The 142388-nt window shown below is 47.4% G+C and overlaps 4 protein-coding genes across 9 annotated transcripts in view; 2 read left to right on the top strand and 2 right to left on the bottom strand.

Moving 5' to 3' along the window:
- The window catches only part of Parg (poly(ADP-ribose) glycohydrolase), a 104657-nt gene extending 104133 nt beyond the window's left edge, over positions 1-524 (top strand). For all 3 annotated transcript variants that reach the window (XM_050140591.1, XM_050140593.1, XM_050140592.1), the window contains exon 18: positions 1-524. This exon is cut by the window's left edge and continues 1075 nt beyond it. The gene's annotated coding sequence lies outside the window, so the exon portion shown is untranslated.
- Positions 525-27082: 26558 nt separating this feature from the next.
- Positions 27083-53001, top strand: Ogdhl (oxoglutarate dehydrogenase L). 4 transcript variants are annotated; one of them, XM_050140587.1, is made up of 24 exons: positions 27083-27123; positions 29007-29078; positions 30929-31133; positions 32696-32866; positions 37373-37475; positions 37809-37924; positions 38068-38222; positions 38990-39136; positions 40686-40776; positions 42767-42946; positions 43109-43237; positions 44598-44777; positions 45313-45465; positions 46014-46116; positions 46582-46710; positions 47623-47773; positions 48027-48154; positions 49117-49295; positions 49507-49578; positions 49660-49785; positions 49890-49962; positions 51166-51329; positions 51486-51640; positions 52321-53001. In XM_050140587.1, exons 3-24 carry the CDS (start codon positions 30930-30932, stop codon positions 52442-52444), a joined length of 3033 nt encoding a protein of 1010 aa, XP_049996544.1. In that variant the 5' UTR covers positions 27083-27123; positions 29007-29078; position 30929; the 3' UTR covers positions 52445-53001. The 4 variants fall into 4 exon arrangements, with proteins under 4 accessions (XP_049996544.1, XP_049996543.1, XP_049996546.1 ...); XM_050140586.1 differs by having other exon boundaries at positions 27099-27219; XM_050140589.1 differs by having other exon boundaries at positions 27099-27219; positions 29007-29092.
- A 16324-nt stretch (positions 53002-69325) lies between these two features.
- Positions 69326-84319, bottom strand: CUNH10orf53 (chromosome unknown C10orf53 homolog). Its single transcript, XM_050140659.1, has 3 exons — positions 84201-84319; positions 74993-75112; positions 69326-69417 (listed from the first exon to the last, which is right to left on the bottom strand). The coding sequence occupies exons 1-3, from the start codon at positions 84295-84297 to the stop codon at positions 69326-69328; spliced, it is 309 nt and encodes a 102-aa protein (XP_049996616.1). The 5' UTR covers positions 84298-84319.
- Positions 84320-93820: 9501 nt separating this feature from the next.
- Positions 93821-139928, bottom strand: Chat (choline O-acetyltransferase). Its single transcript, XM_050140598.1, has 14 exons — positions 139860-139928; positions 136002-136193; positions 135389-135507; positions 134084-134137; positions 129485-129665; positions 127367-127544; positions 109917-110086; positions 107662-107762; positions 106700-106828; positions 104409-104531; positions 102625-102766; positions 102435-102497; positions 96316-96453; positions 93821-94159 (listed from the first exon to the last, which is right to left on the bottom strand). The coding sequence occupies exons 1-14, from the start codon at positions 139923-139925 to the stop codon at positions 93878-93880; spliced, it is 1938 nt and encodes a 645-aa protein (XP_049996555.1). The 5' UTR covers positions 139926-139928; the 3' UTR covers positions 93821-93877.
- Positions 139929-142388: the final 2460 nt, after the last annotated feature.

Here is a 142388-nt window from a genome sequence, read left to right as displayed (position 1 = left end):
ACATAAGATCCAACAGCTGAAGGGGGGGTCAACTAGATTCGGACTTTATCAGAGCTCTGTTCAAAATGTGTTATTCAGATTTGTATTTTTAAAACCACCAACGGGGTAAATGGTAACTGATGTTTTTGTGAGGTTAATTTGGAAACCAAAGCCAGTCTCGCGTTAACTGGTTACAGTTTAATGACAAAAACACTTTTCTGGATTTCCTACGTAGTCTTAAACTGTTGGGTTCCGGTGTGCAGTCTGGCTGTCGGACTGGCCCAGTTGAAGTCAATCCTGTTTCTAAGAAGCTCTTGTTCCATGCTCTGAACTCCTTTGCCGTCACTGGTAGGAACGTGGGGCCTGGGCCAGCGTCTCGGCTCTGTCCTTTGTGGAGAGATTGGGAGGATAGCAGGCGCATGAAGGCCACCACTCGTCATTGACGAAGCTCTTTACTGCAGCAACTAAGACTGTTTGATCAGTTCCCAAATGTAGAGGATTCTGGACATCCCCAGTGATACTAAATAAAATCTCTTTCCCTTGCAGCTGTTCTGTGTTTTCCTGAGGACTTGTGGATGTATTTCATTTCCTTCCTTTTCCATTCTCACACCTTTCCCTCTTAGGCAGTCAGATGATAAGGAAGCTGTAGATCAGGATAAAAGGCCACCCACCCAGCCTAGTACCCCCGAGTGCAGAAGCTGAGACACAGCTTTAGTGCTGTGCAGGGTTAGCACAGCACTCTAGAGCTGCCTCCTGTGGAGATGCAGGACGTGGCCATCTATGGCTGCCTTTTGTGGGGTGCCAGGAATTAAGGCTGATAAGTGTGTATCGGTGTGTTGATGTCGGCGTGTCCTGATGAGTGTGTATCAGTGTATGTTGATGTCGGCGTGTCCTGATGAGCACAGGTTAATGAAGCTGAGCAGACTGAGGAGGGGTGTCATGCAGAGAACACTATCACTCTATCCTTGAAGAGCCTCTGCCTTTTAAAGGGGGAGGGGTATAATTAGCATCCTTGTCTATTGTGTTTAATGGCACCTTCTTATTCTCTTTCATGTAGCATTTGTTGTTTTATTTCATATTGTTGACTCTTCTTTAATTTACCAAGTTTGGAAATCTTAAATTTTTAATAAAGATCATTTTAAATTTCTAACCCACTTAAGAAAGCAATGTGTAGTAACAGGTAGGGCATCAAATCGAGAGAATTGAGTTAACAGTTTAAACTTGTCTCTGAGTCTCTTACCTCATTGAGCTGGCAAATGAACTAGTAACCTGCCGGGAACTAAGCATAAAGCCGTCAGTCTGGTGTCTAGCATCTGCCAGTTGCTCTACACAGTGTAGCGCACTCCGCTAGTGCGCTAGCGGATGTGACGCCAGCTCCACCTTTAGGAGTTCATTATGAAAGGGCAAAGGACCTCACCCCCATCTCCAACCAGGGCCAGAAAAAAAGGCCCCAGGCTTCAAGAAATCTGCCCCCTATAGAATTCCAGAAAGCAGCCCACCTCACCTCATGCCCTGAAACCGGAGGTCACAAAAACAGGCAGTTTCTTGGGTCTAACAAAGCTATGCCCTGCCCTTCCCTAAGAACTACAGAAACCCTTCTCAGCTGTACATGGTGTGTTCTCCTGGACCCTCAAGTACCAAGTCACAGGATTTGGAGGCATCAGCATCTCAAGCCAATCAGAGTTTGCTCTTGTCATTTTGAGGTTAAACTGAGTCTGTTTTTTCATTTTTCCCCACTGACATCTTTCTTACAAAGAAGACCTGCCCCATCACCCCTACTGAGGGTGGAACTTGGCAAGGTAGGTGCTCGAGCACTGAGTTTGTGCCCTGCACCCTCCAGATGCAACCGGGTCAGTCTCCCAACAGAGGTCCTTGGTGTTTCATTCTATGCCTACCCAAACACCTAAGGCTCCTTTTAGAAAGTGGGTTCGGTGTGCCCCATTTCAGTCAGGGCATATTACATGACTTCAGACATGCGATTTTTCACTGGTGCCATGAGGATTGTACCCCTAAAGTTTTGATTTGGGACCCATTCAGATATGGAATTTTCCAATGAAGGATGCTGAAACTAAACAGTTTATGCTTTGCCGTGGATGTATTTACACTTGCTGGAACAGTTCCATCTGTAACTTGAAGAGGAAATGTAACGAAGCCCGGTGTTTACAGTAGCAGACAGATATTTATCTCTCATATGTAATGGTCTAGAAACCAAATGTCCAGTCCCACTCCAGAATATACTTAAAAGGTTGGGCTGTGGTAGAACTGAGAGTTTCTTGAAACCTTAACTAAAAGTGAGGTCTGTGTAGATTCTTACCTGCTTCCTTCCCCTTCTCTAGTATCTGTAACTTTACTCGTGACTTCCTGATGCAAAGAAAGGCCTGGTCTGATGTGGGAGTGTCATATATCAATCTGTTGATTTCATTGGTTAATTAAATAAAGAAACTGCTTGCCCTGATAGGTTAAAACATAGGTGGGAGGAGTAAACAGGAGGAAGAGGAAGTGAGGTAAGACTCCTCAGACTGACGCGAGATAGCTCTGCTCTCAGAGACACACGCGATGAAGCTCAGACCCAGGATGGACGTAGGCTAGAATCTTCCCGGTAAGCACACCTTGGGGTGCTTACACACATTATTAGAAATGGGCTAGTCCAGGTGCGAGAGTTAGCCGAGAAGAGGCTGGATATAATGGGCAAGCAGTGTTTAAAAGAATACAATTTGTGTGTTGTTATTTCGGGCGTGAGCTAGTAGGCGGCCGGGGTGCTGGGGACACAGCCCCGCCGCTCCTTATTTCAACACTGGTCTAGTATATTATTTTAAAGAGAAAGCTCAACAAAGCCTGAACTCTGAAGCCTGTAGACACCACCCACCGCTCACTTTCTGTGTGTGTGTGTGTGTGTGTGTGTGTGTGTGTGTGTGTGTGTGTGTTGGAAGTGGGAACAACACGGAGAGACAAAAGTCCAGTTGTTGCTAGAATAGGAGCCCACAATAATCCGTGCACTTTGGAGGGAAGAAACATTCCAGTGTGAGACTCATTAGACCAAACTGCTCAAAGCCATTTCCCATCACAGTCCACTGCCTATAGCAAAGTTCCTGTTCCCTAGATGCCACAAGAATCTTTGGAGCCAAAGGTGGCAGATTTCCCAAACTGGGCAGAGGAGCTGCATATTTTTATCTAATGACTGTTTCTATTTTGTTTTATTTTATTTATTTATGTTTATTTTACATGCATGATTAATGTGTTATGAAGATTCTAAATTTGGGGAACAGGGGAGGTCTACTTAGGAGTTTTTATAAGGACAGTGTATGAAATTCCAGCTCCCTTTTGCCGTGGCCTTCTTTTCCCTCCAGTAATTATTCACTGTCTGAGATTTTGTGGACATGTGTCATTTCACACATGACAAGCATTCTAGGTACATTTGTTTTTCTTCCATGTTAGGCTTTTGAAGTCACATTGCCTAGCGTTTAATCCCTTGTAATTTTCATACCTATAAGAGAGCTTGAGTCAGGGACCGTGGCCTGGGCCATCCACAAATTCATAGGTACTAATAGCTTTCTTGGGGCCAGCTGTTGTATTCTGCTCAGGAGAAGCAAAGACGAGTGACTTGTGTCTATATTCAGCTCTAAGTTGAGGCAGAGTGAGACTAAATGACCTGAAACCCACAAATGACATTTTATTTTTACGGCCTTATTCCAGTTGAACCCGTTGAATCTCTTTGCTATCAGTTTGAAAATTACATAGGAGCCCAGCAGACCTCTGCTTTGAAGAGTTGTGTAGCAAATGATCTCAGACATCACGTGAGGCCGGCTGTCTGGACGCCTCAGCAGGCTCACATCCTGCCTTCAGTGGGCCCTGAACGCCAAGGAAGCCGCTCTGAGGACAGAAAGGTACTGAGGAAGACAGAAGGCACGTGGCCGGAGGGAGGGAAGGTGTCTGCTGGGAGTGGAGTGACAGTGGGGCACAGGGAGCTGTACAACAACAGCTCAGTTGTTTTTAAAAATGCCCGAATGCACCCTACTACATTGTGTGCTAATTAAGTATCTAGTTTTTAAAAGTAATTTTCTACTGGGAATGCTCGTTTCCCTGGAGTGGGTCCAAACACCCTGGATAAAGGTTAAGCTTCTTTTGCTTTAGCAGGATTTACATCATCTCATTTGGTCTAAACAGAATGAATTTCATCATTAAAAGGTGAAAATTAACAGATGAAGTTCATGTAATAGCACAGTATTCAAATTGTGAGGGTCTGGGGGCTAGAAGGTACTGGGGGGGTCACCCTAGATGAAAAGATAGACCAGCATGACAGATGTCTTCTGTTAAGGTTGTAAGAACACACTAGAAGCTGGGATGTAAAGTTTCAGTGTGCCGATCAAAGCATGTTTTCTAGAGCTGGCAGCCTCAGCTGTACTCTGCTCTTGTCTTGAGCATGTGTGAAGACAGAATTCATTCCCGTGAACCAGTCATCCTTTTTTCTCCATATTCCAGCATCTCTAATGTCAGGATATTTTTAAAAGTTTACAGTGCTTTTTCTTAATGATAAGATTAAGGGAGTCTTTTATAGTTTATAATCCAGGGAATCTCATTTGTGAGGAACTGTGGTAATCTTAGTGGCGACCATATGCCGGTCACTTAAGCTCTGGGTACTATAAGTGTAAGTGAGCAATGGAGCCCCCGTTAGCAAGGTTATGCTCTAGAGAGAATGCAGATGCTCACTAGTATCATAAAGTTCTGCCTGTAACTTAGACTAGGTAGTTAGGAAATTATGTTTTTTAAAAGAATTTTATACATACATTAAAACTAGAAAAATGAACTTCAGTATATCACCCCTCTTTATTAAATTAATTTTCAACAATTAATTTGTACCTTTTACCTTCACTATATTCCAACCCATTACCTACCTCTGAATTATGAAGTTCACCCAAGACATTTCATCTGTAACCAGTATATCTTAAAAAGATGTACCCACGATATCATACACACACACACTGAAATAATAGGGAAGGACTTCTAATTCTAAAGGGTAGCATTAGTAGTGGACATACTTTCCAATGTCCCTGATAAGTACAAATAAGGCCATGGTCATTATAGTAAAGCAACAACAACACAACTGGATGACTGAGAAATAGCAGAAGAAAAGGGAAGACTAACTAGGGGCCTGGGAATCAACAACACAGAGGTTCCTGTGGGTTTCCTTACTGCTTCGGAAATGCCATGCTCTTCCTGGAGAAGCCAACTACTCGGAAATGCTGAATGCAGAAGGAAATGGGGGGAGGGGCGGTTCGAAATGTATAACTAATCGAGTTAAACTTCTGAAAACTAAAGGGAAAAAAAAAACTTGAAAATAATGAGCAAGGAAGGACACATTCTAAGACAAACAGTTCAATTGATTGGATTTCTTATCAAAATTCATGAAGCCTGGAAGTAAATGCTACATTCTGTGTGGTTGCCAAAAAAAAAAAAAAAAAAAAAGAAGAAGAATTCAGCAAAAAACATAATTCAGGGATAGAGGTCACCATGACAGTGTGAGATGTGGGAAAGCCAAGGGAGCTTGTTGAACTGACTAATAAACCTAGCTTATCCACGAGCTTAACTGAAGCTCTCAAAAGAGATGGAGTGGTTTTCAAAAACAAAGATATTAGAAGATCAGAAAGGAAGGATAGAAAGTTGAAGTGTGGGTGAGTATGGTAAACCTGTAGAAATGAAGCAGTGACTCAGTTGTCAATATTGAAGGTCAGAAGCATGAAGAGAGTTTCTATATCACACAAACAGGTAAAATGCAGCGCTGGGACACAGTGACAAGCTGTGGGTGGCACATGGCATACTTACGGCAACCACCAGAAGAGATACACTTGCAGCTGCTGTCTGTCTGTGACTGGGATTCTGAAGAGGGCTGCAGTAACCTATAAGAAGGCAGGAAAGCCAGGTGGTGGTGGTACACACTTTCAATAAGCATCTCGGAAAATGAAGCAAATTTAAAAAAAAAAAAAAGCAGAAAAAAAGTTCAGTGTTCAAAACGATCAATAGAACTAATAAGCCTTTAATCCAGCTACAGGAAAAAAAGTAAATTTATATTAGTATCAGAAATGGAAAAGGGGTATCACTATCCTAAGACATAACAGATAATATTCTGAACTTAGTGCTCACAAATTTGATACACTAAAAGAAACAGACCAATTGTTTTAAAAAGAAAAACAACTGCCACAAATTACAAAAAGAATCTAAATGGGCCTACCTTTAAAAAATCAGTAGCTAATGGCCTTTCAAACAGAAAGCTCCCACCTACATGGTTCCTAATGGATCCTATAAAATGGAGAACTCAGCAATCATCTACAGTCTGTGTCCTAGGATAAAGCCAAGGGAACGCACCCAACTCATGCTGTGAGGGCAACACCACCCTCAAGGACAAAAGCCAGGCAAAGCCCTTTAAAGAGAACAGACTGCAGACCAGTGTCTCTTGACTTAGATGCCAGTGTTTGGAAGAGAGTGTTAGCTGCTCGAATCTAGCAGCATAGTTTGAGATGGACATCATTACCAAATGGAATTCATCCCAGATATGTAAGCTGTGGTGATTTTTTTTTAAATTCATAGATCAATCCATCATGCTAACAGGCTAAATAAAATAGGGGTTGGGCATATAAGCTCCTGGGACAGACTTGTCATATGCGAGGTCCTGGATTTGGTCCTTAGCACTGCCAGGAAGAAGGAAGGTAACATGATCACATCAACAGGTGAAGAAAAGGCATTTGATAAAATCGAGTTTCTGTTTGCAGTTCAAAACCTCTGGGAAACTAGGACTAGGAAGGGAACTTCCTACCTATATACAAAAAGTGTTAAATCGTGTTCAGTGGGAGGGGCCAAAAACCTTTCTGCTACAATCAGAGAGAAGACGGGTATGCCCCATTTCAATACTAGGTCTAGCTACTGCATGAGAATAAAGAAAATAAGATAAAACTACTTTAAAGCCACATGTTTAGAGGGCGGGAGAGATGGCTCAGTGAAAAGTACTTGCTGCTCTTGCAGGGGATGCGAAACCCTCTCCTGACCTCTTTAGGCACCAAGCACACACATGGTGCACATGTAAGCAAAACACTCATACACTAAGTTAAATTAAAATTAAAAAATAATAATGGCGTGTTAATGGGCTGGGAAGATGACTCAGTGAACTAAAGCACACTAAATTTAATCCCTAGAACCCACACAGCAGAGGAAAAGAACCTAGCACCACAAGCTGTCCTCTGAATTCTACATGCTACAGCATGCGTGTGCACCTGTAAATAATCAAATGTTATGAAAATCGTACATTTTGCAAACTCTGAAAACAAAACCTGTAACTAGTAAGCAGTTGTGTAAGGTTGCAGAATGCAGTGCTAACACACACACACAAATCACTCATACACCAACAATGTACAGGTTTAATTTAAATTACAACATTATGTTAGTGTCTTTAAAAGCGAAACAGAAGTCTAACAAATTATGTGTTAAGATTGCTATGAGAAACTGTACACAGTCAAAGTGCTATCAAAGGAGAGCTATTGCCAGACATGGAGGTGCACGCCTTCAATCTCAGCTCTGGGGAGACAGAGGCACGTGGATCTCTGTTATTTTGGGCCAGCCTGGTCCACAGAGTGAGTTCTAGAACAGATAATACAGAGAAGCCCTGTCTCGGGGCCAGGGGTGGCAGGGGAGCACTATTGAGTTATGCCATTCTCTTGAATAGCATGACAGCATTGTTGAAGTACCATCTTCCCTGATTTGACCTATGGATTAAACAGGCAAAGAAAATGTCATCTCAACACCCTTATCATTAGATATGATGCTATCCTTACAGTAAGTGTCCTTCACTAGGTGAATGACAAACGAATTGTAATACATCCACGGACTAGAATGTTATTCAGGGGGGAGAAAGTTAGAAAATCACTAAAAGCCATGAAAGAATCTAAAACGCATATTGCTGTGTGGAAGAAGCAAGTCTGAGAAGGCTTATACTGTGTGTTTCAAATTATATGACTTCCGGAAATGGTGAATTATAGAGATAATAAATTGGATAGATGATCTATAATTGATAGCTATACATTAGAGGTTTAGGGTAGAGAGAGGCTAAAAAGCTGATAGTGGGATTTTCAACTGATCAGACCATGATTCTATGTAACTTTATAATAGTAGATTCATGGCGTAAGCATTTGTTGAATCCTAATAATCAAGACTGGCTCGTTAGAAATTAGCCACACTAAAACGTGGAGTCAACAGTAGAAGAGAAACAGGGCAGAGGGAAGGGGAGAGGGAGGAACAAACTCATGGGTATGGAGCATCAGTCTTTCTTGTTCTTGAGGCCTTCCTCTCTGCTGCTAAGATCTGCGTGCGCCCCGCTTCTCAGCAGCTTGTTTGGTTCTTTTCTGTCCATTCTGCTCAGTGTGTGTTAACTTTCCTAACCCTGTTGCTTCACTAATCAGTACCAGAATATTCCCTTCCTGGAACTCTGGACATTTTAGATGTCACTCTGACCTCTATTTTCTATTTCTCTTAGTCAATTGTTTTAAACATATACTAAGGAAGCTTAGTTCTTTCCATTTCATACATAACTGTACACAGCCGTGTGGTACCCCAGAGCCCTGCCAATCCATACTTTCCATCTAAAGAAAGGAGAAAGGGACCACCATGCAAGTCCTGCATCCTGGGCAAAGAGGGCCTTGAAAGGCAGCATCTACATGTACTGCCATTAATGCGCCTGGCGGGAGGGGGCAGCATCTAGCAATACTAATATTAAAGGCCTCCTTTTTCTTTTCTTTTTTCTTTTTTTTTTTTAAAGGCCTTCTTTTTCTCACCAGTTTTCCTTCCCCTTTTCCCTTTCTTTTTGCCCCTGTACACACTGCAATGTACTTTCATCCCGGTGGCAAGTGCTTCACTTTTAAGCCCATACACACTGCTCCAAGTTCACACTCCCAATGGCTGGTGTATCTATCACTGAGACAGCTGCATTTTGCCTGTTAGGCCACATGCCCAGGTCACTGACATGGCCAGTTTTGAAGAAGAGAATTTTCTCACAAGGTGGCTCCAAGCCCAGATAGGAGAATATGTCGAAATTCATCTCCCTACAGAGGGAGTTTGGGGATCCTCGTGAGCCAAGGTGTGGGAAAGGTGAGTGGGAAGCAGGAAGTAGTCCAGGGTTCCTGCATGTGCAAGCCGTCCTCGCCATCCCCGTCCTCACTCCTCGGAGGTATTAGTCTGCCACATAAATGGGCGGTGTAAAAAGTCAGCCAAGAGCAGGTGAAGCCGTGATGTTTTGAGGACTTATCTGGGCTTCCTCGCTCTGACAAGGATGTGCTGCAGCAAGACATATTCGGATGCTGGCCGTCTCTGAGTTACCCATGCTGGACTGAATGTCTAGATTTTCCAGACACATACACCCGCTTAAGGAATCAGTAATGTTCCCAGGCAGTGGTGATGCACACCTTTAATCCCAGCACTTGGGAGGCAGGACAGGCAGATCTCTGTGAGCGGCAGGTGGATCTCTGTGAGTTTGAGGCCAGCCTGGTCCACAGAGTGAGTTCCGGGACAGCCAGGGCTTTTACACAGAGAAACTTTAGCATGATTGATAAAAACCCAGAGACAGATATTGGGGTTCAGCCTGAAGGTCAGAAAAGCAAAACAGCCAGCCACTGGCTCTTACCTCTATCTCAGTCCGAAGTGGCGATCCTACCTCTAGGAATCTCAGAATGAGACTGTGTGTGGGAACTGTCTCCTCCCATCTTATATTCCTCTCTAGTGCGGGAGTTAAGGTGTGTACTACTACTGCCCAGTTTCTATAGCAACTAGTGTGGCTACTGGGATTAAAAGTGTGTGTCACCACTGCCTGGTCTGTAAAGCTGACCAGTGCGGCTGTTTTACTCTCTGATCTTCGGGCGAGTTTTATTTACTAAAATACAATTGAAATATCACTACAAGAAGCACTGTCTCAAAAAAAAAAAAGAAAAGAAAAGAAAAAAAGAAAAAAAAGCCAATAATGTTATACTAGCAGAATAGCACTGGTGTCTTCTGCCATTCCTAAAAGCTTGCCCGAAGATCAGAGAGAAGGGTCAAACAGTTGCTACTTTGCCTCCAAGAAAAATGACTGCCCTATTTTGTCACACTATTGAGAGCAGTTAGTAATTCTTTTACCTTTGTGATATTCCTTGCTTTGGGTGGGAATTCATGTTTGTATGTTTCCTTTCAAAGTCATGGGCCTTCCCACCCTCTGGAGCAATCCTGAAGGACAGTAGTCTTTACTGACGTTTTCCCCCCTTGAAAACAAAATTCCACTCAGAACAGGGTCACTGGCACATCTGTAATGCACTACCTGACCTATGCCCAAGAAAGGAAAGAAAACTTAAATTCCTTAATATAGTAGATCCATATCGCCAAAGTCAGCTCTTCTCTTTGTATTCAGCCTCTCCTCTGCTGAGGATTTCCTTCCTGTCCGTCTCAAACCAGTAAGTTTCCGGGCATCTTACAAGACTGTCCAAGTGCAGCTTCCCTGGCGAGGCCATCCTGACCTCAGACAGCCCTTCTGCCTACCTCATGTTGCCCATGGCCTTGCACCATGTGGAGAGTGTGTCTACTCTCACCTGGAGCCCTGGGCTGCATGTCTAACAACCTCCTGCCCAGTGTGCCGCTGTGGGTGCTGCACTGGGGTCACATGATGCGTGCTGTCTTCGCCTGTGTGTCCTCTTCCTGCTTCAACAGCATCAGTGATCATCTTTTAATCTCTGATTCCAGCTCTGACCACAGAGCTAACAACACCGCTTTTCTGAATGCTTTTGATTGACAGTTGGTGAGTCTGGAGATGCCAGCTTGGGGTGCAGAGAGCAGCCTGGGCTCTGTAGCGTGATGATAACCCTCATCATGGAGGTGACCTGTGTAAGCATTCGACGTGATGGAGCTGATACCACTCTTGAGATGTTAAGAAGCTTGTAGAAATCTTAACTTTTTCCTTTTTTGTTACGAAAGATTTTTTTTAAAAATTTTGTGTGCATGTGTGTACGCGCTCTTAGAGGGCGACAAACCCCCGGGGGCTGGAGTTACAGGCAGTTGTGATTCATCTGATGTGGGTCCTGGGACTCAAACCCGAGTCCTCTGTAAGAACAGGAAGCACTCCAGCCCACTCAGCCACCTTTCCAAACTCCCTCCCTCTGTTTAGATAAGGAACCACCTGGCTTGCTAGAACCCCACCAGCAGAGAGCAGCTAAGCTAGGATCGGAAGCCAGCCCTGGTTTTGGAAAGACTTTTCAACTTCAAGTTTAAGGACTAGATCCTCCCAGTAAGTTTCTGATGTTGTTGGCATCCGGATCCTGCACACGCGAGGCGAGGCAAGTATTCTACTGCTGGTTTCCACTCCAGCCTGAAGTCGTTGGCTCATTTTTATCAATGCAATGACATTGTTACTACTTTCTCCAAAGTCCCGCCGCTCCTCTTTCTTGTTCTTTTTAACTTACATTCTGTGGATTTTAGATCCAGGAGGTAGGTGGAGTTCTTGCTTCTCAAGCCCCAAGCCCTACACTTGCCATCAACCCTGACATCCACTTGACCTTCCTTCCCCATTTACTTGCCTGTGTCTGTTGTGCAGATCGTTAGACTCCTAATAGCAGGCACTGCATCCTGAGCAGAGTGTGTGTCACACGGTCTCAGTGGAGTCAGAATCAGCCGGTCACGACAAGGAGAGCCTTTGACATCTGAGTGGCCTCCACATTTGCATCCACACTGCTTTGGCAGCCACTGCAAACCTAGCTCATCCCTTTGAACGCTATTGGACTGTGACTCAGAGGTGTCTCTCTTAGGCCCTGTTCTTCCTATGTCTCTCCCGTGATGACTCATACGTGTCATAAATCGTTGCTGGGGTTTAGAGTCAGTGACACGACACTGGTTTCAGAAATGGAAAAGAAAACCATAATTCATCAAAATGAAAGCCACTGTGCATCTGCTGCCCCCTCATAGCGGCAGCCACCAGATCCTAATGACGGAAAACAGTGGCTCGTAGGACATTTATACACCTTCATCCCACTCCGTAGGCACAGCAGGGCTTGTTCACCCCGTGATTTACACACAAGGGGGTGACCAGAGCAACTCGATGACAGATCTGGCTTCTCTTCTGTGATAAGGTAGTGTGCCATTGATTGACGGTGGACATCTAGCAGTGTGGAGGTGACAATACAGTATAGTCTCACTACAGAGGGGACAGCTTTATCTGGTGGGGTGTCATGTGACCACCAGCCTCCTTCATCCCTTTGTGAGACAAAAAAGGAAATCCGGGGATTTCCTGCTTTCTGAATAATACATGGCTAACTCCATGGCAAGGCTGGCATTTTATTCTGCTTTCCACTTCTTTTTGCGCATGTATGTATATGTACACACATGGGCATGCATGCATGCACACAAGCATGCATGCACACACACAGGCACCCATGCACACACACAAGCATGCATGCACACACACAGGCACCCATGCCATGCACACACACATGCATGCACACACATATACTCACACACTTAAATAAACAGGAAATTTATACAAAAAAAGAAGCGGAGTACAATTGTAAATTGGTACAACCACTTTCAGAAAACTTTTAACAGTATCTACCATGCTCTCGGAAATACCTCATGAGAATGTGTCTATTACTCATACTAGCGTATAACAGATATACACTATAATGTTCTAGATCCATTATTTATAATATCATGGATTCAAAATTTCAACTAGAGTAGAAAGGGCAAAAAATAATGTACACTCCTGCAAGACATCACACATATGGGGAAAAGGGGCTGCTGCCAGTGAGTAACATGTTACAGACATGACACTGGCAAGTAACAATCCATGTTACAGACGTGACACACGAAGAATAACAATCAATATTACAGACGTGACACACGAGGAGTAACAATCCATGTTACAGACATGACGCTGACGAGGAGTAACAATCCATGTTACAGACGTGACACTGACGAGGAGGAGCCAAACACAAATCTTATCTCTGCCCATTGGTGCCCTCTGCCAACTTGGTTAGAAAATAATCATTAAAGTGGTTATGGGGCCGGAAGGGTAGATTTATGGTTGTGAATATTTTCCATTCTTGCTGAGGACCTGAGTTCAGTTTCCAGCACCCACATGGTGGTTCATAGCCATCTCTAACTCCTTGTTTCCAGGTGATCCAACACCCTGTTCTGGCCTCCACAGGCATTGCACAAGTATGGTGCACATACATATATGCAGGCAAACATTAATACACATAAAATAAAAATAATCTTTTTTAAATTGAAGAAGACACCAGAAAATGGAAAGATCTCACAAGCTCTTGGGTAGGTAGAATTAACAGTAAAAATGTCAATCTTTCCAAAAGCAATCCACAGATTCAATGCAATGCTCATCAAAATCCCAGAAAAAATTGTCACAGACCTCGAAGGAACAATACTCAACTTCACGTGGGGGGGGGGCAAAAAACAGGATAGCCAAAACAATCCTGTATAATAAAGGAACTTCTGGAGGCATCACAATCTCTGACTTCAAACTCTACTACAGAGCTACCGTACTGAAAACAGCCTGGTATTAACATAAAAATAGACAGGAGGACCAATGGAACCAAATTGAAGACCCAGATATCAATCCATACACCTACAATCACCTGATTTTTGAGAAAGAAGCTAAAAATATAAAGTGGAAAAAAGAACATATATTCAACAAATGGTGCTGGCATAACTGGATATCAACATGTAGAAGAATGAAAATAGATCCATATCTACCACCATGCACTAAACTCAAGTTCAAATGGATCAAAGACCTTAACATAAAACCAACCACGCTGAACCTCACAGAAGAGAAAGTGGGAAGTACACTTGGATGCATTGGCACAGGAGACCACTTCCTAAATATAAACCCAGTAGCACAGACACTGAGAACAACAATTAATAAATGGGACCTCCTGAAACTGAGAAGCTTCTGTAAAGCAAAGGACATGGTCAACAAGACAAAACAATAGCCTATAGAATGGAAAAAGATCCAAAATATACAAAGAACTCAAGAAATTGGACACCAAAAGAACAAATAACCCAATTTTTAAAAATGGGGTACAGACCTAAACAGAACTCTCAACAAAGGACTCTAAAATGGCTGAAAGACACTTAAGGAAATGTTCAACATCCTAAGACATCAGAGAAATGCAAATCAAAATAACTCTGAGATTCCATTTTACACCCGTAAGAATGGCCAAGATCAAAATCACTGATGACAACTTATGCTGGAGAGGTTGTGGGGTAAAGGGAACACTTCTGCATTGCTGGTGGGAGTGCAAACTGGTCCAGTCCCTTTGGATATCAGTGTGGCAATTTCTCAGAAAATTAGGAAACAACCTTCCTCAAGACCCCGTAATACCACTTTTGGGTATATACCCAAAGGATGCTCAATCATACCATAATGAAATGTCTATAACTATGTTCATAGCAGCATTATTTATCATAGCCAGAACATGGAAACAACCTAAATGCCCCTCGACCGAAGAATGAATAAGGAAAATGTGGTACATTTACATAATGGAGTACTACAGAGGAGAAAAAAATAACGACATCTTGAAATTTGTGGACAAATGGGGATCTAGAAAACATATTGAGTGAGGTAACCCAGACCCAGAAATATCACATGTACACACTCATAAGTGGCTTTTAGACATAATGCAAAAGAAAAAAAAACCAGCCTACAATTTACCAGAGAACTTAGACAAAGAAAGGACCCTAGGAGAGACATACATGGATCTAATGTACATGGGAAGTAAAAAAAGACAAAATCTCCTGAGTAAACTGGGAGCATGGGGAGCATGGGAAAGAGTAGAAAGGGAGGGGAGAGGAAGAGAGGGGAGTGGAGAAAAATATATAGCTCAATAAAAACAATTTAAAAATCTTTAAAATTTAAAGAAGGAAGATATTGTGCTGTGTTTATACATAGATTTTTTCTTTGTTATTATTACCTAGATACAGTGTAATAGCTGTTTGTATAACATTTTCATGAAGCACCATTAGCAATTAAAGATGACTTAAAATGCACAGAAAACTGTGTATATGCAGTATCGTGTATGGGGCTGAAGGGATCCACATACTGGAGTTAGAACCCAGGACTTTGTGCATGCTAGGCAAGTACTCGATCACTAAACCACATCCCTAGCCACAGCGGTATGTAAATAATACTGCCCTTTTCTATAAGGGACTTGGGCACCCATGGCAGAGTTCTGCTGTAAAGTTCCATCTCTGCAGTTTGGAAACAGTCAGACTTGGTGGATGGTGAACAGTGAGACGGCTAAGTGCACTGGCCACTCTTTCAGAAGTCCTGAGTTCAATTCCCAGCAACCACATGGTGGGGGGGCTCGCAACCATCTATAATGAGATCTGGTGCCTTCTGGCCTGCAGGCATATGCAGGCAGACCACTGTATACAAAATAAATAAAGAAGTATGGTGTCTAATGGGTACATTAATGACAATGCTACAGAAATGTGGACTCTACTTTGGTAAGTCTAGACTGAGATGCTGTGTTGCTGACAGGCTCCTGTGTAATGCCAGGGTGCCAGGCTTCTGGACCAGATCCTCTACAGCTAGCATACAGACAGTGATGCAGCTGAACTCACGGAAGATGCCAAGCAATCCACTCCTGTATCTCTGGGGCAGAAACATGGGAGCTGTCTCCTGAGGGGTCCACAGAGATCGTCCTTCTTGCTTTCATCCCTATGTGAATGTTGGCAGACATGTCTTTACCTCTCTTACAGAACAACCATAGAGGACAAATTGCAGTCTTTTCTTAAACAGCAAGGTGGTGGCTCTATCTGATAGTTCAGGAGCTCAGTTCCTGTGTATGAAAAACTCTAAGCTCAAACAACAATGGCATTGATTATTCCCTAAGGCCCTCATCTCCTGCCCACACACTTCATATAATACAGGAGCCTAGCCCAGTCTTATTAACTAACCACGGCCCACACTTCCTCCTGCTTCCACTGGAAGTTAATTATCCTGCCGGGGTTTCTAAGTTATTCTGCGTACAATTGCCTGAGGAGATTTCAGAAAAGAACAGGGTTTTAAGTGTAAGGGAGACAGCCTTAGCTTCTGTTTCTGCAAGTGAACCAGGTGGCCCTTGCATTTACAGTGTGTGTAGATTCACTGGAATTTGAGGCTCAGGACCCATGTTAAACCTGGCAGGTCAGACGTTGAGTGACCTCTTCAATGCTGATGTACAGCTGACCCAGGAGTTCATTGCACAGTGAGAACGCCTTCTGGTCATTGTAAGGGAAGAGAGACTGAAATTGTGAAGATAAAACCTACAGTTTTGTCAAATGTTTGAAAAGTACAACAGATGGGGCTGGAGAGATGGCTCAGAGGTAAAGAGCACTGACTGCTCTTCTAGAGGTCCTGAGTTCAACTCCCAGCAACCACATGGTGGCTCACAACCATCTGTAATGAGATATCTGGTACCCTCTTCTGACCTGCAGGCATACATGCAGGCAGAACACTGCATATATAATAAATTAATTAATTAAAAGAAAAAAGAAGCACAACAGGGACAACAGAAAATTTTCCATTATAAACTCAACTGATTGAGTTGGAGTAAGAAAAGGAAAATTTTTCTTTTATAATTTCCTGTGCCATTCAACTTCTATAACAAGCATGTCCTGATGCAATTTAAAAAGCCTTAGTGGGCGGTGGTGGTGCATACCTTTAACTCCAGCATTTGGGAGGCAGAGGCAGGCAGATCTCTGTGGGTTCAAGACCAGCCTGGTCTACAGAGTGAGTTCCAGGGTTGTTACAGAGAAACCATGTCTTGAAAAGGCAAAACAGCAACAACAACGAAAAGAAAGTCTTGCTGAACAGTGGTGGGGAACACCTTTAATCCCAACAGATGGGAAGCAGAGCAGGCGGATCTCTGAGTTTGAGGCCAGCCTGGTCTATAGAGCCAAGTTCCAGGACAGCTAAGGCTGTTACACAGAGAAACACTATCATAAAAAGCCAAATAACAACAAAGAGAGAGAGAGAGAGAGAGAGAGAGAGAGAGAGAGAGAGAGAGAGAGAGAGAGAGAGAGAGAGAGAGAGAGAAAGGAGAGACCCAGCTTCTGACTGCTTTGCTGGTCACTTCAGCGTTCCTTCAATTCTCTTCTCATGTCTTCGAGTTGTTTAGAGCCTCTGCAGGGCTTAAAACTCTCCGGGAACTAGCTACAAGTGAGTGAGCCACACCCTGAACCAGTCCCCAAAGCAAGGCCTCCTTGGCCGAGTACTTGGGTTGCACTCCAAGGGTCCTGAGCAAATAGTTATTTTGGTCTGAAATGCATGATAGGACTCATCCCTGCACCCCGCCCCCCATACAGGGGCAGCGGTGTTGAATGCACCTCTAGGCTCCCTGAAGGCATGCTGACTCTTACCCTCTCAGTACCCACCATTAAGGTGCTCCCAGTCTTACCACCCCACCTTGTAACTCTTTTCCCATTCCCCCTCCCTGCCCCGCGGATACCTTTCTTCCCTTGAGTCCCTCAATAGGGAAGCCTCTTCTTGACCTTCACTGGGCCTCCTACCAGTCTTTGAACAACTTCCAGAAGACTTTTCCAGAATAGACTGACTGGTCCTTCACTTGAACCCTGAAGGGGCTCTTCGGAGCTCTGAGCACTCCCAAGATCCCTGATTGGACCTGGCTAACTCTTAGCCGCACTAGAGAGCACCTGATGTCTGGGCAAGACTCCCAGCCTCCCAGAATATATCAGACTCTTGCTGCCTCCAGGCCTTGTCATCAACACTCCCTCTGGTCCAGGAAGCCCCTGCCTGGTCCATTTGCCCTCCTGAGGAGATGAGACAAAGGCGTGGGGGCTGTCAGGCTGGCTATCCAGCTGCTCTTGTGCAGGATAGGACTCCTCCGGCTTCTCTCCATTTTTCAGGAAGCCCCACTAAGACCTGTTAGCTTTCTCTCACTGCCTGCAGAACCTTCAGTCTAGAAAGTTAGCGGACTCTGAGGATGCAGCAGGATGAGGGCTGTCTTGCCAGCACCCGCTCTCACACAACCGTCTACCATCTCCCGTGGGAGCAACTGTAGCTGGGTAATTGTGTCGAGGGAGGATTTACTGCACTGGGCATTGACTGTCACACTGGGCTGGGAGGAGAGGAGCCTGGAGAGTCTTTCTGCACTGAGGTGGGACAGGGCGCCCCAGAGCACTCTGAGGAACTCCTGCTAGAGGGGGCCCGAGGGGCAGCCCAAGGCGGGAACCCTGGTACACAGTATGCCTCAGAACCTGCACAGCCCCTCAGGCCCTGTTCTTCCAAACTCGTGGCAGCCCAGCCTTTCAACCTCCTCAGGGCACTTCCTTCAGACAACTTCTGCCTGCACATTCTAACGTCCACTGGAAAACTCTCCTTCCTGCTATAGGACTCCAGGCCATAGGCTGTTAATTTCCACAGTTGCCACGCCTCTTCCGGAGGAGTGTCTCCTGAGCCCTGGATGTCCGAGACTATGATGGCACCCCCACCCCTCACCCTAGGCCAGACCAGGTACAGATGCAGTCAAGGAGCTGTTCTGGAATGAGAGGGATCACCTACGAGATGCCCGGCCACATGAATCCAACCTCCTAGGTGTTGGAAAGCGGTAAAGCTAGAGGTAAGGACCAGGAGACCACTGAGAACTGGGCCTTTCCGGAGAGACCAGGAGGCTAGCCCCCAGGGATGCTTCCTTCCATGAAAGCAACGCAGGAAGTCATGAGCCCACATTATCTCAGAGGGACCAGAGAATTCCAAAGCCTGTAAGGTAAGCCACCAGGGGCCCAAGTAATGGGAATGCTGGTATCCATCTGCGAACTCTTGGAGATGGGCAAACTCTGAGCCTCCGAACAGATACCTACGTGGCCGGCAGTCACTGTTTCCCAGCATTGACTAGTCTTTGGAAGTCTGTGAAGAATTGGGGCTGGCAAGGGGACATCCATCCGGGGAGGGAACCCTTGGTCCATCCTACGATGGTTTTGAATTAAATGTTTGGCCTCCTTCCCATGGTGCTATTGGGAGGTAGTTAAAAATTTAAGAGATGGTGGGCTTAGTTGGAAGTCTTAGAGATGGCTGGGGATGCCCGTGAAGAGGATAATGGGACCCTGACCTTGCCTCTTCCTCTCTTTCCTCGCCATGAGGTATGCTGTGCCCCTGCACATGAGATGGACTGCCACAGGCCCCATCACACAGCCCGCCATACACAGAAGCACTGAAGCCACTAGCCAAAGAATATATTCTCTCTCTCTGAGCTGAGTGTCTTGGATATTTTTGGAGTTTCAGAAACCTAACTCATACATGCTCTCTGGAGTTCAGTGGCCAAGACCAATGCTAATGGCTGATGGGGCCTGTGGATGGCAGTGGTGGCCTGAAGAACTTGTCAGGGAACTTTAGAGCCTTCAGGTGGAGCTCAGCTCCTCACATCACAGCCTGTCAGCTGAGGACCACACTCTGGTGAGAACAGGACATAGGCACCAGTCAGGTAAGGCAGAGACCCCGAAGCAGCAGCTCAGACAATGCTTTGCTGGAAGCCAGTGCGCCAGACAAGTGTTCTGATTCCAGGTCCTGTCTCTTCTCCCACCCCTGTCTGGAAGCTCTACATGAGGGTGTGACCAAAACTGAGAGGAGGCACCTGGATGCCTGAGGTTGTGCCAACCAGACTGATCAGCTCAAACCTCTACCCATGTTTCTCCTCAGTTTCTGCCGTAAGTTCTTTAAAAAGACCCCAGGCTAGCAGATCTATTTCTTGGGACTTCCTTCTGCTGTACAGGAGCCCTGGACCCTTTAAACTCCAGCCTGTGACTCGGTAATGAACTAATAAACTCCTTATAAAACTCACCCATAGCTGGGTGTAGTGGCGTACACCTTTGATCCCAGCACTCGGGAAGCAGAGGCAGGTGGATCTCTTGAGTTTGAGGCCAGCCGGGTCTATAGAGCAACATCTAGGACAGGTAGGACTGTTACACAGAGAAACTCTGTCTTGAAAAACCAAAAAAGAAAAAAAAAAACAAACAAACAAAAAAAAAAAAACAAGTGAAACCAAACCAAGCCTTTTATGGTCCATGAATCTTACTCCTCACATTTTCACAAGCACCTAGAAGCCACTGACTCGGTAGACATTTTGTGTGACTGTCAATATCTGCCACCCTGACTCCAGTCAAACCTACCTGAGACAAGAGGAGAGGCCTTCTCTGACTCAAAGACACCCCCAAATTTCCTGTGGCCACTGGTCTTGGGCACCCTCGAATCGTTGTAGTAGGGTTAGTGTGTTCTCACAACTCTGAGGCTATTACAACAACAACCACCAGAGGCACATTTTAAACAGATGACATGACTAGAATGTGAATTATATCTCTATAATGTGGTCTGAGAAAAAGGACCATACAGAATGTCCGGATAAGTTATTGACAAAGGCACAAGAGTAATTCAGTGCAGGAAAGGCAGTTATTTTTTTGAACAAATGGTGATGGAGTGTTGGTATGCCTAGAAAGACAAGAAAAGGCTCAACCTGAGGCTCACTCCCTATACAAATATTAGCTCAAAATTGATGAAGGGGTTTAAATGTAAAACAATACAGCCTTCCAGAGAAAACTGGGAGGAAACATTCAGAGTATACAGTGATAGTATACTTAGATGGGGTGGGTCCAGCACATAGTAGCACAGCAAGTACAAGGCCATGGTGGTTATTGGATTTTGACTGCTCCGGCACATCAAGATTGCTCACCCATCTTTGATAAGCCAATAAAAGAGCCAAATTAATAGTGAAAAGGAGACTTAGCCAATGTAGTCACACAGGATAGAGGAAAAAGGTCAAAATAGATGCAGTGACACCCACACCCCCACACACCCCAGTCCATCTGATGGATCCCAGTATGAGGATTAAATAGAAGGCATTTGAATGCATAATTAGGCCTTTGAGTTGTGTGTGGTCTCATACATCATGGTCTTCCCAGCAGACGGGAGCCCTCAAACTGGCACCAGGTTTCAATGCTTTCCTTCTCCCAGCAGGATGTTCCTAGGGGAAATTCCAGTTCCACTTCCTGGAATGGGGTGGGGTGTACCTTGTTTCAGTAGTCTAGATGCTAGGGTGAGAGACACACGTCTCTTTGGTGCATCCTCCTTCCTCCCAGGTACTCCACTTGCACTGATAATCCCCTAATAAACAAAGAAACCTTTCCTCAGGCATCAGAAATGCAAACCATGGAATAAGTGACAAGCTGGACACATTAGAATTAGCCGCATTAGACCCTTTAAGAGGACAAAGAGACAAGTGAGAAGTGAGTCTGACAGGGAACAATGTCTGGGTTATCCACAGAACTCTCAACTCCAACGGAAAGAAAAACAAGGAACAAGGACAATTTGATTAGAAAAGGCTAGAAGACACAAACAGACATTCCTTTGAAGAGGTCATATAGATGACAAACAAGTGTGTGAAAAGATACTCGTTAGCCATCCAGTAAAGTCAAATTAGAGCCAAGATAAAATATTGTGACACATTTATCAGGATGGGTAGTACACACACACACACACACACACACACACACACACACACACCTTGGCAAAGATGCCAAGAAACTGAATCACCCACATATTTGGTCAGTGAGAATGTAAAATGGAACAGATTCGGAAAAGAAATGAGAAGTTCCTTAAAAAATTAATCATATGATTATCTGATACGACCCAGCCATTAATCACTTATGCATTTCTTCTTTGTGAAATGAGAGGCCTTAGGTCAACAGCAGGAAACGATGTTGCTGTCCTTTATCAGCGAATGCCCAAACCATCTGTGGCACATGCTGTGAAGTATTGCTCATCCACCAGACAGATAAACAACTCAAACATACCACAACCCCAATGTGTCTCTAAAAGAGCATTCTGGATGTCGGGGGACAGGTCTGGATGTGTGTGTGTGTGCTGTTTAGTGTTTTATTGTCAACTTGACACAAACCTAGACATACCGATAAAGATGGAACAAAAATTGAAACCTCACCTCCATCAAATTAGCCTGTGGACTTGTCTTTGGGATTTTTTTTTTGGTTGCTAATTGATGTGGGAGGGGCCAGCTCACTGTGGAGGTGTCATTCCTAGGAACAAAAAGGAACCAATAAATAAAAGAAGGAAATATTAAAAGGATATAGAAATAAAGATATCTTTGACCTAAATTAAGATCACTAGACTTTTTGCCCCGGCGGTGGTGGTGCATGCCTTTAATCCCAGCACTCGGGAGGCAGAGGCAGGTGGATCTCTGTGAGTTCGAAGCCAGCCTGGTCTATAAGAGCTAGTTCCAGGACAGGCTCCAAAGCTACAGAGAGACCCTGTCTCAAAAAAACAAAAAAAGAAAAAAAGAGAGAGAAAAAGATCATTAGATTTTTTTTTTTTCAAAATTAAAAAGACACAGAAAAAGCTAGAAACTGAACAACTGGTAGGTGCCTGGGTGTTAGGGACACTTCCTGCTCTTGCAGAGGATGAGTTTGGTTCCCTCTCCAGAGGATCTGATGCACTCTTCTGGCCTCCCTGGGCACTTGCATACATGTGGCACACACACACAGTAGATTTTTTTTAAAAGCCTAAGGAAGCCACAGAAGGTATAAGCTACATAATGTATGCAAAAGGAAAGATTTAGAGATGATAGGTAGGATGATGATCAAAGGTTCTTAGTGTCAAAGTTCAAATGAACCTTTATTTAAATTAACAGTGTTCTGTTATTATTTACTCTGCTCTTTGGAAACATTTGTAACAACTATCTTAAAAGACAAACAGTGCCCGTCATTTCTGCTGATCTGGAACTCCCGCTTACCGGATCTGGGAAGCCCCAAAGGCCAATGCCACATTCTTGGCAGCTCCTGCAGCTTCCCCTCCTGAAGTTGTCAGCCACCCAAGTCCCCACCTTAGCGCCCAGTTTTTGTCCATACTTAGGCACAAACCCAGCTTGTGGCAGACACGGCATCATCCCTCACCTACAACCTCTAAAATTTCCTGCTTTTGTTTGGGAGCACAACTTCTCTGACCTGGGATCTAAGAACCTGCCAGGAGTTGTTCTGCTCAAATATACCCTGTTCTTACACTTTTCAGTTCAGCTTGATCTGCTTTACTGTACGAGTGGAGAAACTTCTTATCGGTGGTGGGAGGGGGAGAAGACTTATTAAATTTAATCAAAGTAACTACTTCAAAAATTGAATCTTAACAAAGTTGAGGTTTATTTAGAAGCAGTTGGTTTTGTTCAACCTTTATCTGAATGTCCTACAGATGTTAAAAATCCCAGATGGCCATACTGGTATAACTGGTATATACTGGTATAATCTTCTGGGTGTTCAATAATCATTCCTGGAAGCAAATACTAATGTGGATGGAGGGACTGAAGGAATAATATTTTGTCCCTTGCCCTCCAAGGTCAACTAGATACCAGAGGACTATGAAATAACCCAACAGTTCATGAATTTCTCTATGTGAATGTGTGAAAGAAGAATACAGAATCCACTGACTCAGTGGAAGGCTTGTAGGACCATGGAAATTGAGCCTGTTGTAGGTAGACTATATAGAGAGTCCTGGTGTGCCTCAGATTGCCGGTGGGCAGGAGGAAGTACCAGGAGAGCCTATTGAGTCTTGGCACCAATGGAATTGTTTAACACCAGAAGGCAACCTTGGCAGTTGGAGCAAAGGGGCACCACAAAACCCACACCATGTAACACAGCTCACATGGGAGGTCTATTGAGAGAGGTTCAGAGGTGGCTCCTCTGAGCGAGAGCAATATAGCACATGCCCTGGAGGTTTCTGGACCCGGATAAGCCTCTCGGCCAATGCCATAATCCAAATCAGACCAAATCAAATTGAATTAGAAAAGGCCCAGGTTTAAAGGATACAATGCTCTCAGATGATTTTCCAGACCCCCAGAGAGGAGATAGGAAAGGAAGACCGGAAAACCACGTCTGTTTTCAACGGCCCTGAGGAGGGAGACCAGGGGAAGACCACAGCCCGCAGTGAGGAGAAGTTAGTTGCCTGAAAAGCATACACAGGAACGAGCAGAAGAAGCGTGTGGTTTGGGAAATGAGGACACTGCCTGCCTGAAGGAAGAGTCATCTGGCATTGGGCTGGTAACTCCTCACCCCCCCCCCATCGCATTTGGAGCCCAAGCGCCTGCAGAGTTTGGGGCCCCTGCAGTTTGGGCGGCAGCTGGAGGATGTTGTAGAGATTGCGATTGCAATAGGAAAATCTCAAACTTCCTCAGAGGGTTTGGGGCAAGGGAAGAAACTCCAACCGGAGGTGGCTGCTGTGGTGGCTGCAAAGTCAGGGGCAAGCAGCTATCTCGTGTTTCATGCCCCCAAGTTGGACACCAGATGATGCATTATCTAATTATTCTTTATCAATAAAAGATCAGGAGCCAGATATCAGGGTAAGAGCCTGAATGATCAGAGAAGTGGTGGAGAAGCCACCAGTGACTTCCTCTCTTTTCCATTCCTTCTAAAAGGAGTAAGATCCTCTCTACTTCCTGTCTATCTGTCCTCAGTCCTCCAAAACATCCGAGGTTAATTCTGATCAGCTAGTGGCTAGCTCTGCCCTCTGATTCAAAGCAGGCTTTATTGTCAGAACACGGTTAAATATTTATAAGTGGGAAAAAAAGGAAATGTTTAGTCAATGAGAAGTAAAATGCAGTCATTACACAATGAGTTCAATATCCACTAAAAATAAGGGGCGTCCTGTATGTATGAAGATTAAAATAATAAAGACCCTCAAAAAAGGCAGAAGGGATACTTGTTGACTTACATTCTAGTGATAATTATGTTTTTATTGTTTGTATATGTATGCACGTACATGTATGCAAATATATAAAAACAATTTAGGAAGATGTTCACCAGACTAGCCAGGGGTACCACTGGAAGGGAAATGGAGGTCAGAACAAGAAAAGGAAGACTTTTACCTCTCCAGCTTCCTATTTCCTGAATTAGCTAGTTCTTACTACCAGAAAAAAAATCAACGCACGTGACTGTACCCCTCACCTGATGAAGAAAAGACAGGCATCTGCTCCCACTATTTTTGTGACGCTCCGGCCTCTTTTACCACAGGTTTTTAGGCTTCTAAGAATGATGGCCACCTTCACAGGAGCCTTGATTGCTCCAAATAATTGCTTCAATTGCTGTAATTAGCAGAGCAACAATTAAGCTGGGAGGCTGGTCCACCAGCAGGCTTCCTAGGCAGTAGTTCCTGTCTCTGGCAGCCTCTTGGGCATCCCATTCTGTGAGTGACTCCTCTCCCTCATGTCTCATGCCTTTGCAGAGGGGCTACGAGCAAACAGGAGGCTCTGAAATTTGAACTTAAGCAGTCTAAGAGCTGTGAAGAGACAGTTCTTCTCTGGCTAAGTCCTGGCCAAAACTTCTTCAGCTTTCTTATTCCGTGATTGACTTCCACATGACCTTTATATCAACTCCTCTTTGGGTTTAAGCAAGCTGGCTTATTGTGAGAATGCATAGTGAAAGAATTCCCAAAGAGTTTCTTTCTCCATGTCAAATTTTCAGGAGATCAAAATCCAGAGCCTCACAAATGCTAGGCACATACCCTCATCCACACGAAATAAAATTCTGCTTATTTTTAAGAACCCAAGTTGTAGTGGTTTGAATAGGTATGGCCCCATAGACACATGTGTTTGAATGCTTGGCCCATAGGGGGTGGCACTATTAGCAGGTGTAGCCTTGTAGAAGGAAATACGTCACTGTCGGGGTGGGCTTGAAGTCTTATATGCTCAAACTACAGCCAGTGTGGTACAGTCTCCTGCTCCAGCATTGTGTCTTCCTGTATGCCTGTATGATTCTTGCCATGATGATAATAGACTAAATCTCTGAACTTTAAGCCAGCCCCGATTAAATGTTTTCCTTTATAAGAGTTGCTGTGGTCATGGTGTCTCTTTGCAACAATACAAACCCTAAGACACAAGTCTAGAGTCTACTAACTTGGTTTTTCAGTCAACAAGTATTTTCTAAAATGATACTGAGTTGGGCTGGGCAGTGGTGATACACAACTTTAATCCCAGCACTTGGGAGGTAGAGGCAGGTGGATCTCTGTGAGTTCAAGGCCAACTTGACAGTATGGCTGATGGAAGGATTCTGGCCTTTCATCTTAGTGAAATGGGGAGTCATTGGAGGGTTTTGAATTGAGCAGCAGCAGGAAGTTGTGCGCTACAAGGAAATCTATGGCTGCTATGCTGAATGAGGATTCAGGGATGCAAACACAGAAGCCAGTGAGGGGCTGTTACAGTAACTCTGTAAAGTCCAGCTGATGGCATTTCCAGGCACAGGTATACAGCATTTGAGTCCAGCCCCAGGACCACCTGCTAATAAATGAAGCCGAACCTGATACAAAAAAACAAAACAGACAAAACTACAACAGAAAAAAACCCAAGCTAGCAAACACCTTGAGCTGCAAATCACTAATAATGAAAGAAGTGCAGATTAAAATAATAATAAGACATCACTTTTGCTATTCTGGCAAAACTAGAAAGTTAACATTGAGATTCAAGGGCTTAAGAATCCTCTTGCGCTGTCAGTGGGAGCAAAAATCCCAGCAGAGGACACCGTTTCGTTGGCCTGAGAAAGCACATACTCGCACCACTCAGCAATACCTAAGAGTCACCCACCTGTATTATGTATGTTGCAGGGAAATTTCCCACAGGCTCTGTCTAGATATCCACTGTAGCATAGTTTGTGGCAATGGTGCTCTGAGGGGAGGGAAGCCCCAGCCACAGTCACTCAAAAAGTGAATGGATAGTGTGATTTCACAAACTACTTCAATCTTTCTTCCAAACAGCCTGAAGACAGCAGAACTTTTAATATTTTAATAGCATTCCCATTTTACAGACTGTAGAGTGGAAATTATCCCTCCTCCCGCCCCAAACACACACGCGTCTGCTTTACTCTGGTACATTCTCCTTAGTTTCAAGTGGAGGACACTAGGGTTCATGGACCCAGGAGGGTCTCCAGTCACACGGCCAGGGCAGGTTGGGGGCCGCGTGTTGTTTTGGATCTGGGGGTCAGCACCGCGGACAGCGCCGGCCGCAGACAGGGCGGGGCGTCTGCCGAGACGTCACGACGCGCGGAATCCCGGGGGGGGGGGTGCGCGCTCGCGGGCGGCTGCGCCACGTGACCCAGGTAATTGGTCCAGCACAACGCGCGCGCGTCCCCCTCAGCACTGCCCCTGGACCCGCAGCCCCCCAGGACCGCGGGGCCCGGAACCCCGGCCAGCCGGTGAGCGCGGGTGGCGACCCCCGTTCCCGCGAGCAGGCCTCTCTGCTCCTCGCTGCTGGATCCTGGGGCAGCGCCGCCCGCGACCCGCTGCCTTGAATCCGGTCCTTGGAGGCGGGGGTGGGGCGGAGGGGGAGGACGTGACCTTGTTTTCGCCCTTGACTAAGTGCGGAGTTCCTCAGGACCCCTGGCCCTTTGTGCGGTTCAGCAGGCGAGTGCAGATTTCGTGGGAAGGAGTGAAGCGCCCACAGGGGAGCTTCCGGCTTCAGAGCTGGGTCGCTAGCCGGAAGCTTGCAGAGGAAGCTTGCAGACCCCCTCCCATTCTTTACATTCCGTGGTCCGGGGAGTAGCCTGCCTGGTACCCTTCCTGGGAGAGGGGGCTGCCCAGAGCTGCACTGAAGTTGAGGAGGTCCCAGGGTTGCGCAAGATAAGCAGGCAGCTTCGAAGACCCAGGACTTAGCGGGGACAGGCCCTATACATTTTAACTGCCATCTGTGCTCCCACTTGAAGAAACTGAGGCTGGCCAGATTTTCTGGCTCAAGTAGTCCGAAGTCTCAGCCATTATGGGAGGTGCTTTCCCCACCCTCCCAAGGACCCAGGAGGCCTTACCTGACCCCAAGGGCCATACTCTGCGAAGGCCAGCTCAGAAACCGCAAGACCCACAGGGTCCAAGCCCATGCCAGTCTGGTTGGCTCCCCGCCACACATCCACCTGTAACCTTCAAATAGGCCTCACCTGTCTTTGAACTTTTCCCAGTTATGGGTTTTAGTTTGGCCCTTCCTGTACCTTCTTCCTGACCCACCCTGCTGCCTAGCTTCTTGGCGTCCAGTTTCCAAGAGTAGAGAGAAATGCAAGTTCTGCTTCTTTGCGCTGTTTGAGGTCTTGGGGGTGGGGGGAGGGGGCTCCCTGCTCTGATTTCTTCTAACTGATTTCCCCAAGAGAGCCATTACGGAGCACCTGTGAGAGACTTAGAGGCAGGTTGCCTGCACAGGTTCCAGAGAGAGATGTCCCCAAGATCTGTCCATTAGAAGCTTGCACAGGTCCCTTTTCTGGGGTCCCTGTTGCCAACTTGCCCTGTATGGGCAGCACCTAGCAGGGCTAACTAGGGCTCTGTCTGTAGATTTAGAGCCCAGTAGAGCTCTGGGGTCCTCCAGCCCAGCTGGCATGGGGGTAGGAAGGGCTGGCATCCCCTGTAGGTTGGGTGAAGGCCATAACAGCGTTTGGCTGCCCAGACTGTTCCGCGTTTGTAAAACACAATGTTCCTACACAGGGCCAGGCTGGATAAAGCCAGGCATTGTCCCTATCTGGCCTGAATTGTCCCATCCCCCTGTGGGGGTAAAGCTGGCAGATGGAGCAACTGGGACTTTGCCTCTGAGAGATCTCAGTGCTGCTGTGAGAAGGACACAAGTCCTGGAGCAGACAGCTGGTCAGTCTCCAACTCAGACTTCTCTGCCTCTGCGCCCCGCTGAGGAGCTGAGTGAGCACTGTGACCCTAGCCTTACCTGGCTGCAGGCCCTTTCTCTGACTATAGTCTCTATGCCTTGCCGTGTGGAATGCAGGTGCCGACGCCCCATGGTGGTTTGGGTTCTCGTGATAGCTCCATGTTGTGACCCCAGCTGTCTGACCCTGGGGCCCATACTTTACCTTTGGAAAGCTGCTGCCAGCCCCAAGTGGTTCACTTTGTGTGGGAGGGAACCCTGGGGCACCTGAAGTTCAGAGTTCTGTGAGGCCCCCTCCCTCCCTCCCTGTAGGAGAATGTATTTTCTAGTTACTGATTTTTCTCTGTTCAGACTTGCTGCGGGTCACCTCAGGAGACCACCCTTCTTCCTTGGCTGAGGAACTCGCCTGTCCCTCCAACTCACGTGAGTTTGCACTGGTGAGAGGAGGCACCCGGGGAGAGCCATACCTGTCCTCCGGTGGACCTGATCCCTTGCAGGAGCTCCAGCCAGTGACGTCTCGTGACAGGGCTAGGGTGGAGGAGTGCAGTAGGGGAACAGTTGGCCGGACACACCTAGGGGCATTGATTTAGGGCCGACTCTAAGCAGGACCCGGGAGCCAGTTATGCTGGCTGGAACAGCAGTTTTCAACCTGTGGGTCGTGACCCCTTTGGGGGTTGAACAGCCCTTTCACAGGGGTTGAATATCAGGTATCTTGCATATCAGATATTTACGTTATGGTTCATAAGTAGCAAAATTACAGCCATGCAGTAGCAAAAAAATAGTTTTATGAGCCGGGCAGTGGTCATGTTTTTAATCCTAGAATTTGGAAGGCAGAGGCAGGCAGATCTCAGTGCGTTCGAGGTCAGCCTGGTCTACAAAGTGAGTTCCAGGACAGCCAGGACTGTTACACAGAGAAACCCTGTCTCAAAATAATAGTAATAGTAATAATAATAATAATAATAATAATAATTTTGTGGTTGGGGATCACCACAGCATGAGGAACTGTGTTAAAGGGTTGTAGCATTAGGAAGGTTGAGAGCCACTGCCCTAAAATATATGTGTTCTCAGTCCCAAAGGTGCACAAGGGGCCTGGGCTTCTGGACTCTGATGAGTGGTTCTAGGGTTGTTCTCTGCTTTGAGGCTTGGCCTCCCCAGGCAGGAGAGCCTTAATAGTACTCAGTAGGAAGGATCTGCTCAGGCTGGGCAGGAGACTGAGCCGCTGTTCATAGCCATGGCGTCAGAACAGAGATCCCACTTTCCATGAGGTGGCCAGACACTGGGCCTGCAGGGGGCCTTGGTGGGTTTGAGTGGGAAGCCTGGCAGTTCTCTGGGAGTGGAGGGGACCTTTAAGACTCCTGTTCTGGGGAGAGGTGTCTGAGGAAGTCTCTTCATTGAGAGCTTGCCTGCCCATTATCCAAGCCTCTTCCTTGGCAAAGGGCAGGTAATTGGACAAGTGAAGGGAACCCAGAGTTGTGTCCCTGTGCCTGGGTGGCCTCCAGCTTGCAAGCACCCTGGGCTGACGGTGCTTTGGGTGGTGTTTGTCCCTTGTGTGAGTTCCAGGCAGCATTCATGGCCTGAGAAGGAGCTGCGGCAGGAAGCATCACTTTGCTTCCTTTGGTTTTGCCTCCATCACATGGAGTCTTGGTCCTCACATCCATGAAGCGAAGGCTGGTGAGGTCTGGGCTCCTGCCTTATGGTTTTGCCTGAGAGGAAGGGTGTCCTGACCCAGTATTGCACTCATAGGGAGTCACTGGTGACTTCTGACCAGTGACCAGCAACTCTAGCCATAGTGTGTCTTGTCCCCCCTTGTCTCTCTGAGTCTTTGCTCCCCAGTGTCCTCTCCCTGCCTTTTCTAACCATTCACAGTGCCTGGAGGACCCCTGCCCCACCTCCAAGGTGGTAGGCTGTGTGCCCAGCCCTTTTTTGAGTTACTGCCCACATATATCCTATGATTTTCTGAGTGGGCTCCAGGACTTAGGCTAAGTGTCCTCAGAAGCAGGGCTGTATATGGGGGGTAGGAGGGTCCTGGGACCAACAAAGAGGGAGCCTAGGCTGGAGGGAAGGGCTTAGGATCACTGGAGAAGGTTGCTGAGCCGAAATCTCCCTCTAGGAAATGAAGGTGGAAGAGAGTGTGTTACCTATGTCTCACCTTGGCTTAGTCTGGGGCCACCATCTAGCAGGACCATAGCTGCTAGGAGTGAATTTGCACCTATCTGAGCTTCCTCTTGACTTCGTCCTGTGATTTGTGCCTTTGCTTCATTGCCCATGCTCAGAATGAGTCAGCTGAGGCTGCTGCCGTTCAGGTTGGGACCACAGGCCATGAGGCTCCTGGCCACACGGGATATCCCAATGTTCAGAGGGCACAGGATGTCCTCTGGGCCACCGACCACCGTTCCAAGCAGCAGAAGTGGAGTCAGCTCCAGTTACATGGAGGAGATGTACTTTGCCTGGCTGGAAAACCCACAGAGTGTTCACAAGGTTGGCATCTGCCTTCTGCTTTTCATGGGCGAGAAGCTGCTGGGGTGTGTGGTGGCATGAGGGATTGCTGGGAAGCAGCCATGACCTCAGTCCCTGTGTATCTGTGTGGGGAAGAAGGGAGGGGCTTCTTGCTTTCTTGCTGATGAGACTGGTGGGAGGTGGTTCCCGGAAGATGCCTTGCCCAGCATGCCAGAGACCAGTCCTCCCTGGCTATGCTGAGCTCTTTCCAAGTGGCTCCTGAGGTGAAATTAAGAAATAAATGCCTGTAGATATATGGTCTGATAAACTAGTACTCATCGACAACTAAAGGTGGCGTGGGAGGCCAGTAACAGTCACAATGCTCAGACTCAAGAAGTATGAAAAATCAAGAGGTCCCTCCCAGCCTGCCACGTGCTTTATTCTTAGATTCTTCTCTTTCTGGGATTTTTCTTTATGCAAGCTTTTTGTAAAGATAGCGGAATCTCCCCACTTTTCCGCCAAAGTGACAGGCGGCAGTCCTATTGTGCTCTTTGGCTTTGGTTGGCTCTTCCAGCTCTCTCCGTGTCCGTGCATGAAGAGCCCCATTGCTTGTTTATTTCCACCTGTGTAATAGTCTGTCCCATGGATGCCATCCAGCCCCCAGTAACAAGCTTCTGGTCCACTTCCTGTCTTGATTGCCATGAACAGTGCTGCAGCGTGCACACAGCTGGCTGTAGGAAGCTTTTTCTTCCATCTAAGGGTATATATGTGTGCAATTTTGGTATGTCTTGTCACATTGCTTTCCATGAGGATTGTTGACAAATTCTCCCACTGGTACTACAAGGGACTGAGTAGAGGGTAACAGTGTTTTTCTGGGCTGAGAATGGGACCTGAGGCCTCACACATGTGACACAGGGTTCTCCTAGGAGCCTGACGAGCAACCCTCCCCCAGGACACTGTTACTTACTCTCCTAGAGCCCGGAAGTATCTGTTTGTATGCATGCCTCGTCTTGCTTCTCTGTGAAGTAGCTGGGCCACAGGTCCTCTTCTGCTTGTCCTCTCTGCAGTGTGTGTTGGTACTAAGTATCCTGTATCCACCCTAACAGATGCACCTTTTGACTGCAGACTGCATAGCTGTCCGGCTTCTGCAGTCATTTATTTAGCCAGTTGCTTATTGATAGTCATTTAGGTTGTTTGGACATCACCATTTTTATAGACAACCCTGAAGGAAACATCTGGACACATTTGTGTGTACATACATTTGTGGACAAATTACCAGTAGTAGGATTATTGTCTCAAAGAAATCAAAACAAAAACCTATGCATAGATCTCGTGGTCTGTGCCCACTATCCTGCCATCTTTTAAGACCTGCAACCCGGTGTGCAAGGACAGATTTCCCTCAGGGCAGACGTCCCTGTTGTAGTGAATCTTCACCCAGGTGCTGCATTCTGGGCAATGGGTAGGAGCTCTGTGCTAGTACAGGGTCCCTGAACTGAGGCTCTGGGACGCCCAGAGCACCACGATTCCCAAGAGCACTGAGTGCTTTGGCTATGGCAACTCTTCACATCCTGACCTGGCTGGGGTCTTTCTTTCTCCCTACCCAGTCCTGGGACAGCTTTTTCCAGAAAGCTAGTAAGGAGGCCTCTCTGGGTCCTGCTCAGCCGCAGCCCCCTGCTGTCATCCACGAGATCAGGCCATCAGTCTCAAGTAGCACCAAGACCAGCAAGCTGGTAGAAGACCACCTGGCAGTACAGTCCCTGATTCGTGCCTACCAGGTGAGAGCAATCGATCAATTGAGGCTTGGGCAAGGAGGGCGTGGGGAGGGTGCAGTAGGCGAGAGAAACGGGAGGCCGAGCTCTGATGTCACTTCCATTGAGAAGCAGCCTTGTCATATGCCATTTAGAGCTCAGAGCACCTCCCTGGTAGCTTTTGAATGTGTTTGCTGGCCTGTCTGTTTCCCCATGCCGTTGTCCACCTCGCACACACGATGCTCTGAGTGCCTAGAGGGACACTTAGTAGGTAATCAATTGCATTTAGTGTTAAGTGACTGTGGAACACTCTGACACTTGGTAGCTATTCTCTAGCCTGGGCATTCCAGGAAACAGGGACTGTGTACAGCAGGAGCTCCATTAGTGGAGATGGGATGAATCAATAATTTACCAAACGCAGCTCCCCCACCAGCTGCTCATTCGGAAGGCTTGCACTCTCTCACGCTGGATCCCTAGGCTGGGCCCAGTCGTTGACAGTGTGTCTTGGTGATGATCCATGTTCCTGACAGAACAGACTAATTGGAGGGCCACATTGGTGTCCATGTCATAACAGGTGCAACCACTGAGGATATCTGTGGGAACTGGCGGCAGAAGGCATTTCACAAGGGAAATGTGACATGCAGAGGGTGATGCCTGGGATCCTGGGCCCTGAAGAGACTTGGTGGGCGGGAGCAGCGAGCTGCTACATGGGCCTGGGAACACCAGGGCATTGGCAAATGGAAACAACAGCGCTGTCTCCCGTTCGGCACCCTCTGTGTGGGAGTATGAGGTGAAATGGTGTCTCAGTGGGTCTAACTAGCCTTAGGCAGCACAGTGATTGTTGGACCAGTAGAGCATCCAAAACAAAACAAAACAAAACAACAACAACAACAAAAAATACTCAAAAAAAAAAGTTTAAAGAACTCCAAAGCCTGAGATATTTTTTTGAGAATCAATGTGACGTCAGAAGTGGAAAATTCCACACCTAATTTTATGTGATTGATTGTAGTCAAAACACAGGCATCCCGAGGCCATTGCACAGAACCACATTGCAGCTCTGCATGTAAGGTGTTTGTGAAACCATAAGCGAATTTCATGTTTAGACGTGGGTCCTGTCTCCAACATATCTCATTATGTCTGTAAATATGCCTAAATCAAGAAGAGGGTGAAATACCAAATCCTGATGGTCCCAAGGATTTCCAAAATATCTTCCAGTTCATTGTGTTTTCTTGACTGGTGAAAGATGCAGAAAGTGTGACCTCATGATTGATCTTGATAAGAACAAGCAACATCAACTAGAACCATATTGTATGGAGATTGACGTCTGGGGTATTACTGGAGGGCCTTTATCTGGTCTTATCCCAGCATAGTTCTTAGTCCGTTAGCATCTGTCTATGTGTGGTACTTGCGTGTGAGTGTGTAGGTGTGTGTGTTGGTGAGGCTAGAGCAGAATGTCTGCAGTCTTCCCCTTCCTCTCTGCCTTATTGCCTTGAGACAATGCCTCTCCTTGAGCCAGAGCTTTATTGTTTTGGCTAAGTTGGTTAGCCAGCAAACTCTGGGGGATCCATCTGACTCCATTGGCTTTCACTGAGGTTTCAGGCACGGGAAACCATGCCTACTTGTTTGTGTGGGTGCTGGGGATTTGAACTTGCAGAGGACTCAGCCATCTCTTCAGTCCATGTTGTCCTGTAGCACATCTGGCTACTAGCTCTGTAGCTAAGGATGACCTTGAATGCCTGATCTTCTGCCACCATCTCCCAAGTGCTGAGATGATAGCCATGCACCACCATATCTGGCTTGATCTTTTTTTTTTTTTCTTCAGTTAGCCAGTACCAGATGCAGGAGCCTCTGGATTCAGACATTGACTATTTGAAGCGAGATCACAATAAAACCACAGGTGGCGATGACTGACGTGTCTCCTGCACTCTGCAGTTCCATCACCGTTTATTGTATTTCTTGCCAGTGTTTGTGAAATGAACCGTGGTGGCTTTCCTGTAGAGGTTGCCTCAGTCATCCCCATAGTGCCATTTCTCCAGTCCCTTTGTCCGTGCCAATGTGTAATGTGCTCCTTGAGGCTTCACCCCGTGTGGGCTTGATTTCCCCCACTCAGCTTTTTGGTGGGGATGAGATGGGCACTTCTGCAGTGAGCCACCAATGATGGTAAGTGGTATCTGTCTAGCTTTCCTTCTACCTGAGACACACAGCATGGGACAGCTCCCTTTGTCCACTGTAATTGAGATGCGCTTTGTGGGTGCATCTCAAAGCAAACGCAGGGTCAGGGAGGCACTATTTCCGTTTACTGCTTTTCAGAAATAAGATATTGTGTGCATCCTTCATAAGTAACCGGTGAAGGTTGTTGTCACCCTCCCCCCCTACACACCCCCAGTAGTCTCTCTCTACAGACTAGGCTGGCTTTGAATTCATGGTTTTCCTGCCTCAGCAGTCGCTAAGATTACAGGTGTGCACCACCACACTGAACTTTCTTCTTTTCGTCTTCATTTTATGTGCATTAGTGTTTTGCCTGAATGTTATGTCTGTGTGAGGGTGCCAGATTCCCTGGAACTGGGGTTACAGACAGTTGTGAGCTGCCATGTGGGTGCTGGGAATTGAACCTGGGTCCCTCGGAAGAGCAGCCAGTGCTCTTAACCACTGAGCCATCATTCTAACCCCCAACTTTTTCTTTTTATAGTTTCTCATTAATGAACACACTTAAACATATTAGGTGAATTTTATTCTGTTATAAATTGCGGTCCCCTTTCCTTCCCCCGCTCACCCCGCCATACTTACAGTGTGTCTTTATTCCCAACCCTGGCAGTGGTCAGCACCCCTCTTTGCTCTCTGACTAGTAAGATTCCCCGAGTCAGTCTTTGTCATAGCTAGCTTCAGTTGTCAACTTGACACACCTGGGAATTCCTCAATTGAGGAATTGCCTCGATCAGATTGGCCTGAGGACATGTCTGTGGAGCATTTTGTTAATTGCTAATTGATGTAGGAGGGCCCAGCTTACAGTGGGTGGTGTCTCTTCTAGGCAGTTGGCTTGGGGTGTGTAAGAAAGGTAGCTGAGCTAGCAGTGAGCGGTGGTCCTCCTATCCTTGGATCCTTCCCTTGGTCTCTGCTTCATTTATGCCTCCTTGTTCTTGCCTTGAATTCCTGCTCTCAGTTTCTCTCCATAATGGACTATAACCTGAAAGCCAAGTAACCCTTTCCTCCCCAAATTGGTCTCAATCAGTGTTTTATTACAACAGCAGAAAAATAACTGGAATAGTCATATATTTTATTTTCTCCTTCCCAGAACCGTCTAGGCTTCCAGGAAGTTCTGAGAATGTTCTCTATAAGTCTTGTCAATTGCAATGATCAGAGCTGAGAAGTGTGTATTTTTTTTTGTAGAAAGATAACATGCATTATGGATTTATTCTGATGCAGCTTTATACTTCAAACGTAGGACTAAAGGTTTGACCTCATCCATCTTATGGCACCGTCTCCTTTCAAATATGCCAACAATAAATGTTCTCAGAGATGCCACTGCAATGGCTTATGTGATGTTTTCATAGCCCACACACCACAGTCTTAGAATAACAATGTCCACTGTTGCTACTGATTGGCATTAGCAGAGTGTAGGAGTTTTCCCCTGTAGTTCTGTTTGTCTTGAGGGACTATTCCGCTGGCTAAATGGAATCATTCTTCTCTGCATAGCCATGCTGCTGTGGAAATATTACTGTTTGCTACATCTTACTATTAGTGTTTAAATCTTAATTTAGTTTTGTAATTATAATTTATAATTAAAATATAGTTTCTTACTCAAATCTTCAAAACAAGATATTCTTTTTTTTCCTATGGTTTTTCAAGACCGAGTTTTTCTGTGTAGCCCTGGCTGTCCTGGAACTCTCACCCTGTAGACCCCAGGCTGGCCTCGAACTCACAGAGATCCACTTGCCTCTGACTCCTGAGTGCTGGGGTTAAAGGTGTACACCAACAAGCTATTCTTAAGTCTGGTTCTTTGAAATCTTATTCTTTCAATCCAGTTTTTGCAATTCCTATATTGTTCCATCTCTGTGTACAATGATTTTTCTTGCTTCATGGATTCTTTTTAGCTTGATTTCTTCTAATGCCGATTCGTGTTAATTTTTAAAATGGTAATCAATCTTTTAAATTATTCCTTACTGATGTTTTATTATTATCGTGTGTGTACATGCCGAGTGCGTGGGAAATCATGGAAGTGGTTTCACAACAGCAGATGGGAATTTTCCTTACTCTTGTGTGTATTTTCCTAATTCATATGCCAGATCCTTTGGAAGTTTCTGGAAAATCACACTAATAGTGTGCAGTGTCCAACTTCCTGTATAGGTTTGTCCTTTTTTTTTTTTTTTTTTTTGCCAGCCCTGTGTTGTACTTTTGAACTGGAGCTCTTGTCGCCTGTCATCAGCACAGTAGGATGTGTGACAGCTTGAAACTCTGAAGCTGGAAGTCGGGTGGGGCTCTGAGTCTCCCTTGGACTAAAGATCTGTCCAGCCTTGCTATTTCCCCTTTTCCCAGATCCGAGGCCACCATGTGGCCCAGCTGGACCCCCTGGGCATCCTGGATGCAGACCTGGACTCCTTTGTACCCTCAGACTTGATAACAACCATTGATAAATTGGGTAAGAGCTGTCACCTCCCTGTCAGCCTGGCAGTGCCATACTAGCTGGTGCCCGTGAGGAGCCCCTGGGCCCATGTGGCTCTTTCTGCCTGTTCCAGTTACTGCTACCCAGTCCCCCCAAAGGGCCATGTTCCCACCTGCACCAGGCTCGCCACTTACCCAAGCCCACTGTCATGGCAGCAGCTAGGTGCACATCCTTCCTCCCCTTCCCTGATGGGTGGTCAGGGCTTGCAGACAGGCCTGAAGGGCGGGAGCAGCGGGTCCTGCTACGGTGCTCTCCATCCCCTACCCAACTCCATTGTTTCCTCCTCTGCTGCCTTGGGCTCCTTTCCAGCCTTCTACGACCTGCAGGAGGCTGATCTGGATAAAGAGTTCCAACTGCCCACCACGACTTTCATTGGGGGCTCGGAGAACATGCTCTCTCTGCGAGAGATCATTCGTCGCCTGGAGGTGAGCCCAGGAAGGCATGCCTGGCTTAGCTCTGGCACTCTGAGCATGTGGGGAGGGGGGAGGTGCTTCCTGTTTATTCTCAGACTCTGGGCCTGTCACCCCTCTTGCTGGTTCCTCATAGACATTTCCTCCGTCCCTCTTAGAGCACCTACTGCCAGCACATTGGCCTGGAGTTCATGTTTATTAACGATGTGGAGCAGTGCCAGTGGATCCGACAGAAATTTGAGACTCCTGGTGTGATGCAGTTTTCCAGCGAGGAGAAGCGGACCCTGCTGGCCAGACTGGTGCGCTCCATGAGGTCAGCACCATCTGATGGACAGCATCCATGGCTGGAGGGGCACGCCTGATACCCTAGTTGGGAAAGTAGTGACGCCTAGAGCAAGGGAAAGCAGGCCACTTGCTCCTGCTGCTGGAGGCCCGAAGAAGCCCTTAGGCAAAGCATCAGGACGACATGCTCAGTTACTTTGACCATCAGAGCCACATTGGTGGGCAGGGGTGGGGCTCCAGAGAAATACTGCAGCAGAGGTCACTCTGAGCATGGGCAGAAATAACAAGAGTGTGGCTATGGGAATGACATGACAGAACGCTGTCTCTGCACTGTCCCTGGCATGGGTGAGCATGATGGCATCCTTGGCAGGGCAGTGGAATGCTACACATTGGTGGCTTGGAAGAAGGGACCTTCCAGAGCTGCAGGGGCCTGGCCGCGCATCTGGCTTGTGACTTTCTGAGCAGTGGGGCATGGGCTCAGCTTAGACTTTAGTAGAATAGAAATATTTGGGGCTTACCTAGTGGCAGGACAGTGGCGGGGCAGGAATATTGAGAATAGGGATTTTTGACTATGAAAAGGTATCTGGGAATGGGTGCCAGCTGAGGTTTGGGGAAGAGTTTCAGGTTGCCCTGCCATGTGCTTCTTGTTGTGTGAGTGCGATGTGGTGTTTAGTGTGGGACCTGGACTGTACAGGAAGGAGGTGGCTTTTTGTCCTGGGCATTCAGCTCCCAGAGCTTGTGAAAAGCCCCCAGGAATCCCAAGCTTCCTTTTCTACCCTTTCCCTTTTCCCCAAACAGGTTTGAAGACTTCCTGGCTAGGAAGTGGTCTTCAGAGAAGCGGTTTGGCCTAGAAGGCTGTGAGGTCATGATTCCTGCTCTTAAGACCATTATCGACAAATCTAGTGAGATGGGGATTGAAAACGTCATTCTGGGGATGCCACACAGGTAGGACTACTGCGGACACCCCAGCCCCTGTGCTTTGAGGAGAGAGAGGAGGTGGAAGTCAGGGTGAGAGGCATTGGTGGGACTTAAGACAAGAAACAGGGAACTTGATGGGTTCTCAGGGCCCCTGTTCTGGGCTGTTCGTTACAGCAAGAGCCAAATGCTTGGCCAAAGCCACAGGCAGCCAAGGCCCAGCTAGATTCTTTGGCATGTTGCTGCTTTCTCCAGGACCTCAGACTGGGACACATTCTACTAGAAAGTCCTTAGAATGAGGGGATGTCAAGGGAATGTGCTCAGGGATGTGAGAGTAGGTGGCCCTGTGTTGGCATCCCTTGAACGTAGGTCTGCAGAGATGGGTTGGAGTCAGCGGTCTAGCTGTAAGTTGACCCCATGTTTCCCTTGATGCAGACTTCCAAATTTCCTTCCCTGCGATCTGTGGGCCAAAGCCCTGTTGTAGTCTGGGAAGATGCTTGTGGTTGGGCTGGCACAGGGCTGTACTGCCTTAGGGACTCTAGACGCATGGTGTGAAGAGTTTCTGTCTTGGCAGGCCTGCCAGGGGTCTGAGGTTTGTTTGCCGTGGTCCTTTCAGGGGCCTGGAAATACTCAGTGTCTGGTGGGAAGTTAGGCAGAGCTGACCCTGTAGCCAAGGTGGCGTGGAGCACACAGCTTCGGCTTTGTGTCTTGGGCTATTAGAGCAGCAGGTGAAGATGGCACCTGGGTACGGATGGCTCAAACATCCGTGAGATGTGCTGGGTGGGCGTTTGCCTGGAGGGTTCTCTGAGCAGAGGGACCATCCTGGGCCGGTGCAGGCCTCCACAGTGTGAATGGTAACCTTTGGGCCGTGGAGAGCTTTGCCCAGAGCAGCTCCTTAGGTTCCATGGCAGGGGGTGGGAAAAGTGTGAGGGTGACTGACCTGGAGGGAGCTCTCCCTTCCTGCAGTTGTGTGTAGCTGGGAGTCAGGCTTGGGGTTACTGTTGACCTGAAACTAATGGGCTCTTGGGTAAGTTTCAAGTCACTTGCGTATTCCTATCAGGTTGGTACCCACCCTGCAGCAACTCCCTCGAATAGGAAGTTCAGGCTGGGCTAAAGAATCTGGTCCATGACTTCCACACTGTCCCTTCAGTGTCGTTCCCCCCCCCCCCCAACCTGAGTCCCTTCTGCCCCATCCTTCTCAGAGTTGCTGCTGTCTGGGCTAGAGCAACTCTTAGTAGATTAAGTTCATGGGGGGACATGCCAAGGTAATGGGTTGTTGGTTCAGTGGGGAGGGGATGAGTGGGGGGGCATGCTAGGTGACTCAGTGGCTTCCTGCCCCTCCCCAGAAGGCTTTCTAAATCACTAGTGTTGCAGGGAGTCTCCCTGAAGGAAGCTGGCTGACTGGAACTACTCCTGTGCCCCCTATAGACTAAGGCAGGACTGGAGGGTTGGGCTTGACCAGGGCTCCAGCAGGAAGAGTTCTGATAGGTCCCATGGCAGGTAGGGGGAGTGGCTGTACTTGGCCAATGTAGGAAGGTGGCCAGGTATCAGGTAATAGCCCAGAACATTCTGGTCCTAGGGGCAGGCTAAATGTGCTGGCCAACGTGATCCGCAAGGACCTGGAGCAGATCTTCTGCCAGTTTGATCCCAAGCTGGAAGCAGCAGATGAGGTGGGTGACATACCCTGGCCATGGGGCACCCCAGAGGAGCCTGGTGTTTGGGAGGTGGACTGGGAGAGTTTGGGGCTTGAGTTCCAGACCAACAGACATGGAGCTGAATAAACATGAAGAAGAGTGGCAGGGGCTGGGGTGTTTGCAGAAGGTCCCTAAGGCTTTGGGGACTGGGCGCTGCATTGGACAATCCAGGCCAACCTCACTGTTTCCAGCTAGAGAAACCGAGGCTCAGAGAAGTGCAGGGGCCTCCTAACAGTCTCTCTCTTGAGATTTTTGTTGCTGAGGCTTTGTGCCCACAGTCCCTTTATCAGCCTGGAATGGCTTGTTGGCGCCGGAGAGACGTGAGTGGGCTGATGGCTTCCTATACCCATTAACCTGTCAAGGACATGTCTTCTTGCTCCCACCCTGTGACTTGCATGCCACTGAGACTCCTGGCCATGCCAAGCCCTCAGCCCTACTGCCTCCTTGCCTCTCCTCTGCCTCGTTCAAGGCTCTGCCTGAATTTCCTAATCTGGACATTGTCTGTCTGTCGCTCTTCTGTTCTCTTTGTTTATCTCTAACCTTTTCAGCCTCAGTGTGTGTGTGTGTGTGTGTGTGTGTGTGTGTGTGTGCCTATGTGTCTGTGTGTGTCTGTGAGTGTGTATATAAGCATGTCAGTGTGTGCCTTGAGTGTGTGTTTGTGGGTTTGCCTGTGTGTGTCTGTGGGTGTGTGAGTGTGTGTCTGTCTGTGTGTGTGTCTATGTGTGCATGTTTGTCTCTGTGTGAGTGTATGTCTGTATGTGTGTCTATGAGAGTATGTGTGTGTAAACCCATGTGTCCATTCATGTCTACACGTACATTTGTTTTCCTTTCAAGAATAAGGGAAGAACTTTGTCTCCAAAGCACTAGCACCCAGCATAGGTGTTTGGTTGGTTAAAGTAACTGGTCCAAGAACACCTATCACTGTGTACCAGAGTAGGCCTAGGGTCCACATCCCTGGCTTCTAACCCAGGATCTTCCTGATCTTCATGGCCCTCAGCCACCTTCAAACCTGTAAGCCTTTGTTCTTCCATAGAATAGGCACAAGTCCATGAGATTTCATTCTTGTGACACATCTGTGTGCGCTTGCTCACGTCTGTGGTGAGGCATGTTCTCTGTAGACACACGTATTTTGTCCAGGAGCCATGAGAACAGCTTGGGGAACTATAGGTACCTGGCTGTTTCACTCACGAAGTCATCATCGTTCCATGTCGGCACGTAACGAGCTTGGTTTATTGGCTTCTTGCTGCTGCTGTGGTCTGTGCCAGGACTCTGCTTGCTGTAACGAGCATCCTCGCCCTTTCAGTGAGCATGTGACTGTAGTCAGGTGGTATCTGAGGAGTGCAGTAACCTGGACAAGGAGCGGACACCACAGAGCCTCCCACAGAGCCTCCCACGGGCCCACCCACAGCATGTGCCTCCCAAGGCTGTGCTTTTTTTTGTTGTTTTTGTTCTTCTTTGCCAAATGGATAGGTACAAATTGTTTTATTTGTAACATATCTTTTGATATGAATCAGCTGAGTTTTTTGACTCTCTTGTGTAAAGTCCTTTCCATAGCTTTTGTTTATTTTTCTTGGCTCTTTGGAGCCTCACTTTACTACTTCGCAAAGCCATTTTGCATATCGAGGGCAATTAGCTCTTGCCCTGCGTCTGACTTACCAGTTTGCCTCCCCCTTTGGTGTGCCTGGATTTTTTTCCCCCTTTTTAATGGCAGATTTGTCCTGGCTTAGCTGTCTTACTGCAGAGGGGCTTTATATATTGTTTAGAAAGTAAGTTTTCTCTACTCCTAGATCCTAAAACATCCTCCAGTACTTCTAGGCATTTGATATCATTGTTGTGAGGAGTAAGGTAGCCATTGGGCTCTGGTATGTTCCAAGAAGCCTGGCAGGTTGGCTCAGCCCTTTCCTGTATTGCCCTTCATTCGCCAAGGGGGGGTGTTAGGTTCATCCTATCCCACCTTTCTCCTCAGGGCTCTGGTGATGTCAAATACCATCTGGGCATGTACCATGAGAGGATCAACCGTGTCACCAACAGGAACATCACACTGTCGCTGGTAGCTAACCCTTCCCACCTGGAAGCTGTGGACCCTGTGGTACAGGGGAAGACTAAGGCAGAACAGTTCTACCGTGGGGATGCCCAGGGTAGGAAGGTGAGCTTGTCTGGGTCCAGAGGGTTAGGGTAGCATCTAAAGGTCAGCTTTTGAGAGACTAGATACTGAAGACTTAGATCCTGGGTCTCCATGGAAGAGGAAGTAGGGTAGGCTTCCTAGGCTGAGGTACAGGATCCTGCTGGTTTATACCCTGCCATGCAGGTCATGTCCATCTTGGTCCATGGGGATGCTGCCTTCGCTGGCCAGGGTGTTGTCTATGAGACCTTCCATCTGAGTGACCTGCCTTCCTACACCACCAATGGCACAGTACATGTTGTGGTCAACAACCAGGTAAGGGTGTGGGCTCTATGCCGGGTTGCATGCCCATTTCTATAAGTCCAGGCTGTGGATTGATGGGGAAAGTGAGCCAGCCCTGTGTTCATCCCACTGTCCTGAATCTTCCCAGCACACGTGACCTCAGGTAGAGAACATGATCCCTACCTCAGGATGCAACCTTAGGCAGGGAACCCCCGACCCCAAGCCCTGTGTCCTGGCCTGAAGAATTGGTAGAGACATAAGAAATACATATATGTATTGAACATACATCTGTATGCACTTATAGATAGTTTTGTAATCACTGTAGCTGGAGGTTATACATCCATAGGCTCAATTGACTGTGGATCTAAAATATTCAGACCAAGTATGGTGATACATGCCTGTCATTTTAGCACTGGGCTACATAGAAAGTTCATGGACAGTTTGAGCTGTGTAATGAGATCTGTCTCAGAAAATTTAAGGAGAATGCTTGCCTAGATATGCATACCTTGGCCCAAGCACCACACGCACACACACACCACACACACACACACACACACACACACACACACACGTATTCAGGGAAAAACAAAACAAAAAAAACTAAACCTGTATAAAACACAAATGGGCTTTTTTATGTTCTTGTTCTCTGCAGTTTATGTATAGGGACTATTTGCATACATACATTGTCTTAGGTAATGATTAAAGGTATAGTAACATATAGATCCTATGCAAATACTATAGAGTTTTGTATGGGGGGGGTCCAGAAAAAAATCCTCACAGGTACCACATGTAGCAGCGTGGAGGGGGCGGCCAGGACAGAAGGATGCAGCACAGTAGCCGTAGGTGACCTTGGGCTCTCCTCAGCACACTGGTCTTAGCTGGCAGTCATGTCCCTTTCTTTCCGGGCAGCTGAGGTTAATACAGCTAGAAACCCTGTGTTCTCTGCCGCATTTGCAGCAGCGTTTAATCTTTTCTTGATTTTCGCTGGGAGGCAGGACTTTAATAAGACTGCCGTCTAGATGAGCACGCTGAAGTTGGGAACGGGAACGTCTTGCCCAGAGCGCTGTAGTCACTCTGGTAGATCGGATGCCCATGCAGCAAAGGGACGGTGGAGAAGAGGCTCGGCTTCCTTGCTGCCACTGCCACAGCTGCCACCACCACTGCCACCTCATAGCCACGGCAGTCATATCTGGCCAAGGACTTATTCACTATTGCCCCTTCATGTCCCCTGTATGTCCTAGGTACCCCAATAGACCCCTCCCCCAGCTCTTTGACCTGAGCAAGTTCCAGGACAGTAGGGCTACACATAGAAATCTGTCACACACAAAAAAACAAAAACAAGGAAAAAGTCCACAGGGGGGGGGGGCACATCTGGCTTCACTTGCCCTTGCAGATTGGCTTTACCACAGACCCCCGAATGGCTCGCTCCTCACCTTACCCCACTGACGTGGCACGGGTGGTCAACGCACCCATCTTCCACGTGAACGCAGATGACCCTGAGGCCGTGATCTACGTGTGCAGTGTGGCGGCTGAGTGGAGGAATACCTTCAACAAAGATGTTGTCGTGGACCTGGTGGGCCTGGGGCACTGACAAGAGGCCAAGGCAGGGCTGGGGTGGATGATTTATCCCTGCTATGCTGGGTGTGCTGTGGGTATTTGGGGGTGCTAGAGCCAAGGATGGAGTGAGTAGCCCATTCCTGTCTTGCCAAGAAAGTCAGGTGTGTTTGAGGGTACTGTTGCCATTGCAGGCTTAGTAGCCCATCCTTGCTGGTACCAAACAAACCAGGTGCTTTGGAGGTACTGGGGCTAGAGCCAGGAAGGGGGCTCCTTCTGCTTTGCTGAACAAGCTTGGAGTATTTGAGGGCGCTGGGGTCGGAGAATTGCTGATGGCCCATCTCGATGTGCCACGCTGGCTAGGTCTTCAGTCACATCCTCAGTAAGGGCTAGTTCTTTGAGACAGAGGGTTAGTCTCATCAAGAACCCATCTGTGCAAAGGCCTTGGCATGAACGTTCATTTGGTGACAGGCGAGAGTTGCTTATCAGGGTGCTTCAGGTGGTGCCCTGCCTGCGTGTACACTGAGCACGCAACCCCCTGGCTGCCCCTGCAGGTCTGTTACCGCCGGCGTGGCCACAATGAGATGGACGAGCCCATGTTCACACAGCCGCTCATGTACAAGCAGATCCACAAACAGGTACCCGTGCTGAAGAAGTATGCGGACAAGCTCATTGCCGAGGGCACGGTCACTCTGCAGGAGTTTGAGGTAGGGAGGTGGGACTTCTGGGCATGGGGACAGATCTCAGATGGACAGACTGGGACCATGGGATGGCTGCAGCCCAGTGCTAGACATTGTAGATTTAAAGGATTAGCTGGTGTTCCTTATTCCTGAAAGTCCCTGGTTCTAACAGGGCACGAGGAATTAAGGATATGGTTACAGCCGGGTGTGTCACATGATGGGGAGAAACCAAGTTTCAGACAGGAAGGGGTCTTTCTGTAGGCGTGTTCTTCAGGGTCCTCTAAGAGGTATCTCTGCGCTAGACTTGTGCCTGGAATTGTCTATAGACACGCTAGTCCTTCTGCCTTTACGAACAGAACTTCTGAAAACAAGGTCTGAGTCCCTGCTCTATCTCCCTGGATCTCCTTACTGAGCATGCTCAGGCTCATCCAACTTTGGAGTATCTGCCCAGGCCTCTGACCATGGAAAGTTCTAAAAGTTGGTGATGGAGAGCAGGGCTTTTGAGTTTGGGCTGACTGACCTTCTTGGATGCCCAGGATGTCAACTGTCTGTCCACGCCTTCCTCTCAATTCCAGGAAGAAATTGCCAAATACGACCGGATCTGTGAGGAGGCGTATGGCAGGTCCAAGGATAAAAAGATCCTGCATATAAAGCACTGGCTAGACTCCCCCTGGCCTGGTGAGTGGGGCGCATGTGCCTCAGTGGCCCTCCTCATTGATGAGGAACAATGCAGTGGCTCTGGAAAACAGTCGCTGTGGAGCTAGAGGCTGAGACTTGTCCCTGCCATGCAGGTGTGAGCTGTTTCTGCAGGCAGAGGCAGGCCAGTGTGGAGGAGGTGACATTAGAGCAAGCGTGGCCACCTGTGACTTGCCAGGGGTAGGAGTGGGAGGTACTGGGGTATCTATCCAGTGGGCCCCTCTGCTGGGGATAAGCTGAGTCAGCTGTGACCCCAGGGTTCAGGGGAGTCTGGGGCAGGAGTAGGCTCCAGCTGTGAGTCTTCAGCTGAGGCAGGCCCCAGAGTGCATATTCCTATTCCGATGCGTCTGGGGGAAGGAATTTCAGCTTTCCTGTTCTGGCACAGAAAACTGACCAGGACTGTCAAAAGTCCCACCACCAGTGTATGCATAGATTCTGTCCCCTCAGGCTTCTTCAATGTGGATGGAGAGCCCAAGAGCATGACATGCCCAACCACGGGCATCCCTGAGGACATGCTGACCCACATTGGCAATGTGGCCAGCTCTGTGCCCCTGGAGGACTTTAAGATCCACACAGGTAAGGCTGCTGTGCAAGCTGCAACACGGCCACTCTCCGAGCTGAGACTGTGCCCTGCAGGGAGATTTGTTGGGATACCAAAGGGGAGACAAAGCTTGTGGAATTTCCCTGTTTAACCTCTTGGTGTCCTGGTTCAGCTCTCAAAGCCTCATGTGGGCCCCTTCCCATGTTACTAGCTCCTCACCTCTGGATTTGGGAAGTTAGGCATTTATGAACACCACATTCCAACTGGGTGTCAGGGTGTGGTCTTAGTACCTTGAATCTGTCAAAGGCAGTTTCTAGTGTATTCCTGGACCATGTAGGAGAACAGGGAAGCAGGGGCATCTATGGAGGATATAGAGGAGAACCTGGGATGTAGGAAGAATTCTGCTGTGCCCCTAGCTCAGAACTATACCAAAGGGTAGCCCCATGAGTTCCTGGCTTGTGAGCCTACCTAGTAGGTGGTTACTAACTCCAGCCCCATAGCTGTGGCCACTGTAGTTTCTGTTCGAGAAGCTTGGGGCCTCATGGCTATGGTAGGATGTCTGTGTCTCCTCCAGATAGCTTCTGGAAGCACAACTCTCCCAGTGTGCATGAGGTACCCACTGATGGCACCAAGAGTTAGTGCTGAGTTCTGCGCACATTGCTGGGCTCTCGCTGGGTGTGTGGCATAAACCTTGGTCCCTTCTTCTGGAGAGCAGGGAGAGACCTTCATGGGATTGTCATAGAGCACCCTAACCCAGTCCACTATAGCTTCCTTCTTTGTGGGGAAGCCCAGGCCAGCCCTGGTGTGCCTGCGGTCAGGGGAGGAGAGGCCGCAGGAACCCACCTACAGACTGCTTTCTGTTGAGCACTCAACCCCAGGGCTCTGGTGCTTCAGCCATCCAGGCCGGTGGCTGAACTTCCGTGTTCCTCAGGCATCCCTTCTCTCAGGTCTCTCTCGCATCCTGCGTGGCCGTGCAGACATGACCAAGAAGCGCACAGTGGACTGGGCATTGGCAGAGTACATGGCCTTCGGTTCGCTGCTAAAGGAGGGCATCCATGTGCGGCTCAGTGGCCAGGATGTGGAGAGGGGCACGTTCAGGTGAGGCTGAGGCAGGCAGGGGCCCTGACCCCCCCCCCCACCCCCGTCACTGTCTTGTCTTCATTGAGCCCATGGATCTCCTAACTCAGCAGCACACAGCAGGGAAGGAGAATGTTCCTATGTATCCTCCTTGGTGTGACCAGTCCACAAGACCTTATGGGACAATAACAGGACCTGTCTACCTGCTGTTGCCCAGGTCTGGAGTAGATGACAGTCTACCTGCTCTTCTTCCTGTCCCGATTTCTCTCCCCAGCCACCGGCACCATGTTCTTCATGACCAGGAAGTTGACCGGAGGACGTGTGTCCCTATGAACCACCTGTGGCCTGACCAGGCCCCCTATACTGTGTGCAACAGCTCCCTCTCAGAGTACGGAGTTCTAGGTGGGTGGGGTGCCTCTGGGTCTGGGAGGGTAGGCAATCTCGGAGATGCTGGGAGAGGGGGAGAGCAGATACTAGGATGTCCTAAGGAACTGTGGTTGGACCATTTTTAAAGACATTTGGGAGGTGAGATCACGTCTCACGTAGTCTAATGGGCATCTCAGTTTCGGGAAGGGGATGTTGCTTTGCTTTCTCTGTGACACCTAAACCCTTTCCTGGATACCAGACACAGAGTGTCCAGACAGGAAGTCCAGTAGAGTCCACAGTGGTCCATAGCTGTTGATGCCTGGTGCTGAGCCTGTCTCTGACTCACATGCTCTTATCTTCTCTGTCCTGCACCCCCAGAGCCCTGTGTTGAGGTTAGGCTGTGACTCCACAGGGGACATGCTTCCCCTCTGTTTACCTGAAGCCAGCATACTTCCCCTTTCACTTCTTCTTCCTGGGGTTCAGCTCCACACGTGGGGAGTTGCCTGCCCTTTCTCGGGAACTCCGTACATATTTTCAGGGGTCTTTTTGATTGATGGTCCTGTGTAGTGTCCCCAAGTTGTTTTTAGACTTGGCTCCTGAGCCACATAAGACTGACCGTGGCAGCATATGGGGCAAGAAAAGCATGCTTCCAACAGGTGTGGTGTTGCAAGCCTTTAATCCCAGCACTCCGGAGAGAGAGGCAGGCTGATCTCTGTGAGTTCAAGGCCAGCCTGGTCTACAAAGTGAATTTAGGACAGCCAGGGATATTATATAGACTGTTGTGAAAATAAAGCAAAACCAGAAAAGAGAAGCATGCTTCCACATCCAGGAAGACACATCCAGACCTCTGTGGCCCAGTGAGCCCCTGGCTCACTCTGGCCTGTTGGGAAGGCCGGTTTAGGACTGGTAGCATATACTGAGGGGAAAGGTGGGTTTAACTGGAACCGCTGCTGCTTGGTGGCATTGTACTGAGCTCTGTCTTGGTGTCCTTTGTCTAGGCTTTGAGCTAGGCTATGCCATGGCCAGCCCCAACGCCCTGGTCCTCTGGGAAGCTCAGTTTGGTGACTTCCACAACACGGCCCAGTGCGTCATCGACCAGTTCATCAGCACTGGCCAGGCCAAGTGGGTGCGGCACAATGGCATCGTGCTCCTGCTGCCCCACGGCATGGAGGGCATGGTAAGGTCTAGAGGCTGTCGCAGGCCTAGCTAGAGGGGCAGGGGCACCCCCTTGGTCCCTTGAAGAGCCTCCTGGGCCCCTGGAACTTGGGGGCCAGACTTGTGGGCAAGGTGGGAACAGGCACAGCCGGGGTTAATCTGCTCCTTGAAGCCACCCAGGCACCGGCGTCTGGGGTCTCTGCCGGCTCTGTCTGGATCACACATACTTCCAGGGTCCGGAGCACTCTTCGGCAAGGCCAGAGAGGTTCCTGCAGATGAGTAATGATGACTCCGATGCCTACCCGGTGAGTGCCGCCTGCTCTCCCCAGGCGCGGAGTGGAGCCTAGGTGTAGACTGCCGCCCCTAGCCGCTAGTGTCCACTGCAGGTGTTCACCGAGGACTTCGAGGTGAGCCAGCTCTATGACTGCAACTGGATTGTGGTGAACTGCTCCACCCCAGCCAGCTATTTCCACGTGCTGCGCCGACAGATCCTGCTGCCCTTCCGCAAGCCAGTGAGCTGGCCCTAGCCCATTGGCCCCCGGGGCGGCGTGAGGGTGGGTGTGGGGAGCCACAGACGGGCAGGGGCTGCTAGCAGCTGGCTTTTTACCTCTTCCAGCTCATTGTGTTCACACCCAAGTCTCTGCTGAGGCACCCTGACGCCAAGTCCAGCTTTGACCAGATGGTGTCCGGTATGTGCCTTTTCCGCTGGGATGGCCGTCCGCGTGAGGCTAGTGGCTGCTGTGTGCTTTCTGCCCCTGATCTCCCAGCTCTGTCTTCGTTGGCCTTTCAGCAGCTCCTGTCCTGGTCCTCGCCTGCCATAGCATTGGGAGGTGGACGCCTTGGCTAGGTCAGATCACTGGGAATAAGCTCAGTGTCCCAGGAGCGGGTGGGCTCGCTTAGCCCATCAGTAAGGGCTGCCAGGAGGCGTGATGCTGGTGGAGCAGTGTCTGGTTTGCTGCTATCACTGCCTCCCTCCCTCCCTCCCTCCCTCCCTCCCTCCCTCCCTCCCTCCCTCCATTTTCACTCATGAACTGAACAAACATTGCTGGGAACCTGCTTGCCCTGTCTGAAGCACTCAGTTTCACTGACCTGGGAAGCAGGGGCCAGGCAAAGCACGTGAAGACCTGAAGTGTGACTTGGTAGGGAATCAGGGAGGCGCAAGAACGAAGCCCAGTGGCTAGCAGAGCAGATCTTTCTCGGCTGAGTCCTGAGTAGCAGTGGGGACAGGGTTGAGCCAGTCAGGGCCTCAGCAGCATAGATAGTTATGGGGTTTGTTGTTGTTTGGTTGGTTTTCATCTGTATGTGTCCATTGTGAGTGTCCAGTTAGAGTGGGCCGTCTGAGCTCCACAGGTGCCGCTGGACCCCTGGTGCACTGGCAACTAGTTACCCACCCCAGCAGTTGCCCTCTGCACCTCAGGGCCCTCACGTGAGCTGTGGCATATAGGGCCATTATAACAGCTTCCTGAGAAGTTCCGCAGCTTTCTTGACTTCAGGAAGGAGAGATGGCCAGGGCTGGAGATGGAGACTCTGCTTCAGGGCTAAGGGAGAAGGGATGTACAGTGGCCTCCCAACAGCTGGAGGGGACAGATCTGGAGCAAGATGGCACTATCATGGGTCCAGTATGTTGCTTTCTCTGTCCTTCAGGTCCCTCCCTATTCCCGTACCCCACACTTGGAATGTTTGTCTCCCTAGGGCTCTGCTCTTGTCCACAGGTCTGTCTCTACTCTCTCCCTGTGACAATTTAGGGTATCACCTGTCCTTTATTCCGTCATTGGGATCCAAAGCTGCTTAATGTAAACAGTGTGACCCGAACCAACTCACCAGCCAGGAAGAGCCAGGGGTGCCTGGGGTGCTAGTGTGGATACCCCTGAGGTACCCGGTCTATCCCCTAGGAACTAGCTTCCAGCGAATGATTCCAGAAGATGGCCCTGCAGCACGGTCTCCTGGGCAGGTCCAGCGACTCATCTTCTGCACAGGAAAGGTGTACTATGACCTGGTAAAGGAGCGCAGCAGCCAGGGCCTGGAGGAGCAGGTGGCCATCACACGCCTGGAGCAGGTTTGCTTGGGTCTCTTGAGCGCTGGTGTGGTAGTGATGGACAGGTTCAATTCGCCAGCCTCTGGCTCTGGGCATTGTGTGGGTGCCGAGGTCCAGAGCAGGTTCTGCACGTGTTGTCCTTCCTTGACTGTGCCCTTTGTATCTCCACCTCCCCAGATCTCGCCGTTCCCTTTTGACCTGATCATGCGGGAGGCAGAGAAGTACTCGGGTGCCGAGCTGGTGTGGTGTCAGGAGGAACATAAGAACATGGGCTATTACGACTACATCAGTCCACGCTTCATGACTCTGCTTGGCCGCTCCCGGCCCATATGGTACTGGGCTACCTTCCACCGATGCTAGTCTGCCTTTGGCTCTTGAGCCTGACAGTCCCATACTGGCTTTTCCTGCCTCGTTGGCAGTGCCATCCAGAACTAGCCTCTGCCCTTCTGTGGCAAGCACTGAGTCCCTACAGACTCTGAGTTCTCTGTCTACAGGTTAGCATCCCTATCAGGGTTGGGGTATTGCTGGTGTTACCTTCAAAGAGAGTAAGCCTTAGTATTCTGTAGCCAGGATCAAATTACAGACCCCCTTATATGACTCGGATCTCCTCCCTTTAATCTTAGCCCCTAGCCTTAGTACTGCCTCCCTTCTGCTAGAGAATGTTAGGGTAGGCTAAGTGTGCAGGCCAGCCTCCTGAGGTGCCTAGCAGGTGGCAGCCCCTGATGCTCAATGTAGGTATCTTTGTCTTTGTGATGGTGGGGCCAGGAATGAGAAATGTAGAAAAGCCCAAAGCGTGTTTGCTCCCAAAGTCTCTGGGGTGTGGTGCGATTGTTGTCTCCATGAACATGGAGTGATCATCTTTTCCCTGGCCTGGGTCTGGATAGCTGGGTTTGTTGTGGGTTCACAGTGCACAGAGAGGACTGCCCGTCTTCCTCATGGGGTTGACCCTGCAGTTCTACATCATGTGTGCAGCTAGCCTGGGTCCTCCCCTCAGCTGTCTCTCCTCCTCCAGGTATGTTGGCCGGGACCCAGCAGCTGCACCAGCCACTGGAAACAAGAACGCTCACTTGGTGTCGCTGAGGAAGTTTCTGGATACTGCCTTCAACCTGAAGGCCTTTGAGGGCAAGACATTTTAGGATGAGGCCAGACCTGCTCAGGACTTGCCAAGGGAGGTTATCTGGGAACTTTGGGGCTCCCAGACGAACCACACACATGTAGCTAAACCACACTTATGTAGCAGTTGGGACCAAAGACTAGCATTGCTAACTTTGGTCTCCGTGTTATTTCAGAACTGGTCAGGACCAAGAATTAGCATTCCTTAGATAAAAGGGAGATAGATGTACTGTTACTCTGCTGGCCTTTCTGGATCTCTCTTTCTCCCTCCCCCCTCTCTCTCTCCTCTCTCTCTTTCTCGGTGGTTTCTCTAGCTGTATTGGTCTTGTCTCTAGCCAGCCCCTGGAGCTGTGCACCGTCACTCCCGTCCCCGCTGTCTTCGTTGCCATTTCCCCCTGTTGTCTCCATCCAGATTCAAAGAGATGGTCTCTGCTGAGAGATGCTCTCTGCTGTAGCAATTTCAGCAATAACGGCAGGGGAAGCTCAGCCGCCCCGGGAAACTCTGTGAGATGTAGCGCACACGTGTGACCCAAAGCAGGAAACCAAAGAGCAGAGGAATAAAGGCGTGTTTGGGAAAGACCCGCTGTTCTCCGTTCCTATTGAAAAGCTGGGTGCGGTGGCTGCAGTGGCGCGGGAAGGAGAATGGGGAGGAAGAAAAGCAGTAGAGGGTGTGTCGGTGTCCACACAATAGATTTTCCCTTGAGCTGCGGGCAAGGTTTCCCCGCTTCTCTTTGGCTTCTCCAAAGTTGCCCTAGTTGAACTTGCCCATGCTGAGACGCTGGGAGCTGTGGCCCTTACTTTCTATAGATTACCTGTTCCTGTGTCCCCTTCCCAGAGTGCCTCCTTAAAACTAGGAACCAGGCCTCCAGGTGCAAGGTCGCAGCTTCATGCAGCTTCTTCAAACTTGGGGTCCTGTTTATACATGTGGTTCCCTCTATTTTCTCCCCTTCCCTCCCTGTCACTTTCCCTTCTTACCGAATCCAAGGCAGAGTGACACCTGCAGCCGTTGTTGTACTTTATTATGCTGTTTGCACCCTCATATGTGCCTGCCTTGCATTAGGTCATGCTCCCGTGCCGTTCCCACGCATGCTCTCCCTTCTCATCCTCATGAATTTCTCAAGTCCATATCTAAATCTATTTGTTAGATCCACCATGGTTCTTTTTCTGACTGGGTTAGGAGCTATCCAATGGAGCCTCATGGGCCAGGGCCGGGTATACAGTTAAAGACTAAAGACTGAGACCTTTCCCAGATCGATTGCTAGTATATATGGTTTTTCTTTTTTCTTTTGTTTTTATTTTTGTTTGTTTGTTTGGTCTCTGTATAGTACTGGGAATTTAGCCTAGAGCCTGGTGTGTGTTGAGTGGTCATTTCCCCCCTGAAGTGTCTTTCCAGCCATGGCAATGGTTTCATCCATGAGTTATGAGTCTTCCTGGAGCAAAGTGTGGGTGTTACAGGAGTCAGGAAAGGCTCCTTGTTTGAAGGAGAAGTTGTCCCAGAGGAATAAGATATTACCTGGAAGGGACCCAGGGGCACTCACCAGGGGGTTTGGTTGGGTACATCGTAGAGAAACAAGCTGAGGTTGCACGGGTGAGTGTGAAGTGCGTGAGCCTTACCATCAGCTTGTTGGGTACACTTATAATTCTGCCACAAGAATATAGAGAGGGTGCGAGCAGACTGGAGGGGCCTCCTGTGCAGAGGTGAGTTCTAGATCACTCAATGGGGGAAAACTGCATGAACCAAGGGCTCCTCCCCAATCTAGTAAACGCTGACTGGGTAATAAGCTCTTTAGAAGGTCTGTGACCTCGTTAGAGGGCAAGAAGAGTGGTGATATTAAATAATCTCATTTAAAACAACCGAGTATTTAGAGGAACGATGTATTTCCGATTTGAAAGATCACAGCTGGACACAGCCTACTTACTATGTTCAGCAGAACTCTTGTAAGTGAAGATGAAAGCTCCCGTGGTAAAAGTTGGCTGAAGGAATTCATGACTACCAAGTTAGCCCTGCGGGAGATACTGGAAGGAATAGCCAAGACTGAAGACAAAGATAAACATAGCCAAGAGGAACAAAATAATGATCCATAGCAGATAAGAATCAAGAAATACCCAAATGCTACAAATCAACAAATAAAATGATGGGAACCAATAACTGAATATTAATCAGCTTCCTCATCAAAAGATAAGTACCTAATAGATTAGATTTAAAAACAGGATTTAAAATTTTTTTTCTGCTTTCAAGAAACACATCTCACTATCAAAGATAATCTCACTATCAAAGATAAACCCTACCATAGGCTAAAATGGCAGAAAAGATATTCCATGCAAGCAACCAGGAAACAGGTGGCGCTGTGGTTTTAATTCCTGACAAAACAGACTTATCAGAAGGCAGAGACTTCATACTGATGAAAGAAGTAGTCCATGAAGAGGAAACCACAACTCTAGATGCACACCGTGCACAGGCTCTTAAGTTCATAAGAGCAGTGATTAATGCTAACACAGTAATGGAGTACTTCCCTGTTACCATTAGATAACTGGACAAAAAGGAATATAGAAACATTGGAATCAGATTATATCAGGGTCTTAAACATCTACAGAGATTTTTTCACCCAGCCACTAATAAACCTCACCAGCACACGGAACCATCTCTAAAACAGATCATATACTAGAACACAAAGAAAGTCTCAAAAAATGTAGAAAAATTAATACCCAGCATCCTTTCTGACCACAGTGGGGTAAAGTCATAAAACAGCAGGGAGAGAAGCTAGAATATTACAAACTCACGGCGCCTAGACAGCATACTATTGAATGATGAGTAAGAACTACAGTAATAAAAGCCCTAGAGTTGAATGACAAAGAGAGCACAGAGTATGAGCATCTGTGGGATACGATGAAGACAATACTAGGGGAAGTCTATGTCTCTAAGTACATTTTTTTTTTTTTTTTTTTTTTTTTAAAAATCTCACCAGGTAGTAGTAACACAGGCCTTTAATCCCAGCACTTGGGAGGCAGAGGCCGTAGGCAGGCCTGGTCTACAGAGTGAGTTCCAGGACAGCCAGAGCTACCCAGAGAGAACCTGTCTTGAAAAAAACGAAAATTCCTGATGATGCACCTTAAAGCACTGGAAAAGCAAGAGCCTGTTCCCAGAGCAGTAGAGGTGAAGAAAACAAAGATGAGGGAATAAGTTAATGAAACAGGAAGGAAGACATTACTATGAACCAACAAGGAAAATAATTGGCTCTTAGATAAACAAGATTGACAAATTAACCATAAGAAAGACCCAAATTAATAAAATTAGAAGTGAACAGGGAAACATCAAGGAAACTCAAAGACTTGTAAAGTTTTGTATTCCATACACTAAACAAGAAAACCAAAAAAAAAAAAAAAAAAAAACCCAAGAATTTTCAGATGATGATGATCTACCAAAGCGATTAAAGATAATGCACATTAAAATATCTATATCAAAAGCCGGGCAGTGGTGGCACACGCCTTTAATCCCAACACTTGGGAGGCCAGCCTGGTCTACAAAGGGAGTTCCAGGACAGGCTCCAAAGCTACAGAAAAACCCTGTCTCAAAAAACAAACAAACAAACAAAAATCTATAACAAGCAGTAAAGTGGAAAGAGCCAAATATCCCCCCAAATTAAAAAAAAAAAAGTCTTGTTCTTGACCTAACTGTTGCCCAAGGGAATGACGAAAGGACAGACCCAGAAAAGCTGGAATGGGGTGTGTGCTGTGCTCACTCAGATACCTACTGCTGCAGCAATCCCCAAACAGCTGAGTGAGGAGGTGGGGTTATGGTAAACAGCGGAGTGAGGAGGCAGGGTTATGGTAAACAACTGAGTGAAGAGGCGGAGTTATGGAAAACAGCGGAAGGAATTCATAGAGGAACAGTTTCAGGTTGGGGTCATCCTGAGGAGGAAGCTGTGGTTGACAGTTTCTGCACATACTGTCGACAGTTGCACTTGAACCAGAGAAAGGCTTTGCCATGTCTGTGAGCCTCATCTGGGGAAGGCTTTGCCGTTCTCCTAGGTCAGAGCCATTGGTGTCTTTGATAATGGCCATGCCCATGCCAATAATACACAATCACTCAGGGCTCCCCTACTCCATTCAGGTCATCTGAGAGCTGAGTGCAATATTCTACCTGACTTTTAAAGAAAACCACAATATATCTCAGGTTATTATGTAAAAAGGAATGGTAACACTTCCAAATTCTCCTTATGAAGCCTTTATTGCCCTGCTACCCAGGCAAATAAAGAGAATTACAGGCTGATCTCCCCATATGGACATAGATGCAAAGATTCTCAATGGAATATTTTCAAATCTGATTCAAGAACATACCAAAAAGATATTTATGGTTTTATTCCAGACAGGCAGTGTTGTTCAACGTAACTAAATCAGGAAATGTAATTCATCACATAAGTGGTCCTGTGCTTGACTATATTGAAATCAACTAACACCCAAGTTTCTGGGCACACCTGTGGGGATATTTCTTGATTGGATCATTTGAGGTGGGAAGACCCACGCTAAGTCTGGGCCACACCTTCAGGTGACACTCTCCATAAAAGAAATAAAACATGGAAGCTTTTTGCTTTTTTACCCAGGTTCAATTCCCAGCATTCACACGACAGCTCATAACTGTCTATAGCATGCATTTGACTGAATAGACATGCATCTGACTGAATAGACATGCATCTGACTGAATAGGCATGCATCTGACTGAATAGACATGCATCTGACTGAATAGGCATGCATCTGACTGAATAGACATGCATCTGACTGAAAAGGCATGCATTTGACTGACTAGGTATGCATTTGATTCTGCTAAAACACTTAGGACTCACTCTGAATTTTAGGTGAAAAAATATTTTGAGTATACAGAAAAGGGCCACAGGAACAGACACCAGTGAGCCCATGGACCACTTATCATGATTAACCCCCCATTTCCTGCTTTCCTTTTTTTATTTTATTTGAATGTTTGTTATTTAACTTTCTGAGCATTTCATACATGAATACACTGTATTTACATCATTTAAAGCCTCCAACTTCTTTTTTGTTCTCTCCTCAAACTAAAGACCCCCCTTTCTTCTATATCACACACACACACACACGCACACGCATGCACACCCACCCACCCCCTTCTGAGTGTCACCCACTATGTTTATTTTAAGAAAATAAAGCATAGAAAAATATAGTTAAAAATCTGATCTTTTTCCTTTTCTTTCTTTTGCTTTTCTTTCTTTTTGCTTTTTTTTTTTTTTTTCAAGACAGGGTTTCTCTGTAGCTTTGCAGGCTGTCCTGGAACTAGCTCTTGTAGACCAGGCTGGCACGGAACTCACAGAGATCTGCCTGCCTCTGAATCTGGAAGGCTGGGATTAAAGGTGAGCACCACCACTGCCCAGCTCTGCTATTTTTCATATCAAGTTTTAAGAAATGTTTGTCAATTTTGGAATCTGATCCTTGAGATTTGATGTGTACGCCCTGTCGTGTTTACCCGCTCTTTAGTTTAATAAATACAACCAGAAGGCTGGCTTTTTGCATGCAAACCAGCAATAATACCACACCAGCCAACTCCTCTAAACTTCCTCTGCCGAACACCAGCCAACTAGAACCTCTCTGCGCTGTGTGCTCCGGGCCACCACTGTGCACAGGAGCCTACCTAAGCCTGCTGGTTCCCCTTGTTCTTCTTGAAATCACACAGACCTTCGTTCACCTTTTGCCCTTTGCCCCAACCAACAATGGGCTGGGCACTCCCCATCAATCACTAATTAAGACAATTCCCTACAGGCTTGCCTGCAGCCTGTCCTGAGGAGGCATTTTCTCTCGCGAGGCTCCCTTCCCTTAGATGACTTTAGCTTATGTCAAATTGACATAAAACTATCCAGCACACATCTCCTTTCCTGTGGGGTGCATTTGAAGACCTCCAGTAGATGCCTGCAGCCTTGGATGTTACCAAACCCTAAGTATATTGTATTTTTCCCTATGCACACCTAACCATGTTAAAGATTCACTTCCAGATTAGGCACAGTAGAAAATTAGCGATGGTAACTAGCCGAAGACTAGCAATCCCAACATAGGATTTAGTGGTTGTGGTTTTTTTTGTTTTGTTTTGTTTTTTTGTTTGTTTAGTTTTTTTAGCTTTCTCTGTGTAGCCCTGTCTGTTCCAGAACTAGCTCTGTAGATCAGATTGACCTTGAATTCACAAAGATCTGCCTGCTTCTGCCTCCTGAGTTCTGGGATTAAAGGTGTGCGCCACTACCATAGCCCAGATGTTGCTGTTGTTCTTATTAAACACATTGTTGCTTAAAGGAAGCCCTTTGCATTTTGCATGGAAGATCTGATTTTCCAGGCATCAGCAGCCCTGTACTTTGGAGACATTGTTAAGTGCACTAGAAGTCTCCTGATGCAGACGCTGTGAACGCTCATCCAGCCTGATCACCAAGGTGGTTTATAGCAGACTGTGAGGCTGTGTGTGCACAGTGCAGATTTCCTAGACAAAGATGTAAGTCATGGCCACCGTGATGGAGCAGAAAGCGGGGGACGTTATCACATCACTGAGAATTATGCTACAAACAAAGTCTTTATTTTTGGAATTTTCCAGGTAATATTTTTCTGATAGCAGTTGACCACAAAACTGAGTTGCAAATAGGGTTCATAACTGTCTCTGATTTCAGACAACCTCTGAAGATTTTGGAATGTAGCCCAAGGATGGGGGAAATCACTGCAATGGAGGCAAGGGATTCTTTTTTTTTTTTTTTTTTTTTTTTTTTTTTTTTTTTTTTTTGGTTTTTTGGTTTTTCGAGACAGGGGTTCTCTGTGGTTTTGGAGCCTGTCCTGGAACTAGCTCTTGTAGACTAGTCTGGTCTCGAACTCACAGAGATCCGCCTGCCTCTGTCTCACGAGTGCTGGGATTAAAGGCGTGCGCCACCACCGCCCGGCAAGGTAAGGGATTCTATCCTATAGCAATGCAGGAGCGATGCAAAACCTAGACCAGATGCCACGGAGAGCTGCATTTATTTGGGGTTCCCAGACTCCTCTTTAGGTCCAGAAGCTCAAAGAGACTGATGGTGCAGGCATCTAGGTAGAGTTTGCTTTGGCTCCACTTCCTGACTAATGGATACTCACTCAGCACCTGAGTGTAAACAGAAATAGGTGCTGGTCTTCCAACTGACACAGGACACTTCCAAAACTTCCAGTCCTGTTCCTGGAAAAGCCAAGCTTCTTGCCCGGGCTCCAGCGCTCACATGCCCTGTGGCCTCTGGTCCATCTATGATTTTCCACTCGGTCTTGTTTCTGATCTTGGAATGTTTATCTTTTTTTTTTTTTTTTTTTGAGCTGACTTTATGTCAGGGGACTCCTCTCTTAAATTCTACCTGTTGCTGTGATGCGCTGGGAGCAGAGCAGCGTGCTGCAATATGCCTTCTTGCGGGGTGTCTTAGAGATGACCCTCCTCCAAGAAAGCCAGGGCTACATAGTTTCAATTAATTAATTAGTGATGCCAAGAAATGGAACCCAAGAAGGGCTGCGCTAAACTGCCCCATTTTATAGGTGAGCAAACTGAGGCTAAATAGTTTTCAGTCACCTAGAAAGGGGGCATTCTGAATCTCTGCCTGGAGCTGCACAGATTGGATGATCAAAAATCCAAGTAGCAAGATTCTCTTTTTTTTCTGGTTCACCACCCCATCATAGGACATACATGCCTCTACTTGAGCAACCACTGAAATGCTTCCCAGACACATGACTGCACAGACTGTCCTATTCCATCAGGGGGTTGAGGGACTACCATCTAGCCTGTTGACATGTGTGTTTTGAACAAGATGGTGCCCATCCATGCTGGCTGGGGCCAGGACTTGTCTACATTTTAGACACGCCATTTGAAAGACAGCAACCATCACGGTGACAAACTGAACTGTGTGTGGGAAAGGGTACTCTTTTCCCAAACGTTTCTCGGTGACATATTGTTTTTCTAGGGAAAGTTCCACGGCACACTTTTGCTCCTTTGCCCTAACCTGCTCCCCACCTCCATATGGGATAGAGAGGGTCCAAACGCTTTCAGTGCCCCGTTTGTATTCTCCCTCACTCGTCAGCACTATTCTCACCCCAGCCTTCCTTTTGATTCCATCTGGGTCACACAGACCTGAGTTTGAGGATAGATTCTGCCTCTAACGGGCTTGTAGGGAGTGAGAAATTTCATTCTCTGAAATGCCTGTTATAACATAGTTTAGCGTATCCAGAAGATTGAATTCTGAATGTTGTCATTTCTTTGAGTGCGTGTCCAGAGTTGACCAATAAGCAATGCGTAAAGGTGGCACAACATTCTTACTGCATCCCAGGGAAATGCACGCTTGTTATCTATTGAGCAACAGCATCCGGACAGCAAGGCTTGTTAGCACCTAAGTCAGTAGGAGCTCATGAACACATTTGAAAAACTTGGTATTTCCTCCTCACTCACAGCGGGTGACAGTATGAAGTCTCCAGAACAGTAGCCTGCGTCTGCCTGCAATAGAGACTAGGGGGTGGCTGGCTACCCGAGAAGTCAGCAGTGCTTGCTTCTGAAGGAGGAGGTGGCAGAGCCTGAGAGAAATGAGGAGAAGAGGGAAGAGAGGGACTGCCTGGTAAGACAGGTGAGAGCTGGGGTTGGGGTGAATAGTTACATAAACTTGAGGAAGACATTCTGCTTTCTATTTTAAAACTGTATTCCTAATCAGTATGTGATTATTAAATACTCTTGTGAGGCATGGTATGATATCTCAGTGTATGTAGGCATTATGTAATGATTAGATCAGGCTAATTAGTAAGCCCACCACCTCAAACAGTCATTTCTTCATGGTGGGAGCATTTAAAATCATCTCTTACGACTGAAATGTACAAGATATTGTGGTAAACTATGTTCGCCCTTAGGGTGGGTCAGTGGCTGCAACAAAGTTATGGTTAAATAGGAGGAGAAAGCTCTGGTGCTCCAAGGGGTGGTGGGGAAATGGGGAGGGCAGACTGGAGAGAAGAAGCACCAGTGAGGAGCATTTGATTTGTTGCTCCTGCAGAGGACCCAGGTTCTGTTCCCAGCATCCACAAGGCAGCTAACGACTGTCTGTGACTCCAGTTACAGAGGCTCTGATGCCCCCTTCTGGCATCTGTGGGTACTGCATGCATATGGTGCATGTACACACATGCAGACAAAACACTGATACACAGAAAATAAAAATAAATCTTTAAAACCCTTGCTGTCACTACAGCATAGGATCCCCATTTGTCTACCCAGGCAATCAGAAATTCTGCTTAGCTGCATGGGGGCATCCAGGAGGGGGCTGATTGGAAGATGTCCCAAGTTAGAGGAGTATCAATAGCCATTTCCTACAGGACTGGAGTGGAGCATGCTAGGAGCTGTGGGAAGCTGCTGGTTCCTGTGTAGAGGTGCACTGGCTTTCCAGCTGCTCAGCAGCTGGCTGCATACCACTGTGTTATGTTTGGAGCTGCTTTGAAGGAAAATTATTTTGGTTCCAAGTGATAGGATCTAATTAATTCAAGCTGGCCTAAGAAAATCTGTGTCTTGGGAGATGTCCTACTCTGATTGACCAGACATGAGTCAGTAGCAGCAACAGGATGGCATGGAGTCTCATAGACCAAGGGGAGGAGAGGGGGAGTCTTCAAACAACTGGAGCATTGCTTAGAGAAACAGCCCCTGTCCAGCACTATTGCTGAAGCCCCTTGGGAGTCCAGCCTCCGTGTCTCACTGGCAGGGATCTGTCAGACACCAGGACCCAAGAGAAACAGTTTCTCCAAGGAGTCAACTGCTCCCTAAAAGGAGATGCCAAGCAATTGTAAGTAACTATGTGTACTATGCACTTCTCCTGGGACATTTAGACACTCCCAAACATGCTTCATGCCATGAAGAAAGAATACCACACTACCCCTTGCGGGTATGAATGGTACCAGCTCAGTTTTGGTAAGTTGTAGTGGATGGTTGCTTTTTGTACTAGTTACCTGTCAGTGTGACTACTAGTTTCTGTGTTTTGTCACAGTGGTCAAACACCTGACAATAAGTAACTGAAGGGAACATTATTTCGACTCCTAATTTGAGGGCAACAGTTGATTGTGGCAGCAAAGGCATGAGGACTAGATTGTGACATAGTTAGTTACATTGTGTCTACCATCAGAAAGTCAAGGGAGATGAATGCTGGCTCAGCTCACCTTTAGCTTCCCCCTCAGACCAGGTGATGGTGCCACCTACCTCCAGGGTGCATCTGCCCTCTCCAGTGAACCACCCCTCACAGTGATGCCCAGAGATGTGTCTCCTAGGTGATGACAAATTCAGTCAAGCTGACACTGAAGATGGACCATCGTGCCTTCTGGTGTTCGCTGTATGACTTTGGAGAGTTGATGAGGTGACACCTGCGTGATTTCATCTTGGGCAAGAGATGACATGGCAGTCATGTGCTCTTGGTCCTGTCTGGAGAGGGACACAGCTACCATGTGTCAGATATTTCCTCAGAGACCCTGGAGCACGCAGGCTGAGTGAGACAAAAGGAGCCTACGTCTTTCTTCCACTACCCTGAGTCACACTCTCTAGAGTCAAGGTGTAGGGCAGAAACTGACCAATCATGAGCTCTGATGGACGAAGGTCATTGGCTAATAAAGAAACTGCCTAGGCCCATTTGATAGGCCAGCCTTTAGGTGGGTGGAGGAAACAGAACAGAATGCTGGGAGGAAGAGGAAGTGAGCTCATACGCCTTAGCTCTGCTCTCTTGGGCAGGCGCGATGAAGCTCCGACCCAGGATGGACGTAGGCTAGAATCTTCCTGGTAAGCGCACCTTGTGGTGCTACACACATTAATAGAAATGGGCCAATCAGTGTTTATATGAATACAGTTTGTTTGTTGTTATTTCGGGGCATAAGCTAGCCAGGAGGCCGGGATCTGGGCTGTGGGAAGAGGCCCACAGCTCCTACTACAGAGCTCTTTGCTCATGTCACCAAAGACCCGTGATAATGCAGGTCCCCTGAACAACATCAAGACAGGAAGGGAAATACAGCCCTAGGGAAGGAATGGGCGATCAGGAGTGTAGAGGAACTCTTGGTAGCCATGTGGAGAGTGCTTTGCAGGCAGAGGCCCTGGGGCTGCTTTATGAGACAGGAAGCCAGGGAAATAGCTCAAGAGGGAGATGTCCCAACCACCCAAAGCAGAGGTGATAGTACCTCTGTGTACCACAGCCTGAATATTAGCTGTCCCTGCAGAGCCTGTGTGTTTCAAGGTATGGTACCCAGACAGGCACTGTTGGAAGGTGGAGCCCAGTGAGTGTTCTCCCTGTCACATGGGGGAGGCAGACCCTCACAGGTAAGAGTGGGCCCCAGCACTTCCTCCTTTGCTTTGCTCCCCAGACACAGTGTGAGTGATTTGCTCTGCTGCCCACACCTTCTGGGAAGTGTTGCTTCGCTACATACAAGGCTGAAAACAATGGGGGAGATTGATCAGGGGACTGGAAACTCCAGAGCATGGGCCAAAGCAAGCATGCTCTCCTTCTAAATTGATTCTCTTAGCTGTTCGTTTCGTTATGATGATGGAGACATGAGTAACACATGGTAGGAAAGGCAACTGGGTGACGGTTCAGGAAAATGGAAGATGGCAGGGGAGTAACTGTGGCTGGCCCCAGCTTTCCAGAGTAAGCCACTGATAACTCAACTCAACACGGGGACAGTGACGAGGAGCAGGTGTCTGGGGATGGAGAGGATACGTGGGATTTTGCTTTTTTTTTGGCTACTCTAGTCTTCCCTTTGGAAACTCATCCCTTTTCCATACCGGGTCTGTGGTTCTAACAGGATCAAATGCTCCACCTCTCTGTCCTAGAAGTGTGTGTGTGGGGGGGGGGGGGGGTGGCCAACCCAGGCCACCAGACCAATGTGAAATGAGTACATGACCCAATCAGGCCAAATCAGAGTTAGGTTACAGGACTTTTCCTGGAATTAATTGGGAAGGAAAAACTAGGGCTTCCCAGCCAGTCTGAGTTGCTAGTGACCATCTTGTCACTGTTTTGGGAAAGCATAGCCAACCAGTGGCAAGAGAGGCCTGATTGTCACCTATGAAGCATTCATGGCCAGCCATAATTAAAGCTGGCTTTCTCCGATATACAAAGCAACATACAGCCATTTCCTTAAGTCAGTTGCAGTTGACTTAAAACCGATTGGTTCAGCCATAGGGATTTGGACTCTGGTCTTAGCAAGGGAAATAGGGCTTAAGGAAGACATTGGGGTGCTAGAGTGGAGGTGCGACCTCAGAGTTGCAGGGGAGAAGATGGGTGTGGACAGAACCATGGGACGAGCTATGGTCTGGGAGCTTGTATAGGGATGCGCTCAGAAACACATCTAACTCCAAAGCACTAACAATGCGCCGCTCTTACAAAGCACTGGTTTGGAGCAGATGGAGAAAATGCTTTAAGACAGAAGAAGGGGCCTGGGGAGGGAGACAGCTCAGGTAGTAAAGTGCTTGCCTTGGAAGAATGCAGACCTGAGTTCAGACCCCCAGCCCCTGTGTAAAAGCAGGTGTGGCAGAGTACGAGTGCACACACCTGTAATGCTAGCAGTGGGGAGGCAGACAGTGGAGGACCCAGCTCTGGTGGCCAGCTAGTCTGGCTGAATTGGCAAGTTCCAAGTTCAGTGAGAAACACTGTCTCAGTAAGGTGCTGAGCAATAGAAAAGACAACCAATGTCAACCTCTGGCCTCCACATACACCTTCACTTCTCTCTCTCTCTCTCTCTCTCTCTCTCTCTCTCTCTCTCTCTCTCTCTCTCTCTTTCTCTCTCTCTCTCTCCGTTTCTCTCTCTCTGCAATAGCACCAGCATTTTGTTCTATCCTGAAGACACAGTCTGACTTTTTGGAAGCATTTTTTAGAAAGGGGGAAAAGAGAGGTTCCCCTGAAGACCGTTTTCAGAGTTCCTGCCATGGGGATGTCACTGTACTTCTCTGAGACTCAGCAGAAAGTGTGTGAGATAATACGTACTTTGGGTATTTCTCTGCTAGGACTTGAGGTGTTCCATTCATTTCCCCGATGTTGCTGAGTCACTAGAAAATAGTTAAAGACCATTTAAAGACATCTTAACTGCTGATCCATTTCTCCAGCTCCAAAGGAGCTCACTGTTGACTTTTGACTACTTTTTAATTGTTTACAAACAATACCGCATGCACTCATAGTGCAGGGTAGCAGCCGGGCAGCACAGACTTGAAGAAGTGAAAGGGAGAGTCCTTCTTGTTCTCCCAGTTCACCCTGCTCTTGGGGTCTCAGGAAAGACTACCCTTTCAGTTGCACTTTTCCCTGTGTGAATTTGTGTGTCTATGACACACACCTATATATACACATGTGTACACATCCTTTCACACGTCACACATACCAGGCCATTGTTAACATATTTATGACACTGACATCTTTGCAAAGCCACTACATATAATAGAAAAGTACAATAAACAAATTCATTTTTAAGTTCTTCAAATAATTTAAGGGAGGCCATAGCTGCTTTTTTTTTTTTTTTTTTTTTTTTTTTTTTTTTTTTTTTCAGTTTTGTTAAGTTTACCCATTTTAAGTGTCCCGTTCTGTGGATTTTAGCATGTTCATTGACTGGTATAAGCATCATCACAATCAATTATAGGAAATTTTCATTATATAAAAGTAAGCCCTTTGTTAAGTGTGGTGGTGTATGCCTTTAATTCCAGCACTTGGGAGACAGAGGCGGGTGGATCTCCGTGAGTTCAAGACCAGCCTAGTCTATAGAAGTGAGTTCAGGACAGTCAGAGCTACACAGAAAGACCCTGTCTTGAAAAACCAAAAGCCAAATAAACAAGTCCCTTAATTCTTTGCTCTCGCCTTCTCAGTACCCTGTGTCAGTCAGGGTACACAGGGTACCCTGTGTAGATTAGTGGACAACCACTAATCTACATTCTGTCCCAGTATATTCATCTGGCTTGAATTCTTTCACACTAATAGACTTATATAATACATGGCCCTTTAAAAAAGATTTATTTTTTTATTTTATGTGCATGTTTGCCTGCATGTATGTATGTGTACCATGTACATGCCTGCTGCTCTTAGAAATCGGAAGAGGGTGCTGGATCTGCTGGAGCCAGAGTTATGTATGTTTGTGGGTGCTGGGAATCTGGCTCAGGTCCTCTGCAAAAGCAAGCGGTCTTAACCCCTGAATCATCTCTCCAGCATCACAACCATGTTTTAAAGAGTTTCTTTGTCCCTATATACATTGATATGTGGATACTGTTAGGATAAGTCGCTGAAAGGGACTAATTCTGAATTAAAGGATACATGCCCTAGCATTTTGACAAATAACGCCAAGTTGTTATGCAGACATCTCAGGAGCATGCTGTTTCTGTCCAGGAATAAGTGCCTCTTCCGCATCTGCCTCAGACAGTGCCATCTCCTCTGATTTAATAGCCCAGTTTTAATTTGCAATAATCTTATTATGAATGAGGTTAAAACATCGTGTCCTGTGATGAAGAACCATTTATGTATCCTTTTCTGTGAACATTCTCTGCATTTTCTTCGCCTTTCTTCCATGTTAGATGGTAGGATTTTGATTGGTTTGTCGGAGTTTTGTATTGATTAAAAATCTGAGTTGATTTCTTTGGGATTAAGTAAAAGAAAACAATCTTAATGGAAAAGGCCCCTTTACACATGTGTTTTTTTAAACATCTAATGTGAATTGCTACTTTGTAAATAAAAAAAACTTTGAAATTTTCTTTCTTATGGAATCAAAGTTATCAATCTATCCTTCTATATGTTTGAGGGTATTGAGTCATACTTTCTTCAAAAGGCCTCCCTTGGCCTTATCATACAACAAAAGTATATGCTCTACTATGTTCATAGCAGCATTGTTTGTAATAGCCAGAACCTGGAAACAACCTAGATGCCCTTCAAATGAAGAATGGATGAAGAAAGTATGGAATATATACATATTAGAGTACTACTCAGCAGTAAAAAACAAGGACTTCTTGAAGTTTGCAGGCAAATGGATGGAAATAGAAAACACTATCCTGAGTGAGGTAAGCCAGACCCAAAAAGAGGAACCTGGGATGTACTCACTCATATTTGGTTTCTAGCCATAAATAAAGGACATTGAGCCTATAATTCAGGTTCTTAGAGAAGCTAAATAAGAAGGAGAACCCAAAGAAAAACATATAGGCATCCTCCTGAATATTAACCTTTATCAGGTGATGAAAGGAGACAGAGACAGAAAAGGCCTCCCTTATGGGGCCATTGGGGTGCTTGGCTCAGTGATTAAACTGTTTGCTTTGCAAGCCCAGTGGCCTGAGTTCAATCCCTAGAACTCGTATGGTGGAAGGAGAGAACCTCTGACCTCCACATGTGTGCAGTGGCGTGCATATCCCCTCTACATGTGTGTGCTGGCCTGCCTATCTCCTCCACGTGTGTGCTATGGCATGGATATCCCCTCCACAAGCAAATAAATACAAATTCTTGAAAAAGAACAGCTTTCTTCAAAAATTTCATATTCGTGTTTTATTTGTTACATTTAAATCCCTAGAATTTATCCCAACCTTCTTCCTGGTTGTTGTCCAACTTCCCTACCATTTTTCGAATAAACACAATTCTCTCAGGAGGCTTGAAAAGGCTGTACCATAGGCTGCGTGCCTCGGTGGGTCAAATTTCAGTTCTACTCCACCTTGGGGGTCACTGTTGCTGGATAACATTTCAATATAAACATTGTAATTAGCTTGTCTTGTTTTCAAACAGCCCAGCTGGCATTTTTATTGGCGCAACGCTAGATTCATAGGAGAGCTGGTACGGTACAATGAATTTGCCTGAAGCACTTGGCAGGATGAGGAATGAGAGAGCTATGTGGAAATGTCCCCAGCCCTGAAATACTTTGTTCATCACAAGTCATAAGCCCTAAATGATGACCAGGTTCCCTCTGGTTCGGATGTAGGGGGCATCCTGTCAGCATGAGGGATGCTGGTGGCCAGATTCCAAGGAGCCTGGAAGAGCATGGGATATTCCTGTAGGGTGAGAGTTGCCGCTCCCCAGGCTGAGATCTAGGTTCATGGCTAGACTGGGAAGACTCTTGAGTCTGGTAATCATTGTCCCTGAAATAATCACACAGAAACCATATTATTTAAATCACTGCTTGGCCCATTAGCCCTAACTTCTTATTGGCCTTCTTTCTTTCAGTGTTCAATTCAGTTTCCCCTGCCTACCTAAGTTCTGCCCTATCAAAAAGCCAAGGCAGTTTCTTTATTCATTAACCAATAAAAACAGCATACAGACAGAAGGGCCTCTTACACCAGTGCTCTCCAGGCTCACTTGGCAGCATTACTGTGCTGTTTGGTCTGCTTTCTTAGATGAGCTCAGCACTGTCAGCCTCCATAGCTCCAGATCATGAGTTACCTGGAGAAGGTCCCTTATCCACTTCCAGTAACTCAGGACACTAGCTCACAGCCAAGCTGAGAGCACCTGGCTGCATGACCGCCTCATGTTCACGTTCCTTTCCCTTTAAATGATCAGGAGGGGGACTTGATCGGGGGAGAGGGACTTGATGGGGGGAGGGGGGAATGGGAGGCAGTGGCGGGGAGGAGGCAGAAATCTTTAATAAATAAATAAATTTAATTAAAAAAATGAAAAAAAAAGATCAGTCAGGAGGACTACCCCTCTGCTGGCATCTTCTTGTCCTTCACCTGGCTAGCTGGTCTGTTTTTCTTGGAAACTTGGCACCCAGAGCGAGCATGCATTGTTATCACCTGACATGGTTTTCCTGTAAGGCTGAATCACCCACAAAGGCACCAGCTGGAAGTCAGTTGTCTGAAGGAGGAAGATTTGAGCATCACATCCCAGCATTACTTTACCTGGGAGGTGTGTCCAAGGAAGTATCTCATCCAAGAGGGTACAAGGGTCTCTTTAGGGTCACCTCTCTGTCACACTGCTGAAATGGTCCTGTGATTGCTCTCGTAAGCTGAGGTTCACAGGATCGCGGGACATGGGTTTGAAGGGTAAAACTAACAGAGGAAGTAGGTGTGGTCAGCAGGCCTTCAAGAGTGGTCCTGCAAGCACTCCCCGCCCCCAGCCAATCTATTCATTAAACAATTTTAAAATGATGAAAAAAGCTTAGAGACTCCAAATTTCATTTTAAACTGTTAAGACAGAACCATGACTTTAATTTTATTCTAAAAAAGACACTTTATGGATTCCACTACGAGTGGCATCAATTTGTCATTTCATAAATCTTGAAATGTGATTTAATTAAGTGGTGTTTTAAAGCATTAAAAGGCACCCGGATGTCTAGCTTGCTGAGGCACAGAGCACTTTTGTCTTGACAGGGAGCAAGCAGGTTTCTCTACAGGGACGTGTCTTCAAGGAAGTGGAAGATAAGACAGAGTGACAGGGGACACGTCCAGTCATTTCCAAAGAGGGACCATGTGGATAGATGGCTCCCATACCAAAATCTTAAGTGTTATTTAGCTTTTAACTCTGTGTGTGCGCACGCGTGTGCATGCCTGTGTGTATGTGTGCAAGAGGACAGTTGTGGAGTTGGTTCTTTCCTCTTAGCCCTGGGAATTGAACTCAGATCACTAGACTTGGTGGCAAGCCCCTTTATCCACTGAGTTATCTTGCTCACCCCTTAAGTTTATTTTCAATGTTCACTTGAAAGCCCTTTTCCTATGGTTTGAAATAGGTTTTTCCTGGAAGGTTTATGTGCTGGAAGTTTGGTCCCCAGTGCAATGGTGGAATCTTTGAGAGGTGGAACCTAATAAGAAGGAGATGAGTCATGACTGCTTTTTGTGGAAGAGTCATAATGATATCATAATGGTATCATGAATCAGGTCTCGCAGTTCTCAAGAGGATGTTCTTCTAAAAGCTAGGCCATCCCTTGTCTCTGGCTGTATCTCTCACATGGGTGTCATCTGCCATGTAATGACATATCACCAGACACCAGCACCATGCTGCTTGGACTTTCTACTGAACAGAATTATGAACCAAATAAACTCATTTTCCTCATGTATTACCTAGGGCCAGCTGCTGAGTTACAACAACACGAAATGGACTAAGACAGCTCCTGACACACGAGAAAGAACATCTGTGGTTGAGACACAAGGCTCAGACAGTCAATGCTCAGCCACTTGGGAACAAGCTCAATAGGAAACGGTAAGGTAAAAGAAGAAACTGCAATGTGATCTTGACCAGGCACAGTGAAATTCTGTGTATGTTTGCTTCTGTGAATATCTGGGCCTAAAGAGAAGAAACTCGGACGGGAAATAGACCAAAATGATGATGAACTTGTTCTCTTCCGTTACTTTGTATTTTTCACAGTTCTTTAGTGAAAATATATGCCTCCAAATTCTCTATTTTATATTGAAGTAGATATGAAATTCTACATGCATTGTAACTGAAACTGGCTTCTGACTAAAGGGAGTAAGGCACTTGGAAACCAACACCAGACACCAGGAGGGAACTGCACTGGATTCCATGTTTCTTACGAAGAGGATGATTAAATATTTCTGAAGAGGTCTGAGTGATTTGTAATCTGATCAACTCTGAATCTGACAAATGAAGCTTGGGCCAAGGGTGTAATTCATCACATGGAATCTCTACTGGCCTTTGTAATTTAGGGGTGTTGGGGAACCTGCTACTTCCCGGGGGGGGGGGGAAGGACAGTTTCCTAGGTGGTGTAGGTCCCCACGGGATGTGGAACCGCCTTTCTCTCTGCATAGTCTCTTGACTTCCGCTGGGGTCTTCTCAAACGTGAGAGGCAGCATCATGTGTGATACCATGCAGTGGTGTCTGCTTCCCTCCTCTCCGTGCTTTTACAGTGAAGAATATACAGATATACACGCATATATGTGTATATGTATAAAAACATACATAAAATATATGTATATTCTTAACTATATAACTATATATAACATATATGTATATTCTTAATGATATAATATGTAACTATATATAAAATACATGTACTATATAATATATAACTTTATATCATATATAACTATATATAATATATATTCCTAAAAAATTTAACCCACACATACACACAGCATAGGACATGGAAAGCCAGTGCACATCATTTTAGCATGATTGATTCTTTTTTTTTTTTTTTTTTTTTTTTTTTACAATGCCTGCCACTTAAGTCCCTTTCTATGAAGCTGTGTTCTCCAACAGAGAGCCTGAGAGTCCCTCTCATTGCCCCAGACTGTTTCCTGCCTCCTTCAGCACGGCCAGCTGAACTGGCTAACAGGAAAGCAGATAGATACTTTCCTTGTTTGCAGCAGGGACGAGTGAAGATTTGAACTCACCTAGGTAATTTTATACTAGAGATTAAAAATGTACTCCAGTATGCACAAGAAATAAATCTGTAGAGACAGCCGTGTTTCCAGATTCTTCATTGACACTGGCTTGGTCCAGGCTTTCAGAGGCCTCATTCCCACCCCCTACCCAGGCGCGTTTTAATTTCACCTGTTCCTAGTTCTTGGCTTGCTTCAGAAGGAATGTCTAATGCTTCTGGCAACGGTACTTTATTAGGGGACGGCGCTGTTATTAGATTGCATTTTATTATTTCCTTCGGATGCACCCGATATTGGTGGGCTCTCCCTATGGGTCGCCACTGAGAGATGCTGCCAGAGAGGTGGTTTTATTATCTTTGTGAATGTCTGTGAAGCCAGATGAGAAACTCAAAAGACTAGAGGACAGGTGCCATTGCCATGTTCTAACTGGTGGATCCCACTGTCCGTGTGCCCAATAAGCCCCTTTGGCTGGTATTGCAGACTGGAGGGCATAGCTGGCTTTCTTTTGTCTGCTCCATGAGATCAGAAGGCATCTAGCACAGCGATCCTGGCCTCTTCACACAGTGGGTCTAGTTTGCCGTCACCCCCTAGGGAAATAAATGACACACACCTTTTGGCCAGATTTATATACAGTTTGATGTAGTATTAAATATACCTTTATATTTACCTTTATATATATACCTTTATATATACAGGGAGCCTGTTTTCAAAGGCTACAGGCAGGTAAAACATGAAGTAGCCTCTAGCAGAGTCTGAGTGGATTTCTGAAGCTCTTACTCTCAGGCACAGGGAGATAGACACGATGCCAACCTATGGGCCAACAGAACCCCCAGGGCAAAGAAATGTGCAGAAGATAGCTGATATACTGTGGGTATACTCTAATTGTCTCAGAAGTCTAGGTGAAATAAATAAATGGAACAAAAATCACTTTGAAGGAAAATAATAATGAAACACATTATTAAAGTTAAAAAAGAAACTAAACACAGACCTTATTTCCTCCCAATTCAATCATATATGAAAGCTGGCCCAGCTTCATTTTCATTCCTCTGCTGTCTCCAGTGTTTGGAGAAGAAGCTGGGCAGCACAGCACTCCAGTGTGAGTGAGTGAGTGAGTGAGTGAGTGTGTGTGTGTGTGTGTGTGTGTGTGTGTGAGTGTATGCATGTGGTGTATGTGTGTCATGGTATATGTGTGTGTATGTGTAGTCAGATTTTTCTTTGGGTCACCAGCTCACAAATAATGACATGGGAACTGATTATTAATTATAAAAGCTTGGTCTTTAGCTTAGGCTTATCTCAACTAGCTCTTATAATTTAAATCAACCCATTTATATTAATCTCCATTCTGCCATGTGGTGTTACCTCATCTCTGTACTGCCCATCCCGCTTCCTCCAAGTCCAGCTGGCTATTCCAACTTCCTTCTTCCCAGCATTCCCTCTCTGCCCAGAAGTCCCACCTACACCTCCTGCCTAGCAACGAGCCAATGGGCCGTTCAGCTTTTTATTACACCAATTACAGCAATACATCTTTACACAGTGTAAAAATATCCCACTACATTTCCCTCTTTTTGTCTAAATAAAAAGGAAAGGTTTTAACTCTAATACAGTAAAATTACATACCATGAGAACGATTATCAAGTAAGAATTATATTCATATTCACAATGTCAAGTCCATTTTTATTTGGCAAATCTGAAGAAATTACCCTATTATTTATTCTATCTTGATGAGTCCAAAGTTTTATACCAAAACCATTTTCTGTCAAAACTTGTATGACTGTCCTAAAAATATCTTTTTAAACCTTGGAACATTTTTTCTAGATAGATAACTTAAGTCTTTATGTTTCTCAACCTTATACACTTTACATATCTTTTGCAAGTTTTTTTCTGAATTTGATAGCAAAAAAACCCCTGTATAACTATAACTGTCTAGGCTCTAATTTCATCAGAGACCCTAGAAGGATATTATATTACCTAAGTAAACAGGAAGCATGAAACAACTTCAAAACCATAGACACAACAGAGACAGCTGGCTGCCTGGAAGTCCCCCAAGGTTCCTCTGCAACATTGGGGCATCCATCTTTGCCATATGAGCCTAGAATATTTGACAGATTTTACTATGAAGCAGGGATTTTGAAAGACTGTTCTACTTTGTCTTAACAAGGCTTGGCAGTTGCTTTCTTTTGTGTCCTGCTTGTCCAATTTGAACAACATACTGTCAGCAGTCAAGGAAAGGGCAGTTTCTTGCTCAGTGGCTAAGTTTTCCACAATAAAGATAGATTCCACATGGAGGTTCTTTGATGCCCATCATCCATATTTTTTTAAGGTAAATTGGTGCTGCCAGGAACAGATGTGTCTCACTATCATGAAAAATCTTGTGTTGTTAAAACATATTAAATGCCATATTCTGTAGATCTCTGAAGTGTTTGAAGACCACCTATCTATCTAAATTATATCTGTTTAACCTTGAAAACATACATGCATGACTACAAGTTTGTTTGTTATAATGATTAATTGCTAACTTACATTCCTTAATTATCCTAAACAGTTTGTAAAATTAGCTTTAAGGACTAGAACTTTATATTACATTGTTAAATGAGATGCATAGGTACAATACCTTAAATAGTAGAAACATATATACAGTATAACAAAAAACTTAAATTTGTACCAATGCAAAATATTTAAAACTAGTAGTTCCTTTTTTGTTTTAAAGGTAGATTCAATAATCTATCATCTTATCATTCATATAGAGGTGTGTCTGTGTCATGGAACATGTGTGTATGCATGTGTGTAGTGTATTTGCATGTATGCACATGTGTGTGATTGTGTATATGTGTACATGTGTGTGGTATATGTGTATGATATGCATATGTACCATGGTATTTGTGTGCACACACGTGTTCATGTGTACATGCATGTGTGACTGTGTATGTGTGTGTGGTGTGTGTGCATGTGTGTGATATGTGTATGCACCATGGTATGTGTGTGTGCACATGTGTGTGTGTGGTATGTGTGTGATATGAATATTGCCATGGTATGTGTGTGTGGTATGTGTGTGATATGTGTATTGCCACTGTGTATGTGTGTGATATGTGTATATGGCATAGTGTGTGTATGAATGTGTGTGTGCGCTGTTGTCTTTCATGTCTCAGGGAACAGGGCTCTTGATGTGAATTTGAAATGCAAAAACAACCCTAATTTGGCTCTAGGCATGACTCCCTGACCAACTCAGGTAGAAACTGAGGGAGCTCTCGGCGGAGGCTGGGTGCAGAGCAGAGGCTTCCTAGAGCCTTACCAAACTCCAGGTCTTGGATATCACACTGGAAGACTATTTCTTCATTTACCACAAGCTCCACCAGATTCCAGTCTTCTATCTGCTCCAAGATGATCTCATGTCCATCTTTGGCCAACACAGCTGGAAAACAGGGAGTGACTTGGGTGACATAGGGTGACATGGAGTGACTCCAGGTTAGCCTATATCTATGTCCTCGTAGATGACAGCAGCTGGTCTCGTCCTTATTGTTTATGGTCGTAACCACCCGCTGGGTACTTAGATGGTCTCTGATCTCCATGTTGTTGAAATAAGTGCGGTGGGGCTGCATCTCCAGCACCCCAGCCGCCTGCTAGCTTATGCCCGAAATAACAACACACAAACTGTATTTATTTAAAGACTGCTTGGCCCATTTCTATCTAGCCTCTTCTAGGCTAATTCTCGCACCTGGACTAACCCATTTCTAATAATGTGTGTAAGTACCCCAAGGTGCGCTTACCGGGAAGATTCTAGCCTACATCCATACTGGGTCGGAGCTGCCTGGGAGAGTGGAGCCTGGCGTCTCTGCTCCAGAGAGCAGAGCTGTCGAGTCTACCCGGGAGAGTTGAGCATGGCGTCTCTGCTCCAGAGAGCAGAGCTGTCAGGTCTCTCCGGGAGCAGAGCAGAGTCTGACCTCACTTCCTCTTCCTCCCAGAGTTCTATTCTGTTTACTCCACCCACCTATGTTCTAACCAATAAAATGGGCCAAGCCAGTTTCTTTATTAGCCAATGACCTTCCTCCATCACAATGTATCCTTATAGTCTCAAGAAAACAAAGACAGATACCCAAGTGAACACCTCTAGGTTGTTGAATTACCCAGACTTAGAGGATCTGTTAGGAAATGACCCATCTCTCAGAAGTGGCCACTGCGTGTTCCACAGCTTAGCTTTATAGAGACAATGATCAGTAGATCTTTTCCTGCTTATGGAGATATAATTTAGTTGCCTTTCTAGAGGGCAATCCATAGCATAAGCCACAACCTTCAAAAACATGTTTTGAGAACACTACACATAAAAGAAGCCATATAAGAAAAAAAAAATCAGAAATACAGGTAGATTTTTGCAACATGATGTTCTTTTTATCATATAATACCAAAATTCTGTGACCAATTCATAAGTCTGATAATAAAAGCATGACTGAGTAATAATGCTATGTGTTCATAATGAGATTTTAATTTGGAAATTTACTGTTCTAGGATGGTGAGATGGCTCATAGGTTAAGGGTGCTTACTGCCAAGACTTACAACCTGAAGTGGGAGAGGACCAACTCTTGTAGCCGTCCTCTGATGTGCACATGTGTGTCATGATGTGGTGGTTTGAATAGGTATGGTCCCCATAGACTTTGTGTTTGAATACTTGGCCAATACTGAATGGCACTTTTGGAAGATGTGACCTTGTTGGAGGAAGTGTGTTACTGTGGAGGTGGGCTTTGAGGTCTCGTATATGCTCAAGCCATGCCCAGTGTGACAGTTCACTTCCTGTTGCCCGTGGAGCAAGATGTAGAACTCTCAGTTTCTTCTCCAGTACCTGTCTGCCTGCATGTCACCATGATTCTCACTAGGATGATAATGGACTAAACCTCTGAAGCTGTAAGCCAGCCCTGATTAAATGTTTTCCTTTATAGGAGTTGTTGTGGTCATGGTGTCTTGTAATGACAATAGAAATCCTAATTTTAAGACACATGATGTATACACAAACACATACACACATAATATATACATGTAAACATTAAATAGGAACTTAGCTGGGCGGTAGAGAGGGTCTCTCGGGACTTTTGAGGAATGGTAAGCTGTTTGGGCTGGTAGAGGACAGTGTATAGCAAGAGAGTTGGGTCTGTTTTACCCTTGACATCAAGGAGTTGGCAAAGGTGCCTGAGTGAAGAACATGAGTTAGCTAGGCAGTGGTGGTACACACCTTTAATCCCAGCATTCGGAAGGCAGAGGCAGGCAGATATCTGAGTTCGAGGCCAGCCTGGTCTACAGAGCAAGTTCCAGGACAGCCAGGGCTATAGAGAGAAACCCTGTTTCAAGAAAACAAAAAAAAGGGGAACTTTTGAAATAGAGTAATACTTGTGATTACAACAAAAATAAGGATATAAATGTGTAATATATTAAGAATATATATGCAATATAAATTAAAATATGTAAGAAAGAAGAGCCCTGTGTAGTGGCACACGCCTATTATCCCAGCTTTTAGGTAGCCTGAGGCAGAAGGATAATGAGTTAGAGGCCAGCCTGTGCCACAAAATGAGAGCCTGTCTCAAAAGTTGAGGAAGAGAGCAAGGGAACTCAGTGTCCTTTGTCTCTGCGGTGAGATTATGTGAAACACTGACTTTTATTCTCTTAGCGATCTCTACAATGTCTATAACAATCAGTAAATTTGTTCCCCTCCAAGACAGTGTCACTCTGGCTGTCCTGGATGTAACCCTAACCCTAACCTCATGGCCTCAAACTCACAGAGATCCCTCTGCCTCTACCTCCTGAGTCCTGGGATTAAAGATGTGTGCTACCACTGCCCAGCTCAGAAAACTTTTAAGAAGAAAGTGTATTCGTTATTCTCACCTATGAGTCTGGGGCCTGCCTAGCGTTTACAGCTGGTGGCTCTTTCCCAGAGGTCAGCCACATATAACTTGTTGACTTAATCTCTCTTCCTTTTCCTTCTCCCTCCCCTAAGGACTGAACCAAGGTCTTCAGTGCGCTAGGCAAGTCTCCACTACAGCCCAGGCTACTAAGTCTCTTGTCTGTGGTTAACAAGCCTGGCAACCTAGTCAGCTAGCCTGCCCAGGGCCATCTTCTCCAGTTTCCCTGATGTGCCCGTTGCCCCTTCCATCTTAGAGTTGGTATGTCCCATTCCTTTAGCGTTCTGTGTGCAACGCTGAATATCTCTCTCTGGGTTAGAGGGAACAAGGCATCAGATGGGGTCATGTTTTTATTTTCAAGTCTTAGAATGCCAGTCAGTTTCAGGATGGAAAAACAGACATTTCTGCCAGTTAATTGCATTTAATTACAGAGACAATTGCTGTTTCAAAATGTTGTCCTGTCCACTTCTTCATCTTTCAATCAGCTCGAGAGCATCCAGCCCCAGCTGTGAGCATTTTAATTGCATAATTTTGATTTCACTTTTAGAAGGAAACTTGAGAAAGACTCAGTGAGGGTCTCCATTAACATGGTCACGCTCTTCAGGCACCCGGAGGCAGCCCTAATTGACCTGCCTCAGCTAATGCCTCTCTCCAAAGAATGCCTGCATTGTTCCTTTGGTGTATTTATGCTATTGTATCCTGTTCAAGTGTCTTGATCTTAAACATCTTTCAAGAGGGCACTCGGCTTGGACCAACGACTTTTTAAATGGAAGTGATCCAGCTGGTTTGGGAAGGCAGCTCCTCCCCGGGGGAGACATGATGTCAGTTCATGGTGGGGATTTCTGGCCTCACCTTCCCCTGCCCATAGCACCCTTCTCCCTAACAGGAAGTAGCTGCACATGGGAAAGTGTCCCATGGTCTCTAGGACCTTAAGCTTTGCACAGTCTGTAGACCCTCCTGGGGAGTGGACTGGAATCTGACAGTGACAACTCAAGAGCCTAGCTGTCATTCTGTTACAAACTCCCAAGGCCAGCTTTCTAAGACCTAAGGGACTCTGAGAGACTGGGGCTACCAGGACTAGGCAGGTGGTCCCTCAAGAGACCTCAGGAATAAGCACCTCCCAGCTGCCCCTGAAAATCCCCTGACGATGCATGCCCCTTGACTCCCATCTGACTGAGCTTAGATCGCACTTGGGTTTGGAGTATTAGAGACAGAGTTACTCTTGCATGACAATCTACAAAAGAAAGGGTCACCTCTCCTTCTAGGGGCTGCCAGGTATAGGTACCTGAGCTCTGGAGGGGCAGGTCTCTTGACTCAGCCCTCCTCTGGGTACCTGGGGTCACCACTGTCTCCCCAAAGCAGCAAACATAAACGGAAGCTGGGTACCCACCCACTTCCCTTGTGGCTACTGGCCACCGGCCTGGTTTGTACTCAAATGACAATGGCTTCAGAGGTTGTCACACTGGGGGTCTCAGGACATCATCCCCTTCCTGTCAGAGAGGAGTGACACGTGACAGTGAGGCTGGCTGTAACATGGCTGGGGCAGGCCTAAGGGATGAGAGAAGAAGACACTTTGGAATCCCTGCAGCTCAGCAAATGCCACCACTTGGCATGGAGGGAACACGGTTTCCTGAGTTGCGCTTGGTTTGTCTATTCAAAGAAAGGTCAGATAAATACGCTCCCTAAAACAAAGTCTGTACACAGGCAGTAGCTAAACTTCAGCATAAATCAGCCAGAAGTGGTAAGCCACCCGCAGAACACCCGCCTCTTTGAAGTGGCACCTCATTCCTCACAGGAGACCTGGATAAAGTGGAGGCGACAGGAGAGGCTCCGTCCTCACGGAGCTGGCGGAGTCATGCGGAATCTGTAGATGATATAAATGCTTCTGGGTAGGAAGTCGAAGTCCACTGGCTTCTCTCCTTCCTTTACACAGAGCAGACATGATGCCAGCGACCATTAATGAATACAGCTAATGCATCACTGGGGATGGAGGCTATCACTTGGGAGCCTTGACTAAATAAAGATGGATTCTATTTTTAATGGTCCGTTTCAGTGCCTCCCAATCCCTCTGAATGGCTCGTTTGGCAGACTCAAGTACAGTAGACAAGGAGCGACTGTGGCCAGGGCAATTACTTAGCTCTCTTTTAAGGACTGGTTTAGTGGAGACATTTTTGCTGAGCGATTATAATTCATGGGTAATAAAGAACAGGAGTGTTCAGATTGCTTAGGGCATGGTACGATCAGAAAAGATCAGGCATCCTTCCAAAGACAGCGGGGCTTTGGGAAACGATAAAGGGCTATGTTTTTAAAAGTCAGATGCAGAATTCTGGTGCAGATTTTACAGAGGAGGGCCTATGCGTAGATCTGCTTGCTCAGTGTTAACACTGGTCTAAAGCGGGGGATGGGGGAGCAAATATTCCCTGCTTTGTTGCTATTAACACCTTGGCCCTTGTCACCAGGTCCTCTGTAAAAGTTGGCAGCGGTTATTAGATGCGTTATCAAGCATGGATGTACTCTACAAATCAGCCACCTGCAGATAACCTTACAAACCTCTCCAGCCATCCAAATGCTCCCTGTCATCTTCTCAAAACACCCTTCCCTCCCCCAGAGGGAGCAGCAGCCTGAGTCTGTGGGCTTGGCTCTGCCAATTCCCTTACCTCTGTACTGCTTGCCTCTCTGAGGCCAGAGACCCACACACTCAGTATTCACCCATCCCACATCCCTCTCCAACCCATAACTGCTTTCACTGCTCTCCTCCCTATCCCTCTCCTTCATCTACCTTTCCTTTCCCCAACCCCTCTTCCTTACTTTATTTTTTTGGGGGGAGCAGGGTCTTGTTGAATAGCCCAGGCTAGCCTTGTGCTTATGATCCTCTTATCTCAGCCTCTGAATGCTGGTGCTACCCTGACTGATTCTTCATCTTCCTCGTTTGTTGTTCTCCCCGTTTCAGAGTCTCATGTAGCCCAGGCTGGCTTGAATGCCTAATCCTCACTCTGCTTTCCAAGTGCCACAGTTGTGCACAGATGTGCACTGGTTCTGTTTCTTTCCAAGAGCCACAATTGCAGATGTGCACTGGTTCTGTCTCTTTCCAAGAGCCATGATTACAGATGTGCACTGGTTCTGTTTCTTTCCAAGAGCCATGATTACAGATGTGCACTGGTTCTGTTTCCTTCCAAGAGCCATGATTACAGATGTGCACTGGTTCTGTTTCTTTCCAAGTGCCACGATTACAGATATGCACTGGCTCTATGTTTCTTTTCTTCTTTAGTAGATTTTTGCTGAAAAATAGGTATATCTAAAATACCAGATTATAAATGTAAGGCAGATGTGAATCTGAAAAAACCTTAGAAATTACAGAAAAGGACAAAATTTTAAAAATCTACCCTGATTCTACCCTTTGTGCCTCTTCCATTATCTGCCTGTTCAAGTGAAGAGAGGTTGCGGTATGCAGGGAATTCAGAGGCAGGCTCTATCCCCAGTGCTGGGTTTACCCAACCCAGCCTCCCACCGTCCCATGTCACATGACCGATGTGCTGCAATTTATCTAAACCATTGCAGTTTCTGGTTGTTTCTACTGGTTTTCTTTTACCAAGAATATTGCCAAAAACATTGGTAGTATGCCACCTGTGTGTGGGCTTTTTCAGTTAAGAAGGCACCTGGAAATGAAGCCATTTGATTTCTGTGGTGTGGGCTGCGTTCTATAGACACTTCCTCCATGGTTACTGACCCATTTGTCCTCCAATTGGAAACATATGAGAACATTCGTTCTCTAAGCCTTCCACGACTGACAGCCGCGAGTGCATCTCTCTCTGGAGATAACGCAGGCTCAACAGTTCTGGACCTGTTCCTTCTGGAACCGGCTCACGTACCTTCTGGTACTTCTATATTGTCTCCCACTCTGCACTGCCCATCCCTGGCCAGCTGCCTGGTTCCGTCTCTCCCTGCAAGCATGGGGCTCTATTTTTCTGATGAGTAGTTATGTCCTCAAAACATGCCCTCCTGGGATGTTTAGCGTTAATTGTCTGGCTATTAAACCACGGCTATCCCAGTCAGAAACTGCAATTCCGCCACTACCTGCAGCCTGAGGAAATTCTGTTCCTTCAGGCACCAACTCTTTCAACACTACTAAAGAATTCAAGATTCAAAGGGTGAGGTAGAACCCTGCTTCCCAGAGAGGCTGAATAACAAGCAGCTCATCTCCTCACATCTCCCCAAGAAATCCTCGGGTTGCTCCTCGCTCTCCATTATAAACCCTTCTCCACCTGGCTCCTCCCTACTACTTCCTGTCAGCTATTGCTGACTCAGCCTCCGGAACACAGGTAAGTTTTATTTACTCAACACGTGTTTGCATCATTAAATTTAGCACGAGGGCTGCTGCTCTGGTTGAATTGTGCTTTCCCAATTTTGTATGCTGAAAGTCTAAACTCTCTCTGACAATACTTGTAGACAGGGCCTTTAGGACATAACGAGGTCACGGGGGGGGGGGGGGGGGGNTTTTTTTTTAGTTTTTTGAGACAGGGTTTCTCTGTAGCTTTGGAGCCTGTCCTGGAACTCCATTTGTAGACCAGGCTGGTCTCGAACTCACAGAGATCCGCCTGCCTCTGCCTCCCGAGTGCTGGGATTAAAGGCACGCGCCACCCCCACCCGGCTCCTTTGTACATTTAACTAGGGAGCTAAAAGCATGGGGGACTTGATTGGGGGAGGGGGAGGGAAAGGGGAGGCAGCGGTGGGGAAGAGACAGAAATCTTTAATAAATAAATTAATTAATTAAAAAAAACTATATAAAAATGGCTTCAGTAGAAAAAAAATGTGTTTGAAATGGAAAGTGATCGTTGAAACCATGGCCCCCAGCTGGTGCTTTCCAGTTTGGTAGACGGCATCGCCATTCATTTGCTGCTAGCCAGACGTGGATAGATGCTGGTGGCATCCTCTTTACCATGGTCTACCCAGCCTCCTGTCCTAGGGAGTTCACTGCTCTTACTCAGCATAACTTCCCTTTATGGCTGGCTGTCTTGATCCAAGAGGTTCTCATTACAACCCGGGGTGGCACCACCCAAGTCCTTCTATGCCTCTCCCCCTTCCACCCGTGACCCTCTACTTGTGTTCAGAGCAGCTGAGGGTTCATTTCCCTGCCTGAAGCTTTCAGACGGCCCTGCATGTGTTGCCCTTCTGGCGTAACCTCCATCAGTTCAACATCTCAACACTTATTCAGACCACCAGCTCCTGAAGGGTCAGGTCTTCTGCCTGCAACGTCCCTGTACCAATTCTTCCTTCAATCTTTCTTTCTTTCTTTCTTTCTTTCTTTCTTTCTTTCTTTCTTTCTTTCTTTCATTTTTGGTTGTTGTTGTTTGTTTTTTGAGACAGTTTCTCCGTAGGCCAGGGTGGCCTTAAACTCACAGACTCCACCTGCCTCTGCCTCCTAAGTGCTAGGATTAAAGGTGTGCACCACCGCTGGGCCCTTTCTCCATTTAATCCTAAAGTTTAGTCAGTAGCCCGGCCCGGGGATGGATTTGATCTCATTGGACCCCTTATCCCTTCTCCCCCACACTCTGCCACATTAATTAAATTTCTCTGCTTCTCTCAGCGTATCTCTTCTTTTTATCATATGTGGGTGATATGATGGCTATTCTTGGTTGTCAGCTTGAGTATATCTGGAATGGACTGCAGTCAGAAGTGGAGGGCACGCCTGTGATTCAGAGCGTGCGGCTGGAAAGAAACACGTCTTCTGATCCAGCTCCTGAGGCGGGATGACACACCTTCAATCTGGGCCATGCCTTCTGATGTGAGGACAATGGGGAAGGAGGGTTCCTTTGTTTACCTGCCTGCCCTCGCTGTGCCAGCACTCTGTTGAGCCTACTTAGGGACTCCAGCGTATACAGAAGACTTTCTGAGACCTCCCAGCCTCATGGGACTGAGCAGCTACTGGATTCTTGGACTTTCCATTCACAACTAGCTATTGTTGGGCTGCAGCCTGTAAGACATAAGTCATTTCAACAAATTCACACACACACACACACACACACACACACACACATCCCATAAGTTCCGTGACTCTAGAAGAACCCTGACTAATACAGGGTTTGGTCCCTTGGGTTCTTGGAGCTGGAGCTTATGCCATGACATTCTGGTAACCCCACTGTAGGTGGGTTCCCATGCACCCTCTAGTCTGTGAGGGTTTAGGCACGACTCTCAGTAATCAATGCTCTCCTGAACACATACATCCTGATCAACAGTGAGCCCATCTGCCTGAGTCTATGCAGACAGACGTTTAACACAGGCCTCGCTGCATAGATGAAGAAGCACAGGATAGAATCTCAGCCCTATCACTCCATGAAGGTCACATAATATTTCTGACCCTAAATTTCCCAAATTGTAATGTGGGATTAGGTACTTTTTCCTCTATTTGTGTATTTTGCCTGGTAACACTCAGGGTGCCCACAGATCATATTCGTTTTCAGGTTTCTATCCAAGCAGTGGGGACCAGAGGGAGGAGGGGCTAAGTTATCCTATAAAGGCTTCCTGGAGTCTGAAAAGGGAAGAGAGGCCTAGGTAGAGGACTTAGCCTGAGTCCCAGGGGCTGAGGCTCAAAAAGAGGCACTCAGTGGGGTGGCCCACCTTGCAGACCCTCCAGGCGGTAGGTGCGGTGCTCCACGGACAGGCCCACCGCGCTGTAGGGTCCGTAGCGCAAGGTCACTACCGCGTGCTTGGGCATGGTGCTTCTTTCTCCCTGGCTGCCGGAGGTTGTCAAGGACTGGAGCAACACCTGCTGCTAGGCAACTGCCCTTCAGTGGTGTGGGCGTGGCCATGATCTGGGCGGAGCCAAGTTTTTCTTGTCCCAAGTCCTCAGGCCTAGGACGAGTTGCTAAATAGCCTCATAAACTTACTCAGTCTCCCCCTGCTGTGGTAAGTGCTGGCTGGGAAAGGGCGAATGTCTACCACTGACCAGCTATAGGAAGCTACGCTTTCCAAAGTTGCCTCGTTTTGTCAGTAACCGTCGCTCAAGATGAGTCGCTGCCTGCGGCTTGTGTTTACTGGGCAGAGGCTCAGGAGCCTTGGCAGGCCGTGCAGGATAGAGTCGATGCGTTTTCTCTACTTTCTGCCCTGTGTTTGATTGATTGTTTATACATACATACAAATAGTCGTGTCTTTGTTTTGAAGAAACCTCCCGAATGCTGGAATTTACAGGCATGTGCCCCCACGTGTGAGGACATGTTTTCAATTAGTCCATTCTCTGGAAGCGTTTCCACTGCTTACTAGCTAACCTGCTCGGCTGAGACAAAACCTGATTCACCAAACTCACCCTTCACTCAGCTCTGGGGTTGGGATAAAGACTCAAAAGGGTCTCCATCTGTCTGTCTCTCTCTCTCTCTCTCTCTCTGTGTCTCTATCCCCCTTCTTTCCTCCCTCCCTCTTTCTCCTTCAAACCCCCCCCCGCCCCCCAGATAATCCAGGGAGAACCTGGAGGCCCCATGGATGAGAGACCCCATGACAGGGCAGCCTCACAGCCTGCTTCATTTTGGCCGAGGAAGACAGAAGCGTTTGTTCTACAGTCCTGAGATTCAGGGGTGTTTTGTTTTCTCCAACAGTGATTAGCTAAGCCTAAGAATTACCTTTTTAGTGAGCGCAACACACATTTATGAAAACCAACATGGTCGATATTTTTATAGGGTTATGAAAAGTGCAAGGATTAAAAACTCGTTCCCATTGTATACTTTTAGCTCCTTTATCGAAAATCAGGTGTTCATAGGTTTGTGGGTTTAAGTCCAGGTCTTCTATTTGATTCCATTGGTCGACTTCTCTGTTTTTATGCCAATACCAAGCTGTTTTCAATACTGTAGCTCTGTAATAGAGTTTGAAGTCAGGGATGGTAATGCCTCCAGACGGTCCTTTATTGTATAAGATTGTTTTGGCTATCCTGGGTTTTTTTTTTTTCCATATAAAGTTGATTATTGTCTTCTCAAGGTCTATGAAGAATTTTGATGGAATTTTGATGGGGATTGCATTGAATCTATAGATTGCTTTTGGTAGAATTGCCATTTTTACTATGTTGATCCTCCCAATCCAAGAGCAAAGAAGATCCTTCCATTTTCTGGTGTCCTCTTCAATTTCTTTCTTCAAAGACTTAAAGTTCTTGTCAAATAGATCTTTCACTTCCTTGGTCAAAGTTACCCCAAGATATTTTATGCTATTTGTGGCTATCGTGAAAGGTGATGCTTTTCTGATTTCCCTCTCTGCTTCCTTTTCCTTAGTGTATAGGAAAGCAACTGATTTCTTGGAGTTGATCTTGTATCCTTGATCTTGTATGAGGGATGTACTCACTCACATCTGGTTTCTAGCCATAAATAAAGGACATTGAGCCTATAATTCGTGATCCTAGAGAAGCTAAATAAGAAGGTGAACCCAAAGAAAAACATATAGGCATCCTCCTGAATATTAACCTTCATCAGGCGATGAAAGGAGACAGAGACAGAGTCCCACACTGGAGCACCGGACTACAACTCCAAGGTCCAAATCAGGAGCAGAAGGAGAGAGAGCACGAGCAAGGAACTCAGGACCACAAGGGGTGCACCCACACACTGAGACAATGGGGATGTTCTATGGGGAACTCACCAAGGCCAGCAGGACTGGGTCTGAAAAAGCATGGGATAAAACCGGTCTCGCTGAACATAGCGGACAATGAGGACTACTGAGAAGTCAAGAACAATGGCAATGGGTTTTGATCCTACTGAACGTACTGGCTTTGTGGGAGCCTAGGCTTTTTGGATGTTCACCTTACTAGACCTGGAAGGAGGTGGGAGGTTCTTGGACTTCCCACAGGGCAGGGAACCTTGACTGCTGATGAGAGAGGGGGAGTTGATTGGGGGAGGGGGAGGGATATGGGAGGCGGTAGCGGGGAAGAGACAGAAATCTTTAATAAATAAATAATAAAAACTCGTTCCCATGAGTTCTCCCAACATATGCTACTGTTGTGTGTTAATATCAATTCTTTCCACGTGTTGCCTGTCCTTCTGTGACACATATGGGTTGATCCCCATTGCCAGTAGAATTCTGACTTTTGGAGGGGCACAAAGAATCTCCCCTGAGCTCTGTTTCACACTGGCAGTGCAAGGCACAACTTTCCCCCAAACAGGAATTTGGGGTTGTGAAAGCTAATGGTCTGTCTATATATTCCAAAACTTTTTTTAATGGCTGAAAAGACTTTAGGTCAGACAGGGACCCTAGCAATGAATAAATATTAAGGGGAAAACCAATAAGCCAAGATAATGTGGGTTCTCCATCCGAACGTTGCAACTCTCTACAACCATGAAGTTCAGATCAACCAATCAGCCATGTAGAATCTTTTACACATGCGCGTAGCTTTTTCCGGGACCTTGAGTTTACAGCACCACTGAATAGCAGGAAGTGACTCACAACACAGCTGAGCACAGCAATCTACAGAGAAAGGCTGCACAGTCCGGGACACCGGTGCTCTTCATCCTGGTCAGTATGGCCTCGTGCCCTTTGGAAGGACCTAATTGTGCTGGCTCGTTTTATGTTACTGTGCCCAAGTTGAGACCCCCAGAGGGACCACTGGAATCCAGTCAAGTCCAGAATGCAAAAGCAAGGTTTATTCAGCGCACAAAGTCCAAGCCAGGCTGGGAGCTCAACTACCATACACAATGCTGCGCAGTAGGGAGAGGCCCCCCCCCGCCGTTCTCAATTGGGACTTACATGTATAGGCAAAAACCACAACTGGGTTCAGTTTGGGTCAAAGGAGTTGGTCTCACATAACAACAGGTGTGAATTGTTGTTAGCATGCCCTCTCCCCAAAGTGGTTGCTTCTGCTGTTCCCTGACAGACCACAGAGCTGGGTAGTAACAGGTGGCCTGCCGTCAGGAACATCTCATGGTTTATGCGTGAGCTCAGGTTCCTAGTTAGATATCCTGTTTTCAACTAACTCTTGAAGTTGCAAAGTTTTAACATTGTGTATGTCCTTACAAGGTCAACGCAAGCTCTAGTCATCTGAGAGGAGGGAACCGCAATTGAGAAAATGCCTAGCGAAGACCAGGTTGTCAGCAGGTAGGCCTGTAGGGTATTTTAATGAGTGATGGAGAGGGGAGGGCCCAGTCCACTGTGGGTGGGGTCATCCCTGGGCTGGTGGTCCTGGGTTTTAAAAGAGAGGTTGAGAAAGCCAAGAGGAGCAAGCCAGTAAGCAGCACCCCTCCATGGCCTCTGCATCAGAGGAACCTGTCTCCAGCTTCCTGTCCTGGCTTCCTTCAATGAAAAACAGCAGTGTGGAAGTGTAAGCCAAATAAACCGTTTCCTCCCCGAGTTGTTTTTGGTCGTGATGTTTCATCACAGCAGTAGTAACCCTAAGACACTAACGATTGGTTTTCCCTAAACTTTGTGTACTTTTAGAAGACAAAAATCTACTCTTCACTGGAGTACTACTGATCGGATTACTCTTTGTAAAGCCTTTAGAAGGACGTTCTTCTTGATTTCACTGCTAATCTGTTTTCATATTTCATCTCGTCCTTGTGCCTAATTATATGTGTGTGTGCACACTGTGGCGTGCGTGTGGAGGTCAGAGGTCAATGTGTGGGGCTTGTCTGTCTCTATGTAGGTTCCAGGGTTATCAGCCTTGGTGCCCAGAGCCTGGATTCACCAAGCCCTCTTATCAGCCTGCTACCCGGGGTTTCCTGTTGGACAAGGTCTCTCTATATAACCCTGGCTGTCCTTTAGCTTGCTATGTGGATTCGGCTGGCCTCAAACTCACTTGCTACCTTCTGAGGGCTGGCGTGGGAAGTGTGTGCCACCATGCTTGTTTCTAGATACCATCTCTCTCACTGAACCCAGAGTTCAGTGATTTGACTAGTCTGGTGTCTTAGTGTTTCTGTTGCTGTGAAGACTCCATGCCCACAGTAGGTCTTATAAAGGAAACCATTTCATTGGGGCTGGCTTACAGGTCAGAGGTTTAGTCCATTATCCTCATGGAAGCAAGCATGGTGGAGTGCCGCCAGACTTGATGCTAGAGGAGGAGGTGAGAGTTAGATGTCTGGATCTTTAGTCATCAGGAAGAGAGAATGACATTGGGCCTGGCTTGAGCATTTGAAACCCCAAAGATCTTCCGCAGGTAGCCACTGGTGCTAGGAATTCATGGGCACAATAGTTGGAAGTGCCTTCCCTGGCTATCTTTCATAGCGCCATGTTTAGAAAATAGCATTTCATAGCACCCTTTCCTCTCCTCTCGCTCTTAGACTCTTTCCACATCCTCTTCCACAATATTCCTTGGAGGAAGTGATATAGGCACTCAGCGGTTACTTCCTGTCTGCATCAACTACAAATAGAAGCTGCTCTGAACATTTCAGAGAGGGGTGCTAGTCTATGTGTATAAACACCCGAAGGCAGTTTGGCACACTATCCATTCAGCCAAACAATAGTAGTAGGTTCCCATCTTTGGGTCTGGGACCTCCCTAGCCACCGTTTTTGACCAGGTTTGTATGTAGTATCGGACATGAATTCCTCTTGTGGAGAGAGCCTCAAATCCAGCAATAAAGTGATCGGACACTCCCATGTCAGACACCAATGAGCACACTTGCCTGGCAAATTGGTACTGTATAGTGCGCAGGGTTCATGGCTAGATCAGAACGTTACCGCCTTTTCTCCAGCAGCAGATTAGATAGCACATTGCAGCAGTATGAAAGTTAGCACACTTCCAGCTCATGTTTAGCTTGATTTATTGGTATCCTGAGACCAAATCAAGTAGTAGGGTCTTATCATCTGGTTGGTAACTGAAAACAATGGCAATGGCTTGTATCACTTTGGGGGGCAGTTCATCATAAGGTATCCTATGACCTAATGACCCTGGGACATTCTTGGAGCAGCATTGTTAGATGATGTCTTTAACATTCTCTAAGTATTTTAAAGTTTATGCTGTCTTCTTTTCTTTGACCCATGATTTTTAGAATCGTTTTCTAGATTCTGGAATATTCTCAGTCATTTCTCATTGACGAGTGCTTTCTCACATTCTGTCTAATATACCCCTGTGCTAGCTTTTGTTTTGTCTGTCCCACAGAAGCAGAGTCATTGGGAAGAGGGAAGAGTTGCCTCCATCAGATTGGCCTGCGGTCCAGTTCAGGGGGACGTTTTCTTGATTAACAATTGATGTGGGAAGGTCTAGTCATGTGGGTGGTATGACCCCTGGACAGGTGGTCCTGCACTGTATCAGAATGCAAACCGAGTAAGCCATGAGAGCAAGCCAGTAAGCAGCAACCCTTCACGGCCTGTGCTTCACTTCCCGCCTCCAGGTTCCTTCCTTGAGTTCCTGCTCTCCCTTCCCTCAGTGATGGAGTGTTCGAGATGTGTCAGCCAAAGGAATCCTTTCCTCCTTAAGCTGCCTTTGGCCATGGTATTTGTCACAGCAGCAGGAAGCAAACTAGGATGCTTCCCCAACAGCTCCCACATGTCCTCTGTGTTCCTTATCTTGTCTCCCTCAACAACGTCTTTAGCAATATTCGACACATCTGTTTATCGGTTTCCCCGAAGCTGCCGCCATCCTGATTCCTATTTGCTTTCTCCGCTGCGCTCCTGTCATGCACATTATTTCCTCGCTTTGTATTTCTGACTGTGAACTCATCTGCAATAGACTGTGTCCCACTGTGGGTGTTTGATGTGTGCAAGGTGGGAAGTGGTCTATGTGCCTCTCTGAGTCTTATTGTAGCAGGCCAATTTGACCTTTTAAAATGATTGTGTTAAATTCAGATTTTTTCATCTTCACATGGCAAAGTTTGTGGCTTTAATTTCTCATGCCTTTCTTCCCCCTACATCGACCACCTTGAGTGGATGGCAGGCTTTCTTGCCTCACCTGGGGCGGGGAGGGGCCTGATGGGAAGAGTTTTTCTAGTCCTTTTTAGAGGCTGAAGATGCCTCTGGGAATTGTGCTGGACATTAAGTAGTTCTTCCATCCTCCACGGGCTTGCACATCCTGTCAGCCCCAAGGGGCGGTGTGCGGATGGGCTGGAGGGGTCTTGGGCTGGCTAGCTTTAAACGTTGACTTGTCGCCACCACCTAGGTTCACCTGGGAAGGAGTCTCAGCTGAGGAATTATGTAGATCAGGTCGGCCTGTCGGCACGTCCTTGGAACTGTCTTGACAGTTGGTGGGAAGACCCACCCTGAACATGAGTGGCCACTTTCATGGGCTGTGCCCTGAACTGTGTCAGAGTGAAGGAAGCCCGCTGAGCATTGCTAGTGCACAGCAGGGGTCCACGTGTGTCTTCTCCCTCTGATCCTGGCTGCAGATATGGTGCTTGAGGTTCCCTTCTCCTGACTTCTCAGCCTGCAACTGGAAGCCAATAAACCTTCCCCCCCTGCATGTTGCTCTTGGACAGGGTCTTTCACACAGTGACAGAAGTGAAGCTAGGACAGACAGACATGTCATGTGTAAACCTGGAGCTCCTGCTATGACACCCTTCTTTCTGGAAGGTGAGCACTTCTTCCTTCCTTCCTTCCTTCCTTCCTTCCTTCCTTCCTTCCTTCCTTCCTTCCTTCCTTTCTTTTTCTTTTGGAGACAGATTTTCTTTACACAGCCCTGACTGTCCTGGAACTTGCTTTGTAGACCAGAGTGGCCTTGAACTCACAGAGATCTCACTGCCTCTGCTTTCTAAGTGATGGAATATTTTTTTATCTTCTGAATGCCAGTATATACTGTAAATATTTTCCCTTTAAATATATGTTTTCATATATTTAGTATATATGAAATATATATAGTTGAAGGAGCCCTTCTGCATCAACTCAGCCTGCAAATCACTACTTCTCAGTTAGAAACAGAGAGCACAGACAGAACTCTTGGGCCCATGACATAAGGGACAGAGGTAGGAACAGAAATCCCTTCAAGAGTTAGAAGGAGCACATGATAGGAGTGGAACCAAAGAGAGCTGGTTTAGAAAGGTCTTTGCACCTGATGTGAGGCCAGCTCTTCCCAGGAGAGCCTTGTGCTTACCCTTCATATGTAAAGGGATTTTTGAAATGAAAGCTCAGAAAACACACATACACACACATACATACACACGTTGAACTACATATATATATACTGACCAAGGGAACAGCTACTGGTGTTTCCCTCTAAGGAGACTACTGTTCTAGAATAATTTGGAAACATATGTTTGCTCTTGTGCCATTCAGAGGGATTCTAGCTGCCTTCTTCTCCGGACAGCAGCATCCACCCAATGGAAAGGAAGCATAATTTCATATTATCTCTACTTCCTGTTCTCTGTGTTGTCTGCATTTTCATGTCTGACTGTTTGCAGGCCATCCACCATATGTGTGACAGGTAAGAATAGCTCACATTGCTTTCATCCTCTCCTCCATCCTGGGGTATTCTAAGCCATTTTCCCTTCACCTGGGCACGTCAGTGTTCTGCTGGGAGAGCCCTGGGGTCCCTATCTGGAAGACTCCATTCTGGCACTGTGGATTGCTCATCTGTGGAGAGGGTCTTACAGCCAGGACCCGGATGAGCATGCATTTGTGAGCCTATAGCAAGAATGCTAGGTCTTTACGATAATTACTGTTGGTCTCAAATTTCCCACATTACAGGTAGGGGCTCTATGGTCTTGAAGGCCGATAGCACTCCCAGGATCTTTAACAAGTGTGGAGTGCCCCTGGGCTTGTTAGCCGCGCATCTGGCCTCTGAGACTGGAGGTTTTATCTCTACTTTATGCCGCTGTACACATGTTTGGACATGCTTACAGGGAACACCCATCTCTATACTGAGCTTCTGTCGCTCAGTCAGAATGACATCTGAAACCTGTGTCTCCCTCAATCACAATATGGCCTGCCATTTACATTAGCAAAGACTCAGTTCCCTTCGTCCTTTTTCTTCCATGGCCCCGTATCTTTTATTTTTAGATGCAGAATCTTTTTAGACTACCCAGGTTGGCTTCAAACTCCTGACTTCATGTGATGTTCCAAGCCTCATTCTCTGACCTTGGTGCTGGCAGAGTCTAGATACAGGCCATTGAGCTGTGAATTTGTACCATCTGTCAGTAGGAACAGTAACATCGTCACCTTTCTTGGCATTACATTTTATTGAATACAGACTTATAGTCCTTATAAATATCTGGAATAGAATACTTTCAATATACTGTTCTTTATTCATACATGTATTTCTTTAAAGCACAGAACTATAAATTAAAATGTACATATTACCATAAATCTAGAACTATATTATAAAAATAGAACCCAAACATCAACTTCATATATAATTTGGCAATGTAGCAGTATGATAAGGTGGCCATACTTTCAGTGCATCACTGCTTCAAACAACTGTCTCATTTTCCATCTCTTTAGGGACACATGAGAGAGTCTCCTTTCCCAGGTCCCCACAGAGCAGCCTGTGGCCACGGCTCAGTGTTGCCTTTGTTCTTGGAGGGGGAAGGCCAGCTTCCAGTCTCTTCCTAAGGGAGGAGGTGTTCCCTCCAGCCAAGGGTCTGCCACTCATGAGTCTTGACGCCCTCACAGTGCATGGTTTGATATATCCAGTAAATACAGTGAATTCATTTCCCGATAGAGAACTGCAAGTATGGGCTTGGTTCGTCCAGATCATTGTAAATAGTTCAAAGAAGATCACAGAGACAATGCCTGCTGGACAGTGTCATCCCAAAGGGCTCTGCGACCATGCAGCCTTTACTCACAACCCAACCTTTAATCTTCACAGCCTTGCCCAAAGACTTAGTTCCCTCCGATATCAAATGAAGAAAATTGGTTTGCTCTGTTTTTTCTTTCTGAATATCTGCATGAGATTATCTGAACTCAAGGAAGACTGCTGTGGACCATGGAAGGAAGGTCTTTGGGGGTATGGGCCTCTGTATTTTAATTGGCCTCGGGCTCTATGTGTATCTGCGAGTGTGTGGAGAGATGGTGGTGGGTGACAATCCAGGGCTAACCTCTACCCTCATGTCTTATTGGGTCCATACCATGTGACGAGATGATGCATCCTGTCGCTAGGCAGAACTACTATGCACATTGCTGGGTGCTGCTGGGAACAAAGTACAAATGTTAAGTTTTTGCAGATCCTAGAGGAAGCTCCCAGCCCACCTAGGCTGCTTCCAAGCTGAGCTAGTCTCATTTCCACTGGTAAAGGCCAGAGACCACTTTGAAAAACCATGAGGGACTCTTTCTCCTAACATGCCAGGTTTGTGTGATGCCTCCCCATACAGCCTGATGGGTTGGGCCCACGAGGACAGGGGAGCAACAAAAAGCTGGGCTGGGGGATGGGAGCAGGGTTTGGTAGGGTCTGGCTCCTGCAGGAGGTCGGGCTAGTGGCCAGCGTCGAGATTGTTTGCCTTGATTGGGTCTCTAGTGTGTTCCTTGGTCGCTGCTGGCTTGCCCTCAGCAGGCTGCCTTGCACTGCAGAGATCTCTCATGTCGGCAAGGCTTGCTCCCACAGCTTCTGCAAACTCCACGGAAGAGGTCTCTCTGCAGCTGTGAAAGCTGGAGATGCAGAAGAGGATGGCCTCAGGCTGGGGGTTGTAGCAGGCTCCATATCCATTGGGGACCACGGGGCCATAACAGCAGAACATCTCCATGGTTGTGGGCACCTGGAGAAGGGCACAGGTCAGAAGCAGCTTACTGGGGCATTCAGCCTGGAACCTGTTAGGATGTGGCGGGTGATTCCCTAGTTCCTAAGACCTCAGTGCTGTTGGTTTCCCTGTCTGTCTCCTCATCCTGGATTTGAGCAGAGTGAATGTGTTGGCATGAATGAATGGACATGGCTAGGGTAATAAAGAGGAGCCATCGAGGTGCATGGTGTCGAGGGAGAGAGACCCCAACCCACTCCCCAGTGTGCAATTGGCTCTGCTTGTAGAGCTGGAAGCTCCCAGGGCGACCTGCTGCTCCGGCTTGAGCCAAGACTTTCCTTCATCTAGGGGCCATTTGAGGCGCTGTGGCAATCAGGCTAATTTACTAAACAGCACCCTGGTGGCACCCAACCATTAGATGGCTTCCCACAGGGAGTAATTTATGAACTGGAGGAAATCTGGCCCATCTTCTCTGTTGATTTCCCCCAGATCCGTAATTACTGTCAGTACCGCCTGGCTGGCCTGATTTCCTCCCCGAGGCCCTCCCGTGCACAATTACTAGGCACCGGGCACCTCCAAACCTGCTGTCACCTGGAATTTTAGTTAATTGTCTAAGATGTTTTGAATTCAGAGGGCTGAGGCTTTGCAATACAGATCTGTGACCAAGAAAGTGTGTCTCTGGAAAGCCCAGGCCATCAGCGCCACTTTCGGGCGGGAAAGAACGGCTAACACCCCACCCTCATTTTATCAGTTGGTTTTTGGAAAAGGAGAAGGGATTGTTGGGCCCATGTAACGTGGGACAGAGTCCGTGTTCACTCCACAGGTTTCTGGTGCTGTGTTCTTGGACCTTCTCAAACGACACTGGCCACTTTAATGGGGCAGAACAAGCCATCAGTCTTGCTAATAGAGTCACTGCATTGTCAGATAAATTTGCCGTGCAATGCCTGAGGCCATGAAGCCATTCCAGAGCACTCTCTGCCCATGGATGGTTTCCTGAAGAATTTATGTTGTAGTATTCTGCTCTCATTTATTCATGTCTGCAAGCTCACGGCTCTAATGACAAGATTAAATTACTGAGTGGGCTTTTATCCTCAACGTTGCTTTGTCGGCCCCCTTTGCCGCCCACGTCCAGCGGTTTGCAGAGAAGGTGATTTCAGGAGGCTGGCGTGTTCAGGTGTGTCCTCCCCTCCTCTGCAGTTCCCCACTAAAGAATGTCATTTTGTCCCTGTGGTTGTGGTCCTTTAACACCATCGGCATATGTACAGCACCAGGCTGGTGGCCTGGCCGTTCATTATCATAATCCCCATGACCTAATTGGGGACCCTCCAAGCAGGCCTGGAATAAAGTCACATGTCACATAACAGACAGCAAAACAGTACTGCAGGATCCCTAGAGCCCCCAGATGGGTGTGTTCTTAGGCTGCCTACCTTGGCTAAGGAAGCCTGTGGCCATTTCTGCTTAGGAGGTAGGAGAATATCAATTCCCTGAGCATTTAGATCATTCTACGGAAGGGGACAGAACACTTAAGAAGTAGAGCCTCAGACTGGAGAGATGGCTCAGTGGTTAAAAGAGCTTGTAGCTCTTCCAGAAGACCCAAGTTAAATCCCCAGCACTCATATCAGGCAGTTAGCTCACAGTTGCTTGTAACTCTAGCTCCAGGGGATCTAACACCCTGTTGTGACCTCTGAGGGCATCAGCAGACATAGAGCATACACTCACATACATGTATACATACCTAGAAATACACACAAGTAATAAAAAGAAGAGCCCGGGTGATGGGGTTGAGAGTGAAGAAGATATTTTTTGACTTCAATGTTTGATGGCACAGTAGAAAGGATATGGTTGACAACAATAACTCAAATATTTCAAAGTAGCTAATAGAAAGGACTTTGAATGTTCTTTAAATCACTGAGATGATAGATATACCAATTAGGCTGATTTGACTGCTACCCATTATATGCAGATAATTCAGCATACACTGTACCCTGTAAGGATGTATAATTTTTGCATGATTGACATATATTAAATATGCAAATATACTCATGAGTGAGAGAGAGAATGTGTGTGTTGTATGCATGTTAAAAATAACAGAGACAAAGACAGATTCCCAGGCATAATGTCTTCGGAAACTCCCTGGTTCTACTACAAGGCCCTGGTCACACATACAGAAGCTGTACCTGGCTGGTGGAGAGGACAAACCGGTTGCTCATCAGGTATGTTTCATCCATGAACATCTCGGGTGGTTCCTTGCACAGGTCCCGTGCCAGTTCCCTCAGTGCCAGCAGGTGGTTGTCAATGGCCATGCCGGTTATGGCCTAGAAGTCAGGAACACAGAAGACAATGAGACCTGCACTTCTCTCTACCTTCTCTCCCCTTCTTGTATCCTCAAAACCCGGGATGACTCCAGCAGTCACAGCCCTTACTTAAACTGTTCTGGGTAGAAAGCCGGTATGACTGTATGATCTTCCGCTCAGGCTGACTGGTTTATATGCAGCCTCTGCTCCTGGACTCCACTCCTTTCCTTTCTTCCTTCTTTCCTTCCTTCCTTTCTTCCTTCTTTCCTTTCTTTTTTTTGGTTTTTCAAGACAGGGTTTCTCTGTGTAACAGCCCTGAGTGCCCTGGAACTAGCTCTTGGCTGGCCTTGAACTCACAGAGATTTGTTTGCCTCTGCCTCCCTAGTCCCAGGATTAAAGGCGTGCACCACTGCTGCCCTGCCCTGCTCTTACGTACTGCCGTACACACAGGCTCTGTCCAGAGAGGGCTGGGATCTACCTTACAAATGTCTGGATGGAAGGTAGGTGAGCCATTGCCCGCTACAGAGCCGCACCAGCATGCTACTATAACACAAGAATGGGTGAGCCTGCTCCCCGCACCAGCCTGCTCTGGCCAGGTAAAGAGAATGTGGGGAAAAGGCTGGCTCATGTGTTGGATCCAGGAATAGGGGAGGGGTGTCAAAGCTGTCAGGGTTAGAATTGCACCATAACTAATTCTTCACCCTCTGGCACAAATCTGGGACAGGGTTCATCACCCAGTTGGGACAATGTGTAGACTCACTTAAATTTGATTCATAATCTCAGGAATTAAGTCAGGAAGTAGATTGCTGAGCAAAAACTCTGCTGATGCTAAAGGCAAAAATGTTAGCTGGATGATGTGGGCTCTCTCTCTCTCTCTCTCTCTCTCTCTCTCTCTCTCTCTTTCTCACACACACACACACATACACACACTCACACACATGCACGGATATGGTTAAACTCTTTTCAGTAGGTGGAAAGGAAGAGGGAGAACTTCAGGATGGCCTGAGGAGAGGATGCAGGGACTGGAACTAGGGCCAGAGCCTTCTTCTAGGTCTCTCCACCTTGAGGCAGGGTAGATGGCATCTACACTCTTTTATTTGCTTTTTGTTTGTGATTATGTCTTTATTTGGGGCAATCTTAGAAGTGGGGAGACTCAGGAGACTGTTCCTAGACAGTAGTCATAACCTGGTTACCACCAGACTAATCCAACTTTTGGGGTTTTGGTTATGTATGGTGGCCATTTAGCTGTTTCAGTCCCTGTTGGGTTGAAACCGTCCTTTCCCAGTGACCTTTGCTTAGGTTTACAAGGCATGTATTCATATCTGACAACTGCTCTCCTTCCGTTAAGAACAAATGCATAAAGATGCCACAGAGGCCCCGGTCTCTCTGAAGTTATCTAATTACAGTCTGAAAAGACAAGTTATAAAACGTCAGTTAACTTTATTCCTAATTTATTTATGTGAGGTGTTGCTGGAGATGGACTCGGGCACCTCATACATGCTAAGCAAGTGTTCTACCAGGGAGCTACAGCCAGGTCCCATGGTTTAGTTCTTATATGCCCTGTTGGTCCAGAGAGGAAGGACTCCAAGCCCTCCCTGGTAGGGGACACTTTTCCCTTCTCTGGTGACCTCTCTCTATCCTTTCACTGTGAAGGTCCACCCAGGGAGTTGTTAGGCAAAGCAGCCTGCTGGTGCTGCTCTTGTCAATCAACAGTCCTTTAGAGGGTTGGTAGCCATGGGTACAAGGACTCTGGATTTCGGTCCCCATCTCGGACCTCCAGGAGCTACTGTATCCCTGATGCTGCTACCGTGGACGGCAGAGGGGCAGAGGTCTGTGTCGGTAGTCACCATTGTGTGAACTGCATGTAACTATAAATCAAAAACAGAGGCTGGGAAGAAGGAGTGTTGAGCGATAGGAGAGTGGAGAAGGGGCCTGAGCCACCATGCCGTCCCATGGGGGTGGAGTGGGGCTTTCCTTCCTATCTCTATCAAATAACACTCAAGCTGTCTTGTTCCTGTGTCTTTCCCCTGCTGTCATGGCTGACTGGTACCAGTGCCATCTACCAGCTGCCTTCCTAGCTCTCCTCTCTCTGCTGCCTACTCCTGGATCAGTCGCTTTTGTCTGATCCCACTCCACGGGGCCAAGGCCTTTTTAGCTACTCCTTCTGATATTATTTATGTTCATTGTTCTGAATTCTGGCTTAAGAGCCAACTGCATTTTCCAGACTTACTTATAAACTTCATGTTAGAAGAAATAAAATAGTAAACCAGGTGGTGGTGGCACAGGCCTTTAATCCCAGAGGCAGAGGCAGGCGGATCTCTGTGAGTTTAAGGCCAGCCTGGTCTACAGAGTGAGTTCCGGGACAGTCAGGGATACACAGAGAAATCCTGTCTCAAAACCAACCAACCAACCAAAAAAGTAAAAAGAAATAAAACATTAACTTCTGATTCCTCTACCTTCTCATACTTCTCAGTCTTTCCAATAGATCATATTTCAGCTCTTTGTGTTTGAGCAACAGCTAAGGCTTAGATGCTGTCATTATGTAAACATCCGCAGCTGGGTCTCATAATGTATTACGGTTAGATCAGAACCCAGGACCTATCACATGTTAAGCAAATGCTCTACCAGTTTATCTATAGAATTCCTTTCTTATTAAACTGTTTGTTCTTCTACTTCTAACTAGTTCTTGAATGCGGCTATCACGTCGTTTGTCCTCTCTCTCATGCCGCCTCTGCGTACTAATTGTTCTCTAGATCTGCTGAGTAGCTCTTGACTTCCTGTCTCCTTTTGGCATTATACTGGGGAGTCCTACTTCCTTTTAGTTTGTGTGTGTTGAACCTTCTGGTTTTTGTTAGCTTTGATGTCTCATTTTTCTCTTCGGAGACATGCAGCCTTTAGAAAGATTATTTAGTAAGTAACAAACGTAAATTTCTTCTGTCTAAAATGTCTTTTTTCTCTCTTCAAGTCTGATGACAGTTTAGCTAGGTATGGAAAGCCCCGGAAGGCCTGGCTACCCTGGCATTGGTGGCAAGCTCTCCCCCACTGAGCTCTCCTTTGCTGTGTCCCTGAGTTGCTGAGTTGATGACCCCCCCACTCTCCAGTTTCTCTTTCTGAACAACTTTTATTTGGGGTACTGTTCACCCAAACAACCCACCCTATATTTCTTATATCTCACCCATTTTTTGTTTGTGTTTAAAGCAGTTTGCCTCATATTGTCTCCCAGTATTTCCACTGAAGTTTCTACTACATTCCTCCCTAGAACCTTATTTCTTGATAATAGTTTTTAGAGTTTTCCGTTCTTATTTATAGAAAAAGAAATCTTGAAAATCCATATTCTGAAAGTGACTAGTCAATGAAATACATTAAGAGGCCATGCTTTGGGGCTGGAGAGATGGCTCAGAAGTTAAGAGCACTGACTGCTCTTCCAGAGGTCCTGAGTTCAGTTCCCGGCAACCACATGGTGGCTCACAACCATCCGTAATGGGGTCTGGTGCCCTCTTCTGGTGTGCAGGCAGAACACTGTGTATGTAATAAATAAATCTGAGAGAGTGAGAATACTTTTAGTAAGTAAGGACATGAGTGTTCTGTCCTTGTCGAGGCTCCTGTAAGAGAGCCTCCACACAGCTTAGCCTTCTTGCCTTCTACCACATGGACATAGTGCATCCTTCCAGTCTGGAAGATGCAGAAGCAGGAGCCATCTTGGAAGCAGGGGCCAACAGCCTCACCTGCTGTCCCTTTGATCTTAGACTCCCAGATTCCAGAAATGTGGAAAATCTCTGCTATTGATAAATTATTCGTTCAAGGGGTTCTATTAGAGCAGGCCAAACAGAAAAACCCATCAAATAATCCTCTTCTTTTCACACACCCCGATTTTGGGTGCATCCAGGGTGCCTGAGCTACCCTGGGGTGCTGCAGTGCAGGTCGCTGGGGTTTCCAGCTTCTTTGCTGGTGCCCGAAGCCACTGTCGTCTGCTCTACTTTCCAGCTCTAACGCTTTGCTGTCGCCTTTTCTCCAGTTTTCTCTCCCTCGGAGTGTTCTGGAAAATTTCAGAGCGGGGGACATTCAGCTCTTGTTTGACATGCTGTGTTGAATCAGAAGCCCTTTGACCCTGGCCAGCCACACAGCTTCTGTTTGCCAAGCCACTCCCACAATGCAGTTGTTTTTCTTTTGTCCCACGCTGGTGTCACAGACAACCTAGCTCTTCTGCTCCTTTGCAAGCTGCTCCTCTCATCACGTGTATTCACAAGATACGTCTACAACATGCTGCTTTCTCTCCAGGGCTTCCTTCCTTTTTTTTTTTTTTTTTTTTGTTTGTTTGTTTTTTCTGTGTAGTCCTAGTCCTGGCTGTCCTGGAACTCACTATGTAGACCCAGGCTGTCCTGGAACTCACCGAGATCTGCCTGCCTCTGCCTCCCGAGTGGTGGGATTAAAGGCCTGCACCACCAACTCAGGCTTCCTTCTCTTTCTTAATCCTTCCTGCCTCACATTACGGACTGGGAATTCATCTCAGCTTTCCAGAGGAGGGGAGAGAGCACGCTCCTCCTTGTTCCCTGTCACTCCTCACGATTCCCTGAGGTTGAACATAACTTTGAAGCTCCTCCAGCTCAATGCCGTGTTAAACTCCATACTGACAGTGTACAGGGATTTGTTTCCGTATGTAGCACACTGCCTAGCATGAAGCAGGACAAAGGATAACTCACGGAATACAGAGAGGACTCTTGCTGGCATTTGGTTCTCGCATGTTTCCAAAGGTGTCTCACAGACTTTAGGAGGTGGAGAGCAGTGGAAGGACTTCCTATGCTTGTGGGCATGTCCTTGAGGGGATGGGGCACCCCAGCTCCTCCCTTTCTTCTTTCCCTTTTACTTTAACACAGAAGGGAATGGTTTTGTTTCATCGTGGCCTCCCTGTCATGATATACTGCCATTCCACAGACCTTAAAGTCCTAGAAGCCGCCAACCATGGGCTGACACCTCTAAAGCTTCAGCCTTTCCCTTTTCTGTGCTGGTGGGCTGGCTGCCTCAGCTATTTTGCTGGAGCAATGGAAAGCAACATTTTTGAGACAAGAGTCTCATTCATATACCAGGCTCGCCTAGAACTTGTGATCCTCCTGCTCTGGGCTCCTGAGTACTTGGAGCACAGGCTAATACAGTGCTTAAACAGAACAAGCATAGTTATTAAGATGATTAGGGATGGAGTCAGAGGAAATTCTACACTGATTCTAAAACCCCACATATTTTGTGTTTGCCTTCAAGTACATAGAGAAAAATTTCATCAATTCTTCTCATAGATTTTTGCTACCCTTCTGGTTGTTTTTGAGTAATCTGTAATTAGCATATTGATCACTAGCTCGAACCCCATTGTTTATATGCAAATAATGGCTTTGAGATATTAAAAAATAAATTATTCCCTCAAACTAGAGAAATAGTTCCCACACAATTTTGATTTCACTATTAATTTTCAGCAAAGACCTTCAGTTCACAGGCAACATAAATGAACATATAGCAATCAAGAGGGAAAAGTAGCCCTGGGTGATAATAAATTCTGATTCCTTCCCAGTGTTCCAGGGACCAGGCTACAAGTATTCATAATTACGGTTATATCAACAGATTTCAAATACTACTGTTCTCTGGTGGGACCTGGGGAGGGCAGGAAGGCTGTGCTGCCCATGTTGTAGAAATAAGACTTGTCCAGTGGTAGAAGTCTGTAACCAGTCCCAGCCACTGGACAGACTGAAGTAAGAGGATCCCACATCAAAGGCCAACCTGGGCTAATAGTGAATTCAAGGCCAACCTGGGCAACATAATGAGACTTTAAATGAAAAATTTAAAAAGAAAAAAAAGGACGTAGCCTATAGCTTAGTGCCAGAGCACTTGCCTAGCCTGTGTAAGACCACAGCGTCAATCCCCAGTGCCACAAAATAAGTTAAAAATGAATAAAAATCAGAGTTGGTAGCCTTGCTGAGTCACTGAGCAGTTGGTGTTGGGGAGGCACCACCACTCACCATGACTGTGTACTCAGTCTGGGCCTGGATGGCTGACTTTAGCAGCTGAAGTTTCTCAAAAGCCTGTGGACGAAGGAGAGGGCGTAAGGGCAGCCGAAGCCAGAGAATCGTGTTGTGGAACAGAGTGCACGGGCAGCCACGGCAGCCTCATGGGCCTCCTTGTGGCTCCTTAAGGCAGAGAGGGGTTTACCAGCGTGGCAGCCTTGTGGTCAGTCATGGCTTGCACAAAAGCTAGAGCCTCTGGTGTGGCCGATCTGATGTTGTCCACCCGGCCTTCCTGGAACCGGCGAATGGATGCACTCTCGTAGGTGGGCACCAGTCGCCGATACAGCCTGAACAAGACAAAAGATGGATGGCAAACAGTAATTTGTTCTCAGGGAGTCATAAATACTGAAAGAGAAATAGCCCCGGCAGGCTTTATTTTCATAGCTCTGACATGACGTGGCGTAGTATTTCATTTTAATGTTAATAGAATTCTAGAGGAGAACTCCAAAGATGAATGCTGGCAAGTCTTTGATGTGAAGAACCGTGTACACTTTTATACACTGGGGACACCATGTTGATATAAATGAAGAGGTGATGGTTGCTTTTGAAAAACAAACACCACCAATCTGTAGGAAACCTGGAATTTTCTGTGAGGCCCAATGAGTGTTGATTGATGCCACAGCACAGACGAGAGGGCAATCCATCACACCTCTTAGGGAAGCCTGCTTTATTTTACACGGATCAGCCGTGGCCTCTAGCCAAAGCAGGTGAGGAAGGGGAGTGTGGACGGATGCCCAGGCCCACAAGCATGTCAAGGTGCCTCTCATGGGAAGGGTTGTGCCTGGCAGCCCCACCCACTGTTTTTGTGTCCTGGCCATTCTAGCAGAGCTCATGCTGATGACGACAAAGCCCTTCTCCCTGAGCATGGAAACCAGGTGAACACGGCCAGGCTTGCATTCCTGACCAGCAGAATCCCCACTTCCCATCAACCAGTAACGTCTGTGGAGTTGAGGGTAAGGAGTAAGACAACAGAGCTCAGACCAATGAAAGTCTAGTGTCACACAATGAGTCGTGACTCTACGTCTTAACTACCTTTATAGGGTGTGTCAGCTCCTGGAGGGACATTTTGATATGATAGGAAACTGGGTGACAACAGAGCTCAAGATGCTTGCTTCTACTAAGAGTATCTCCAGACAGTCCTCTGAGAGGTGACATTTCCATTGGAAGTGACAGGCGAGAGAGCAGATTCACAGCCAAGGCAAAGGTCTGGAGGCCAAACAGTTCACAGGAGGACCGCAAAGCACAAGGGTGGGCCCCAGGAGTACCAGACAGCAAGCGTTAGTCTTAGTTGCGCATGTCCAAGCCCTCTCTTCATGAATACAAGACAATGGGGAACGCAGATAGGAGCCGTGCTCCATGGAGCGTATGGGGCAGCTGGTCAAGCAAAGGTTGTTGATCGTTTTGGAGGGACCAATGGCGATGGTAGAGAGGACAGACAGCAGACTTGAGAGACATCTGGAGAACTGATATGGGGGTATGTGGGTGCAGTAAAGGGAAAAATGAATAAGGAGCCTCTAGTCTGTGATTAGACTAAATTGGGGTGGGGTGGGTGTCATTGCTTCCATGTCTTGAACAAGGCTTGGAAGACCAGGGAGATAGGGGTCACACCACAGGGGCTCAGATGGGTGGAGGGAATCACGTGGAGGACAGTCTCTGCAGCTTCTTGGTCTTCCCAATCTACCTGATTCTCCCTACTCTCTTGGGTCCCAGCTCAGGCGGTTCCCCCAGTTAGGACACTATCCTTCTTCTGGAGTTTGATTCTGACCTGAAACCTACTTCAGATGACAACACCTCCGTGCAGCTGGCGTTGGCCACCTCCAGCGCTCTGCCCGACCCTGAAAGTCACACCTCCCTTCGGGATGCTTCTAGACTCTAAGGCACCCGATTTGACAGTTGGCCTGGGTGCAGGCTCATCTTGCCTTCACCCACCTGTAGAAGGCCAGCTGGAGGGCCACCTGGATGAAGGCATCAGGGCTGTATTTCTGCTTCTTAATAAATGTTTTCCCATAGTTGTCAAACTTATAAACAATGAAGTCCAGATTCTTTACTATTCTGTGGAAGAGAAAGAAGATAATTTTGTGTGTGAGATGGGCCACCTCTACCACAGAGCCCACCCAAGCTTTCTGAACCTGGCCCATGCCCTCGTGGTCCAGAAGGTGAGTGTACAGCCCTTATCCTCCAGAAATGCCCTAGGGTATCAGAGACCTACCTTCAGCTATCAAGCTTTTCTGAAAAGCTCAGCCTAAAGGGGCCTTCTAGGGAGAGCTGCCGGGCTGGGGCGCTGAGGTGGGAGGAGCATGGAAATGAGGCATTTGCATGGGCAGGGTCAGCCTCACCCACACACTCCCACCTGCTGGCTGCCTACAAAACAAGCCTGAAAGAGACTGTAGGAACAGGGGTCCAATGTCCCTGTGGATCCTCAGCTGTCCTAACAGTTAACTTCTCAGCCTGCTGTCACCCACGGACAGCAGGACTTCATATCTGACTCTCACGGTAGCTCCAGCGAGGGCGGGGGCTTTGCTCATCTATTGCTTTACATGTAACAGAAATCCCGACTTACCCAGTGACTGCTGCTAGGTCTCCCAGGACACGCCTATCATTCTCAGAGTGTCAGGAAGTTTCCTGTGTCTACACAGAAACGCCTATGCCACCTCCGTGTTGACCAATGCCATCCTTTATAACGAGTTAGGGGTCTGGTCTGACTGTTGTGGGGGCATTGCCTGCAATGTGTATGCCGTTGTCTCAGGTCCTACAGGAGTAACCTATAACCTACAGGAGGACTGTAGCCATCCACTGCCCCCTGGCCCACCTTAAATCAGTCCTCCTGCCTCACATGAACTGAGCTCCTAGGAGTCATGCAGCTGCTTGGGACAGGAAAGACCCCTACCTTTCCACAGATTCCTTGGGCAAGTTTCTCTTTCACCATGGCCGCTCAGAAACCCCCTCCCCACACTTGGCTCACCTAGACCCGCCACATGTCACAGACTGTTCAGGTTCAGGCGACTCCTCATGCCCTGTTAGGAAGAAGCTGGGGGACTTAGGAGCACACAGGGTTATCTCAGGTCCCTGAGAATAAGCAGATCCTTGCTGATCCTTCAGCCATTCCTGACCCTCCTCTGGCCACCCACCCACTGTGGATCCCCGTCATAAAGGCTGAGATGTCAGCATCATTCCATGGACGCCTGGAAACCCCTTCCACACTCACTAAAGCTAGGCGGCCTCGACAGCAGCTCCACACGAGGAGCTCCCGTTCTAGATTCCCAGCTTGGCCACACTGTCCTGCTCACCCGTGCTATCCCCATAGACTCCTCATTGGCTCCCCCACAATTGCTGCTGAGGAGGGGCTCCTCAGCCTAAGCAAGGTAAGCTCTTCACAGCGTGGTCCAGATTCTCTTTTATGTCCCAATTCCAGCCAGCTTCTCATTTGCTGTCTCTATAACATCCTGGATCTTTATGAACCTTCAGAGGCTTAAACAAGCCACCATGTGCCTCCTCCCTGCCTGCTAGCCCCTCAAACTGCTTTCATCCTTCGGAGGCCTCCCTTGTTATCCAGACAGAGATCAACCCTTGTCCACCGTCAGCTTAGGGTCTGCACGTCTGTCTCTGTTTCGGGCACTTCATGCCTTCTACCTCATTTGTTCTGGGGTCTGCTTCTCCCGCTAAAGTCTGGAGGATAAGCCCAGGGCACATTCCTATCTGAGTTCCCAGTGCTTTGCCACAGACCTGACACACTCGAGCTCTACAAGTTTGAGGAGTGAGTAAATGAGTGTTCTCACACTCATCTCCTGCAGGGACTGACACCCACAGTCCTTCTGCCCGTGTCCCTTAAGGCCCGAACCAGCCCCTCTCCTGGGAAAAAGGCCCCCTTGTCAAATTGCCCTGTAAAGCCAAGCAAATTAAAATAGCTTGGATTCAAATAACTATTCAAAGTGGTTATTTATTGCATCAACTCCCGGCCTTGACTCTGCCTACTCAGGTGAAACCTACAGGAAAAAAATAGCTTCGTGTTTGCATTTTATGAAAATGGTGTATATTTGAGCAAGGTTATTTCCTGAGAGCCATGACTCCTCTTTAGCTTGACTGCTTTTCCATGAGGGGTGAGAGTGGGTGGAGCCTGAAGGGGAACAGAGTCCCAAGGGCCTTTGGAATCATCCACGGTGCTTCAGCAGCTGTTGAGGGAGCAGAGTGGGCCCCTAAAGGAAACTTAGGGTTCCCCTCACCTTTGAAGTTTCTCTGCCGAGGAGGCGAGGTGACCTTGAGTTTCTGGGGAACATTTCCACCTCAGTCTCCTGGGGGCAGGGAGCTCACTCACTGAGTCAGCTCGGACTAGCTTCTTGTTGCTCTTCATCCTGCAGACACAAAGGGACAACAACCTCCTGAGACCCTGCAGCCGGGGACTGTGGGCAGCATTGCTTTCCCATGCAGCCATCTCGGCTGCTTCAGTGCATGGCTCCCGGAGTTTAGGGGGTCTGAGCTGCGCACAGAAGTACCAAGCCAATAACAAACTCAGCGAATGACAACCAGGAGCCCATCCGCTTCCGCCTGACTCCCAAGTGCGCCATTTGCTTCTATATGCCCTAGTGTTAAACCATGTTCAGGCTTGTGGAAGACTTGGGAATGACGTAATGAGCTGTGTGGTTCCATCTTCAAGGGTTGGTTTGTGTCTCAATCACTCCAAAGACTCTTTGGAAGAGACTGAGAACCTACACGGGTGAAAGAGATGCTCGAAGAGAATGAGCAAAACCAGGAAAGCTAGAAGGGATGCAGCGTGGTTAAGGCACAGAAAAGCAAGGCTTCACCCTAGCCAGCATGAAGGCTGGGGACCTAGCTGGTGATGGAGGGGACCTCCCTCTGTGCTGGGCCACCAAGTACCTGTTGCTGGTCTCAGGACCAACAACAAAGATGAATCTGAGCTTCCCTGGATCAAAGCCTGGATCCCCTGCATCTTCCTGTCTGCCCAGGGTTTCCCGCCCAATCTGGACCTCCCGTCCGTCTGTCTGGACTTCCCGTCCGTCTGTCTGGACCTCCCGTCCGTCTGTGGCACACAAAGCTCATTTCGCAGTTCTCAAGCTGCTTTCCAAATCTATCTTTGGCTCAGCCGCTTTCTGGACTGATACCCCAGTTTCTCCTGGCTTTTCACGGCAGCACTCTGAGGCCTTCCTCTGCTCTTCCCCAGACTCACATATGTTTCAGCAGGTGCTCCGTGCACTGTACCAGAACGATGCCATCAAATGGGGAGTGCTCACACACCACACCGCAGGTGCCGTCTTGGCCCACCACAAACTGCAACAGGAAAGAGGCGGGTGAGCTGACCCTGCAGTGGGCATTTCCAACTAGGCTCTGGGCCTGGGTTAGGACCGCCTGGCCACTGGGGCGTTTCTCCTTCAAGGATACCGACTTCTGAAAAGGATATGCTGCAGAGAGTGCAAGAGTCTCAGGGAAGCGCCCACAGGACTTCAGGCAGCGAAGGGGCAGCCCCAGTTCCCCAGTGCAGCGGTCCCTGGGTCTTAGCAAGCTCACACCGTCTGGTGCATGGTCTATAGGGTTGAGTGGTGCTCAGACCTGTTTGTCCTTAATGGCGTGCACAGCAGACACCATTCTCTGCCGCTTTTTGTAGCCATTTGCCTAATGGACTGCCTCTGCTTCTCTGGGCCACTGTTGATTTTATTCCAGGGAGCTAGACCAGTGTCCATCCCCAGAGCAGCTGCCGGGTAATTGAGTTGCATGAATGAATAAAAAATAACAATGTGATTTGGTGGTGAGAGGATTTGTAGGGAGAAAGGAGAGGTGTGGGGAGAGTGTCCTGTTAGACAGACACCAGCTCCCAGTCTGCTGTTGCGTCTGGGTGAGGAGGAGACGTCCTCAGGACTCTTTGAACCTGGGCTTGAGGCATTTAAACCTGCCCAGTAGAGCATCTTACAGGATTGAGATGCAATTTCGAGAGAAAGGCTCTGGGGGACCCACAGACACCATGGAGATTCCTTGGGCCTTTTAAAACCTGGTTTCCCAAAGACTGCATTGAGCTGACTTGGGAAAGGAATGCTCTCGGGGCTCAAAAGTGTTATGAGAAGGACAAGGCTTGACTCTTGGGGTATACGCCAAGTGAAGTGGGGTTCTCTGTTGTTCCTCACACTCAGACTGCCCTGGGTAATGGATAAACAAATAAGCAAAGGGCAAGTTCTTACGGTGTTTCCTGAAAGCATGGCCCGGAACCACGGCACACACACTTGGAGCTGCCTCTTCCCATACCATCCCCCAGTCTTGGTTATCTGTGCCAGACCCTGGAATCTCAATGTCTTCCAATAATCTAGCCAACAACAAACAGTCACACACCCACAGGGTCCCTTTAGACTCCTAGTATGCACCTTTCTCTCTCTCCCTTTCTTTCCCTGTGAAGACTCGCTCTCCATTCCCCCTCCAGTTCAGGTTTATGACACCTCCGTAGCACCCCAGCTCACCGATTTTCCATCCTGTCTACAAAATGGTGAATCTGTGCCCATGTCCTATGAGCACCTTTCTGTCCCCCGTCACTGAAAAGAAGGGAGGAAAAGAGATCTTTGAAAAACTGCGCCCAGTGCTTTCTCCGCTCTGTGCCCCGGACATCCATTCTATGAGTTTCATTCCCAGCACAGCTCTGTGAGTGAGCCTAAGCCATTAGCACCAGTGTGGAGGCTGAACAGCCAGCACTCATCAGAAATAACAGAATCACCATGCAAACCAATAAAGAAAATAACCCAGCAAACGCAGGGATGGGGAGAGGAGAAAATGCGCTTTTTCTGGGAAATGCTTATGGGGGTGGGCTGTCCCAACCCAGAGAGACGGTTAACTTGCTTTCATGTGGTCACTGTGAGGGTGTGGTGGTATTAAATAAACGAGATTGTATTAGATGTTGGCAAATTGTGGGATAGGCAGGGTGTGTGGGGGTTGGGTAGAGGTCTGAACCAAACAGCCAACCTAGAGTACAGCCCATTTGCATGAGCGTTTTCCTCTCAGTCAGCATAAGATGTTGTCCTGATGCACGTGAGTGAGACGCCTTGGATTATGTGATTGTAACTTAGGGTGTATTTAGGAAGTGCTGGGTTGCCCTGCTTCTCGGCGTGTGTTGAAATAGTCAAACCAGGTGGTGGGCATTCAGAAAAGCTGGTATCCCTGGTCAGCTCCGAACCATCCTGTTTAACAAACTGTTGAGGACTTACTGGGTGACCCTGTGGTGCTCTTCCACCCCAGGGTGCCATGGAGATGGGGAATGAGCCCGGGTGTAACCAAGCTCTTCCAACACAGTGGCGGGGCCGTCAGGGAGTCTCCTGAAAAGAACTCTGGCTAGTCTATAGGTGACATGGTCAGTACAGTCTGAGTGACAGAAGCCAGTGAGAGTGTGTGCTGGCAGCCAGCTCCAGAAGAGGCTATGCAATTGTAGGGCCACCAAAAGGCACTTACCTGCAGGGACTTGTCGTACCAGCGATTTGCCCCATTCAGGCTGCAGCCTCCTCCATGAAGGAGCTGGAGTGCCCTGTGAGTGTCACTGAGCTCCCCAGTCCCAGGAACATCCAGGCACACCAGGCAAATGCAGCGCTCAATCATGTCCAGGGAGTCCCGGTTGGTGGAGTCTGCAGGACAGGAGAGAGTGTGGCCTCAGGTCACAGGCACCCAGAGAGTCCCACACGCTGCAGGCAGATTGCCTGTCTTGGCAGGACCTGCAGTCAGATCTCCTGTCCTGAGCCTCTGCTCTACCCCACTGTTCTCGGGAAGGCTGTTGAAATCTAGCAGTACCCGGTGTGAGGCCACTGGTTCTGCCTGCCCAGATGAAGGGAGCTGCTTCAGTCCTGTCCAGGATCCCACTCCCTTGTCCGACAACACCCTCACGCTGGCATGGATATTACCGTATCTGTGCACATCAATCATCCACTCTTTTTTCCAAGTACTCAACTTTGTTCCTGAAATTTTTAAATTAGGTAGTTTCACATGAAGAGCTGAGAGAAAGGTGTTGCTTGCCCTCCATTTCCCGCGAGGGTGTGGGTTCAGAGTCTGAGCTGAAGGGGGATGGGCAAGCCTTAATGAGCTGGCTGGGGCTGGTTAAGTGACATAGAACTCACTTATCAGGGCAAATGGGCTAGAAGCCACTAGATATGCAGGACACATGTCATCTGGGAGCCCAGCTGACCTACAGCTTATTCTTACACACAGCCTCTAACACTTCCCAAGAGACTGTCAAGTCCACCCGGCAGGTGGTGCTGATCATGGGCACATGTTGCCACCACCTTGCCTTCTTCCAAACACGTGACTTTCTTGAGGCGATTCCGTTCTCCACCATCCCATGCTGGTTATGGATGTAATAACACATCTTTTGCCTTAAAGTTTGTCAAAATTTTAAGTCCACCATAAGCCCAAACTTCACAACTTTGATCTAAAATTCCAAGGAGCTACTTCAAGACCCAGAGGAGAGGGCTGAGCATAGCCTGGGGACTCTGAACTTGGGGCTGGATGCAGTAACAGGATGGAGACAGGTACCCTCAGCATCTGGGCAGGGTGAGAGTGCTCTATGCACAGAAGCTTTGGGACGTGGTATTAGGCACCATCATGCACCATGTGGCAGGGGATGCTGTCTGTATCCGACAGCTTCCCTGCTCCCTTTACTAGAGGACCCTGCATTTAGCTTGGCGCATGGACTACTGGCTAATCCTACAACTTCCAGCCTCCTCTCGGCTAGAAGCAAGCAAAGGTCTAAATTCTTCCAATAAAATCTAGAGGTAAGAGAGTCAAGCACCTATTCTCCTCACTGTGCCTCCCTCCCCACTGTGTCTCTCTGGCTGGGAGATGATCATGGTGCTTAGCCTTGTACTGTGTGCTCTATGGCAGCCAGGGTGGCCTTTGGGCTCCCAGACTAGCCAGTGCCTTCAGAGCACAGGGAGGGTGTGCTTCATATTCTTCCCCTTACTCCCAGGGAGCTACCTTATAGAGGAGCAGCAAGTCCTCTTTGCCACTCTTCCCACCTTCCTCCACACTGCGTAACTCCTGAGCATGGGGCTATACCACCCTTCCCTGTCTGCCATCCTGGGTCCTCAGGGTTCTGGCTGTCATGCAGCCTTCCGGGGGCTCTGATCTGGTTAGTGTTCCCTGTCTGTGGACTCAGTGAAAGTGAGACCTCCATGTAATGTGGGCAAAGAAGGATCCATAGTTAGTAACAGATATCAGGGCACTTTCCTGAGCTTAGGCTCAGATAGGAGTGAGAGCTATGGCCAGGTAAGAGATACATGCATATAATACTATAGTAATGCATACATATGCATACTATAATGCATGCATACAATGCATACTATAATACATGCATAAATATGCTTACTATATTACATGCATACATATGCATACTATAATAATGCATACATATGCATACTATAATGCATACAATGCATACTATAATACATGCATACATATGCATACTGTAATAGGAGACTGGCAACATTATCATGTTCCATTTGCAGGAGGGGAAAGAAAATAAATAACCTGACTATAGGGCCATTTCCAAGATTACTTAAGCATGAGGTCTGATAATAATTGCCCAGTAACTGGACAAGGCTGGGTTTGTTCCAATCATGTAAGCCCCAGGCCCAGGTCAGGAGCAGAGCACCAAGAAAGTCAGACTTGGGAATGAGGAGTCCTCACAAGAGTCACTGAAGGATCCTGGACCGAGGCTCTGTGGTTAGAGTAGAGTCAAGGATGCCTGCAGACATGGGAAGACTAAGACCTTGCTGGCTAGTGAGGGGCAATGGGCAGCGCAAATGCTATACATCATTTCCCTGTTGGCTTTGTATCTTCCTTAACCAGGAATTCTTAGAAACCAGCCCAAACAGTGTGTGACAGACAGGCATTCCAGAAGTCCATTACAAGCTTGTCCAGCCAGGAAGCTGCAGCTGGCCCGATCCTACCTCTGCAGGGAAGAGTGAAAGCTTGTCCTGCCTCTCCCAGCTGTGCAGCACAGCTTGCCATGCCCCTCCCAGCTGTGCAGCACAGGCTTGCAGCAAAACGGCTGTTCCTCTGCATGCTAGTAGCTCGGCCTCCTTCAGACAGACGGCAAGGATCCCCGAGGAGCAGCTGAGGCCTCGCTAGCAGACGCTGGCCATGTCTGGCCCAGCAGCTCAGCACCGCGCACTAGGAACCAGGCCCTGGCTCATTAGGCAGGATGAAATGGGAGCAGGACAGCGGCTCTGGGAAGCCAGGTGGCCTTGCAAATGAACTCCCTGAATGCAAGCGCGGATCCGTCCAATACTGACAAGTTTATTGTGTGAGGCAGGAAATGAAGTACACCCACACTCATCTACCGTGCCTGTGGCCCAAGTGTAATAGGAATGCTGGGTGGTGGGCTGGAAGCTCGTGGCAGGGGCTGTTTGTCTTGTGACCTCCTCTCGGGGCATGTTGGGGCTTGACTAATGCTGTGCATCAATCTTCCTCAAGAAGCCCCTACTTCCTAGTAGGAGGTGGGAGCTAAGCAATAGGGAGTTTCTCCTGACCCTCACAGCATCAGCGGTGTGGAAATTCCAGAGGTCTGAAAGTTAGAAGCTTCTAGACTCACTCAGGTGTTCAAAGAAACAACATATACTTCATGCCTCTGCCTCGGAAGGGCAAGACTCTCAGATCCCACTCTCTGACAGGTGTGCACACGTGTGCACAAATGCACACACATACTCAGCCCTCTCCAGGACTTCCACCTTCTTGGTCTGTACCAGGAAAGGTGCAAGTCTCGTCTCCTTCCAGGAGCTGAAGACTCCTCTGAGAGACAGAGCTTCTAATCTTTCGCCATGTCCGTCATAACGCCTTTCCTTCCCAGCACGAGGGATTACATTTTTGGGAGATAAATTTTCCATCACACAGCCGATATTTTCCCCTAATCTATGGACTTGGGGAGGTGCTCTTTATCATCCCAGTTCCCAGTTGAGATGTCAACGAAAGTATGTCTTTATCAGTGAAACCTCTCTCCTGTGAATCAGAACCAATTTGAATTGAGTTATAAAACCTCTTTAAATTTTTCAAAAGGGAGAGTCTTGTCTTCCAGGAAAATGGACTAGGTTTATCCCCCTCCATCCCACTGGATGTCCTGGGTAACTACTATATTTAAAACAAACATAAGGCGGCTCTGGAGGATAGGAAAGAAGAAAGCATGCCAGACAGGGACATCATAACCTAAAAAAAAAAAAAAAGCAGCATGGGGACAGGTCCGTTGAGTTGGACTAAAATGTATTCCATGCAAATCATAAATTAAATCTCTAAGCTCCGTTATGACTGAATTTTGAGAGAGAAGTATTAAAGTAGTAACTGAGGTTAAATGAAGTCATAAGCAGGGGCTGTAATCCACCCATAGGACTGGTTCATAGAAGGAGAGGTACCAACGATAAGGACTTTTAAAGACAAAGTGATAAGGTGGCAATCTGCAAGCCAAGGAATTGGGTTGCAGGAGAAACCATCCTTGCTGGTATGTGGCCCTTGGATTCCAGTTTCTGTAAGCTAGAAAGGCATTTCCGAGTCAGCCAGTCTGTGCTGCTTTTCTTATTGCTTCTTAAATAAACGAACACAGAGAGAGTTCCCCCTTCCTTTTTATCCACTATTGCAGCCGGTGATGGGGGAGATGCTACCTCATCACACCCAGGTAAAGACAGAAATCAAAGTTCTTCGTTCTGTTAATATTCTGATGGGAGAGTAGTCCTTATTACTGCTAAACAAGAACTCGCGGTCTTGTCATGCTTTCTTTGGGTGCTGTGTGAAAAGTGGTGGGGTGAACTGGTCACTGTGTAGTGGAGATGCTGAATGTATGAGAAGCAATAGCAGGCTGGTTTTTCTTTGCTTATGAGTGAGTACATATTATATTTCCCTTTCTGAGTCTGAGTTACCTCACCCAATATGTTTTCTTTTCTATGTCCATCTATTTGCCTGCAAATTTCAAGATGGCATTAGTCTTTACCACTGAGTAGTACTCCATTGTATAAATGTACCACATCCACAACCCCAGAGAACCTAGACAACAAAGAGGACCCTAAGAGAAACACATATGGATCTAAATAGAAGGAGGAAAAGACAAGATCTCCTGAGTAAATTGGGAGCATGAGGGTCACGGGAGAGGATAAAAGGGAAGAGGGAAGGACAGGAGGGGAGCAGAGAAAAATGTATAGCACAACAAAACAATAAAAAAGGAAACAGCAGAGGAAAGTGTTGACAGAAATGGCATGATCTATGGAAGAAAACCAGTGACAGCAGACTTCTTACTGGATCCCATGGGGCTGGAAGGAAGTAGGAGTAGAAAGGAAAGATGTGTCAACACAGGATTCTACGTCCAAACAAAAGCCCTTTAAAAAGGAAGAGAAGCCAAAGCATTCTTAAAAGTGGGGAACGGGGTGCAACTCATTGATAGGATGCTTGCCTTTGATCCTGGGGGTAGGGGAGAAAATGTATCTCTAGCTTGTCTACCATAAAACAGTGACTGAAGAATGTTCACAAAAACAGGGGCTGTGATGAGGGGAATACTGGTACATCACCCAGTTAAAAGACACTGGCCAAAGTAAAAGCCTGAGTGAAAAGTTCATTTTTTAATTTTTTGTTTTTATGTTTTAATATGAAGCTAACTATAACAATACTTGGCATGGTTCTAAATACATATGAAGACAAGATGAGTGTGTCATAAAGAGAAAGTAGTAAGCTTCCTGCATGTCACCAGAGCTGATTTCTTCAACACAATGCTGATAAACTCTATATACTCAAGGCAATACTTACATGAACATTTAGAAAGGTCATACAGAGTTAAAACACTAGAATTATTTTTTTAAAAGACCATGTAATCTACAGAAAGGCAAGAAAGTTAAGAAGGAATTGGAATCCAGGGGGAAATAATTTAAAAACAGAAAAAACAAAAATATAAAACAGCAGAGTTAAGTTGAAACATGCCAATAGCTATTTTATGTATAAATAATCTAAATATACCAATTGGAAATAGTGGTAGGAGCCAGGTGGTGGTGGCACACATCTTTAATCCCAGCATTTAGGAGGCAGAGGTTCTCTGAGTTCGAGGTCAGCCTGATATACAGAGTTCTAGGACAACAAAGGCTACACAGAAAAATATTAATCCCTACCCCGCCTCACCCCATACACCCCAAAAACAAAGAAAAAAAGAAAAGAAGAAAGAAATAGTGGTAGAATATATTAGAATGTTACCCAGCTACATGCTGCCTACAAAGAACTCACATCAAATATAATATAAAATAAGAAGGAAAATACTATTTCATGCAAGCATTAATCAAAAGAAATCATGAATTTGAATTAGTATGATATATACTTAAAATCAAAACAGAACTAGAGACCTAGGAGCATAAATAAGGATAAATCTGCAAGATGGCAGGGCAGTGCATATCTTATAGGTAACAAACACTCCGAAAGTATGTGAAGCAAAACTAACAGAACTGGAAGGAAAAACCCACAAACATTGAGGTGAGACATCAGCACTTCTCTGTCAGCAATGGACAGAAGAGCTGGGTATAAATCCAGCAAGGACACAGAACTCAATCCCAACACCCAAGAGCATGTGTTTGACATTTACAGAATGTTTCCTCCAAGAATAACAGAATGGACAAAAAGCACTCCCTGAACCTATGCCCAGATAGACTCCATCTAGGGACATAGAACAGCCCTCAAAAACAGAAAAGAATGAAATAGTACTCTGTTCACTGACTTTGATGAAAATAAAATAGAAATAAATAACAGAAAATTGTCGCCATTGTCACACAGCACAGCTAGCTACCCTTAGTAATTCTTCGGATGTCCTATGTAATCTATTAAGAACTCTCAGAGGGCTGGCAAGATGGCTCAATGAGTAGAGGTGCTGCTGCCAAGCCTGCCAGCCTGATTTATCTCCAGAACCCATATAATGGAAGGAGCGGCCTAATTCCAGCAAATAGTTTTCTGATCTCTACAGAAGCAAGTGTGTGTTCACACATGCGCACGCATGCGCGTGCACACACACACACACACACACAATAGATGTAAAAAAAAACTCTCAGAATTAATAAAGGAATTGTCATATTACAAGATACACAGTCAACACACTAAAGGTCAATATAGTTTTGTATCCCAATGACAAACATTAATAAAAAATAAAACCCCAATTACAATAATTAAATAAAGATTAAATACCTCATTGCAAATCTAACAAAAATATATGGGACACTTTTAGACTGAAAATATAAAACCGTAAATGAAAGAAAGAAAGCTCAAAATAAGAGGCGGGCTATGCTGTGCTCTCGCTTTGAAGACCCAATATCGTGAAGCTGTTTTCCCACTGGATACATGGGCTTAGCAGAATTTCTATCAAGCTCAAAGCAGACTTCTTTTGCAGATAGACATGAGATTATTCTGAAAAAATGTATGAAAAGCCAATAGAAGTAAAATAGTTGAAATAAATTGAAAAAGAACAGAGTTCGCAGAATCAGCGTATTGAATTTCAAGGCCAATGTATAGCTATATAAACACCACCATATCGTATTGGCAGAGGGATAAACACACACGTAAGTGGAGTAATACAGAGAACTCCCAACACAGACTCACTGAACATGTCCCACAGGTACTGAAAAAGGTGCAAAGATCATTCAGAGGAAGGAGGTGAGCCATCTTCAACAAAGGGTCTCAAAGCAATTGAGACCTCATAGGAAAAAGAAAGAAAAACTTTGACATGAATTTTATATCTTATGCAAACTAACTCAAGATGGATTTCTGACTTAATAGCATATGCTATAATGCTACAAAACTTCCAGGAAAAATAAAACACAGGAGAAAGGCCTTCACATCTAGGCTGAATCAGAGAATTCTTAGTCTTGACACCAAAAAAACCAAACAACCCCCCCAAAAAAACCAAAAAAATCCCACACTTATAATTGATAAATTAAACCACAAGGAAATAAAAACGTATTAGACTGTTCCATTAAGATAAGCTATAGTCTGACATATTCGGAAGCCATGTATCCAACAACTTGAGTCTAGAATATACAAGCAGTTCTTCAAACTCATGATGAGAACAAACCCAGTTAGCAAATAGTCACAGACGTGAAATGATGTGTCACCCAAGCGGACACACACGGGAAATTAGCACATGCAAAGACACTCGTGTCATTAGACATGCGTAAAGGCGAAAACACGCGTACGCCTAAGCTAAGAATAAATAAATAAATAAATAGATAAATAAATAAATACATAAATAAATAAATAAAAGCTTGGCAAGCAATCCCAATATGTCCTACTGGTTTCATGCCTGAACATTTCCACAGAAATAACACATTCCAGTAAAACCCCATATGCTAAACTGGGTGGTGGTGGTGCACACCTTTGATCCCAGTATTCAGGAGGCAGAGACAGACAAATCTCTGATTTCGAGACCAGCCTGGTCTATAAAGCAAGTGTGAGGACAGACAGGGCTACACAGAGAAACCCTGTCATAAGATAAAACCACCAAAAAAAATTAAATAAGTCGCTTGAGAATTATGCTGAGTAAAGAAAAAAAAATCTGACAACCACATATTCTATAGGATTTAATTTCTGTAATATTCTCAAAGCAACAACGTTATAAAAATGGGGAGATCTGCGGTTGCCAGGGGCTAAAGAGGAGCTGAGAAGGCAAGTGTGGCTCAGAAGTCTGCTCGGGAGTCCCTGAGGTGACAGAGATGCCCTGTGATTGACTGTTGGCACGCTGGTGTTTGGCTGTACTGTAGCTTTGCGAGAGTCAGCTCTGGGGAAAGGAGAGACAAGTGGCCTCTCTCTATGTTATGTCTCGCAACCTTGGGAACACCTGTACTTATGCCAAAATAAGTTTAACTCTTAATGGAAGGAAGAGAAAGAACTCTTTCCCATTCTTCCTCCTCTCCTCTATTACAGTCTGGGAGTCTCGGGTCATGCCTGGTCCAGTCTGCTTGCAGACCACACCCTATCTCCATTTCCTGGGGATCCTGCCTAGCCTTGGTGGACATCCAGCTTTCCTCATTCCTGTGGACCCTCTTAGGCCTCTCTTTGTGTCAGCCTCAGATACTGGAAATAGTTTCTGCCTGGGACCCCCAGTGGCCACAGGAGCCATGGACTCAGCCATTACCAGAGACGCCTCCTCTTGCAGTAGATGGGAACTAATACAGAGACCACAGCTGGACAGTCTACAGAGAGTGGAAGGCCTTAGAACACTCAGTCCTAAATGTGTTGTCTCCATCGAGCCCCTCCCCTTAGGCTCAGGGAGCTGTGAGGAAGAGGAAGCAGAAAGATTTTAAGAGCCGGAGGGGATGGGTGACATCAAGGAAACAGTGTCTTCCGGACACCACAGGACCAAGCACATATGAACTCACAGAGACTGTGACAGCATGCAGTGTCTACACAGGTTCAAGACAGATGGGGTCTCATGACTGAGAACGAAAGTGGGCATGAGCCCCCATTCCTAATCAAGAAGCTATCTCCAATTGAAAACCACTTGCAGCCGGGCGGTGGTGGCACACGCCTTTAATCCCAGCACTCGGGAGGCAGAGGCAGGTGGATCTCTGTGAGTTCGAGGCCAGCCTGGTCTACAAGAGCTAGTGCCAGGACAGGCTCCAAAGCTACAGAGAAACCCTGTCTTGAAAAACTAAGAAAAAAAAAAAAAAAAAGAAAACCACTTGCAAAGGAACATTAGTCTTCTCCAATGGAGTCTCCCGGGTATATAAACCACACCAAAGGGCAGCCCCAAACCCAGTAGCTGGCTCACATGAACTCAATTGTATTTTTATAATTTTTTTTTGTCTCATATTGCTCTGTTTGGGCATTTTTTTAATCTTACTGGTCTCTTGCTTGTATATTATTGTTTCTTATTTTGTGTTTTTATGGGTTTTGGGTTTCTGTGGGTTTTTTTTTGTATCTGTGAGTATCTGTGTGTCTGTATATATGTGTATGTGCATATCTGTATATGTATATGTGTTTGTATGTGTGAGTGTGTCTGTATGTGCGTGTCTGTGTGTATCTGTATATGTGTGTGTATCTGTATGTGTGTATATGTGTATATGTATTGTGTGTCTGTGTGTATTTGCATGTGTGTTTCTATGTGTATATGTGTGTGTCTCTGTACATGTGTATATCTGTATGTGTGTCTGTGTGTGTATCTATATATGTGTCTGTGTGTATCTGTATATGTGTGTGTATTTGTGTGTGTATCTGTGTGTATTTGTATGTGTGTGTATATGTGTATATGTATGTGTGTCTCTGTGTGTATCTGCATGTATGTTTCTATATGTGTATGTGTGTGTCTCTGTACATGTGTGTATCTGTGTGAGTCTCTGTATGTGTGTGTATTTGTACATGTGTGTCTGTATGTGTATTTGTATGTGTGTGTTTGTATGTGTGTATCTGTATGTGTGTGTCTGTGTTTGTATTTGTATGTGTGTGTATATGTGTATATGTATGTGTGTCTATGTGTGTATCTGCATGTGTGTTTCTATATGTGTGTCTGTCTGTACATGTGTATATCTGTATGCGTGTCTGTGTGTGTATCTATATGTGTGTGTCTGTGTGTATCTGTGTGTGTATGAGTGTGTGTCTGTTTGAATGTTTTTTGTGCTTTCTCTTTGCTGTTGCTATTGTTTTTATTCTAGTTTGTTTGTTTTTTATATTTGCATGTTTGTTTTCTACAGAGAGAAATTGGAGGTGTGCATAGAGATGCTGAGGAGGTGGGGAGGACCTCCTGGGAGAAGATGGGGGAAAGGAAATCATGATCAGACATGCTGTATGAAAAAATGGTTTTCTTTTTTGGAGTTTGTGTTTGTTTGAGCCCTGGCTGTCCTGGAACTCGGTATGTAGACCAAGCTAGTCTTTAACTCACAGAGATATGTCTGCCTCGACTTCCTGAGTGCTGGAACTAAAGGTGTGTGATACCATGCCCAGCTATTAAAATTTATTTAAAGAAGAGGAAGAGGAAGAGGAAGAGGAAGAAGAAGAAGAAGAAGAAGAAGAAGAAGAAGAAGAAGAAGAAGAAGAAGAAGAAGAAGAAGAAGAAGAACCCAAGAATCAGGCAGAGCTCTTTGTCCTGGTTCTAACCTCCCTTCCAAGAAGAGAGAACATAAGGATTTCCACTGCTCTAGAACTGGGGACAAGGGTGGCAATGGGGTAGCACGGTAGATAAGCAAAAGCCGGTTCCTTAGAAGCTTCAGATTTCAAATGCCTAAAATGGGACGCAAAGGCTGGAGAAATGCAGGTCAGAGCCATTTTTATAAAGTGTGTGTGTGTGTGTGTGTGTGTGTGTGTGTGTGTGTGTGTGTGTAGAATATGATATGTAGAAGGCATAGGACACAAAATACCCCCAAGGTAAAAGGCTTGTGAGTTAGGATGGCACGTAAGGAAGAAAGCCATGCAGCCTACAAGTCTGCAGGCCGTTGTCTCTGACTACACGGGCAGTGTCCAGAGATTTCCCTGATATCTAATAAGAGCTCTCATTTACTGAACACCATTGGCGCACCAGGTACCAGGCCATCTGCCCCTATTATACCATGGAGTGGGCTGCATTCTCTACCATGGAATAGGCTCCCAGGCTGTGACAGACAAGAACGACGGGTCAACACCAGACCTTTTGCTCTGGACCCCTCACTTCCCCTCTGGATGTCACAAAGGTCTCTGTGCTTCTACCGCAGAGGGTGGTGTAGCCCCAGACCCTCCCTCCCTGGAGAAAGAAAATTGTATTCCGATCCGAAAGCTCAGGAGGTATTTCTGGGCCAATTAGATCAGAGATGCTGTTCTTGCTAATGCGTAATTGGTTTTAAAGCCAACAGACTTGCTGAGCTCTGGATGACAACATTTAAGCAGCATTTTGCCCCCTTCCTGAGTGGTTCTTGTAAAGCATGACCATGGCCTTATGCAGCTGCAGCCACCTTCTGTCAGCTCCCTCCTTGGAAGCAGTGCCCTGGCTCTAATTGGCTGCCGGGGATAAATATTTACGGGGCTGTGTAAATGGAGAGCATCTGCCTGTGAGGTCTGTTCCCAGGATCGCCGCACAGCGCCCAAGAAAGCTGGAGGGCTCCGGGGGCCTCTCTGAGCTGGCCATACTTCTCCTACAAATTGACAAGCGCTGTAGTCTTCCAGACTCAGGGCTGAATGTCTAATTAAATTTCCAGACGACGATAATGGTGTTAGCTCCTCCCGGGTTCAGGAGGCCACGGTTTCACAGTTTGATGGGGAGGAAAGGCCTGTAAGGATGAGCAGACCCTCCTGAGGCCCTAAGGTCATCTTCAGACTCCACCCTCTCCCCCTGTAGTGTGGACCTCAGGCTGGGTAGCTGGGTCCTTAGTGTCCCCAGCCACTACCTCTAAGGCTAGGACACTACACAAGTCGTGTGGGCAAAATCTCTACTTCATAAGCAACATGGAAACTCTGACAAAGGAGAGAAATGCCCAGGTTGCGGCCACAAACAAAAGGAGGAGTTTGGTGAGGGGCTGAAGTTGATGTCTGCGGAAGAAGGTCCCAACCATAGCTTCACTCAAAGGTAACAGTATGCCTTTAAAATGGAATTCCCTGAGGCTTGGGAATCTTGTTTTGTTTTTGTTTGTTTTTTTCCCCAGCAGTGTTTCAGGGAACCTTCTCGTCATCAGTCAACTTCACTGTGTGGCTTCCTGGGCCTCAGGTTCCACTGCTTCTAAGCTATGACAGACCAGGCGTGTGGTTCCACGTTCCTTCAGGATGCCTCTCTGGTTGTAACCCTGCACCAAGGCCTCATAGAGGACTCTTAGCATTGGCCCCTAGGTGCTGGGATCTCCAATGGTATTGCCAGGGTGTGGTGTCTGAGTAAGCTTGGAAGGGGAAGCAGCGTGGGTATAGGGAAGGGAGGGACTGTATAGTGGGTAGGCTGCTTCCCTGAGAGGGCTGTGCTTCCTGGTGGTCCCTGGATCCTCATGAGCTCCATTCAGTGTCAGGGGAGCTCACAGAAGGGACAGTCCTAGTTGAGGGCCATGTAGAGGATCTGTGACATGGTCTAGAAGGAGAAAGGTTGACAGTGTAGAGGGCTCAAGTGTCCAAGTTTCTGCCCCCTGACTCTCAGCTGGCTGGAGGAGGGCTCATTTCGACCATAGGGCACCTTTCCTATGAGCAGGGTCCATGGTCAACCCTTCTTCCAGGAGGAGAAGTGGAATGTTCCAGTCAATCTGCTGGACAGCACCTCTCTGGCCCTGTGCCAACACATGAGAGGGAGGCGGGACTCTTAGGCTTCAATGGACAGTTGGGGTCTATGATGTCCGGAAACGGCTCAATAATGACACTGAGTTACTTTAGCTGGTAACTTGGTCATGGTGTCCTGCCCTTTGTTACTTCCCGAACGATTCATACGGCTCCTTGCCCTGGGCCAGTTCTCAGCATGGCTAACCCTGCTATGCATGTCCCATTCACTTGCTTCAACAGGAGCCTGATGCTCCCAAGGGCTCCCACCCAGGTGTGCCGCATAGCACGCTGCTGTTTTCCTTCACACACATGTATCCAGGGCCAAGTCGGGTAGGAGCCTTCTCAGCAACCCCTGCCCCTCATCCCCTTCTATCTGGACCTAGAGTCTAGAGTTATTTTTCCTCTTCCTCGAGGCATTGTCTGCTTGTCAATACACCATGACAATCTCTCTCCAACCTCTTATCATGAGCGTCTGGGCTCCTGTATCACCTTCTCCACCCTCATTCTCTTCGACCTGAGCATCCATCTGGATGAACCAGTCTCTTCTCTCTTCCTGGACCCACTCGTCTCTGACAGAGTAACACGGCACCCATGGGGGAACCTGTCTCTATTAGAAGCACCTCGTCTTGAAAGAGCTAATTAAGTAATGAGGTCTCATCAGCATGGATCCTAATTGAACGGAAGAGGGAGGCTAGGTCACAGACCCATGCAGAAGAATGACCGTCTGGAGCTGTCCCTCGCAAGGCACAAAGGGATGCCTCAGGAGAAAACAGCCCTGTGGATCTCCTGACGGTGGACTTTCAGCCTCCTAAACTGTGAAGCAGTCTGTTCTCTTGTTAACCAGAGTCTGTGACACTTGGCCATGGCAGCCTGAGCTTGTCATTGCAGCACTTACTCAACTCAGATTCCAGCGTCATAGCCTCTGCTGGCCTACCTGTCTCCCAACTACAGGTACCCACCTTTCCCAAATCTGAGAAGCTGAAGTATGTGTGTGTGTGTGTGTGTGGCCCCAAACATTTCAGAAATCTCCACATACAGAGGAAGACCCTTTCCCATTTCCCAAGAGGCTATTTACTTATCTCTCCAAAGAACCCCACCCTCACCTCTAACTCACGCTACGGTTCTGCCCATCCTGACCAGGAGCCACCCCTGGGAGCCTCCTTACCCTTCACCATGCCAGTCGTGGACCCTTGGGGATGGGTCTCGGACCTAACAAAGGTCTTCACCATCTCCTGCTTTCACCTTTGTGAACATTCCATGCCCTCGATCCCTCTCCTCACTGTCAATTTTCTTTACCCCGTTCCGTCAAGGCACTTGCCTGCCCACAACTATGTGCTTGTCTTTCCTACTAATACCGCTTCCCTGGCCCTTACCCTCTTCTGGAAATGTTCCACTATTCTGCCTTTTTTTTTTTTTTTTTCCATTTCCGAGTTTCTGAACAGTCACCCACACATGCTGGGTTTGGTCACCAACCACTTATCAACAATCCCCTGCTGCTGCTTCTACCCACATATGTACTGGAAATTTCTACCCTCTCATCATGGCCTCATCAAACTCACGGACAATGCAAAGTCAAGGTTGAAAAGCTCCTTTCTTAAGCTCTCAACAGCCTTCCATGTGACTGAATGCTCTCGCCTCCTCCCCTTGCAATCTTTGACTCGGCTCCTGGTTTTCCTGTGCTTGCCAGGCTGTTTCTCGCTCCTTTTGCCTTTATCGACTTGACCCCCTGAGACCCTGTTCTGCTTCTGGATGATCTCATCCAGGCCCATGACTTTAAATATCACTTAGGTTCTGATGCCTCTCAAATTTACAACTGTTTCTCTCTCTCTCTCTCTCTCTCTCTCTCTCTCTCTCTCTCTCTCTCTCCTTCCTGGAGCTGCAGACACATATATCTAACGTGACACCTCTACTTAGAGGGCTCAGGGCGCCTCAAATCAAGTATGCTTAGACAGGATCTCCTCAGCTCAGTGAGTGATCCCAGTGTCCACTCGGTGGTTCAAATAAGAAACTCAGGGCTCTCCCCTTCATCCCTTTCCTTCCTGACAGGCCTTGTGACCTGTCTAGACTCCCCAAAGCTTTCCACCCCACTCTCACCCCTTGCCCACGCTGCCCGGAAACAGATATACTTTCTGGAATGGCTTCCCTGTTTCCCTTCTGTGGTGGTCAGGGGAAGAGGGTGCCATTCTGGGAGGAATTGGTTTCCTGCTGTGCCGAGGACACTGCCAGTGGCGCTAATTGGATTAATTAATTTGCCCAAGGGGAGGGGTGTGTGTGTGTGTGTGTGTGTGTGTGTGTGTGTGTGATTCCTTTCTGTGGAACTTCCTTTAAAAACAGCCCTTCCATCCAGAAAGCCAGATCAAGTGCCATTAACAAATTAATTCTGATTAGTGCTGCCCAAGCACTCAGACCTTAAGGCAATCCCGTTCAGTCATCCTGGGCCTGGCCGCCTAATAAAGTGGGAACTATCTGGGCAGCAGAGGTGATTATTTTGATGCCTGTCTCCATCCCCAGAGGGAAAAAGAGTAGGATGTGATTTCACCACAGTCTCCCGAGGGACTTAGCTACTTTCAAATTCTAAGTTATTAATTCCCCAACATGGCAGTCATGTCTGTGAAAATGGGTTTGGGGCACACCTTTCTGTAGCCCTCTATTTAGGACCAAATATACAGCAGGTGCTCGATATTTGGATGAAACAATAATTAATTGGTAAGTGATAAATATGTCTGGGCCCAGTATCCTTGGAAGGCCTTTGTTGTTTTATTTAACGTGTGTAATCGCACTGCTTCTGTGGTTGGCCTTGTAGATATGGAAGTTAAACCATGAGGTCCCTGTCCTACCAGGCCTTCTAGATGGTGGCAGGGAAGCAGAGCACTGACCAGACAAGAGCAGAGCTTCCTTCAGCTTGGCAAGTCATTCAAGATAAGAAAATAGGTCAAAAGGATTGCAGGAATGGTTTAGGGGTTAAGAGCAATTACAGCTCTTTCAGAGGACTTGAGTTTGGTCCGGGATCCACCCGTGTATGGTGGGTCATAACTGCCCATAACGCCACCTCCAGGGTTCTAGTATCTTCTTTGCATCTCTATGGACACCTGCACTCATGTGCCCATATACCCACACACGTGGCTGACAGTAATGAAGAAAGCTTAGGGAGGCCTGCAACCTTGACACCAGTTGAACTTGCCACGGTACAAGGAGTCTACCAGGTCTGGAGGAAGAACTTTCTAGAAAGAAGAACTAGAAAACACAAACACTTATCACCTGAAAGCCAGACCCCCATCCACCTGACCAGCGCAGACACCTGTTTCTCTTCTTGTGAGTCCAGGGCAATGTGTCCCTACAGTGTGACTGACTTTGTCCACACTTATCTATCTGCCTAGGCGACATCCTCTGTCCCACCTGCCTCTCTCCCTCATAGTTTCCCAAAAAGACCTTTCAAGTCCTATTTGGAAGTGTTTCCTGTGTTCTCCAAAGCCCTGGGGCATTCCTGTGGCACCTGCTCTCCCTGTTCTTCATATGGGTAAAGATGCCGTTCTTGTGTATGTGAACTTCCTCTTCATGCCTTCTCCTATCCCTGAGCTGCATGGGGGCAGAGGCTTTGTCCTTTCTGACTCTCACTCCCCAGGTGTGTGAGAGGTTCCTCAGTTATACACACACGGGCTGAATTATTGACTGGTCCTTTGCAATCCCTAGCAGTGGGTGAAGACACCCAAAAGTCTGGCTTCTCGCTACACGACATCCAACATAGGCAAGAAAGGAAACCATTCATTCCTCCAATGAAGGCTGGCTTTGGTTCCAAAAGTAGTTTCTAGAAGATGATTAGAAACTTAAAACTGGGGGTAGAGAGACAGTTGATAAAAATTGATAAAACATTGATAAAAATGGTTGCTTTGCAAGCACAAAGGACCAGTTTGGTTCCACTGAAACCATGTAAAGTTAAAACAAAAACCACACTGGGCATAATATAACACACTTGTAATCTCAGCATGGGGAGAGATGGAGGCAGATGGATCTCTAGGGCTTTCTGGCCAGCCAGTCTTGCTTCCTTTCTGAATTCCAGGACAGAGAGAGATTATGTTTCAGAAAAGTGTGTGTGTGTGTGTGTGTTGTAGGGGGCACCTGATGAATGACAGCTAAAGTTGTTCTCTGATCTTCACGTGTAGACATGCACACATGTGCACCTGCACACACATGAACACACACACACACATACGGGGGGGGGTGTAACTAGTTTTCTAATAGGGTTGTTTAGAAGCATCATAAGACCAGCCAGAGGAACATGCATCAGGTTGAAGATGAAAAGTCATATGACCAAGAAACCAGGTGAAGAAGGAGCCCAGCTATACTTCCAGAGGGAGGCCCTATACCAGATTCCCATCTGCCTTCTCTTCCAGGGACTCCAGTCTCCAAATGAACATTACACAGCCCACCAGTAAGACATAACTGCTGACTGTCATCAGGACTTGCTATTCCCAGATGACCCACAATTCTAGGGCTCCTTTCTCTCATCAAGAAAGCTAGAGAGCTAGGGTATCATCACATAGACTGCAAAGGCATAACAGGACCCTTCTGTTTCAAGGGATCTCCCCACTGTCTCATCCTGAGCTGGAGAGAGTCCTGAGCTCCCCGCTATGGCTAATGGAGACAAGACTGGAGGAGGAAAAGCTGATGGGCAGGAGGATGGGATGGAGGATGGGCTGGGTGCTGCAGCTAACCTTTTAGGAGGACCATCCTGGCCTTGGCCCACTCGCTCCTCCCGTCTGAAGTCAGCAGGCCGATTGGAGGCAAGCGTTCATCCTCGTTGGACGCCATTTTGACTATCTTTCTCAACTGAGTGAACAGATCACCCTCACTGAGACGGCGGAAATTAATGACAACATCCAAGACAAAGAACTGTAGGGGAAACAGGTCAAACACATCACTAGTGGCAGCCAGCCCAAGGCTCCAGACCTTCATGGAGCTCAGGCTCAAGGTTCCCAAGGTGGTTAATGTTTCTGAGTTGTCTTATTTTGGAGAGCACCCAAATATGTTGACTGTACTTGATTCCAAGCTCTCCCTAACACAGACCTGTTTAAACCTAGCTACAAGAAAGATTCTCTTTCTTTCCTTTTTCTTTCTTTCTTTTCTTTTTTTGGTTTCTAGCACATGCATCATCGTGTTTGCAGAGAGTCAAAGTATAAACTGGCACAACCACTGTGGGAGGGCTGCGTCACTGTCAATCAAAACTAGCAGTGCTTGTCTCTGACTCAGCAGCTGCACTTGTGTATGCAGAGTTTAGCCTAGGGCTTAGGGAAGCACATTCATGTGTACCAGAAGAGTGGGAGATAGTGTGTGCGAATCAGACTTTTTGTATTGGCAAAACAATAGGAAGAGCCTGGGTGTTCTTTTGGAGTAGACTGGCTAAGTAAAATGCATTGCACAATGAACAAGAGCAAACAGCTACAGGCAGAGCTTTGGGTACAGATCTAAACAGTACTAACAACACCAACAACAAACCAACAGTTGTAGACAAATATTAAAATAGAAAACCAACGCACAAAGCACTCAGTATACCTGTGCACATGCGTCTGTGTATGCCTGAGCTTGGCATGTATGCCCTGTGATGCTGAGATGCTGTAGCTTTGAAAGCCAGGGCCTTGCGTGGACTTGGTAAAACAGAATCATTCTTGACACAGCCTGCTGCCTCCTTTCCAGCATATGGACATGAGTAATCGCCCCACCCGCCACCCTCAGGGAGGTCCATGAAGTCTGGTCTATGGTTGTTTCCAGAAGGCTTGAATAACGTGCCGTATGGAGGCTAAGAAATGTTTGGTTTGACTTTCTTTGAATGAAGGTGAAGAAAGGCTTTCACTTTATGACTGGCTGCTCAGAGTATCACGTGACTGGGAAGCATCCTGCTAACTTTGAAACCCTCAAACAGTGGTCACAGCTACGCTCAGATAATAAACTTTCCCCAAGCTCACAATTTACTGAAAGGAGCCCAGGAAGAAACCATTACACAATAAGTTGAGAGGGTGGATAGGGAGGCAGAGATGGCTGCTAAACTTAGACTTTCAATGTAAAAAGGCAGAAAGACACCCGCCCCCCGAACCCTACCTACTTTTTGTCACAAGAAATATTTTGTGAACCATCAGCATACAGGATAGACAGTGTGCTGGGTACTGCGACAGGGTCAGTAGCCTTCATGCTCAGCTTGTTCCTTTGCATGGGGACCCTTACCAGCCCTGTGGAACTGTGTCTGAAATCCTGTACTTTAGGCTATAGAGCCTAGCCTTGGGCAGCTGGTAGGACTTGACATCCTTCTTCCTCTTACACACACCATCAGCCTCCCTAAACCTCATTTTCTTGCCTGTCAATGCAGACTCAAAGGCCTCCTCTACAGCATCATTGTAAATAATAAAATGAAGCTAATAAATGTAAGTTCTGGACCTGCAGTCTTACACATGGAGGTCTCTTCTGTTAGTTCATACTCTGTCCATCCATCTGGTCTCCAGGAAGGACAGGGACTCTATGGAAATGAATAGCTTTGGAGATGAAGGCCCACTAGCTGGGTCTTCAGCCTGACGGTTTCTCAGGGATAAGAACCGGGGGGGGGGCATTCCCTAACTGAAAATTCTTTTCATTCTTAAAATACAGTTGCCAGAGAGAAATGGATTGAGTAGGGAGTCCTACCTGGGGGGCACCATGCCCCAAGCTCAGTGAATGACTCAGGGAACCAGCCTGTGCCCTTGTGAAGGAGTGGGAATGGATGGGCACTGTATGCCCCCTGCGCACGCCACTCTTTGCTCCCCACCCTCTCAGAGTCTGAGAGCCCGTGACAATGGGCCACTTACCTGGTTGCGGCAGGCCACAATGACGTGCTCAGGCTCAGGCATGACGCTGCTCTTCTGGGCCACCAGTGTGTCCTGGGTATGGCCAGGAAGCCGGTAAGAGGAGAAGAGCCTGTAGTACTGCTTCATACAGAGGGGCTGCCCTGAGAGTTGGCCCTTGGCCGAGTCCGTAGGGAGGGAGTGGCTGGAAGGGGAGAGCACAGAGAGGGAGGCAGGCAGGTGTGAGAGGATGGAGGAGAGAAGGCACTGGGATGGACTCTATTGTTTTTGCATCAGACCCAGGGCTGTGTGCATACTAAGCAAATCTGCTACCCCTGGGCTGCTACCCCATGCTTTCTTATGACTAGGCTAGAGGTGTACCAAACGTGCGACTGCACTATGACAGAGCTCTTCTTCAGCTTGTGAAGTCATGGAATGTTCCATTTCCCCAAATCTCCACAGCTCCACCCTCATCCCATTCTCAAGCAATATATGGGAAATTTTTGCCTTTTAACCAACCCCCATGCCTTTGTTTACACTAATTTTTTCTCGGCACACCTTTCTCCCCACCCTTGCACTCCATTGTCTTTTTAGAAAACTCCTCCTTCAAGACTTGATTCTTTATTAGCTCGTCTTGAAACCTTCTTAAAGTTCAAAGTAGAAAGTTCTTTTTGTCATATGGTTTATGAATAATATATCTATTATTCCATCTGTCCACCCACCTATCCACCCATCTACCTACCCATCCATCCATCCATCCATCCATCCACCCACTCACCCATCCACCTACCCATCCATCCATCCACCAGCAAGCCATCCATCCATCCATCCATCCATCCATCCATCCATCCATCCATCCAACATTATGCATGGCTAAATCATCCATCCACCCATTTGCCTATTTATCCACCAAATCTATCAGTTCATCCCTGTATTCATCTCTCCAAATATTCATCCATCTATCATTCATTCACTACCACCATTACCCTTCCATCCATCTATCCATCCATCCACCCGCCCATCCATCTGTCTATCATGCATTTTTCCATCTACCATTCAACCACTCACACACCCACCATGCACCTATCTATCCGTATATACATCCACCATCCTACCACAACCATCATTCATTCATACATACATACATACATCTGCTGTGGAATATTATTTTAACTAGGCAAAGAAGTGTTACACTTGTTTATGCTGCAGAATATGACTTTAACTGTGTAAAGGTGTGTTGCTTTTGTTTCTGCTGCATTTGTTTAATCATAAAGATGTGTTGCGTTTGTTTCCCCTTGCTAAGGCACCTGATTGGTTTTTAAAGGAGCTGAATGGCCAATAGGTAGGCACGAGAGGGATAGGCAGGACTTCCAGGCAGAGATAATAAATAGGAAGGAAAATCCAGGCTTGAGGGAAGAATGAGAGAAGGAGGAGGAAAGAACGAGGGAGATGCCCAGGGTTAAGCCAAGCAGCTTCCAACCAGCAGGCATGAGAAGCAGTGAAGGTAAGACATACAGAAGGAAAGAAAAAATAAAAAACAAAAGGTAGATAAAGAGAAACAGGTTAATTTACATTAAAAGAGCTAGCCAGAAGCTAGCCTAAGTAAGACTGAGCATTCAAAACTTAATTCAAAACTATTACGTCTCTCTGTCACGATTTGGGAGCTGGTTGGTGGCCAAAAGAGAAAGCCTGGTACATCCATCTACCTAACATCCACCCATCATATGCTTATCCATGTGCTATCTGGTCATCCATCCATCTACAGTCAATGCACTCATTCTTATACCTCTGTCATGCATTAACCCAGTGGTTCTCAACCTGTGGGTCAATGACCCATGGAGGGGGCTGTCAAACAACCCTTCTACAGGGGTCACCTAAGACCACCAGAAAACACAGATATGTACATTATGATTCATAACAGTAGGAAAATTACTGTTATAAAGTAACAATAAAAATAATTTTATGGTTGGGGGATCAATATAGCATAAGAAACTGGTTTGCAGCATAAGGAAGGTTTAGAACCATGGCATTAACCCATCCACACATATGTCTATTCATCCACACATTAACACGTATGTTTACATCCATTTATTACATATGGATATTATCTATCTATCCATCCACCCATCCATTCACTAATCCACCATCTATCTGTCTTTTATGGGTTGAATGAGAAATGCTTCACCATAGGTTTGGGCAGGAGTCCAGGGCTAGGGGGGAGTTTCCTGGAGGCCTGCTTGACTGCGCTGAGCCCAAAGGGTAAGAAGTTTCCAGGCAGATGGGCTAGGTGGAGTGCCCACAGCACTGCCACACAAAGCGAGGATGTTCCATGGAAATGTCACGACTGACCTGTGCTAAGATGAATGCCAGGATCCCAAAGCACCTGTAGCAGTGCTCGGGATTTTACGCTAATTGAATTCAATACTAAAAGATGCGGCCTTACATTTTACACCTTCATAAGCTTTGTCTAGTGACTACTTTTTGGTTGTACTTCACAAAATTTGAAAATCAAGACCCTTCTCCAGAGATAGTTTGAGACTGACCAGTGGGCCAGGGGACGGCAGAAAGTAAGCCGGCAGGGCTGCCACCAAGTGAAGAGTGAGGGAGAGGCTACAAAAATGAGCAGGGCCACCGGGTAGGGGTTGGCAGCTTATGTTTGGGACATTAAAAAGGCCCTGGGGCTTCAACTTGCAGGAGCATGATTTGAATTCCATTTGCTTTTCTTTCTTTTGGGGCTAAGGGTTGAAGCTAGGGCCTCACCCACGCTAAGCACACACACCATCACGAAAACACAGCACTCTCAGCTCTGACTTTTGTATGTGTGTGTGTGTGTGTGCATGTGATTTGGTTTGGTTTTGTCAGTAGCAGGGACTAAACCCAGGGCCTCACCCATGCGAGGCAAGCACTCTAGTGCTCTACCACTGAGCTGTATTCCCAGCATGTCCTGTCCTGTTATTCTTAACGGCCTAACTTCTATAGGGAGAGGACCAAGTCTGTCCCTGGAAGCACCAGGAAGAAGGCTGTAGTCAAGATGGGGAAGCCATGTGGGCCAGCTAAGAAAGATGTTTGGAAGCCAGCTGGGGTAGGTGGTAGCCACTTCTGAGCACCATGGATGTCACGGGGCAGGGGGAGGAGGGGAGAGGGTAGGGAGGAAGAGTAGCCACAAGAGACTCGTGGATCTGCCAGTCCAGGTGTACTACTGCCTGTACTGAGAAAGCAGGATGGGGGAGGGTTGAGTGCACATGGAAGAAGCAAACAGAGCTCACTGGGCCCCTTTGTAATAACCAGGAGATGCCCCAGTGGGGATGCCTCCTGTTGGGAGCAGGTAAGAGGCCTAATTTCCCACCACCTTCCCCCATCAACACACTAAAAAAGTAAATGACCGAAGTGTCCTAGCCAGGCACTATGGGATTTGCGAGTACAGGACACAGGAACCTTTATGTGAGCTTGGATGGAAACAGATGTCTGTGTGTATGCATGTAATGTGCTCTCTCTCTCTCTCTCTCTCTCTCTCTCTCTCTCTCTCTCTCTCTCACACACACACACACACACACATCTGCATACTCGTGTGAGAGTTGGGAGTCACGCCTGCTATGATGGATGGCTCCATGGTCCCTGGGCTCTGCTGCCAGGGTGGGAATCTTCTCTCCTCTGCTCTGCAGTAAGGGTGCTGAAAGGGGCAAGCTCTCTGAAGACAGAGATGGCGTGTGAATGAAGAATGCACTCTAGAAGGCGATCCAGAAACACGGCAGAAAAGGGCAGCCCAGTATGGATAGAGAGCTGTCAGACTGGCCCCAAGTCAACATTCCTACCACTGTCTGAAACAACTCAGATTCAAGTGTGCCCACCCCGGGGCCAGAACCTCGCCTCTCTTCCCCTCTTCCCCAGAGGGAACGTGTGTCTTAGCTTCTGCCCCAAGGATGAGTAAACACTGACCAGGATCCACACAGAACAGAGTGAAGGTTACCCCTGTGCCCTCCTTGCCCTTCTTCTTCTTAGCTGTGTGGCCATGGATAAGTTGTGAAACTCCTCTGAGCTTCCTTCCTTGTCTATGCATAGGACATTGCTCTCCACCCCTCCTTCTTCCAGCCCCTGTGGCTCTTTGCTCTCCCAGTGTCTCTTGGGCCCTGGGATTGACTAGGAGAGGGACCTTCCTTCTAGAATGGAGAACTTACTGCCTGAGCAGCTCCAACCACCTATCAGAGTAGCCCATGTTCACTAAGTTGGGGAGCGTGTGGACACTAAGGCTCGAAGCAGGGAGACTATCATCCTGTTGGCATCGTTTCCCTTATCACCACCTCCTCCCACACTGCTTCCTTCTCCACCCTTCCTGGGAGCTCCAGACCCAAAGTGTCTAATTCATGGCACAGGCAGAAAGAAGAACAATTTCAAAGGTCAGAGGAAGGCAGTGCCTACTCAAGGAAAAAAGAATCCTTGATGGCCAGATGGGCTGGGCTCAGGCTATCCTGATGCTGGGCAGTGGGCAAGGGACACCACACAGCTGGATAAAAGACTAGCTCCCTGCTCTCTATAGCTCCCTGCATATCTCTCAGCAGGAAGACAGATGTGGGAGGAGACTGCCAAGCGGGGCCCTCCCCCTCCCAGGCTGGGCGCCCGGTATACCTGTCCAGCAGAGCCTTGTAGCTGAGCACACCAGAGATGAGGTTGGCTGCAAACCTGCAGGGACAAGGAGAGACCTCGGAGTTCTGTGAGCCCATCACACACTCCCCGTCCCCCACCCCCTCCTCTCTCTCACTTTTCCTTCCTCCTTCCTAACTTCCTCCTCCCTTCCTTTCTCCTCCAGCACTCTCCCTGCCCCTCCCTCTGCTTCAAACCCACTCATCTATCGCCTGCCATATGCCAGGCCCCGTGCGCACTAATGGGATGTGGGTCCCGCCGCCCTTCCCCCCAGGGCTGTCAATCCCGCCACAGTCTTGGATTAAAAATGGTCCTTCGGTAAGGACTGGGAATGGCTTCACTCTGGGGGTGGGGAGAGGAAACCAGAATCACCTTGAGGAGGAAGAGGTGCCCACAGGAGTGGTAGGAAAGGGAAGGTGAGGGGTGGGGTTCCCCTGGGCAAGGCCAGCCCTGTGTGACTGGATCTTCTGGGAAATGCAGTCTCCTGGGCAAGCCTGCAATTTGGATCCTTTTAGTGGCTAATGAAAAGGAAAGTGAGCCCTAGGAGGAAAGCCTCAGGGACCGGAGCCAGGGGACAGTGTCATCTTAACTGTCCACGGATGATGAGGCCTGGCTTAATTGCATGGGGTGGGGGAAATGCCCCTCAGATGCAATGTGGAGAACTGTCCTCAGATTCTATCCACTCTTGTTCTTTCTTCTCGGGGGAAGGGGGGCAAGTGGGAGCCTGGCTGTGCCTATGTTCACCCCCATTGAAACATTAAGAGGACGAAATTCTGACAGATTCCAAAAGGGAGGCCCTTCTTCCCTGCCCCTACCCACCACTGCCACCATTCTCAGGGCACCTAGGGGCCCTTCCAGCTGCTCACTGAGCTCTGAAATTGCGGCAGATGGCAGCTGTGCAGGCAGGGAGGGACGTCCCTCCTCCAGGAGTCTGTTTGGAGCAGGGCTCCAGGGGGCACCTGGAGCAGTGTATCCCAGTCAGGACTGCTTTTAAATGATAACTCATAGACCTAGCTGAGTCAAAACCACTGTGTGGGTCCCTGGGGCCATGACCCCCCATTAGTGCCATCAAAGAAATGTGTTTGGGGGCAAGACTATGAGCTTATTACTGAGAACCACCATGCCTAACCGCCCTTCTGGCCTGATGGTGCCAGGAGCTAATGTCTTGTACTGCTTGGCCCAGCAAGTTCAGCCAATGCACAAGCTCTGGCCTCTCCTTCCTGGCATGAAACAAGGCCCCAAATCTCAGTGGGTTCCTCTGCTGCGTACCCAGTGGCACCATGGCCTCACCTCAGCTGGTCATTGGTGTCCTGGAAGGGCTGCCGAGCAAAGATCACAGCAGGGCTAGAGTTGACTGGCAGGGCCAGGCGGTTATTGAGATACATGTCGTTCAGCCAGTATTCAGATACCTGCCGAGGAGCACAGGGGAGGGGGTGCATCACATTTGATCCCCAACAAACCTCTCATAAACAACAGGCACCAAAGGTCATCAGCCCTCTTCTGACTACCCTGGATCAGCATCCAGCCCTGTGGATCGATCGATCATTCATTCATTCATTCATTCATTCATTCACAAATGCACTAAGCCCCAGCTTGTGCTGAGCCTGCACCTTGCCATTCATCCACGCCTGTCCTTTATCTCTACCCCATATTGTTTCCTTTATTCCTTCCTCTTTCCCCATCTTTAGTGATAACATCCCTGCCCTGCCTGTTCTTGTCGTGCCTCAGTCCTACCTGTCCCCCGACTCTGCCTCTCAGATCATCTCTATCCCACTTTTTCCCTTCTATCATCCTATCCCAGTCTCCTCCCAGTCCCACCGACCTATTATCCTCACTCACATCATCTCATCTTCCTCCTTCCCCCTCCAGGGATCTCCTCACAGCTCCGTCTAGCCATCCTTACCCAGTTAGCTGTCTTCTTCTGCCTCTCCAAGAGTTTTTCCTGCAGAGTCTCACCCAGGCCACCAGGGGCCCCAAATCGCTTCACGATGGCCTGGCTCTTCCTGAACTGTTCCTCGGGTACCAGGTGTTGCATGCACTGCAGGTAGGTGGCCAGCGTTTGCTGCAGTGGGGGCACTGGCAATTTGGGTAGGTCCTGGAAAAGAGGGTTCATGGGCACTCACTCCCTTTCCTTAATGTGGTCCATACTTGTCCTTGAGTTGATGCCAGGACAGGTCTCATTCTGTCTTATCCACTCCCCATTCTGGAACCCGTTTACTGGGTTTAGTTCAGCACTCACGTAAATTAAAATCCTCCTGTTTGCTGTCCCTGGCACCGTACTATGCCTAGGTCTCAGGGAGGCACAAAACGCAGATGATAGAGCTGGACTCACACCCTGCCCCTGCCGTTGGTATCCACAGGTCCCGGTTCACACCCTGACCTTGATGCTGTCAGTTGTATGTCCTTGGGAAAGTTTCCTCCTCGGCAGGGGCAGGGCTCTTCACATGAAAAACGATGCTCTCACCGGATGGAAGGGATGACAGATGTGGACGTGCTTACAGCCCATAAAGGATGGGTCTGGGATGAAAGATCATTGGCGAGACTGCTGGCTGCTGGTCACTCTTCCCAGCTGTGCTCCAGGGCCTGTGAGCTCTCTTACAGAGAGAGCCAACTGGGTTAGGATAGCATTGGGTGGGACTCAGCTTCCTGGGGGTAGTGGTTACTTCTGCCCTGTGCTTCTTGGTTTGTGTTTCCAGGTGTGAAACCCAGGCAGGGGGCTGGTTCCATGTGGGGACTGGAGTCAGGTAGGGGACAGTGGAAATCTTTCCTGCCCAGATCTCTCCAAGCCTTGGGTTGTTTTCACCCATAGGATATGAACAGTAAGTCTTCCTACCTCATGGATCGCAAGAAAACAAAAAAAGTAACATTCTCCGATGAACATCTACTGGGGGTGGTTAACTGGCTCTAGCCATCCAAAGGGAAGCTCAAGAAGACATCTGTGGTTTCTGGGCTCCAGGGGAGGTGAGGGCAGAAAGGAACCCTCACTGGAATCCTCCCATAGGGGCATGGCCTGTTCAGTTAATCAACCATGTTTACCTAGGGGTCTTGTGTGCTTATGTCTTCAATGTGTTTCATAGCCAGGGCGAGGATTTCTGTCCATACGGATGAGAAAACTGTGACCCATAGTGTGAAGAGACTAATCTCTAGGTCCCATCTTAATTTTCAGTCAATGTGTTCTCCCCTCTCCTCCCCTACCCTGTCCTGCTCTCCCCTCCCCTCCCCTGTTCTCCCTTTTCTGCCCTGCCCTATCCTTCCTTGCCCTGCCCTCCTCTTCCTCAGGGCCTTGCACGTGTTAGGTAAACGTTGCTGTTAAGCTACAGCCCTAGCTCAGGTCTCCTCCATTCTCTGGGGATTTCCTCCCCTCCCCTTTCTGCTTTCCCTCCTGTTTCCCTCTCAGCCCTTGATGACAGAGAGGCCATCTTTAATGCCATTGCTTCAATTGTTGGCACACAGCAGGGTGCCTTCCTTCAGGGGTTTCTTGTCTGTGAGGCGGTGAGTCAAGTTTCTCCAGGGTAGTCAAAGGCTTGCCTGCCCACCGCCCACCCCAGTGGGCTGCTGAAAGCACCTGTCTTCTCCTGAGGCTCAGCCCTGGGTGGTGGCAGAACAGGTACCGATGCATGAATATGTCCTCACCTGTCCCATCCTGTCTCTGGAACTCACTGCTCTGGCTGGAGGTGGAACGCTGCTGTCCCGGGGAAGACTACAAATACAAGGGTGGGTCTGGACAGTTTAGCCCACTTCAGGCCAACCAGGTTGACTTCCCCTCAGCCACTCTTGTTCCTCCTCTTATCTTTATGGGGGTCTGTGTGGATGGGGCAGGCAAATATCTCCAGGAAGCATGGTCGTGTGGCCAAGAGTGGTGGCAGGTTTGACTAGAGTGTCTGGCTTTCACTTGTGCAGTCTGGGCGAATGGGAAGCAGTGAATGGCAACACGCACAAATCTCAGTTTAGACATCTCAGCTCCCGGCACGGTTCCTCCTGTGACTGTTGCCGACCTCCTGCCTTGTGAAGACTCAGAATCCTGCAACCTGCATATTTCCTTGGCTGGCTCCTATGAACCAGGCCTTGCACTGGTCTTAGAGACAGAGTCTGTCCTCCAGGAAGCTTCACCCCAATCAGTGCAGGGGAGGAAGAGGAACAGGCTGTAGCAGCAGAAGCATTGGGGGCAATGTTAGGAGCAAGTTCAAGGACAGAAGACTGAAAGTTCTGATAAGGCTGGCAGAGGAGCAAGAAGGGTGTGGCAGAGGGGCCAGCTCATGTAGGAACTTGAACTGAGATGCACTGCTCTATCTCTGGAAGGTTAGGTGCAGCGGGAGGGAGGATGCCTTCTCAGGGAGGCTTTCCCAAAAGGGCAGTGTTGTTTCAAGGCAGTGGAAAAGATGATGCTTAATGTTCCTGGGCCGAGGCAGTGGCTGCAGTTGGAACTGGGATGTGCCAGGGCTTGAGGAGGGGATTCAGCTTTGCCTAGGCAAGCATGCTGGACTTGAAACCATCTGAAGTAAAACTTGGGGTACAGTGAAGCTGGGAGAGGGAGATGGCATCTGACTGGTGCTGGGGCCTCCCCTTAGACTTGCGATTAAGCAGTACGGTCACCTGCATTCCCCAGCAGCCTAAGGCTATAGCTGGCATGTAGAAACTGCTTTTGCCCCAAAGCATTGATTCCTCACTTGGCCCACAAGGTAATTAAGAATGAGATGAAAGCCTGGCACCTTGACCTTCATGTTGAGTGTGTTCCATTTACTTTGGGTCAGACTCCTGCCTGGTTCTGCATGAAGGCACTATAACCACTCAAGGAGTATCTGTCTTTAAAAACAAAACAGCAACAACAATACCTAACCTAACTCAGCCCTCTGCATGGCTGAAATTAACCTAGCTAGGTGATGGTGGCACACACACACTTTTAATCCCAGCACTTGGGAGGCAGAGGCAGGCCGATCTCTGAGTTCGAGGACAGCCTGGTCTACAGAGCGAGTTCCAGGACAGCCAGAGCTACCCAGAGAAACCCTGTCTCACAAAAGCAAAACAAAACAAAGAGGAACTTTACCATCTCTCACAGAGTTTCCAATGCTCCTGAACCTACAACGGTGCCTAACTCTCTCCGGTCATTGTTCTAAACACCAGTTACCTTGTCATTCCCCAAACAGCACCAGCCAAAGCCTTCCAGAACAGATGCTCCTTCAAATCAGGGAAATTACCCGTAATAAGGAAGCTTCCCCTGGACCAGGAAAACTTGGAAACCAAACTACTTCCCCCAAATGGCCACAGAAGCAACTTCTGACCATCTTGCAGAATCATAGGTAATGATCAACAAGACCACATCTTGATCTGGATCAGGACTGTTGAATTGCACATATTTTTGCTCCTTTGCTGGTTCTTCCTCGAAAACCTCCAGTTTATGAGCATGCCTTGAAGACAGAATCACTGGACCCCTTTACCTGTTCATCTTCCCAGTGTGTCAGTTGCTCGTCTCTTTTATCTGCCTTTTGGTCATATTGCCTCCTTAATTGATATATTAAGGACAGATGGCTCAGTATGGCCTGTAGGAACTACTGGAACCAGAGCTCCAATAATAGGGCTACTAACACTTCAGACCCAATCAGACCTCTCTAAAGAACAGGACAGGGCTGGACTCTAGCCTTCTGCCTAGGAAAATACAGAGCTGGGGAATAATGCAAGGGCCGGTTCCCCTCAAGACTGCTCTGGGATTAAGAGTGTGCACGAGGAGAGACGGGTTAAAACACATGGCTCAGAAAGAACTCACCAGCTCCTCCTCGCTGCTAGAAGGCTTTGCAGCCATCTTTTGGGAGACCTTTTCCAGGATGGGCATCTTGGTGATTCTTGCTCCAGAGTAGCAGAGCTGTAGACCTTGGAACAGAGGAGAAGAGGCATCACGGAGAGACACCTCGGTCAGAATGAAGCCCTTACCTCCCATACCCTTCCAACCACACCAGAAGGAAGCCAGATCCTGACACTAGTGTGTCGGGAACTCAGTGCCACTGAGACTGCCGTCTCAGACCTCAGCCCTGTGTCCCTCACCACAGTGACTTCTCTGAATCCTGAGGAGAGAGAGAATGCATCCTCCTTGAGCCGCCAACTGGAACCTGCTTCTGTGGAACTGCTGTGACTTAAGGCTCACTGACCACTCCGAGTAACCCTGGGAGAAGCTGGACTTGCCCACTTCCAACCTACCAGGCTCAGGGCACCAGTTTTGGTTCGCCTGGAATTCACCTTATACACACTGTGCTGGTCTCAACTTCTACCCAAAGCCGTAGTTCCTCAAGGGCAAAGCCCTACCAGCTGTGTTCAGATCTCCCTCTAGGATGCCTGGCCTGGGTCAGGTATGGAGTAGAGGGATATGAGTTCAGAAAGCTCCCCCTCCCCTGCATGTGTATGAATATGTATGTGTGTAGGCTTGAGGGCCCTCAAATCTTCTGAGACCCTGTATTCTGTGTGACATTCTGGGTTGCTTGAGGACTCTGAGGTCTGCTGGCAGAGTGGTGACTTGGGTAGTCTCTGGACAGCAGGCTTCAAGAGTGGGGACAGTGGGAATCTGGAAGGGCATGACACATGACACCAAACAGTAGGCAGTGGACCCCTAGGCTCTCCTGACCTGGGAAAGAGATTAATTTGAGAGGTAAAGTAGAAATAAACTAGGCTAAGAAGGGCACAGGTCAATTTTTTTTTGAGCTGTGGAATCCATCCTCTGCCCCACTAAACCAAAACCTGCACACACGCACAGTCGAGATTTCTGCTAACCTACCCTTTATTTTCCCCCAAGAGGTTAAAGCAGAGACCCAGCAGCAGCCTCACTGAGTCAAGCACAACCAGGTGCTGGCATCGACTCAGTTCATCCTGGGGAGACACAGATCAGAAAGGTGGAAGAACCAGACCCAAAGATAGAAACGTTGCAAATGCCTGGCCCCGGTACACAGAGAGTGTAAAGGCCTTGCAGGCTTGTACATGCCCCGCCAGCACAATAGTCCTTGAGTCCAACTGTGCCTAGAAATTGCTGATGAATATGTGGGTGTTCTGTTGGTTACTTGGAGAGGTCAACCAAGCCAAGGTCAAGTTGATAGAGGTTCTACAGATTATTCAGCCAATGCTTCGTCTTGTGCCATCTCAGTAGTGGGAAGGGGGGAAAATGGCCAGATCTCAGTAGGAAAATGGACCCCTGCCAGCTGACATTCTGATAGGTATCCCCAGTTTCCCCAACCCCCCAGCTCCTTCCTCCTTTGCCCAGATTTAGAGAGTTTGTATGTTTTTGTCTTCCTGTGTTTTGGTACGCTCCCCATTTCCGCTTCGCTACTGGGAGAGGTATCTACTCGGCAGTGAAGGTCCAACAGTCTGATCTGGCTGCCCAGGGTCTCTACTTTCCTGCGGAAGTGCCACCTGCCCAGCTGGCATTCCCTACCCTTCCCAAGAATGGCTGAAGAAAACTGGGGCCCAGAGATGATAGCGACGGCCCCTAGTATTGGGCACCAAAGCCACAGTTTGGTAAATGTTAGTTGAAGTAAGAAATAATGTAGGTGGGCGGGAAAGATTAAGAGAGCCCTGAGCCCTGATAACCAAGCCCTTCCCATCCTAGGTTTCCAGGAAGCAGAATCCCGCAGTCTCCTGGTTGTACCCCGACGACCACTGGTGCCTGGGACGCTGGGGACTCTGAGAATCTCGGAGTCTTTGGGCCCGGGAGCTGTCCCTCCGTGGACAGCTCCGCCGGGAGGGACAGTGCCTAGGTCCGCAGCGCTCCACAGCGCTCCGAGGCTCAGCTCTTCGCGCCAGCTCAGGGCTGCCCAGCCCTCCTCACCTGCTCTCCTGGGCTGTTCTGCGCCGAACCGGCGCTGCTCCACACCAAGCAGGGCTGGAGGTGGCTGTGTGAGCCAGAAGGACCAGGGGAGGGGGTGGCAGCAGCGCCAGAGATAGGGGCCGCAGTCTAGGTCTGTAGTAGAGCCTCCGACGACGTTGCCGGGTCCCAGCAGCCGCCGGACTGACAGCAAGCAAACCAGCCCCACCTCTCTCAGCGCCCTCCGCTTCCTCCTCCCTCCCCTTCTTTTTTCCCTCCCCTGTCCCTCCCTCTCTTCCTCACTGTCCTCTGCTCCCCCCACCCCACGCCCCGCCCTGAGATTTCCATCTTCTGTCCTCAAAACCTGTCTCGGACAGCTTCCCGGATGAGTTCATGCGCTGGCATCGCGTTTAGGCCCTGGAAAGGGGCACAGAACATTGTCCTGCTATGCCCATCACCCCACCCCAGCCTTCCCCAGTCCCCTCGCTCCCCCATCTGCATGGTCTCCTG

Source organism: Alexandromys fortis, unplaced genomic scaffold (genome assembly GCF_014885135.2).
Source record: "Alexandromys fortis isolate MF-2015 unplaced genomic scaffold, M_Fortis_MF-2015_v1.1 scaffold_46, whole genome shotgun sequence".
Classification (NCBI taxonomy): domain Eukaryota; kingdom Metazoa; phylum Chordata; class Mammalia; order Rodentia; family Cricetidae; genus Alexandromys; species Alexandromys fortis.
Note: the sequence above shows the minus strand (reverse complement) of the source record. Positions and strands in the feature narration are given on the sequence as shown.

Excerpts from the sequence above, each read along its gene's own strand:
- Ogdhl (XM_050140587.1), top strand. The coding sequence starts at position 30,930 with ATGAGTCAGCTGAGGCTGCTGCCGTTCAGGTTGGGACCACAGGCCATG. Across the intron at positions 38,223-38,989 it reads AGACTGGTGCGCTCCATGAG|GTTTGAAGACTTCCTGGCTA; the intron begins GTCAGCACCATC and ends TTCCCCAAACAG. Across the intron at positions 45,466-46,013 it reads TCACTCTGCAGGAGTTTGAG|GAAGAAATTGCCAAATACGA; the intron begins GTAGGGAGGTGG and ends TCTCAATTCCAG.
- CUNH10orf53 (XM_050140659.1), bottom strand. The coding sequence starts at position 84,297 with ATGCCCAAGCACGCGGTAGTGACCTTGCGCTACGGACCCTACAGCGCG. Across the intron at positions 75,113-84,200 it reads CCGCCTGGAGGGTCTGCAAG|CTGTGTTGGCCAAAGATGGA; the intron begins GTGGGCCACCCC and ends CCTGTTTTCCAG. Across the intron at positions 69,418-74,992 it reads TATCCAAGACCTGGAGTTTG|TTTTACCCTTCAAACCCATG; the intron begins GTAAGGCTCTAG and ends TTCCTCTGTTAG.
- Chat (XM_050140598.1), bottom strand. The coding sequence starts at position 139,925 with ATGCCCATCCTGGAAAAGGTCTCCCAAAAGATGGCTGCAAAGCCTTCT. Across the intron at positions 129,666-134,083 it reads TACAAGGCTCTGCTGGACAG|CCACTCCCTCCCTACGGACT; the intron begins GTATACCGGGCG and ends CTCCCCTTCCAG. Across the intron at positions 94,160-96,315 it reads TTGTCCTCTCCACCAGCCAG|GTGCCCACAACCATGGAGAT; the intron begins GTACAGCTTCTG and ends GCCCTTCTCCAG.